The sequence below is a fragment of the Chinchilla lanigera genome, unplaced genomic scaffold, assembly GCF_000276665.1.
Source record: "Chinchilla lanigera isolate Chin_1 unplaced genomic scaffold, ChiLan1.0 scaffold00005, whole genome shotgun sequence".
Lineage (NCBI taxonomy): Eukaryota > Metazoa > Chordata > Mammalia > Rodentia > Chinchillidae > Chinchilla > Chinchilla lanigera.
The window spans coordinates 40,820,710-40,964,595 of NW_004955406.1; the positions used below are offsets into that span (position 1 = coordinate 40,820,710).

The 143,886-nt window shown below is 44.5% G+C and overlaps 4 protein-coding genes across 8 annotated transcripts in view; 1 reads left to right on the top strand and 3 right to left on the bottom strand.

Annotated features, from left to right (window-relative positions):
- Nucleotides 1-11,187: 11,187 nt before the first annotated feature.
- Cntn2 (contactin 2 (axonal)) lies at nt 11,188-41,736 on the top strand. The gene is made up of 23 exons (XM_005375340.1): nt 11,188-11,443; nt 18,538-18,698; nt 23,598-23,742; nt 23,851-24,026; nt 24,220-24,315; nt 24,636-24,845; nt 25,147-25,246; nt 26,519-26,694; nt 27,075-27,211; nt 27,657-27,786; nt 29,311-29,461; nt 29,570-29,697; nt 30,004-30,179; nt 30,574-30,694; nt 31,396-31,554; nt 32,008-32,157; nt 33,964-34,034; nt 34,355-34,589; nt 34,811-34,923; nt 35,938-36,124; nt 36,440-36,552; nt 37,195-37,363; nt 37,751-41,736. Exons 2-23 carry the CDS (start codon nt 18,623-18,625, stop codon nt 37,858-37,860), a joined length of 3,129 nt encoding a protein of 1,042 aa, XP_005375397.1. The 5' UTR covers nt 11,188-11,443; nt 18,538-18,622; the 3' UTR covers nt 37,861-41,736.
- A 3,128-nt stretch (nt 41,737-44,864) lies between these two features.
- Tmem81 (transmembrane protein 81) lies at nt 44,865-46,893 on the bottom strand. The gene has a single exon (XM_005375341.1). The coding sequence runs from the start codon at nt 46,136-46,138 to the stop codon at nt 45,206-45,208; it is 933 nt and encodes a 310-aa protein (XP_005375398.1). The 5' UTR covers nt 46,139-46,893; the 3' UTR covers nt 44,865-45,205.
- Nucleotides 46,894-47,580: 687 nt separating this feature from the next.
- On the bottom strand, nt 47,581-83,634 carry Rbbp5 (retinoblastoma binding protein 5). Of its 5 annotated transcripts, none has more exons than XM_013522894.1 (14): nt 83,471-83,634; nt 74,311-74,336; nt 73,303-73,358; nt 66,003-66,143; nt 65,052-65,214; nt 63,220-63,329; nt 61,772-61,891; nt 61,531-61,684; nt 61,361-61,432; nt 60,584-60,701; nt 56,664-56,733; nt 56,047-56,276; nt 54,849-55,040; nt 47,581-49,626 (listed from the first exon to the last, which is right to left on the bottom strand). In XM_013522894.1, exons 1-14 carry the CDS (start codon nt 83,487-83,489, stop codon nt 49,598-49,600), a joined length of 1,500 nt encoding a protein of 499 aa, XP_013378348.1. In that variant the 5' UTR covers nt 83,490-83,634; the 3' UTR covers nt 47,581-49,597. The 5 variants fall into 5 exon arrangements, with proteins under 5 accessions (XP_013378348.1, XP_013378351.1, XP_005375403.1 ...); XM_013522897.1 differs by having other exon boundaries at nt 47,581-49,623; nt 54,963-55,040; nt 73,186-73,358; XM_005375346.2 differs by having other exon boundaries at nt 54,963-55,040; nt 73,186-73,358.
- An 18,628-nt stretch (nt 83,635-102,262) lies between these two features.
- Nucleotides 102,263-143,886, bottom strand: part of Dstyk (dual serine/threonine and tyrosine protein kinase) — a 48,462-nt gene continuing 6,838 nt past the window's right edge. Inside the window, exons 2-13 of the mRNA XM_005375347.1 lie at nt 131,932-132,320; nt 121,584-122,244; nt 116,585-116,817; nt 116,122-116,205; nt 115,193-115,369; nt 114,322-114,451; nt 113,811-113,967; nt 113,271-113,403; nt 111,430-111,543; nt 109,536-109,650; nt 107,350-107,484; nt 102,263-106,729 (exon numbers count right to left, since the gene is read on the bottom strand). Coding sequence (XP_005375404.1) covers nt 106,542-106,729; nt 107,350-107,484; nt 109,536-109,650; nt 111,430-111,543; nt 113,271-113,403; nt 113,811-113,967; nt 114,322-114,451; nt 115,193-115,369; nt 116,122-116,205; nt 116,585-116,817; nt 121,584-122,244; nt 131,932-132,320 — 2,516 coding nt within the window. The 3' untranslated portion in view covers nt 102,263-106,541. The remainder of the gene's footprint in view (nt 106,730-107,349; nt 107,485-109,535; nt 109,651-111,429; nt 111,544-113,270; nt 113,404-113,810; nt 113,968-114,321; nt 114,452-115,192; nt 115,370-116,121; nt 116,206-116,584; nt 116,818-121,583; nt 122,245-131,931; nt 132,321-143,886) is intronic.

Here is a 143,886-nt window from a genome sequence, read left to right on the forward strand (position 1 = left end):
AGGGAAAGGGACTATCAAGACCATTATCAAAACAATCGGCTCTGAGGGCCAGCAGAGCTACTCTCAGCCAAACCGACCCTACCGAGTCACAGCAGCACCTCCATGAAAAGTAGGAGGAGAAAGGCCTTCCTCTGTGCCTCTGGTCAGCACGACTAAGTGACCGGAGACACTGGCTGGACAGGTCCAGTACCATCACACAGTCTATCGCAGAGCAACTGGATTAGATCAAGTCCTGGCTACTTCCTTGTTTTTTGTTTTGTTTTTGTGGTACTGAGGATTGTACCCAGGGCCTTCTCACTGAGCTTTATCTCTATCCCTTTTTTAAAAAAAATTTTTATTTGATACAAGACCTCACTAAATTGCTAAGTGGCCGAAGCTGGGCTTGAAATTTCAATCCTCCTGCCTCAGCCTCCCAGAGTGCTGGGGTTACAGGTATGTGCCACCATGTCCGGCTCACTCCCTTGTTTTATAGATACCCCACATCAATGCTAAGTCCAGAAACCTCCCCAACACACACACACAGCAAGTGTACTGCCCCTCTCTTCACAGTGCTAATGTGTCCTTGAGGAAGGCAGGCCCCCTCTTTTCTTTTTTCTTTTCTTTTCTTTTCTTTTCTTTTTTTTCTTTTCTTTTCTTTTCTTTTTTTTTTTTTTTCTTGGTCTGTCTTTCTGAGATAGAGCTTCACTGGGCAGTTTAGGCTGCCCTCAAACTCACAGCAGTCCTCCTGCCTCAGCCTCCCACATGCTGGGATTACAGGCCTGCATCACCACGCCCAGCTCAGAATCCTATTTTGGACTAGGACCTAATTGCGCTGCAAAAGAATGAGGGGCTTTCAGGGCCTCGTAGGAGAGTGACACGAATTTTGAAATACGCTCATTGCAAAGTCAAATAGAAATCACCAGGGACTTTTAGCTGCTCAAGATAACACTTAGCCCTCTAGTTTCCTTCCAAACAGACAGCTGTGAGCTGTGCTAGGTTGGGGGAATTTGGGGGAAGGAAGACACAATTTATTCTCCGGAGTTTTGCCTTATGCTAAACTGAGAAAGATGTAGGTGCCACGTTGGTTCCCAGAAGCAGGAAGAACCGGAGGCTCCCCACACTTCCTTTCTTCCCTCTCTCCCACCCCAACATCCAGCCCTGTCCATTTCCCATTCTCCAGCCCCACCTCAGACTGTCAGACAATCTCAAGGGTCCATCAGTGGCTTTTAACTGAGCCCCTGGCTTTCATCCTATTAGTGAGTCCGGGAGTAATTATGACTTCATTAGCCAAATAGGTTCTTGGTTCAGAGACTCCCTCCCACAAAACCAAACACATACCCGCTTCCCTCCATCTGAAGTCTGTCCCCCAAGGCCTCCAGCTAACAATGGAGCTGGCTCTGGGGAAACCTGGCAGGAAACAGGGAAGAAGTCAGGACGCTGGCCAATGGGAAGGAGCCCCCGGCCTCCTCCGAGGTGCATCTGTCGGCCGGCCCCGGGAGAGATGTGACAGGGAGAGGGATGGCACTCTGGCAAATGAGGAGCACGACCCCCGCATCTGTCTGCTGCTCTTTGCCCTCTGGCCCTGCTCACCCTTCCATTCATGGGGGTAGCTGATGGCCATTTCACTTCCCAGATGGGTGGGGCCACACTCACTTGAGGGCTCTCTGAGCCAATGCTCAGGGGCCCCCAAAGTGTCAAGCTGTCCCCTTCCAGCCTCCCATCCTTCAGCCACTGCAGCTCCCAGGATGAGGAAGCAGACAGAGCTATGCTGGACCACCTGGCTGGAGGACGCTAGCCATCCCTCATTCACCAGACCGCGTCCATGCAGCTGGCAGAGACTCCACAGCTCCTGGTTCACTGATCTGTCATCTCACACCTCAGCCTTAGAAAGTACTTTCTTTCTATCTAAATTAACTCCACCTTGCAATTAAAACCACCCACACTTGAGAAATGCTTATTGCCCTTCTCTTTTTCTATTCTTTTTGATTTTAGGAACATGGGGTCCAATCCTCCTGCCCCAAGCGGCACCCAGGTAACATACTATACCCCCAAACTTCTCTAGGGCCTGCACCATGCAGCACTAATCCCAGCCTCCCGCCTGTCCTGCTGGCCAGGTAAGCACCGGGAATGAGGCTGCTCCAGCTGCCCGCTCCCCACCCAGAAGGTGCAGGCTCCCTGTAGAGCCTCAGATACACTCCTCTTTGTCCAGGAAGCTTCCAAAGAGAGCTGGCTGCTGCTTCTGGGGTCTTTGCAAGTAACAGCTGGTGAATTCTCATTCCTGCTGAGGGCCCCTCTGCTTGGGTCCTTGGCCCACAAGGCGCCATCTGCCAGGCTGGACCCAGAGGCAGAAGGATAGATGACTTGACCTCCAGACAGCCTGCCACATTTGAGACACCTAGCTAGGAATAGCCTTGGCCCTCGCTGTGGCTCTAACCTGACCCTGCTCTGCTCCCAGGATGACACTCAGCCAGCTCCGCCCTCCATCCACCCAACCCCCATCCACCGCAGCCCAGAGGCCAGGCAGGAGGACCCTGCTCCTCGCCCTTCCAGGAAAGAGGGTCCCCAGAGGCAAGCCCAGCTGTGCACGCTGAGCCCCTGCTTGTGTTTCCTGAAAGCAACCGTCCTTTTGTTAATTCTGCAATTTCCCAAAGTGCCAGGAGCCTCTCATCTGACAGCCAAGGCATCTGTTCCTCACACTCTCCAGAAGGCTGATGGGAGCGGTGCCAGGCACTTCTCCAAGGCTCCCAGCTTCACGCTCCTTCCACCTGAGTCCAGGCACCCTGCTCCCCTAGTCCCCTGGGAGCATCTCTAGGCCCCTTGCTGCATCCCGGTACTCCTCCCTTGGTCATGGCTGGTGGCTTTGATAACCACCTCTCTCGCCAGAGTCAAGTTTACCTGGCCACCAGGTGGGAACCTATCCTGGTCCATGGGGGATGCAGGGCAAGAGGCTGTTCTCCTATTTGAGGTCTGCCCAGGGCCCGAGTAGGTATAGGAGCCATAGGTCACCAGGAAAGGGGAGACTCATCCCGGCCCCTCTCATCACCTCCTCCCTCAATGTACTCCATCTTCCAGCTGCTTGGTTCCAGGCCAGTGGAGTTCTGACTGCTCCCCAGTCCAGAAGACCTTTGGGAGTCTAGATGCCCCTGCCCCTGCCCCTGTACCTGCTTCTCAAATCTGTTACTTTGGGGCTGAGGAATCCTTAGATGTGGAGGATTGCCATAAGCATTGTGATTTGCTTAGCAACATCCTGACCCACACACACTAAATGCCAATGCATACCCTCCTCCCCAGCCCATACACAGTCCCATCATGATACCCACAGATTATTTAGGCTTCACCAAACATCCCCTGGTTGAGAATCACTGAGCTAAAGCAGGAAAGAAACCCAACACCTGAGTGTCAGTGAGGGACAGCTCCTTCATTTCTGATTCTAGGCTGCAGGTGACAGAGGCGTGGTCTAAACCAGGCTTGGCATCACTTTCTGCAAAGGACCAGTTAGTCAATGTTTTCCCCTGTGTGGCTGAACAGCCTCCACTGCCACTACTCAGCCCCCAGCATGGCATGAAAGCAGCCATAGGAAATATATAAATGAGCAGGCGTGGCTATGTTCCAATCAATGTTTATTTATGAACACAGAAATTTGAATTTCATATTATTTTTATGTGCCATAAAATATTCTTCTGATTTTTTTAACCAGTTAAAAATATAAAATGCATTCTTACCCCCACAGGCTATACCTCTGGCTTTAAGGGCCTCAGAGGGATGAAAACACTGACTCTTCCATGAGATTCACAAAGCAATGGTGGAGGCTGAAGTTGTGGATGGAGCCCTGCTCCCTTAGGGGTGGGAGCGGGGTCATCCCAGCCCGGCCAATTCTCTTTGAACCAGTTACTTCTGAAAGTGTTTTTAATAAGGCAACCAGATCAACAAAGTATTAGTAGCACACAGTACAAAATAGAACTCTGGGCTTCTTGTTTAAAATTTATACTTAATTCCCAGATGACAGCAGAAAAAAAACTAATGCACAGCCCCTCTGAGTGCAGGCTATGTGCACCTATGAAGCTGCCCTGGACCTTGCTTTCCCCCTGGGGAGGTCTGCACCCACCTCACAGCCTCTATCAGCCAGGGAACTTCAAGCTGCTCCTCAGACCGTAGTGGCCAGCTTACCCTAAGGGGCGTTCAGCCTGGGTGCCACATATAGTACCAGGTCGAGATGATGAGTAGGACGTTAAACCTACCCAGTGCTTCCCTCTCCAGGCTGCAAGCTGGAGTACCAGACTCCTCTTCCCTCACTGGACAGGGGAGGGGAGAGGAGCAGATCATGGCTGGAGTGTGTTCAAGGCTGCACCTGCTTGAAGGCATTTGCACTACACAAGTAGGGTACCCAGGGCAGGGACAGAAGTAGCCACATGTGCCCCAAAGCATCCCATGTAACTCCATCCTGAACCTCTAGAAAGGAACAGAGGACAAATATAAATACTGAGCACCGACACCAAGCCAAGAACAAAGGTATAAAGTGCAATAATGATGCCCATCACCACACAGATTGGAAAGCGGGCATCCTGTGACATGTAAGTGCATTGCAGAGGACATCTAAGGCCTATGGAAAGTCCAGAGCAGAGTTGGGGGTGATTACTGCTGGCCTAATTCTTGAGGGAGAGAGGGGAGGACTTAGCCAGGAGAAAAATTCTATTCCAAACAAGGAAGCCCCTTCCAGAAGGGCAAGTGGATAGATATAACTGGATGGAGTAGGGCAAGGTTAAGAAAGCAGAGTGGACTAAAGAGGGGACCAGATCACAGTTTCACCATGAGCCCTGGGTATTACAGAAGGAGCCGGGAATCTAACCTAGAGGCAAGAGAGGCTGGGGAATTGTCAGCAGGAGACTGACATGATGTGATTTGTATGCAGGGTAGCTCACTCTGACTGCAGTCGGGGTGGGAGAGGACCGAGGATGGCAGTAGAAACGTGAAGGCCATAGCGTAGACTGAGAGGGGGCAGGAGGAGACACGCTTAGGCGAGGCCTAGGGTAGGGCAAGATGGCAGGACTAAGTGGTTGGCAAGATGCAGGGTGGGGCTGTAGACAGGAAGGAGACAGAGGGTAGGAAAGGCTAAAGCATGCCATTCTCAGAGGTGGAATGCTATGGTCTTCTGAATATCTGTGTCTCTTCCCACCCCAATTCGTAAGTCAAAACCTAAACCCCCAATGTGATGGTATTCGGATGGGGGCCTTTGGGAATTAATGTGGTCATGAAGAGGGAACCCTGGAACTGGTATTAGTGCCCTTCTAAGGGGAGACATGAGGGCTTGCTCTGCTATCTGCTATGAGAAAATGGCCAAATACAAACCAGGAAGCCAGCTCTCACCACAGACTTCCAGACCTTCATCACCTTGCCTGTGACCTAAGCAGACTCCTGACTAGCCAACCTCTACCTCCGGGCCTGTGTCTCACCTGCACGCTTCACCTCCCCTGCCCCTGAGAGACTTTCAAAGCACATACCTCAGAGCCTCAGATCCCTGCAGATAAAGGGATGCTCTCAGATAAAGGCCCAGCCCCTCTTCCAACCTAGCCCTTCCTTACATGCTCAACTCAAGGCTCACACTAAACCCGTTGTGAAACTCCAGGCTGCCACCTTTGCGCCAGTAGCTGCTCCCTCCTGCAACACCCCTTCCTTCCTCCTCCTAGCCCATCCCATATCTGGGCTCCAGGGACTTCAGAGCCCTCCTGTAGGACTCATTGAAAATACTTTCTCTGTTCCTCAGCCTCAGCAGGCGAGAGTAGGGACCTCTCTATAGTACTCTCTGCAAATTTGGCTGATATCATTTACCAGATTGTATTTTATTTTTACATGTCAGTCTTACCATTAGATTGTGAGCTTCCAAGAACACATACTCATGTTTTATTCTCCTTGGTACCCCCAGCACTTGGTACAATATCTGATACAAGAGATATCAACACTTGCCTGTTAAGTGGATGAATGTTCAGACAGATGGGCAGATGGATGGACGGATACACTATTTTCTACCAATTTCTGACTATCATTTATTGAACACTCATTTTATTCTAGGTGCTGTGCTAGGGACTTTAAGTCCTAAATCTACTCAGGTTCTCAATTTCAAGCAGCAGAAACAGACTTTGACCATGATAAGCAGAAAAGGAGTCCATCAGAAGGTCATCAAGGGGCTCATAGAATCAATGTGAAGGGCAAAGAAATGACTCTGAAATGGGCAGGAACCAGAGGAGGTGAGCCAGAAGACACATGGAGGTCACATCTCAGGAACAGGCTGGTAAGGTTGCCACCAGTAGCATTACGCACCCTGGACACTCTACCTGCTGATCCAGAGGCCCGAGGTTCCCAGTGCCCCTCCACGGGTGTTCGGCAAGATTACATTATCTCATCAGACCCTTCTGATTCTGAGTCTCTTCTGCATTTCACAAATGGGGACTGAGGCTCAGAAGCCTAAAGTCACACAGCCAATGAATAGAGTTGGTGGAATAGGAACCAAGGTCCTCCTGACCCCACAGCCTACGGCTTCCCTGTTGTCTCTAGGGCACCACTGCCTTTCTTCCCGTGACAGCGGGGCTTTCTGGGTGGTGCTGCACATTTGTGGTGAGGTCATGCCCTGACATGTGTGGACCAAAGCTACTTGCTAGGCATTGTAGATCAGAGGTTCTGGATCCTGGAAAACAAGTGCTTGCCCGAGGCTCTGAGAGGCATGCAGAATCTAGTCAGGGATTCCAGGTTCTCCACCTGCCCCTTCTGGAGCCCATGTTGCATGGCTGCCTGTTACCACCCAAGGCGGGCTTGGTCAAGGACACCCAGTGTTCATCTGCTCTTGAGTCCACCCCACTCCCGAGGTCACAGCTGCCCCCAAGACTGTTCCCCTCCTACCCCCTGGATGGCATGACTCCTGCCAGGACCAAAAGATTCCCCTACTAGTATGCCTTCCTCAGACCCAGATGCCCAGGAGTAGAAGGCAGAGCTCCCCACAGGAAACCCGAGTACCAGTCCTGGTCCAAGCACCACCTCTCCTGCCCTGTGACCTTGGCTGGATCATTTCACCTTGCCAGGGTTTGCGTACCCCGCACCTCCGTCCCTCTCCACTGCCCAGTGCTCCACTCTCCCACTGCCTGCATCAGCCAAATTGTTTCATAAAAAACGAACTCAGGGTTCTTTGAGCTCTTTGGAGAGACCACATAAATGCAGGGCATTATTAGCATCATTACTATTAAATATTAATAATGACATTAGCATTGTCTATTATAAGCCTGAAAAAAAAGGCTTCAAGAGCCATGGGTTGAAATGGCAAAGAGAATAATTAGGCCCCTCTGGGCTACAGACCCCTCCAGGCCTTTAAGCAAAATGAGAAAGACCAGAGCAGACAGCGCCCTTTCGGCACCCCTGCTCCATCAACGTGGCTCCTCCAGACCCTGCACAAACCATGCTCTTCCCAGACGCCAGCATTCCTGGCTCCTGCATCCACTCCCCTCTGTGTATCCAGGCCCAAGCCAAGGCGCACCCTACCTCACCTCACTGAAACCTCACCCCTTGCTCGTCCCCTGCCTCCGCATCCTCACTGTCTTCCTCTCACCTAGTAGGTGACAAACACCTCCTGGGTCCTTCCCACTGAGCAGACTCTGTGCTAAGCAGGAGGGTGGGAGCTGGGAAATACAGACCTGGCTGTAGTGACCCTCCCTCCAGAGACTGCAGAAGCCAGGGAATGATGATCCAGATTTCAAATGGCACCTACGATTCACAAAGTTCTTTTAAAAATCATTATATTGAACCCAAATATCCTTACTACTATCCTAAGTGGGAGTAGGACCATTCCCATTTTACTGATGAAATGCATTCTCAAAGCTACAAAGTGTTGCTCAGTGACCTTCCCAATGCCATCCAGGTAGGAGTAGCAGAGCTGGGACAGAGTCTGTTCTCTTGATGACAGGTCCCAGAGCCAACCCAACCATTGCACAGACAGAGGCTAAGCAGAAGGGGCTCAGCCTCATGGGCCCACACCCTTATTTTACAAAAGAGTCTGAATCCCAGAAAGGCCAAGGGACAGGTGCCAACACCTGCTGAGCAGCTGCCACACTGAATCCTTCCTGTGTAATTCTGTGCTTACATCGGCTTGGCAAGGTGTGTCTCAAACCCCATATTCTGAACGAGGAGCGGAGTGACCCACCCCTGACCACACAGCTCTGCAGTAGCAGGACTGAGTGCTACACTCACATGTCTCAGCGTTTTGTTTCCCTCTCCTGGAGGGCAGAATGGAGAAGAGGACCCTTTCTGTTTTGTCAGCCCTTCTCTCCAAAGCTGCCAATGGACAGTCCCTTCCTGCTATCGGGCTGCTTCCAGAAAGGTTAAGCATACTTTGAAGACAGACGTCTTTCTCTGGCACTCAAATGCCTCCCCATTCTAGGCAGAGATGCTGCTCCATAAACATGTGGCCTCTCGGCAGCTCTGGAAAACAGTGTGAAGCCCACAACCAGAGGCCCAGTGCTGGTGCCCAGAGAAGCCAGGAGAGGAGGTGTGCAGATAGGTACCATGTCAGGGTCTCTCCTCTCTCCCCACTCATCCCCTGGACTGGGCCAGGGGCCCCTGTTGACCCCTTAGAGGCCCTCTGTACCACACTGCTGCTGACCTGCAGAGGTTGCAGCAGGGATAAACAGACAGGGTCAGGTGGTCCTCTAAATGCCCTCTGAGCCTCCTCATGGACAGTCCACGTTTACAGGCAAAACAGTGGTCATTTGTTCAGCCACCTGACCATCTTCTTCACCTTCTACCTTGCCCCGTTCGGGACTCAGCTTGGAGATGGGGTGTGGACAATATGGAGTTGGATTGATTCACCACACAGAGGAAAGTTGCCCTGAAGCCCAACCACAACAAGGACTCCAGGCTCTGGAATCCAGGCTCTGGAAAAAGAGGAAAGGGTTCTGTCCTCCATCCTGCTCGACCTCCACCGGAAGAGGGAACAGTGGGGTGGCTGACTTTTGCCGGACAGGGCTAAGCCGGGAGGCTGCTGCCAGAGCTTTCAGCCCTGCCACGCTACTGGCTCGCTGCTCACTGCGAGCATGTTCCTGACTGCTGCTGCATGTCAGCTGGTGGATGTGGGCGTAACAGTAATGACAACATGTGCCTCGGGGTGAGCACTTCAGGTCAAGCCAAGCGCTCGTCCTGAAGTTTGAGAGACATTCGAAACAGGTGCTACTTCTTTCATCAGCCTAATGGACCCCACAACAAAACTCAGCCTGGACCCCCAAACACTCACCCCATGCTCTCCTCAAAACAAGAGCATCTCTGAGGCTAGCACTGAGGATTGCCAACACCCACACACACAGAGAGACACACATCTGGGTCAAGCTCCCCTGAGAAGACAAAACTCTGAGAACTGTCCCACCAGATTCTGGTCTGGCTTAGTGAATATTCTTGTTTTCACTTATTGTGCCTGCTGAGGTCCACCCGGAATGGAGCAGCCTGGTGGCATTGGGATCTGAGTCTCTGAGAACAAAGTCCCTGCACTAATGGCCTTCCCCAAGGACCTGGGCCCACCGCAAGACCAGCTGCAGTCTTAAAATAGAGTCACATAGACCGTTGACTCCTGGGCCAGCTGATCTTCAGGCCTGATGCTCCCAGTAGTAGGAGCAGCATTCCCAGACAAGGGCCCTGCTCCTGCCAGGTTCCACAGGGGGAGCCCATGCAGAGCTTGTCTGCACAGCAGGGCTGACTTGGGGAGTCAGCAGAAGCCCAGGGCCAGTATGCCAGCAAATAGCATGACAGACAGACAAGACCATGAGGGCAGGGGCAGGAAAGGGAAGGACACCCTGGAAGGAGGTTAATGTGCTTGTCTTTCCAAAGCAACATTCAAAGGTATCCGAGAGTTATCCTTGGCAAAATCAGATGTCTCCACATCAGGAGCAAAGAAGATCAGCTCCCAAGTTGCCCGAGCCCATGGGAGGGGGAGGTGAAAGATGGGGAGGGAGCAGCCACTCAAGGGGTAGAGCCTCCCCTTCTCCTTTTCTAGGTCATCTGACTCGGAAAGACACAGAGCACTGCTCCATGCTTGACAGGTAAGGCATTGAACGCTCAGGGGCTAGCCGGCCCTGCCAGCTGTTGATGCATCTGGACTGCCCACCAGGCTTGCCACACACACGGGACAGCAGGGAGACCAGAGGAGGGTGAGACAACAGTGACAGCCTGACAGGACCGACTGATGCTGCAGATGGCTGGTCCCTCTGCCTCCAGGCCCTAGCTGTGCTGGGCTCAGCCCCGCATGACAGGAGCAGCCCAGGAGAGAGACATTGCCACTGACCAGCCCTGTGAGAGGCATCACAATCTCAGAGCTGGCAGGGACCTTGGCTATGTTGAACCCCTCAGGTCACCAGCGAGCCTCAGAGAGGGCAAGGCACTTAGCCAGATACACACAGCCAATCAGTAGCAGAGCCCAGAAAGCCCTTCGGGCATTCACACCCCGAATCCAGTGAGATGTTCATGACATCATGCTGCCGGTTGATAGAAACGGGCTTGGATCCATAGGCACTGATGTGCGGAGCTGTCCAAGGCCAATTACACAGTTTTAAAATATTTTGCAATCATGATGTACAAAGTGATCCCATTTTCATAAAACCACACTAACTGTAACTTGTACACAGAAAAATAACAAATCTGGAGACAGGTACTGTATTTGAATTCGGTGAGCGTGGTGGGCAAGGGACTTATGCTATCGATTTTTAAATTTCTTTCAGGGCTTAGATATTTTGACCAAAAGCTTGAGCTGCTTTTGAGCAAGGAAACAATGAAGATGAACATAGCAGGTGCACGCAGGCACCCTCTCCTTCTCCCAGGAAACTGGGGATTTCTGATTGGGAGCCCTCCCTTCCAAGAGGGGGTTTCTGGGTGAAACAAGAAGTTTGGGCTCCATGAGTCTCCAGGGTCTGAGGAGCAAGAGACACTTTCTTTGTCCCTCCTCCATCACCCCTCTCTAGCCCCTTAGCTTTGGGCTGGGCAGGAAGGGGGGCCGCGGGCCAGACAGCGCCCCGCGGCCGGCAGCCCAGCAGCTGCCCATGCATTATGGAAGACAGGCGCTGTGCTTGCTCCCTGGTCCTTAAATGACAGCAAATGAGGTAGAGCCAGGAGGGTGGGGACGGAAGGGGGCGGGAGGGGGGCCGAGGAAGCCATCTCCAGGGCCCCGAGCGTTGGCTGAGGACCGGAGCCAGCCAGTGAGCGGAGGCTGGGAGAGGGAGGAGCAGATCTTGATGCAGAGATGCTGCAGTGGCTCTGGGAGCGCACACACGCGCGCCCTCACTGCCACCGCCGCCGCCGCTGTGGCCGCCGCTGCACCAGGATAGCCAGCGACTGAGGCCGGCAGGGGCCTCCAGCAGCTGCCCGAGAGTTGGCTGCGGGGCCGTCTCTGCTCACCAACCCCAGCAGCATTCACCTGCCCATCCAGCCCCTTCCCTCACTGCAGGTAGGTGCCAAGCGCTTTTGTTTCTCCATCCCAGGGGCTTCCTAGGCACTGGGAGGTCAGGGGCTCCATGCCCAGCCCCTAAACACCCCATCTGTAACTTGGGAGGGGCCAGGGGCAGACAGGGATGCCCACCTGGCAGGGGCCAGTTTGACTTCTCACCCCAGCCCCAACCCGGCCACCGGACCCGACTGGCTCTCCCCACCCTGTCTACGTGGGCAGCATTCTCCAGGCTGAGCCTGCCCAGGAAGCTGGCCCCTGGGAGTGTGTCCAGGAATTCAGCTGGCCAGCTGGCCACAGCACCTGCCTGAGGACAGGGCAGAGGTTCCTGGGCCCACCCTGGCACCCCAGTCCGGTGACAGGCCAGTCTGGAAGGCCAGGCCCTGGGCCCTGACCCGCCCTGAGAAGCCCTGGATACAATGGAGCCTAGGTTCTCAAATTTGAGGTCAGCTGGGGGCTGCCTCTGCAGGGTGACCTCTTTGCAAAGTCTTGCCTCACTTGGACAGAGAGAGGGGCTGGGGAAGAGAGAGGAGAGAGTAGAGCACAAGTTTGGGCCAAGGCCTGTCCAGGAGCTTCAGTCCAGGGAGGAGAAACTGAGGCAAGCCACTCTCAGGTACGAGAGCCTGGAACACTGGGACTGTGATTCCTTCTCTTCCCCTCCCCCTTCCTCAACCTTGTCTTCTCCACAGATCTCTCCCCCTCAGCTTCATCGGTAGGAGGAAGGATTTTCTCAAAGTTGGGCTTTCCAGGGGGTTTTAGAAGGAGTAAGCAAGCCCAGCGCCCAGCGCTATGGGCCTAACTAATGGGCCAGAGGTGGGGAAGCAGCAAGTGACCCTGTGAGTGGCCAGAGCTGAATCCTGTCACCTTCTCCAACAGGAGCTGCCAGGTCCAGGAAGTGAGGGTTTCCAGTGAGGCAGGGCCTGCACAAGGAGAGTGTCCTGTGCTGCACTGGGCAGCGCGGCGCACCGTGCTGCTCCCTCTTGCAGGGGGCTGGGCCAGTGTACCCAGGGAAGGGCTGTCAGTCAAGGTTGTCTGGAGGTTTGGGAATCCAATGTGAACAGAAGAAATGGGCTGCACGCACCACCGCCCCAGCCCTGGACGAGGGTGGGTTTGAGCACTTTTTCTCTCTGTCCAAGAGGAAACAGGAGAAAGAAGAGCCCAAGCGTCTGGTCCCTCTCCCCAGCCTCTGGCCAAAGGGACTCTCACCCGCTTAGCCCCTCCGTCTCTCTGGTGCCTGGTCCCATGTCCCACTGGAAGGGATCCAACCAGGCAGGGGAGGTCAAGGGCAGCAAAGAATAGGCGATGTACGGGAGCCACTGGAGTGGCCGAGACTCCTGGGGGTGGGGCAGGGCGATAGCCAGGAGATCAGCACAGGTCCCCTCTCTCCTGGCCTGGGCTGCCATCCACCCTTCCCCATGGGGCCCACCCATTAACCACTTTCTAGCCAGGCCCAGGCAGAATCATTCGCGGGGCTTCTGCCCTAAGGTCAAAGACCCTTCAGATGTCCCACAGGAGTTTTCCCCAGTAACAGGGAGGCAGGAGATGAGGCAGACAGACCAGGGTCCCTGAGCTGATGGTGTCAAAGTCACCAAGGTCCACCTGCTTTCTGTGGGAGCCACTGCCATCTCCCACTAACCCCTAACCCTAAGTGTCAAGGGGGCAGAGGGCCAGGAGAGCAGAGCATGATGCCCCCAGAGATGGGCGGGGCTTCAGGGCCTGAATGCTCCCTCCATCTCCCCATCTGGCCAACCCCTTCCCTCTCGCCCCTCCTCTGCTCACATCAACTCCTCTGGCTTCAGATCTCACTCCTATCAAACCCCAACCGGCACTCTCTTTTGCCAGTGCAGAGACGCTGTGGGATGGGCTCTGAGCAAGTGCGCACCACGGGAGCGCAGACACACTGCCTGTCTGATGGGACTTGCTCCTGAGGAGTAGGGTCACAGCCCACAGTACCCTCTGCTCAGAGCCCATCAGTGCTACCTCTTGGGGGTTGTTGGGAGATGCATGGTCCGTCTGCCAGAAACTTTTTCAAGCCAAACGTTGGCAAAAAAGGACATTCAAAAACAGTCTGTAAGCCTAAGTGTGAGTGGTGTTCGTATTTTTTGGAGGGATTCCTAGGGCAGGACCAGGTTGTCAGGAAAGAGGGAAGAACTGGAGCAAAGCATACCCCAGTGAAGCAGAAGGATGTAGGTCAGACTGAGGGCCACACCTCCCCAGCAGGAAGGTGAGCAATGGGGCAATCTTCTTGGGGATGATGACTCTAAAGACGGCGTGGAGGCCTGGGGTCTGGTCCAAGGTTTGAGTCTCCCTAGAGGCAGCGGTTGGACGGTGACCTTTGAATTCCTTCTAGCCTCCAGTCATCCTCTTTCGCCCAGTTCCTGACTGTGACTCAGGAACCCATAAGATAGCTTTGCTTCCATTTCCCCCTGCATACCAGATGTTTCTCACCCTTCAGGAGGACCACTTCCCCCAAAGTAGACCGCATTCCTAGGGCTGCTGCTACCCTGGAGAATTCCTGGGACTTCTGTGTGCCCAGCGTTCCAGGTATTACCATCCCAGAGTGAAGAGGGCCCCTTCTGTGATTTAGTGAGTCCTTGCTACAGAATTAGGCCCAGTTTCTTTGTTTACTAAAAGGGATGCAAACAAAAGCAAAAGCATGTAACATTCTCACCCCAAACCCGAGTACCTTCCTGCCTAGGATAACTCAGCTCCAAGTGCACCTCAGCATCCTTCTCATCTCAGGAGCAACTGGGTCCCCTACTTAGATGTGAAAGCCAACCCTGCCCCTCCCAAGAGGCACCCAACCAGGCAAGGCCTTCTGGGTCTCCTCCAGCCAGAACCCACATCCTCTCCATATCTGCCAACCCAAAGACCTCAGGCTTCCCCCACCTGCCAGAGTGCAGCCGTCCTGCCCTGCAGTCCAAGCTTCTGCCCTGAACCCACCTGCAGGAAACTGTCTGAGGCCTGGAAAGGAGTCTCCTCTCAGCAGAGATAGAGGAACATTCAGACAGTGCTTTGCTGATATATGAGGAAATTTTCTCCTTGATTTGGTTCCTCAATAACAACTCAAAACAACTATCCTTGCTCCTGGCATGTTGAAAAAGGGCCCTTCTGGGGCTGAGGGTGTAGGTCATTGTCCCGCATCTGTCCAGCATGTGTGAGGCAAGGCGGCTGGGAGCTGGGAAGGAGAATCTCTTCCTGAGAGCCCATGATCATGTCCCAGCTGGGTCCCTCCCCAGCACATCGTATAGGGGACAATGCTCCCATGGACGTGTTCATGTGTCCCAGCCTGGGATGACTACTGGTGCTCGCCTAGGTCCTTCCACCTGTGGCATGTTAGAGGAGGAAGGTGCCTGCCCAGGATGGTGGATATGTCAGCGTCCTAAGCTCATGTGAATATGGCAGAGTGATATGACAGTGACAGTAATCCTGACTCGTGGATGAGCAAGGTTGCTTGGGACACATGGGCTGGGAGCATCCTCAGCTATAAAGTTTGCTCTTTCCTGAACACTTAAAATGGACCAGGTATGACTCTAACCTCATAACACTATAGTGCCTTAAAGCAGGTCCTACCCAGCTCTTCTTCACTGTGCAGATGGGAGACTGAAGCTGTTATGTTCTAGGGTCACAAGAACTAGTAAACACCAGACCCGCTGACTCACTAGCCTGCCCTATCTTAATATCCTGTGCTGTGTACAGGATAAAGGCCAAGGTGCAGACCCCAGGAGCTCCTGCAATTCTTTGAAGACTGGGAATAAATCATCTCTGCCCTCAACTGGGCTCCAAACCCCCCCTTTTCCAATCCACCACTCTTCCAAGTTGCCAGATCCCTTAATGTTTCAATCTCCATTACTGGAGGAGGAGAGGTAAAATTGGGGCCAGGAACTGGCATCCCAAGAGACAGCATTTGGAGGAGCGCATCTTTTCTCCTCTGAGTGGCTCCACGCAGCGGTCCTTAGCCCAGGAAATCCTGTCGTGTGCTGGAGCCTAGCTCACAGCCTGCTGTCCCCAGGCCCTTTGTTTCCTGAGCTCAGAACTCCTGCAGCACCCCTGAGTCCCCAAGTGGCCTGTTCCCCATGCACTGGAACCTCACAGGATCACTCCCCAATGGTGACAGCCTGTACCCGACCGTGCCAGTCTGTGCTTGCACCCCTGTGCCAGGGCAGCTGGCCTGGGTGAGGCTAGGCTGGCTCAGAGTTGGAGGAGGCTGCTCTGGCCCTGGCATAGCTCCACTCAGCCTTGCTCCTGACAAAAAGCCTCTGCCAGCCTGGGCATTCTAGAATGTGTCATAGGGCAGATGGTGAGGGGAGATGAATGGTCTCTGTGATTGTGAGCACATCTTATGGCCACCCTTGGTTGGTCAGGGAGCCCCCCAAAGGGTGTGTCTTTATCACCAGCTCCCTGTGCCCAGCATGGTGCCTGGTACAGGATTAGCACACACAATAATGAAATGAATACAGGGCAAGACCATATGCTCATCTGTAAGTGCACCGTGCATGTGTGCGTGCGTGCATGTGTGTGTGTGTGTGTGTGTGTGTGTGTGTGTGTGTGTGTGTGTGTTCATTCATGCAAGGCCTTGGCTCAGTGTACATCTGATCAGGCTGACTGGTCTCCAGTGCCCCCAAAGGCCATCCAAAGTCCTTCTTGACCCCACATACATCTCCTCTAAGACTGCAGATCTTGGTCCCCAGAGGGTCCCCAGGACCTTCAGGCTGAGGAGATGGCTGATAAAAGCCTGGATTAAACTGAAGTTTAAAATGAGCTGGGTTGGGTTACCTATGATCAATAGTAATTATCTATGGTGCTAGAAACAAAGGAAAATTGTGACCACTGCAGGATGGAGGTGACCACTGTGACGTCCATCTCTGCCTTGCTCTGGCACATTCCCAAAGCACCTACAGGCCAGGCCCCTCACAGGCTGGCCCCAGCTCTGCATGGAGCTCTTGGCACTGGCAGACTGACAGAGGGCCGAAGCAAATGATGATGGAGCATCTTCTGTGTGCCAGGCCCCAGTTTGTGGCACACCAGTGCCAAGGGGGTGGTTTTCAAACTCTTTGGAGAGATTCTCTCTCCACCAGGCAACCTCCTGCAAAGTCTAGTAGAGGAAGCAGAGATAAGTGGAGCTGTTCCGCAGCAGCAGGGAGGGGCCTGGGGCCCAGTCCTCTCTCCCACTCTCCCAACTATGGTCCCAGAGCAAGTCTGAGCAGCCTCAGGCCTCACAGCGGCTTGAGAACCATCCTGGGGCTCCACTGCCAAGTGTGCTTTATAATCTCCATGAGGCAGATGAGAGAAACTGAGGCTCACAGGGGACAACCTTGTCCAAGAAGCTCACAGAGCTGTACAGAGATGAGGTCATGTCACCCATCCCTGTTCATGCAGACCCCGCAATTTTCCATCTATCTCCAGGCCTCCCTTTTCTGAGGAGCACTCCTGCATCTGTATGGCACTTAGGGGCACACTTCTGAGACCGCCCTGCTGACCCTAGGGACGTGTGTGTGTGTGTGTGTGTGTGTGTGTGTGTGTGTGTGTGTGTGTGTTCATGCATACACCTACCAGCTCCTAGAAGAATAGAAGCACAGATGTTCTCAATCAGTTAAATGTGACACACAAGTAACACTTTCTGTGTGCCAGGCACTTTGCTAGAAACAGGGATACTAAGATGTACATGGCATGGTCTCTCGCCTTGGGGAGATCACAACCTTCTAGGGGAGACATCAGCTTCATGGGCAAGGCACCAAGAGTGTCACCAAGATCAGACCTGGAAGTTGGATGTGGTGGCACACCCGTACAGTCCCCACAACCGGGGGCAGAAGGGGCTGTGGCAGGAGGATTGCAAGCTGGAAGCCAGCCTGAGAAACTTAGTGAGATCTTGTCTGAAATGTAAAAAAAAAAAAAAAAATTAAAACTGATCAGAGCTGAATTCTAACTGTGTGCAGACGGGCGCATGTTGGGCACTCCCCAGCAGGGGTGGGATGTGAACAGGCCCTTTCTCGGGAGGCTCCCTGGACATCACCTGAGAAGGGGTGGTATGTGGGCGGATTCGGAGGGGCTGGGAACCCCAAGTCTTGGGATGACAGTGGCAGGAACAGCAAGGGGCGCCCTTCCAGGCATGTGGGGCTGGGGTTTGGGTGGGGAGGGAGGGCCGTCTGCTCACCACTGCCTCCCTAACTCCCGATTCTAGGCTCCACCCAGCCTCCCTTGCCACTGCCTCCCTGGCAGGCCCTGGGGCCGCTTCTCCCCCAACACCCAGTTCCTGCAGATGCCAGCAGCTGCTGAAATGGCAGAGGTCATGGGCGTCCTGTCCCTGCGGAGTTCTTTCTAAAGGGAGGGTGTGAAGGAGGCAGGGTGCACCCTGGGCTCTGTCCCTCTTAGTGCCTGCATAGACAGAATGCGGGCTTTGGGAGCTCCGGGTCTAACCAGGTCTCTGCTGTGCTGCAAAAGGGAGGCTGCTTTGGGGGCTGCATTAACCTCAGCCTAGAAGGTCCGCCGGGCCATTAGCCCACCTGGCCCAAGCATGGCTAATGGGGCCAAGCATTTAAATGCCTTACCTGGGCACTCTGGCCAGAGGCTGTGGATAAATCACGAGAGCCCTTCTCACTGCTAGAAAAGTGAAGTGGTCTCAAGATACTTAATGCAGCTCCCAGAGGCGCTGTTTAACCCCACCCAGGTGACTGTAGGGGAGAGGTAGAGGGAGGAATCAGCCCTGAACCCGAGTAGCCAGAGCATGATGTCACTGGTCCCCAGCCTAGGCACAGGCCCTGTGCCTGGACCCTACATCAAGAGCCATCATCAAGGAGCGAGCAGGTGGGGTTTTGCCTCCCAATTAGTCCCTGCTCTCACTTCCTGAGCAGCACCCGGCTGGCTGGCGGGGGCAGCCGGGAAACAGGGCAGACTCAGGTTCCCAGGGGGGCGGTAGGAGGCACTCAGCCTGGGGAAGAGCTCCTTGGTAATAGCCAAGCCCTTCCCCTGGGGCCCGGGAGGATGAGTGCCTCGGCGATTCGGGAAGCAGCCGGAGCAGCCAGTAAGAGCATCGCTGACCAGACAGGCCTGGGCCAGAGGGGTGCCTCGGCCTCACTCAGAGCTCTGTCTCCTCGCAGGTGCTTCTCAGCCTCCAGCCCGGGGCGCCTCAGCTGGCCTGAGGCTCCTCTCCTCAGATCCCCTCCTCCACCTGCACAGGCCACCATGGGGACACCCCCCAGGATGAAGCCACACCTGCCGCTGCTGCTGCTGGCCACCTCAGCCCTCGTCTCCTCCCCAGGTAAGAGGGTTCATGTGGGTTCTGAGGGGATGATTATATTGTCAAATCATTGCTATGATTTGGTGATGATTATGCAAATAATTGCCTCTGTATTGTTGCTAAAAATTCCCCATTTGTGGATCTTACCTGGCCTTTGAGGTTAGGAGAGGAAATGAATCTTTGTTATGCTGTAGATGAAGGAGGAATGACCCAGAGAGGGCAAGTGGCTTACTCGGGGTCACACAGCAAGACTATGGCACAACCAGATCTCTACACTCTCAGCCTGGAGCTGTACCATTTTTGCTTTTGTGTTTTGTGGTAGGGGGGTCAAACCCTGGGCCTCGCACATGCTAGGCAAGTGCACTACGTCTGTGCTACACCCCCACCCCTGGAGCTGGAACCTAAGGCTTCACTTCCCTCACAGGACTGCAAAGCTAAGGCTCAGTTCACGTTAACGATGGTGTCCACAGCTCACTTCAAGTGCCCAGCAGTCGCCTCGGACTGCTGTAGAATCTCTGCTACAGGAGACTGCAGTGACACCCCAGGACTGTGGGGGTTCCCTCCAGGGACAGTGTCACTGCAAAGGGACCAATGGAGGGCCGGACGTGGGCCGGGCTGAGGCCCAGCAGAGAAGCCCAACTCTCATTCTGGTGCTCAGCTTGGCTGAGGGAGGAGGGCCTGGAGAAGGGAGGGAGGTGAGACACAGGGCTGAGACAGCCCTGCTCCATCTGCGGAGGTGTCCAGGACCTGCTGCTCAGGGCCCCTGTGCTATTCCATCACCCCCTTTTCCCTGCCTGGCTGACCAAGTGTTTCTTCTTCCCCCAGAAGGGTCTGCAGTGGGGAGACTTGCACCCCAGTGCCTAAGTTACTTTTCTCTTGTTGTTGAGACAAAATACCCCACACCCAAAGTTAAAGGGGGAAAGGTTTATTTAGCTCACGGTTTATAGAAGTTTCAGTCCAAACTTGGCCACCTCCCTGCACATGGCAATCGCTGAAAAAGCAACAAAGGTCAGAGACAAGACTCTGTGTCTCTTATATTGCACACAGGCTACCTGGGCTAGGGCAGATGCATGTAGCGCTTACATCCTTACCTCCAGCCGGTGCCATGCCAAACCCATCAGTGGACTGATTTATTAATCACCCGCCCTTAGTCCCAGCACCACACACTCTAGATTCAGCCACCACTGAAAAAGCCCTCTGACTGTACAAGGCTTTGTGGGGGACATCTAGACACAAACCACAACACCCTGTACCCACGCTCCACCATCCTGGGATTCCCAGAGCTCAGACTGCACCTCCCCACATACAGCACCTGCGACATCAAGCTGGTGTTCTTTGGCTCCTCGTGCCCTCTGGCACACTTCCAGTTGTTCTCCTTACGTTCCTCAGTGCCTACCAATCCTGTACCCACTTCGCAGAGGCTGCTGGGAAACAGAGCTGATCCTAAGTGTAGGAGCCCAGGTAGCACAGAACAGGAGATCCACAGAGGCCAGAGGAGAAGTGCCTGGGCTCCTCAGTGTCCCCTCCCTCGGGTAGCTTGGTGCTGGACCTGCCCCTTCCTAAGCAACGGGTGCGGCAGCATCCAGGGGCCACAGGTCCACTGCCAGAGGCCAGGACCTACACCTTAGAGAGAAAGAGAGAGGGAGATGGAGAGGGAGGGAGAGGGAGAGGGAGAAGGAGATGTGGAAAATGTCATCACTTGTCCCCACCCCTGCCAGGAAGGTGCCTCAGTCCTTAGCTCTCTTGCTGCCCTGCTCTTGGGGAAAAGCCCTGGGTTCCAGGTGCCCTAATCAAGGAAAAGCAGGGAGAGCCGTGAGACTCCTCCCTGTTCAGCTCTCTAAGCCCTTCCCCTGCGAGGTCCCAGATGCCCAAGGAAAGAGTTACCAGGACAGGAACTAGGAGCAAATCTGTGAGCACAACGAACAAGGACAGCCAGAGCTGCTTTGCCTCTGTGTGTGTGTGTGTGTGTGTGTGTGTGTGTGTGTGTGTGTGTGTGCAAACACACATGTGTGGGAAGCTGCATGTGTGGTTGGGTGTGTATGCAGCTGTGGAGGAAAGTTGGGGGTATGTGGTGGTGTCTGTGGAGGTGGATGCTATGAGGCTGGAGGCATAAGTGGGGTGCAGCATGGAGGGGCACCATGTTTTGGAGGTGTCTGGGAGCCTAACACAGAGTTGGGCTCTCCACCGCCACCCTCTGGGATGCACGAGGCCTTCCGTACAGTGCGAGCTCTGGGCCCACGCAGCTGCCACCACCACCCAGGCAGATTCCCAGGAGTTGCTAGTGACTCTGATTCCTGGCCTCTGGGGTGGAACAGGGCCTTTGATGGTTCTGATGGAAAACGTGGGTGAAGAATCATGGACATCATGTTGTGTGGGTGCCCGTGTGTAATCCCAGCACTCTGGGAGGTTGAGGCAGGGGATCGCGAGTTCAAGCCCAGCCTGAGCAACTTAAAGACTTAGTGAAACTCAGTCTCAAAATAAAATATTAAAAAGGGAGAGAGAGAGAGAGAAAGCCCTGGGTTCAATCTCCAGTATCACAAAAAGAAGAGGGAGAAGGAGAAGGATGGGGAAAGGGGAGGGGAGAGAAGAGGGAGGAAGAGAAGGGAGGGAGGAGGAGGAGAAAAGAAAGAACAAAAAGAAAGCTACCCAAGGGCAAAATCTCCTGATCTGCTTCTTGCTGTATGGGACAAATTACTAAAGCTTTCTACATCTCAGGGTCTGCACTGGTATAAAGAGAAAATGAGGAGCCTATCCTGTCGTGTTTATAAGAAGGAAACACGGGAGCAATAAGCAGCGAGGGATTGACCAGTAACACCGAGTTGTGTTATTTCTTTAATTCATGTATTTGTTGTCAATAAATAGGCCTGTGGAATCGTGCGTATAGAAATAAGTCTACCTGGCCATGTGCAGCTGCTTGGGCATAGAACAAATGCATGTGTCTGGCCATGTGAGGCGCTGCGAGAGGCATGTGTGTATTATGCATGCATGTATGTGTGACACAAGTGTGCAGGTGAGCAATGTGGTGTGCACGTGGGTATTCAGGTGACCACAGGGTGTGCACATGGCGGAGTGCAGAAGAGAAAGGTTGTACAGGAAGAAAGACAGTCTCAGAGCATGTGTGTGCCTGGGCCCCTCCTCAGCCCCCACCACCCAGACCCCTCCTGGGAGCCGCTATTGTCCGAGGTGCTTCCCAGCATCCTGGCTGCCTCTCGCCTTCTCCTTCCCCTCCCCTCCCCGTGGTCCCAGCTGGAGCAGGGGTCCCTACCCTCCACCACCATCATTAACTGGGGATTAAGCTGGGCTTTCCAGCCGAGAAGATGCCGCGGCCCTCTGCGAGGCCTGGGGCAGCAGTGAGAGAGCGGGACGGTCGAGGTAGTGGGGAGTGGGGCGGGACACCTGCATCGGTGCTTCCTGGGAGCCCTGCCTCCTCCCTCATCCTGAGAGCTACTGAACAGCTGCCCCCAGCCCCCAGGGGCCAGGCCGGGCCTCAGCTGCAGCATTGGGTCCATCCTTGGAAGAGGCTGACAGCTGGATGCACTTGGAAAGGAGGCACTAATTGGTTAATGGGGGTCCCTCCCCTCCATCTACCAAGGAGGGCTGAAGTCAACTGCACTCAGAGGTAGGGGCCACTCAGGGAGCTGGCTCCCGCCGACACCACGGTGGCCAATCCAACTGGCCCGTCTTGTGGAAGGAGTGTGAGGCACTGTCCTCTCCATACTGGGAAGACAGGAAAGTGGTACTGAGAGAGGCGTCCGCCTCAGAGCAGGGCTGCCATGCCAACTGCACCTTCATGTGTGATACCCATCCGTTCAGCAACTTCTGGAGGCCTGAGATCTAGACCTGTCTGTGTCACAGGCTTGCTGTGTGACTACAGCAGGCAAGTCATTCCCTTTTCTGAGCCCCTTGAGTTGTGACACTGAGATTTTGTAAGACTGCCACCAATCAACCTGCCGCCATCCACCCGCGGTCAGCCCTTCCTTCTCCCCCAGCTCCTGCCCACCCACACGTGGGACCAGCAGACATTTGCTGAGCGCAGGCACCCTCCACCAGCTACCTTAGCGGGTTCTGACTGAACCCTCCTGCAGGGCCTGGGAGGCAGATTCATGCTCTTTCCTGTCCACAAGACTCCAAAGCTCAGAAGGCTACCATAACCTGCCCTGTGAGGCCCAGCCCAGCTGCAGCCAAAGCGCAGCCCCATAGATTCTAGGGACACACATCCTCACTGCCCCCTCTTTTTCTGCAGTACTGAGTATTGAATCCATGCTAGGCACAAGCTCTACCACTGAGCTCAATCCACCAGCACTTCTAACTTTTTGTTTTGAGACAAGATCTTGCTTAGTCACCCAGGCTGGCTTCAGACTTCCCAGAAAGCTGGGATTACAGGCCTGCACTGCCATGCCCATCTCAGATGGACTCTCTGAGGCTTCCCAATAAGTCTCCCAGGGCTGCAGCAACTGCTTCCCAGCACCCTGGTCCTAAACCATTATTATGTCGTACACCACCTTGCACTGTCAGTTTTCTGCCCACTTCCAGTCTTCACGCTCCCTCAAGGGGAAGGTCTGAGTCTGGTTCATTTCACAGCCCAGTGCCACGTATATAGCAGGTGCTTAATACCTGAGGGTACCACCATGGGTGAGTGACTGTGCTAATCTGACCAGATGGGGCCTGCCCAGCCCAGGCTATTCAATTTCAATTTTAAGTTAATTAAGATTAAATCATATTAAAAACTCAGTTCCTCAGCTGCAGTAGCCACATCTCCAGTTCTCAACAGCCACAGGTGGCCAGTGGCCACCATATTGGACAGTGCAGAAAATGGAACATTCTCATTGTTACGGAGACTATTGCTGGATGGCACAGCCCCAGGGGCCAGGCTCCAGCTAGCCCCAGGCCCTGAGGACTCTGGTGTGTCCCCATCTGCAGCTTGGAGTCTGGCCCAAGGATCCCCAACCACGTTTGGGCCTGTCTTTGAAGACCAGCCTCTCGGTCTGCTGTTCCCAGAGGAGTCCACAGAGGAGCAGGTGACACTGGCATGCCGGGCCCGGGCCAGCCCTCCTGCCACCTACAGGTGAGGCCCCTGCAGTGGGTGCGGGGAGGCCCTCGGAAGCCATGGCTTTCTCTCAGGTCAGCCCTGCCATCACAGGGCTGAGGTCCGCTCCTCTGTCCTCTGTGGCAGGTGGAAGATGAATGGCACCGAGATGAAGCTGGAACCGGGCTCCCGTCACCAGTTGGTAGGGGGCAACCTGGTCATCATGAACCCCACCAAAGCACAGGATGCCGGTGTCTACCAGTGCCTGGCCTCAAACCCCGTGGGCACCGTGGTCAGCAGGGAGGCCATCCTCCGCTTCGGCTGTGAGACTCAGGGTGGGGCCAAGACACTGGGGGAGGGCAAAAGAGGGCAAGAAAGGTGACTGGAAGGACAGGTGGACAGCCCCAAGCTAGGTTTTCCCACCCTCGCTAAAGAACTGCAGCTTTCCTGTGGAGGATGAGGTGGGGAGGGGACCAGGCCTGGAGGACAGTGCCTGAGCCCCACCTCTGTCCCCAGTTCTGCAGGAATTCTCCAAAGAGGAGCGAGACCCAGTGAAGGCCCACGAAGGCTGGGGTGTGATGCTGCCCTGTAATCCACCTGCCCACTACCCAGGTGAGTGGGGACTCTGCAGGCGGGGACACGGGAAAGACTTCTGGATGCTCCGTGGAGGAAGGCTGGAGTAGGCAGGCAGGTGGCTAACTTTAAGTGACCTGTTTCTGTTATGTCTGCCCCTTGCTAGCTGCTCCTGATTGTAGGTCCCAAGCACCTAGCACTCTCTGAGGGCAGATTAGAGTCACATCTCTCCGCAGCCCCAGCCCAGGGCTTGGGGACTCAGGCCAGGGCCCAAAGACCACTGCCAGCATGTTAGGGTCCCACCCAGATCCCCCCTGAACCCAGAACTCCCTGGTTTCCTCCAACTCCTCACATCCTAGGCTTGTCCTACCGCTGGCTCCTCAACGAGTTCCCCAACTTCATCCCGACGGATGGGCGTCACTTCGTGTCCCAGACCACAGGGAACCTGTATATTGCACGGACCAATGCCTCGGACCTGGGCAACTACTCCTGCCTGGCCACCAGCCACATGGACTTCTCCACCAAGAGCGTCTTCAGCAAGTTCGCACAGCTCAACCTGGCTGCAGAAGGTCAGGGTCTCTGAGTGGGCACGACAGGAGGGGGAACTGAGAGGGAAAATGGGGTTCCCCTTAGAAATAGTGAAGAGCAACTCACATGGCACAGGAGTCAGGGTCTGGACCCTGGCCCTCCTGCAGCAAGGCCTCAGACCCTGTGCCAGGCCCAAGAATGGGAACAGGAGTCTCCCCAGATCCCACCCAACTGCCCAGCTGCACAAGCTCCAGCAGGCACTGCGGTCCTCCGATCCTGAGGGCTGGAGCCACACCTCCCTGGAGTCACTGCATGTGATTTGCAAGACCCTTCTCTCCCCAGATCCCCGGCTCTTTGCACCCAGCATCAAGGCTCGGTTCCCCGCAGAGACCTACGCACTGGTGGGACAGCAGGTCACCCTGGAATGCTTTGCCTTTGGGAAGTAAGTGGTGGGAGTGAGGCTCCCTAGGGTGGGACACAGCTTCCCAGGGACATAGGGTAAGAGTGGGCAAGGTCATGCACAGTCACCTCGGCCCCTCGCAGGGCCTATGAGCGCTGGACACTCTCTATAGATGAGACACCTCTCACCAGGGGTCTCATGTATGTGTCATGTGGTCCTTCGGCACACATGTAGGCTCAGATGGCTTGAGAAATCCCCAGGCTGCAGGCTATTGTGGACCCCAACCCAGCCTGCCTGGTTTAAACCCTACCTCTTCCACTTGCTGGTTAGGAGACCTTAGGTAAAACTGTGCCTCAGTTTCCTTGTTTATAAATAGTGATAACAGTAGGATAATAATAGCATCCTTGTGTGGGTTAAATGAGTATATATATATATACCATCATTACAACAGTGCCTGACATTTAGTAAATAGTCTATGAATGTTAACAGCTTTCTATTTCAAAAATTATAACAGAAAGTGTTATCTTTCTCACGCTCCCAGGAAAAGGAGTCACTGGAATTAGACTAAGCAATAGCAGATGCTCAATAAATGTTTGTGGGATGAATGAAAACATGTGACCTCAATTCCTTCATTCCTCAAATATGGGGCTGCTTTGTGAAAAGCCATTAGGCCTCCAGAAAACTCCCATGAAAAGCACATGGGAGGGCAACACTGGCCCTTTAAGACTCTCTGATTCCCAATTGGGCACAGTGGCTTGCCCCTATAATCCCAGCACTTAAGGAGGCTGAGGCAGAAGAATCACAAGTTCCAGCCCAGCCTGGTCAACTTAGTGAGATGCTGCCTCAAAACAAATTTTTATTTTTATTTTTTTAAATAAGGGGCTGAGGATGTAGCATCCCTAGGTTAGATACCCAGGACCAAACCAAAACAAACACACTGATTTGCAGTCCATTTCAATGCACAGATTACTAGTAGCTAAAGAGCCTTTCAGAAGTAGGGTGAAAGGACTCCTACAGACACAAGTCACAGGCCACATCGCGGTGAGGGCAAGCCACCTCAGCGCTGCCCAGGTTTGCGGCTTCAGGTCTGAGGCGGAGGACAGGGCAGGCCAGGAAGCTGGCTCGCGTTCTTTTGCGCTTGGACCTGGGGGAAGAGCATGAGAATGGGGCCCTGTGCCTCTGCCCGCTCCCAGGCCTGTGGTCCCCTGTCCAGCGGTGCAGCAGCCCCAGAGGGCCTGGAGTCTGGGTAACAGCAGTCCTGTACTCCAGAGAGCGCCAGCTCAGCCCGCCCCTCTGCCTCTGTCGCCCCGCCAGCCCCGTCCCCAGGATCAAGTGGCGCAAAGTGGACGGCTCCTTGTCCCCGCAGTGGGCCACCGCCGAGCCCACCCTGCAGATCCCCAGCGTGAGCTTCGAGGACGAGGGCACCTATGAGTGCGAGGCAGAGAACTCCAAGGGCCGCGACACCGTCCAGGGCCGCATCATCGTGCAGGGTACAGGGCGGGGACCCCTCGGCCTGCCTGCCCGCTGACGAAAAGGCCCGAGCTGGGAGGCTCCCTGTTGCCCCAGGGCTGCACGGGGGTCTGGAATCGCAGAGGCTACTCCTGCTGCTGTGGCCAGCTCAGAGCCTCAGCCAGGAGTGCGAAAAGCACACTGGAGGCTTCAGGACGACTTCAGTCGCTAAAACAGCCGCTGGGACAACCATGGAGTGCAATTTTCTCTCCTTTCCCCCTTTTCCCGCTTGTCTTCTCTGTCTGAGGGTGCAGGCAGCGCCCTCTGCTGTCTTAAACCAGTGCTGCAGTCTTTCTATTTCCATTCTATGAGCCGCGGCCGCTCCCGCTCATCCCAGGTTTCTCTCCCTTGCTCCTTACAGCTCAGCCCGAGTGGCTCAAGGTGATCGCAGACACAGAGGCCGACATAGGCGCCAACCTGCGCTGGGGCTGCGCAGCAGCTGGCAAGCCCCGGCCCACAGTGCGCTGGCTGCGGAACGGGGAGCCCCTGGCCTCCCAGGTAACGCCCTGGGGCCTCCTCCGGCACGACCCCCTCCTCTGCTCATCTGGTTCCCTAGGCACCCTCACGCTGCCCGGAGCACTAGCAGCCTCTCTGGGCCAATGGGATGTCATGGGGGGGATCTGGGTGCTCTTTTCCACCGGAGTCACACTGCCACAGTTTGGTCAACGGGATAGAATCTGGGAGACCGGGATGCGGGTACAACCCAGTCCCCCAAAACAGAGTGTGGTCGTCAGTGGGTCACCTGGCCCCTCTGACCTCGGGGAGGCCTGGTAATCGCAGATCCTGAGGCTCCGGGGGTCCCTGAGGCAGGACTGGATCCGTGAGCCCCATCCCAGGGGACTGTGAGGCTAGCACGCCCGCCCCCGCCTCCCCTTGTCCCTCCTCCCCTGCCGGAGCCTGACCCCCTGCCCTACCCTGCCCCGGGCCGGGTTCTCCTGCACAGAACCGCGTGGAGGTGCTGGCCGGGGACCTGCGGTTCTCCAAGCTGAGCCTGGAAGACTCAGGCATGTACCAGTGTGTGGCGGAAAACAAGCACGGCACCATCTACGCCAGCGCTGAGCTGGCCGTGCAAGGTATAGGGCCTGGGGAGGGGACTCAGTGAGTTCTGAGTTTCGGCATCTGTAACGCCCCCCCACACACACACACATACACACGTGTGCACACACACTCAAACTCACAGACACACGCGCACTCACGGGTAGGTTGCCTCGGTTTGCCAGCTGCATCTAGGAAGAACTGAGCTCAGGAAGGAGGTGAGCTCCCCACTGGGACAGGGTCTCTGATTCACCCCACGCCTGCCGCCCCCAAAGCCAATGTTTGCCACAGCAGAAAAAAAAGATGGCAAAAGGCACCGGCAACCTCATCAGTCAGGTTTGTGTTTAATGCAGTGCCTCCAGCCCTTGACCTTTGGCCGGTTACTTAATTTCTCTGCCTAGTTACTCAGTTTATCAAACATGAGGAATAATCGCCCTGTCTGCATCCTGCTGCCACAAGGAGTGAGATGAGAGAGGGGAGGCATCAAGGGCATGTCCTTTGTAGGACAGGTACTCAGCTCATGATAGCAGATGCTATTGTTTAGTTGTATAACTCAAGGCCATTGAGCCTCAGTTTCCCCATCTGTAAAATGGGTATATTGCTACCTGTCACTTTAAGTTATAGTGGGGCATCCCTAAGACTCATTCATTCATTCAACCAATACTTATTTAACACCTCCTAGAGAATGGAAACAAAAGTCTACAACTCTACCTGCAGGCAACTGGCAATCCAGTAGAGGGAGAGGGACAAACACAAACTGAAATAATTAAATAATTTCAGGTAGCATAAGGAAAATTCAGTAGTGTGAAGGTGGTAAGGTGGGTAGTTAGGTGGGGTGCCTGGAAAAGACTTCTTACGTTTGTGAGCTGAGTGTTAAGAAAAAGTCAGCCTGTGACTCTGGGGAATTTCCTGGCAAGCTTGATAGTCAGTGCAAAAGTCGTGAGGCAGGAAGAGCCTTGGCAACTTCAAAGAACAACAACAAAATCCAGATGCTTAGAATGCATGAGGGGAAGAGTGGAGCAGGTGTGATGGGAGAGGTGGGGGACTCGTGTTCAAGGAGTCTTGTGTTCAAGTTGTGAGGACCTGGACTTCATTTTGATTTGTCCTTTTAAAAAGCTGTTCCCAGCTGCTGGATAGAATGAGATTGTAGGAGGGAAACACAAACTGGAAGACTTTTCAATAACCCGGGCAGGCCAGGCACAGTGGTGCACACTTGTAATGCCAGCACTTGGGAGGCTAAGGCAGGAGGATCACTGTGAGTTCAAGGCCAACCTGAACTACATAGTGAGAGCTTATCTAAAAAATCATCATCATCATCATCATCATCATCATCATCATCACCATCACCATCACCATCCAGGCAGGAGGTGTAGTGGCCAGGAGCAGGGTGATGGCGGTGGGGTGCCGGGAAGGGGCTGCACTGTCTAGCCGTGCTGTGGGTGTGGGGCTCTAGGAGCTCCTGGCAGGTCTCTGGAGAGCTTAGCATATGGTCACATGACATCATCTCTGAGGGTGATGGGCGCTGCTACCTCTGCGTGGGTGGCTGTCCCCTCTCTTTCCAGCGCTGGCCCCGGACTTCAGGCAGAACCCCGTCCGGCGTCTGATCCCAGCGGCCCGAGGCGGGGAGATCAGCATCGCCTGCCAGCCACGGGCGGCACCCAAGGCCACCGTGCTCTGGAGCAAAGGCACTGAGATTCTGGTCAACAGCAGCAGGTGCCGCTCGCCCCCTCCCTGAGCCGCCCCACCCATCTTCCTGGTCTCCCCGTGCCCTGGCGACCGTGTGTCCTCAGGTGGGCCAGATCTGCTTCGTCCTTGCTGCAGAGTGACGGTGACTCCAGATGGCACCTTGATTATAAGGAACATCAGCCGCTCGGACGAAGGCAAATACACCTGCTTTGCTGAGAACTTCATGGGCAAGGCCAACAGCACGGGGGTCCTGTCTGTGCGAGGTACGGGCTGGGGCTTCAGCCAACAGGTGCCACCCTCCCCGCCATCCTGCTCTGGCTCTGAGTCGCCCCGGATTCAGGATCGCTTGGACCCACGCCCTCGCCCCTCCCCAGCCTGGCTCTGGCTTGCTGCCCCGCCTGAGCTCACAGGGGTGCCAAGGGTGGGGACATCCGTCAGTCACAGTACTCCGCCCATCCCTGTGGTGCAGTTCAGAGCCTCTTGTCCCACTGTGTACCCTTCCCTGGGCTTTCTCCTCCCCTGGCCACCCAGAGGCGTGGTTTTCTATTCTTGTTTTTTATTTTTTGCAGATGCAACGAAGATCACCCTGGCCCCCTCCAGTGCCGACATCAACCTGGGCGACAATCTGACCCTCCAATGCCATGCCTCCCATGACCCCACCATGGACCTCACCTTCACCTGGACCCTGGATGACTTCCCCATCGACTTTGATAAGCCTGGGGGGCATTATCGGAGGGCCAGTGTGGTGAGGCCCCTCCCTGCTTCCAGGCAGACAGGGGACACACTGGGTCCCCAGCCACGTTGCCCAGGGCCCCTCCACACAAGCTTACCCTTGAGCTAACGAGCAGCCTTCCTGGACCCAGCCAAAGATCGTGCATTCAGGCGAGGGTTAGAGACAAACAGGATTCTGAGCCCCAGGTGGGCCCTCCTGCTATTGCTCTTGTTACCCCAACCCCTGTACAGAGGACGGTGTCCCTGGCTGTTCTGGAGCACACCTTGCTGCTTCCCCCATAACCAGACAGGAAAACTGAGAGTTAGGGACCCCAGACAGCAAAAAGCAGGAGACTCCTGAGCTCTGCTCTGTGTCTCATGGCCCACTGGGCCACTTTCTCTGACCTGCTGTCCCCCACCCCATGCAGAAGGAGACTGTGGGGGACCTGACCATCCTGAATGCCCAGCTGCGCCACGGAGGGAAGTACACGTGCATGGCCCAGACGGTGGTGGACAGCGCGTCAAAAGAGGCCACTGTCCTGGTCCGAGGTGACGTGGCTTCCCACCTGTCCCTGTCCCTGGCGCCCTTCCTGGCCAGCTGTGCAGTCCTGACTTGCTCGCCTGGCTATGCTCCTCGCCCTGAAAGCGATGGGGAAGGCTCCTGACAGACACCCTCTGGGCTGGACACCGCCACCTCATTAGTACCTCAGTGGTCTTTGCAGGCCTTCAGCAACTGGCACATTTTCTTTCAAAGTCAAATTTAAAGAAAAAACAATTCACGCAAGCTGGGCATGGTGGTGCACACTTGTAATCCCAGCACTGTGGGAGGCTGAAGTAGGAGAACTGCAAATCCAAGTGCAGCCTAGGTGACTTAGTGAGGACCCGTCTCAAAACAAAAAATTTAAAAAACACCCAGGGATGTAGCTCAGTGCAAAGGCCCTGTGTTCAATCCCCTAGTATTGAAGAAAAAAATCCACCCTTAAACATCCCAAGATAGTACTTTGCCTAGCTAGGTTTTCAAGCTTAATGCTGGAAGAGCTCTGCTGCCCATCCTTCTGTAAGGGCGGCCAATGTGAGCACTCCCAGCCGAGACATCCCTCCCACCACACCTAACTATGATCCCCCTCTCACCCGGTGTGTTTGCCTCGCCCTCTGCTGCCAGGTTTTGGTACTGCACCCGCCCCAGCCAGGCCTGAATCAAATTGAAAGCTACTCATTTCTGACCCACTGCGCTCTGCCTCTCGGTACAGGTCCCCCAGGTCCCCCGGGAGGTGTGGTGGTGAGGGACATCGGTGACACTACTGTCCAGCTCAGCTGGAGCCGTGGCTTTGACAACCACAGCCCCATTGCCAAGTACACCCTGCAAGCGCGCACCCCACCTGCGGGCAAGTGGAAGCAGGTCCGGACCAGTAAGTTGAGGCCCCACCTCTCAGAAATTTCAGCAGGCCACCTCTCAGGCTGGCTGTGGGAAAGGTCAGAGGGCCAGGCCTGAGGCAGGAGCTTTGAGAGGGACACGTATTGCCCTGGGCCAGCAGGAAGAGCCCAGGCCGGAAGGAGACTCATAGACGCAGAAGTGTGACAGCTGGGAGGAGGTGCTCGGTCTGTGCCTCAGGGAACTGAAAGGGTTATTGCTGGAGCAGGGAAAATAGTCATGGGTGTGGGGTGCGCACAGCATTAGCAAGGGCACCAAGGCAGCAGTGTTTACTAGTTTCTCAACCATTTGAGAAAGAGGTGCTGAGTATTTAGCATATGGCCCACTCCACAGCAAAGACTGGGTACCAAGAGGAGGTTCCAGCAGTGCCTGCCAGCTGCATGCAGAAGAATAAACGCATGCTGCCCTGCGACTCCCTGGTGCCTTACAGATCCTGCCAACATCGAGGGCAATGCTGAGACCGCCCAGGTGCTGGGCCTCACACCCTGGATGGACTATGAGTTCCGGGTCTTAGCCAGCAACATCCTGGGTACCGGCGAGCCCAGTGGGCCCTCCAGCAGAATCAGGACCAAGGAAGCAGGTCAGGGGTCTGGGGGTCCGTATAGAGCTTTCAGCAGGACAGAGACTCTGCCCACCCCATACAGGGAACCCCAAGGGAGCAGCCATTGTGAAGTCTCAACCCTGCTCACCTAGTTTTTGGTCTTAACAAAACAGTGGGGAAAGGGCACCCAGTTGGGACAAGTACTGCTGCATGGATGAACCACCTGGGACAAATCCCTCATTTAACAATGGAGCCAACCTGACATATGATGTGAATCTATCATTTTTTAAGTTTAATTTTTTAAAAATGGGAAAGGCAAAATTTGGAGAAGGGTCACACTGGCAGAGCCTAGACTTGAACCCAGGACCCTGGGAGGTGGGGAGATGTCCTTCTGTAAGGGCGGCCAATGTGAGCACTCCCAGCTGAGACATCCCTCCCACCACACCTAACTATGATCCCCCTCTCACCCGGTGTGTTTGCCTCGGGAGAGGCAAAGACAAGCATATGCAGTAGAAATCAGATACTTAGAAAGTGTGTGTGTGTGAGTGCGTGTATGTGTATGCGCGCAAGCACGTGCGCTGTGCGGGGGGGCTGGGGAAGCAGCCAGAGTCTCCACATTCTTGTTGAGATGGCTTCTTTGAAGTAGGAAGGAGTAATCAGGAAAGGCCTGTCTGAACCAGAGTGGGACAGGAGGTAGGGGTGAGAAGCAAGAGGAGGGGCAGGCACAGGCCATGCGAGCTGGGGGCCTCAGGCCCACAGGCAGGGATCAGGACCCTGCCGCCTCCTCCCGCCTACCCAGGCCTCAGCGCGGACATATGCGAGGGGCAGCCTTCACATCACCCTTTGCCTCGTTCCCCCGTGCTCCAGGCTGGCTTTCCAGGCTCTTCCTGGAGTCACCAGACCTTTTTAACTCATCTTTCTCCTAAGTAGGAAATTCCAGACAGGGCACCTTCCTCGACCCTGTCCAACCTGGAGATAAAGGGCTTCCTTTATTCTAGCATCCCAGGAGTTGATGAGCCCAAGGATAATGATGCTACAGAGGAACAATGCCGGGCTTTAAAGTCTAGCTGGGCTGCACATCAACTGTGTGAGCACAGGCTGGGCCACTAAGGATACCCACCTTGCAGGATCAAATGGCATCGAGTTTAAGTGCCCCTTGCAAAGTACAAAGCCTGAAGATGTCCCCCCCAGAACCGAGTGACGTTTCTGCAGGAATATTTAAAAAGTCAGCCAGGTTACTCCCTGCCAACCTGCAGGATCTGAAAAATACACCCTTGTTTTAGTGTAAAATACAGGAAAACAAATATAGGATTGTTTAATACAGAGAAATTAGAAAACGAAATCTTCCACAAAAAGAGAAATAGTAATACAACACCCTGGAGCCCAAAACAAATGCAGTTATTGTTTTGTTTCATTATTTGGTTGAATTTTTTTCCCCCATCAACTACAGTTCTGGGACATTTATTCCCCTTCATTTAAAGCAAGCTGGAATTGATTTCTGTGTTTTAGTTTAAGCCAACATGACCATCATTTATGCAGCACCTACTGTATGCTTGCTGTTCTCTCGGTCAGTTTCATTCTCATCACATCCTTTTAGAGAGACATCTTCATCTTAAGGGGGAGAGCAGAGGTACAGAGAAGTTAAGTTACTCAACCAAGGAGACACAGCTAGTAAATGGCAGAGATGGGATTTCATCCCAGGTCTGCCTGAGCCCAGGGCCCATGCAACACCAGGCACAACTGAAAGGTGCCTCATCCTGGGAGGGTCTACAGCCATAGGCTCAGGGCTTATGCTAGCCTGTTACCCATTAACAAGCCACATCTATGTCCCTCGGTCCCTGACAGTCCCTTCGGTGGCACCTTCAGGACTCAGCGGAGGAGGTGGAGCCCCTGGAGAGCTCATCGTCAACTGGACCGTAAGCTGGCAGGGACAGAGCACAAATGTGCCTTCACTCCACAGGGGACAGGCCTCGTTCCCCTCCTCCTCCCTGCTTGACTCATGCCCCATGCGATCAGTGTGCAGAAAGGCCTGCCACACAGCTCTGACTTAAAGGCTAAGAGCTCCCTCTCCCCCTTTCTTTTGCTGCCCTTTTCCCAAATCCACAGCAGGTTACACTAAAACCACAGCGGGCACAGCATTCTGGGGCTGCCCCTCTTGGTGAAGGTTGGGTGGAGCCAGAGGATGGGCAGGGAAAGCACCCGCGACCCCTCGCCCATGCCACGCTCTTGCCCTCAGCCCATGTCACGGGAGTACCAGAACGGAGACGGCTTCGGCTACCTGCTGTCCTTCCGCAGGCAGGGCAGCAGCAGCTGGCAGACCGCCCGGGTGCCTGGCGCCGACGCCCAGTACTTCGTCTACAGCAATGAGACCATCCGGCCCTACACACCCTTCGAGGTCAAGATCAGCAGCTACAACCGGCGTGGGGATGGGCCCGAGAGCCTCACAGCGATCGTGTACTCTGCCGAGGAAGGTGGGCACCCTGACCACCCTTGTGCCCAGCTGCTCGTCCACAGGGTGTGGTGCTATTCGTGCCCAGCTCTATGCAGGAGCAGCAGGTGGCCTCCTGGCTACTTTGTCTCCCCTCAGGGCTCACCTCCCAAATCCTAAGCAAATGCAATCCTGGCTGGGGCACTGCTCTGTAAGACACAGGGCTGTCCCAGGGACTTCAAACTCCTCTGTATTGGTCCCCAGAGCCCAGGGTGGCCCCTGCCAAGGTCTGGGCCAAGGGGGTCTCATCCTCAGAGATGAACGTGACTTGGGAACCTGTGCAGCAGGACGTGAATGGGATTCTTCTGGGGTACGAGGTAAGTACAAGCTGGGGCCTGGTCGGCCCTCTAGGAATCACCCAGGCACCAAGATGGCAAACTGTGCCCCAAGTCTCTGCAGCACTGTGGATACGAATGTCAGGGGGACCCCTGGCTGACACCCCTGGCAGGACAGATGTATGGGCAGCCTGCCAGGAAATGCCTGGCAGAGCCAGTGCTGGGAACTGGGGAGCCTGGGGAGGATAAGCAGGCCTGGGAAGGGGCACCGCCTGCTCCTTTCGAGCCAGGGCCCACCCAGCCTGGCATCTCCGGGTTGCACAGGGGACAGCATGATCCTGGGAACCCAGTGATCAGCCTGTCCCTAGGAATTCTGGGCCCAGCAGTACCTGGCCTGAGCCCGGGGCCTTCTCCTGACTGTAGAGTTGAAGGGATCAGGGACAGGAAAGCAGGAAAACAAGGAACATCATTGCCTGAGTGAGATCCTCTGGGTTGGCCCTCCAAGAAAAGGTGCAGATTCCCAGCAGTACAATCAGCTCAGACTTCAGACAGCTCATGCAGCCACAGGGGGAAGATAACTCCACGCTCTGCCTTGATTTGGAAGAGGTCTTAGTATTACAACTACTATTAAAATAGGTTTGAGTTTATTCGTCAGTCCTTAGCAGCTTACTAGGGGCCAGGGTACTACTGTATGAGTACAAATAATGCATTCATATCCCTAGCGGAATCCCCTCCATCACCAGCCTGAGTGCGATGGACTGGCCTACAGCAGGCCACAGCTAGGCTGAGCCTGTGCCCACCCCCGCTCACCCACCCACCTGCCCATGTCTTGAGCAATATTCTGAGACTGGGTGCCCTGCTGGGCTGCCAGTCCTGGGGACTCACACCCATGTGGCCCCGCTCTCTGGGTGCTCATGCTCTAGCATCCAGGTTCTGAGACCCAGGATGGAGTCACAGGACTCTGGTGAACAGAAGAAAAACTGAATGGGTTTGGGGGCAGGGCAGCCCTGGAACCTGGCCTTGGCACTGGCCCTAGGGCACCTCTGACCCCCTCAGATCCGCTACTGGAAAGCTGGGGACAAAGAAGCAGCTGCTGACCGAGTGAGGACAGCAGGGCTGGAGACCACAGCCTGTGTCGCGGGTCTGCACGCCAACACCAAGTACCACGTGACTGTGCGGGCCTACAACCGGGCAGGCACCGGGCCTGCCAGCCCTTCTGCCAACGCCACAACCATGAAGCCCCGTGAGTCTGTGCGAGGGGTGAGGAGGGGTGGGGGCAGGGTCCCAGGATCCCACTTCGGCCAAGGACCAGACACATGCTGCAGCCCGCCAGCTTTGGGCTAAGCAAGAGCAAGGCTATGAGTCAACTGAAAAAAAGGGGATAGTACTCACGGCCTCTCCCTCCTCCAATCCTGGATTTTTATGGACTTTGTTTCTTAGGCAGCCGCAACGGAATGTACTGGGTGAAGCTGCTGAAGGCAGCGCTCAGGAAGGGCTGGCAGGGGTGGGGGGCACAGGGAATGGTGTGGGAGTCTCTTCGACTCTCCCTCCCCTGCAGCGCCTCGACGGCCTCCCAGCAACATCTCCTGGACTTTCTCAAGCTCCAGCCTCAGCATCCAGTGGGACCCTGTGGTCGCTCTGCGAAACGAGTCTGCAGTCACTGGCTATAAGGTGGGGGACATGCGGAGCTGTGATTCATAGCAAGAGGGATCTGAGTGAGGCCAAAGCAAAGGTGGTGGCTTGAAGGAGAAACTACAAAAACGGGCAGATGGGGTCTGTCTTAGTTACTTTTCTCAATGTTGGGACAGAATTCCCGACACCCAAAGTTAAAGAGGGAAAGGTTTATTTAGCTCACAGTTTGTAGAGGTTTCAGTCTATAATCTGTGGGCTCCAAGGCAGGGTTGCATGGCAGATGGGCAACAGTTCATGGCCAAAAGCAACAAGAGGAAGGGAGAAGAGGAGACAAGCTTCTTTCTGTGCCTTATCTTATATGCAGGCTACCCGCCCTAGGGAGGGTATAGCACTTGCACCCTTAATCCCAGCACTGGACCATGAATCAATCACAAACTCTAGATCCAGCCACCTCGGAAAAGCCCACCCCTCATGACTGCATGAGGCTTTTGGGGGACATCCAGACACAAACCATAACAGGGTCCCTGCAAAAAGATAAGATGGGGCTAGCAAGCACCAATGGGCTAGGGTCAATCCTTCCAGCCTCAGGAGTCTGTAAAACCAAAGGAAGGGTGGCAGGCAGGACCCCAAAGGCCAGAACTCTGTGGGCTCCTCCCTGCTGTAAGGAACATCTTTCCACAGATGCTGTACCAGAATGACTTACACCCGACTCCCACACTGCACCTCACCAGCAAGAACTGGATAGAAATCCCCATGCTGGAAGACATTGGCCATGCCCTGGTACAGATTCGGACCACAGGCCCTGGAGGGGACGGTATCCCCACAGAAGTCCACATCGTGAGGAATGGAGGTGAGGACCCTTCCCCAGCCTTATCCCCCAGGAGTATGAGGGTCCAACCAGACCACCCAAGTCAATTCCAACCCAAATTCCAAAGGGAGAGGAAAAGGCAGGAACCAAAGTAGTGTGCTGACCAAGACTTGCCCATCCCACTGCCCTTTGCCCTCCCTTCCCGCGGGCCAGGGAAGTGAGGCCACATCTTCAACTGGGTCCAGTGGGAGGCTGAAGACAAACAAGGGCCCAGCCAATGCTGCAGGCATAGAGCTGAGGATGCCACCTCACTCCCAGGCCAGCACCTGGTCTCCAGTCTTAGGAAAGGTCTGGATCCTGTCTTGAGGGCAGGACTGGGTGGTCCCAGGCTGCACTGACCCAGCCCCACATCCCTGCTGCTGGTTTCAGGCACAAGCATGATGGTGGAGAACGCAGCGGGCTGCCCGGCCCCATATCCTGGCGCCATCCTCTTCCGTTCTGTGGTGATGCTCATCCTCATAGGCTACCTGGAGCTCTGATCTCAGAGTCCCTCCCTCCGCAGCACAGCCAGCCACTCACCCCCATGGACACAGCCAGCTGGCCCTGGCCCCTTCCTGATGCCAAGATGGCCCGACGCTGTGCTGAGAGGGGTTGGTTTGAAATGCCTGCTTTAAATAGTACCCTTTTGTTGGAAGCAGAATATTTTATATTCTGCCACAGGACAGAACCATGCAAGGATATTTTCCTTAAATTGAGGCATCGGGCAGTGACTTCCATGGTGATGCTGAGCCCAATGCCTGGGCCCCTTGGGGTCCTGGGTGGAAGGAACAGGCCTATTGGACAAAGGGGTTTTAAGATTCATCTTCAAAGCAGCAGAGATGGCACTCTGAGACTGCATGTGGCTCTGCCACCTGACAGAGACCTGGACCCAGCAAGACACCAGGCAGGAACAGGCTAAAGAAGTGGGACAAAGCAAAAACATCAACTTCCCTCAACTAAGGAGGGCAAAGCCTGGGACCATAGCTTCCTCTCCTCCCCTGAGGAGTGGCATGACGGGACCTGGCATTGTCCTCCATGACTCCGAGCTGCCCTCTCTGCCCTGGTGGCTGAGACCCAGAGCCCTGATGCCCAGGGCCAGGAGCCTAGACTCCTTCAGGGTGAAGGGATGGGACTCCAGGCTGCCGCAGGTGAGAGCTGCCAAGTGTTGAGAGGCTGGGACCCCTCGTAGAAAGGGGCGCCTGCCCGGGCCTGAGGCATGGTCACCATCCAGGTGACACTGCCTTCCCAGCCAGCACTGCCAACCCAACCCTGTCACCCCAAGCGTGACAGAGCCACTTCAGGTGGCTGGGTGACTAAAGGGCTTGTTTTGAGGAGCCCCCCACCAAGACCCATCCTGCACAGCTCCCACCTTCCTCCAGCTCTGCCTCCGACTCCCTGGCCCAGCTGCCAGCCGCAATGCAACACGCACTCTGTCCTTCCTTGTCCTGAGCGTGGGAGGCTTCTGAGCAGGCAAGGACCGACATGGCCCAGGAATTCTCTGGACTGCTGGGTGAGACCCGCTCTCCAGACTACTCGGACCACTCTTCCACATTCCCAGAAGAAAAGGGGATTAATAAAGGGACAGCCTACCTTGAACTCAGGGTGTATTGCCAGTCACAGAGCATTGGGGCTGGAAGAGGCCTGACAGCTCGACTGATCACAGCCTGTACTTCACAGATGACGAAATGGAGGGCCAGCAAGGGTTAGGGGCTCCTCCAGATCACACAGCCTGTAAGCGGCAGGGCTGGGAGAAGAACTGAGTCTCCTACCTGGCTGTTCGAGGCTGTGTGTATGCAGAAGAGGCATACACACAGGAAGCAGTGCTGGTTGGCCTCGTCCTGGCTGCGAAGGTGGCTGAGGCCACAGAGGCATGAGCATCCTCGAGGGTTCAGCTTGGTGACCGCGCACATCAGGCCTGGTGTGGCTCTCAGTGCAGTCAGCTTCCTGGAGCCATCCAGGCCCTCTGCCTTCTAAGCCTGGTTTCTACGGGAACTCAACCTGCTGCGCTGGCTTGACGCCCTTGTCCCTCACCCTTGCTGCAGAAAGAGGTCAAAGCAAGGATGCTACATGGAGGCTACAGTGGCAGTACAACCAGAATCCCTAAAGCCTGCACTGTGACAGTGGGCTATTCACACTTGGGAGCAATGGGACAGGCATCTGGAAGGGCATTTGCCCCCAAAGCACCCTGAGCCTGTTTTCTGTAGTTTACAGTTAGAGCTCTATTTTGTTATGGTTTTTAAACTTCTAAGTCCTGCTCTATTTTGGGGGGCAGGTTTATGTTGATGTTCATCCACAATTTTTTAAAACCGTAAGCTCACCTTCTCCTCTACTCCCAACTCCACCTGCCCTAGGCCCCCTCGTCTGCTCCTCGCCCCCACACATAAGGGTGCAGGGGCTCGGCTCCTGGCCATTCTCTCTTGCAGGGAACTAGATGGCCTAGCATCTGTCCCTTGCTGGCTGGGATCTGACCCATGCCCAGCTGTTGGAAAGGGGACAGTGAAAGAAAGCAAGCTGCTAAGCTTTGTCTGATTCTCTGCCCATTCCTCAGCTTCAGCAGGCAGGCAGGGAGCAGGTGTCTAGTTGCCAGACTTGGGGATGATCTGGCTTTCACAGGACCTAAGCTTGCTTAAAGAAATACAGCCAAGAACTTCCTTCTAATGAGGTACATGAGAAAGAGGAAGGCGGATCTGCTGGGAGATCCAGGGGACATATTTAACCAGGAAACTCTGACCGCTGTGCAGGCAGAATTTGTTTGGGGATGTAGAACTATACTAAAGGCAGATGATCCTGCAGCCTGACATTCCAGATAGGTTTGATAAGACAGTAGGTGACTTGAGGACATGCATGCTTGCAAAACCCTCTTGCCGAGGTGGCTTGGACATGTGTTTGCTTGGAGGAGCAGACCAGACTATATGGCTTCTTAAGAGTCTCTTCCTGCCCAAGGGTCTGCTACTTTGTCTTCTCTGCTGAGATGGGCTGGGGGAGCTGACGGGGGTTCAGTCCCTATCCCCGGAGTCACGACTCAGTCCTAGATTCTCCACACTAAGCCCCAGAGGAAGTGGCCAGGGAGACGACCACAGACAAGTACGCTGCCTGAGAGGTTAGTGGCCTGTGAATGACCAGAAGATGGGACAGCCAGCTAGCAGACACCTATTCAGAGGCCAGGGAGACAGGTGCCCATCTGCACACACTGGGTCTGGCTCCAGGTTTGGCTTTTGGGTTCTTGTGGTTTAGGGCAGGGCAGCTCTCCCCAGAAGGAGTCTCCAGGCCTTCAAGGTTGTTTCTACTTTCATTCGGGGCAGAACTAACACAGACTGTGTCAGGAAGTGGCAGGCCATGGGGGCAGGGGTGGGGCTATCTTCTTCCTTATTTGATAAAGTAACAACAGGAGAGACAGGAATTAGATATCAGGGAAACTTCTGCAATGAGACCCTGGAAAGAGTTCAGTGGCCTCTTGTCTAGGGAGCTTTAAGTTTTCAGTTTCATTGAGAGGTCTGAGCCACATGAACTTGTGACGTGAGGGGGTGGGAGATGCCTGAAGTTCTTCCAGAGCTGAGATTCTTAGAATCAAGTGCTGAACACAGGAAATCTTGCAAAGGCCATCTGCTGTGGTCCCTGCACCTTAGAGGAAGCCATAAAGGGGGAAGGCTCACCCCAGGGATTGCGGTTACCACCCAGTGCCTTCCCCAGTGGGCACTGCCCCTGGGCAGTCCCAAGAGCCATCCACCTGCACTCAGGGCAAGAGCTCAAAAGTTAAGATGGCTGAGGATGTGTGATTCCCCTCATCCCTTTCCCCTGTCAAACTGAGACTGCCAGTGGGGCTCCTGTGTGTCAGAGGGGACAGCAGTACTCTCACACCTGTGTCACCGGCACAGGTGTGGTGCCATTTCCCTTCCTCGGACTGAACCTGGGCCAAAGATGGGTAGGAAGGATCACAGGGCATTTTTCTAAGGGACTCCGAGAGTTCTGCAGAAACAGGCATCCGGTGGGGTGAGGGCACCCCATGGACTTATACATGTGGCCATTAGCTTTGGAAAGGCAGGGCATAAAGGACAATTGAAGAGGAACAAAAAGGGTCAGGTGGCTTTGCCCAGAGCCCCAGGAGCCTCAGAGGCCTAAGGCATTTTGTGCCCTTAGATGGGATACATCCTCTCATGGCCCAAGATGCCAACTGACCACCCACGTCAGGACCTGCATAGCTTAGAGCTCAGGGTGTGGCACACGCCAGGCCTTTGCTGGACCACTGATTTGAAGGATTCTGTTCAAAGGATGCCACCCACTGGCCCCTGAGTTTGCTCTTGTACTTCTTGTAATGGTAGCTATTTACTGAATCTGGTAGCGGGCAGTTCTTAAATAAAGATGGTTTCTCAACCTGCTGAGGCGGCTGCCAGCAGCTGTTTTCTCACCCGAGCTGAAGGGTACCGCCTCATGCTGCTCTGTGGCCCTCTATTGCGTCCCCCTTCACATGCTCCCCTCTCAGGAAGTTACAACACACTCCATATTGCTGCACTCATCCTGGGGGGAAAATTCACTAAGCCAGCAGACCCAGGCAGGTCATGGAGTACAGTGCACACTCTGCTAGTCTGGGCAGGCTCTACCTAACACAGTGGCAGTAAACACACATTTCTTGAGTCACAGAAGTGCCTCAAGGTTCCTGATTCTTAAGACGTATGAGGTGTTGACTCAATGGTCCCAGGGGAGGGTCTTCTCCCCGCAGAGACCAGTAACCCCCAGCTGGTGAGAATGCCTCGTCTCTGCTGCCAAAGCCCTGAAATTACTGCTCAGGTCCCAGCCTCGGTACTGTCACACGCACAACACCATCCACCTAGCTTCTAGGCCAGGTATGAGCAGGAATCCATACACTCAGGGAGCCCTGGGTTTGACGTTTTCAGTGCAAAGTGGATGGGGTGCCAGGCTGGGTCCCACAGGATTTCTGAGGAAGAGGGAAATGAAGGTGAGTGGAGCCTCTACTCAGTCCTTACTTAGCATCTTGCCCAGGGCCTGTTCAGCATGAGAAGGGGCCCAGACAGACGCCAGTGTGATGCCCACAGCAGGGTCATCCCTTCCACTTGGCACCCAAAGGGGGTGCTGGGAGTACAAGCCACTGTAGAATGCAAATTCTAGTCCAGTCCGCTTTTCAGAGGCAGATTATATGCACAGAACGCCTTGAACTGAACTGGGTTGTTTCTTTACTAACACACCTGGAAGTCTTTTGTTCTCTTGCCTGCTCAACCCCTTCACATCCTGAGTCAAAGTTCAAGAACACAGGTTATTAACTAAGTGGTGTAACAGTGCATCCCACACCTGATAGCTAGCTTGCAACAGAATGGTGGAAGTTATTTACCTCTTACTAAGTCTCAGTCTCTCCATCTGCAAAATGGGAAGCAGTATGCCTCAGTAATGTAATACTGAGTTCATTACATCTGAAGTATGATACTGTTTCATGGGCATCTTCAGCAAACTGTCCAGAGCTGAAATAAAGTGGGTCATTAACAACTTTCCTGAACTCAGGTATGTCAGTTTACACAGCATTTTTCCTCCCACGGACTCACCAGCCCTCACAATCACTTGTTTCAACAATGCGGCCTTCAGAACCAGGACTTCTGAAACCTATCCCCTCTGATGTAAACAGAGAGGAGGGCAAGAGTGTGTGTAAAGTTTAAGATCTTTTCAAGCAACAGTAGTATTAAAGACAACTCTCTCTGCATGGGCCTAAGCTTCTGGTTCTCAACTGTAGCTATGTATCAGAGCCACTTCTAAAACTTTTAAGACGAAGATGCTTTGAACTCATGTCTCTCCATATGTAGCGTATCATCAGTAGTGGGTCCACTGAGTATTATACATTTTCTGATGGGGTGTAGTATAGATCTAGGCAGGGCTGTTGTCAAAGATGCTTGTGATTCATTTCTCAGGAGGCTGTGAGGAAATGACAGATGTAGACTGTAGGACACCATTCAAGACAACCAGACTAGTCAGACGCTTCAACCAAAGTTGTCAGAAGTAAACATAATGCAAACAGTCTGCCTGTTGAAAGTAAGAGTTAAGGGGGAAAAATGAAGGCAATATATGAAGCTTTTTCTCATCTTGGATCAAAAATTAAATCAAGCTGCACAGAGTGATGTGTCCCTGTCATCCCAGCACTCAGGGAAGCTGAGGCAAGAGGATCACAAGTGCGAGCCCAGCCTAGGCAACTTACCTACTTAGCCTGTCAATCAATCAATCAATGAAAATAAAAAGGTGCTGGGAATTTAGCCGAGTGTGAAGGCTCTGTAGTACTGCCAGTAAGTAAGCTTTAAAAGTTTCAAAACTGGGGAAACTGGATATAAGCTCTATGTAAGACTGAGACTTGCTCATCTTCTAGGTGTGATAAAGGTACTGTTATACAGGAGAACATTCTTATTAAGACACACATATGTGATGGGAGGCTGAGTCAGGAGTTCAAGTTCAAGCCCAGCCTTGGAGACTTAGTGACAGCCTGGCTCAAAAACAAACAAACAAACAACAATAAAAATAAGTAAAAAGGCCTGAGGATTTTGCTTAGTACAAAAGCCCTGGGTTCAATCCCTGGCACTGCAAAAAAAAGAATAAAGCATTACAATATCTGTGACTAGCTTTCAATGGTGCAGCAAAATCAATATATATTTAGAAAGATAATTGAAAAAAATACAAAGGAATCTTACCAACGGGTCTATGGGTGGTCACCAGACCTTTCAACTTTTCTCTGAATTTGAAATTTTTTAAAGTTAAAAGTAAACAACAGAATCCCTTTGACTACAAGGCAAACTGAACTGGTGTCTTTAGGGGCTCAGGAATGTGTTTTTCAACAAGTCGTCCAGGTGATTCAGACACAGGGCTGGAGAAGAGAACTAGGCTTTGCTTGCTGCTATTCCTCCTAAGCTAGACAGAGGTCACGGAAGAGATACTGTTTCTCTCAGCAGAATTAGCTCAGCTGGCAGCCAAGAGCTTTCCCCCAGTGGCTCCATAAGCCAATTATCTCAAACACAGTCTGAATGGCCACCAAGGGTCCTCAGAGTGGATTGCCCACACAGGAATGAAGGAACCAGTCCTCCTTGGGGGCCTTGGCTGCTATAAGAAACCAATACACTTGACCTTTCCAGACAAACAAACTTCAGGGCACTGAAAGGGTGAAAAAAAAAAGGAGCAGGGAAAAGCCAACTGTTTCATGATTGGGTGAAGGATCTTGTGTTTTCCCAGGAAATTCAATTTAACAGTGAACATAAAGGGTTCACCTGGGGAGGGCAGGGAAGGCAAACAATTCATTCACATTCAGTGACTGGCTATTAAATACTTGAGTCAGGTGTCCTCATAATAGCCTCTGCCATGTATGGGCACATGCCCTGCACAAAGCAGACAATCTGCCCAATGTCTAGTCTAAGAAACCCAAGGAAAATGAAAGCCAGAATGGTTAAGAGACAATGTAAACAAATACAAGAGATTTTAAAACAAAGAGCAAGAAAGGAAAAAGGTTAGGTTTCCATATAGCTATTGTGAATTATTTTTATTGAAGAGGGAAAAATGAGCTCTCACTAGAAAAGCTATTATTACATCCTTCTACATGAATACACTGCCTAGAAGAGGGAAATGGAGGTGGAAGGCATACAAGTTATAAAGGGTAGGAGATGAATGCAAGCTTGGAAGATAATCTCTTCCCAGGAGCCAGGGCAATGCTGCAGCACCTAGCAGCAGAGAAATCAAGAAGAGATCCATCTGGGATACAAAGAAGCTAGAGATTGTTGCCAGGTTACCATGAGGCAACACCTCCCCATCCCTCATGCAGTCTTTTGACCAATCTACTATCAGGCAGCCAAAACACTCCATAAGAAGCTAGCCTGGCTTCCTGGGCAGCCAGTAGCTCAGGAACAAGGATTTTAAGCTCTTGTGGCTGTCACTGTTGTAGGTCTCCCTCAGCACCCTGCAGAGGGCTATGCTCACCAACACGCCACCTATCACTCCTCCTACAGTTCCTGCCACCAAGGCTGATGTCACCTTCTTTTGCCACCTGGGGCGGTAAGGCTTAGAATAATTGTCCAGATTAACTTCCAAGCCCTCATCTATTAACTTCTGCTCCTCAGTAAGGGACTGATGGAAATTCAGGTTCACCAACTTTGGAGGAAGTACCCTCAGCCCAAAGTAGAGCCTTTTGACGAGTCTCAAGTTTTTGAGCAGTTGCACATCACAGCGGTATGTCCCAGAGTCATATTCCCGAGCAGGTCTAAATTTCAGCAGATGAGAGTTGGCTCGGAAGGGTTTGAAGACTTCATCATTTGTCGAGATGATACCCCGAGCAAGTCTCCAGGTGAAGCGGAATGCTTCCTTCCCAATCTCCAGGATGTCTGAGCTGAGACAGTTAAGCTCAAACTCTTCCCCAATGAGCACAGTGAAATGGAGCATTCCGCAGATCCAATTGGTCAGACACTCCAAGCGCTGGGATGTACATTTCCTCCTCACCCCATCAGGGCCCACTTCACAGACAGTCTCCTCCTTATAGCCAAGGCCACAGGTGACGGTACAGGTTGTGGCATTGACAATAACTTTCCCTACAGCTTCCTGCAGCTCCTTAGGGATGGCCAGTGTTTGAGGTGAGGTTGCAACCAAAGGCAGGTAGACAGACACCACCAGGCTCCCAGTGATAAAACTCGTGGCCAAAGTCTTCATCGCTAGTAGGCACTGCACCACCTTGGCCAACACCCTCCAGGTATTCCAGGTCAGTCCTCCAGTGTGGTGGCTTACCTCCTCCAACATCAGAGATGCATGCATTGTCAGTAAAACAAATGCTACCAAGTACACTAAAGTTCTTATTCACAGGCAAGTTCCAGTTCTTATTCAAACACAAGGCCCCAAGGCAGAAAAAACAAAAAGTAGAAAGCAAAAAGAATCAATTCTCACTTTACTATCTATATCCTTTTCAGAGCCTCTTAATGAATTTAAAGAGTCCTCTTGAGAAGACAAAGGTGAAAAGACTTCCGGAGCAGAAATGAATTTCCAAATTAGCCCAAAAGCATGGTGAGGTTACACTCTTCCTCACCCAACTCCCCTGATCCAAATTGTGGGATCTAAATGAAGGGTTTCAAAATCCCAAGTTAAATCTGACCAAAAAAGAAAATAAACACTGTAGTCTGAAAAAACCAGAATGTAACTTGAATTAAGTTCAATACCTTATTTACTGGTAATTTTCCTAAGCCTTCTATAAAAACGATTAACTCTAGACTGGAAGGTAAATGACTTCCTGAATTTCTATTTCCTCCTTTGTAAGTGAAGACCCTGCATTTTTCAGGAAGATCACCTTGAGCTTCAAATGATACAGTGCACACGAAAACACTTTGTAAAGTGTCAAATACTGTGTGTAAGGAATTTTAAAAAGAAGTAAAAACTCACAAAGACAAGGGGCCAAGACACTCATTCAGATTAATGAAAGAGGCTACATCAGTGGCAGCACCTCTCCCTCCTGCAGGTAGTCTTCTTTCCCAAAGAGGCCAAAGACATCTGCTGGACGGGAGGACTCTCGGCCTACAACCTCTACCCTACAGAACACAGAAACCTGTCTGCTTAGGTCGGTGAGGTTGCTATGAAACAGCTATGATGTCAAAGATGGGTTCTCAACCACTTGACAAAAAATTAGTAAGCAGATACTCATTTTGGGCATTGGTTAAAATCAAACCAATAAACTTTATGAAACACCTTACTCTTTAGCAAACAGTATTCAATGGGCTTTAAAGCTAATTTAATATAGGAAAAAAAAGACTAAGTTTTTACTGTTTTAAACAAAGAATGACCCTACTGACAGGCATTTTTATAACCTCTAGAATGCCCAGCACTAGAGTCTCTTTAACTACACAAATTTACACTGAAGAATCTGAAGAGCCCTCATTCCTAGATGATCTTTCGATTAACAGCAACTCCTGATTCAAATCATTTACTTATAATCCTGTCTAGAGGCAGAAATTTAGACACTCTGTCCACCCACTACCCCTTCCAGCTCTGCATTCCCACAAAGAAAGCTCTAATGTCAGTCCAATAAGCTGCATTTCCATGGAGGTGAGTTCCAAAACCAATCTGTGTTTACAGTTTTTTGGTTTTTGTTTTTTTTTTGTATCAGGAATTGACCTCAGGACCTTGGACTTGCCAGGCAGGCACTGTGTCATTGAGCTACATTCCCCCAGCACCAGTCAGTGTTTACAAACACACATCTACACATGTTCTTTTAATAAACATCCGATTTTATTTACAAAGCATTAAAGCTTCAGCAAGAAATACCCAAGGCTAAGTCTCATCTTGTACAAAACTACTGAACATTTAAAAAAACAAAATGGCGGCTGGGAAAAGAGAAAGGTGAAAAAAAAGAATATACATATAATACACAAATTAAGAAATGAAGTGGACAGAAGGTTTTAGGAGCAGAAAAAAACATTCCCAGAGCATAAATAACTATTAGGAACTGCTGCCTGAGACAATCTGACAGGGCTTACGCTGATTTTCTCAGTAGCCAGTTGAGGAGCTGGACATAACATGAACACTCAAATACACAGTGGAAGAAACCAGCTACTTCCCACATGGCAGTCAGGCAGAAACCCTGTGCGTCACAGCTGCACACAACTGTGGTGTGCAGTGTTGACAAGTGGAATGGGAATAGTGTCTGCAAAACAGAAACACATCTAGGGAGCCATCTAGCGACCTCAGCCCCTGGTCGAACTCACACGAAATTCACAAAATGATTGCTTAAGGAAGCAGCAATGGCAATTAAAAATGGAGAAGTTATACAACTGATGCTGGGAGAGCACTTTCTTAGCTTCTGATCATGTGTGTGTGTGTGTGTGTGTGTGTGTGTGTGTGTGAGATGAAAGATGGACTGGGACAAACAGGCTCTTGTTGATGTGTTTCACTTTGATTTCTAGCCTACAATTTAAAAAGAAATCAACATGTTTGGCTACCTAAAGAAGCATCCACCAACCAGTAGATTTCACAATAAGCACAGCACCGAAACTCCCATTTGAAAATATTGAGAAGATGATGATCCAAGGCAAGCACTTTTGATCAGCTAAAAACTACCCAGAAAGGCTACTCTTTCCACAGCTGGTTTCTTGACTCTGGATTTTCAAAAAATTTCCAACACCTAATGTACACATCCATCCAATCTGCTACTTTTTAATTAAAGAACAGCAAAACCAAAAAAAAAGAAAAGATAAAAGCTAAGCAACCTTTCACAGAAAGGAAGTGACTGAAAATACAGTAAGATAAAAGAGCATGGACACAGGACAGAAAGCTCTAATGACTGATGGGGACAGCTTTCCACAGGCGATGATAAAAATTTTACCTTGATCTCTGATTCAAACTATGTTGTTCCTGCTTTGATTGTGGGGGTATCTTAGTCCTTGTACGGGTTCCCCCAGTCCAATGAAAAAGAAACTCGCTGAGAAACACCTTGGTTTTTTTCCAACTCTAGAAGTCAGCACAGGTAAAATAATAAAAACTGCTGATGACTTTTTGCTGGAGTTGGATAAAACTAGTTATCTTCAAAAACCATGATTAATGAGACTGAATCAATACTGGAAGAAAACATGCAATGCAAGGAAAAACTCTGAATCTCTCATAGTCCAGCTTGTTGAGCAAAATGTAGTATGACAGGAAGAGGGAGCCTTCTTATCTTCTTTTTCTGCATATCTGAAATCTTTCAAGCATTTTTTTATTGCCGCCTTTGTATGTAGCATGGAAATATAGGAGCTATCTGGGAGAGGGTAAGTTTGAAAATCAAAGAAAGAGAATATGCAACAGAAGTTTTCCTAGGACATTGGTAGCAAAATCTGAGATTAGAACAAGTCACTTGAGGACATGCATCGAAGAGAGAAGGCAAACAGGAGATAGGAAATGATGTGTCAAAATGATGCTTGGTGCAAGAGTTGGATGAGCAAAACAGGAATCTTTTCTCTAGCAACACAACCAAGTGTTAAAGTATAAATGAGTCAAATCTCCTTTGTGATGTCTTTACAAATCCTCATTCCTGAGAGCCTATTTGGACTTATGCTTGAAAGGGAAGATCAGGGACATATGCATTTCTTCCATAATTCACTTCTTCATTCAATCATAAAATTCACTCCTTCCACCTCCTGGGTGGGAGGCAGAGGCCTTTGTTTTAAATTAAAGTCAATCTCAAATGACTGACCACATTGTCCAGAGACCACCCGATGGCATGGTGGGGATGAGCGAAGAGCTTCACGGCCTTCATAACAGTTCTGAGATTGCTCCTCCTGCTAGGAGATCAGACAAAAAAAATTTCTTTTAGCATCACCTTGGACCAGTTACTTTCTAAGAACAGAAATACAGATCTGGGTGATACATCACAAACCTACACGGTCAAAAAATTCCTTCTTTTAAGGAAAAGTTCTCATCAACTCTAATTCCCAATTGCTCTTCACTGAATCAACAAATAATCCAAATCCCAAATCCCCACCGCAATACTCTTCTCAGATCTACCCCAAAGGTTTGGGGCTTGGGTTACAAAATGGTGACACATTTTCTAAACTACTAACTCTCTCTAAGGTGTTAACAAATGATGCTTAACAATCTAAAGAGAGCAACAAACAGAAGGCAGGAAATTCTAGGGTGCCAAACCTGTCATATATTACACTACTCCTAAAGGATTAACTGAGCAAGAAACCCTTCCAACTTCCTTAAGTGACATCCTTTCAACTCTAGAATCCCAAATAAGGTGAAATGTTAATGAAAGTCATTGCCCACCTTTCTACACACCAACTGATCCATAAGTAAAACCCTGAATAATAGAATCAAAGGACCACTTCCCTGGTTATTCCATGGAAGCTGTTCAACCTCTGAGGGACATCCTTAAGTGAGCTGCTGTGGAATATTAACTGGGAAGCGTAAAAAGAGAACAAGATGAAGAAAACCCTGCTGGATGTCATTTGGAATGAGGAATAACATGCTGCTTGGACATAAAATGGTGACAAAATAACTGCTCAAGTTATGAAAGAAAACTACCTACTTATAAAATTGCTTTGAACCTAAATTTTGAAGTTTCACTACAAATAAAATGGGCAATATAAATATACTCACATTTTCCTGAGAACAGTCTGAAATTAGGGTAAGTTACAAACTCTATCGAACACTACATTGGGAAAAATCAAATTTGAACTTTTTATAGTTTAGTAAGGTTAAAAAAAATCATTTGGCATCTGTTTTTCAGATTAAGCCCAACACAAAATATAACAATAAACTTCCTGAGTTGATTTAAAAAATTTTTAAAAAAACTTCAGGTAAAATACACTCCAATCTTTGGTCTCACTGACTGTTCCCAGAGGTATACTGACTGATTTAGTTTTAACAGTTAAAACATGAACACAACATTGCCATTTTGGGCCTAAATCATGACGGGAAAAAGCAGTTTGGTTATTTCTTTTATTTTGTTTTTTGAGACTGGGTCTCACCATTATATAGTCCAAGCTTCACCATTACATAATCCAGACTCACCATCCTTCTGCCTCAGTCTCCCGAATGCTGGGACTACTGGCAGGTGCCACTACAGCCAGCTCAGGAGAAAGTGGTTTGACCATAAACCAACAGTCTTAATAATTAGCACTCAAAATGACTAATGAGTACCTTATTATCTGAGCAGCTCATCCTCAGTCTTGTGAATGGACATACACGTATGTACACGTACATACAAACCACTGAGGCATTAGCCAACACACTAAAACCAGAGCAAGCACTACTATGAGTGAGGTAATACACACAGAAACAGAAACAGCAACACAGAAGACCTCAACTGCCCCAAGGAAACACGTTATTTAGTTGCAACATACAGGAAATTTCCAGCAACACAGTATTAGGAAATTCAGTTTGAGATGACAGCTATCTTTGGTACCTCCCAACAGCTGCCCAAATCAGGTTGGCTCTTAGGCCCTAAGGAAACACTGGATCATGACTTTCATGCTCTACCCTGGTCAGCTAATATAGTCACACTGAATAAGAAAGAATACTCAACTGTTTCATTTCAGCAGGAATTCATAAACTAGTCTTCAGGAAGGGAAGAAGGAAACACCTCACTCACTACCAAGAATATAATAATCATGGGTCCGGTAAGTGCCAGATAGGTGGTTCAGAGCCCTTGGGTGGTAGGCCAACACCAGGTAGTTGTGCAAGCAGCACAAGGCAGGCAAATCTGCACAGTACCTATCTGCCGCCAGACATGGCATCTCTGCTCACTTCAGCCTTCATCACCCCCAGACCCAGGTTCACACTGACCCCTTCATGGCCACCATCCCATGAGGCCTTTAGACTATGTATATGACAAGCCACACCTTTGGGGCTGAGGAGCTGTTTGATAGGAAAGGCTTTCCCATATCTGCAGATTATTTATATGGTAGTCTATTTGTCCTCTATTTTTCTCTTGGAATGTATAATCAATCTCCAGTCACAACACAAAAGAGATTATGGCAGCTTTGTAAAGGCTAAACCGAGTTTAGGGAATGGGTTTTGCTGTAACTGGTCAGTTACAGAAATTAACACACAGATATCATTCACCCAGCTTCAGTAATAACAGCCTATAGCTTTAATCCTGCTTTCAAACAATTAGGCTCTAATGCCAAAGCTGTCCAGTTTACAGGGAGGTCCACAAAACCTTGAATCTACAATACACTCCTCAGAATGAATATTTCTTGAAGATGGTCTAGCTCTAGGCATTCTGAATCAGGTTTCATTTCTTATTATCTAGTGGAAAAACTATAATAACTGCATCCTGCTTTTGATCAAAAATCTCCAAGATGTTGAAGAATACGAGATCCACATGCCAGAATGTCCCTCAGTGATCTTGGAGGACCGTGTGCTAATCAGCAGCAGGTGGTAGTCAGCCTTTTCCTCCTGGGTGCCCTCCAAGACAGCCCTCCTCACCCAAGAATTCCACACAAAAGGTATGTTTGCTTGTCCTGAAACTGAGGCCTCTGATGGAGTTGTCTGTGACAGGCAGTGTCACCAATTTCTCCCAAACTTGCAGCCTTCACAAAGTTCCAAACTGCACTGTGGCCAGTCAGAAAAGCTACATGCAGCACTTCTGAGGGTCTTGGAACCATGCCTTAAGCTGCTGTTGAGGTTTTTGTTTTAAACAATCCCACTCCTCACTGCTCTAAGGTTCAATGTGGCCATCTCTGTTGTGGAGAGTTCTATTCAGGAAAAAGTTAGGGAAGCAAGACTAGAGAAGGAAGGAGAAAATAAGGAGGACAGATAGATTACACAGGGAAGTACACAACTCGTGCAGGTGTGAGGAGCTGAGCAAATGTCTACAGTGATCTACGCCAATTGCTCTGCCTCGGTTTTACTGTCTCATCGCTCTGGTCTGTCATGGGAAAGGCTCCTCTTGTCCTCATACCCGCAAAGCTATTAAAATGGTTGCTTCCACTTAAGATTGACCTATTTTAGCCCTAACAAAAGTAATTAGATAACAGGAGTTCAGTCTGAAGCACCCTGCCTTTCCAAGACACTAGCCCTGGCTTTTAGTGAAGTCAATACATCATTTAACCCTGTCAACAAAGTGAGTGTGGATAATCTTCTAACAGGCCACTGATAGTAGTATCTACTTTTACTAGAAGGGGCTTTAAAAATTCTGAATTATACAAATACTAAAATATGTATCCCACATACAGTTTATACTTTTATTGCAAAAACCTTCCCCAATCGCTAAGATGATAATACCAACATACATACTTAGTAGTAGAAAATTTTAAGAATACAAAGGTCCATTCCTTTGGGGCTGAGTAAACTTTCAAACATTTTCATTTTGACTCTCATTTAGACACTGAGTTACTGTTAGTGACATCTCAATTGTAATTCAAAAATGAAGTCATTGTATTATTGAGGAAAACATGAGTTTAAAGTTTAAAAAAAAATTTTACCACATACTTTTTATTGAAAAGCAAAAGATAATTATAGATAGGTTGTAAAGAAGCTGAGAGATTGCATGTCCTAAAAGATTTTAATTAATTTAATATATTAGGCACCATTTTAAATCACCCTAAAAGCATCTGAGCTCTTTGGGCCAGGGCAATCTATTTAAATTTTAAATTGTGTTTCTTCTGTATGTCATCAGCTTGCACACGAAGCAGGCCACAGCAGGATCATCTCTATTTTAAGTCTAGTCAATTATCGAACTATAGTCTTTGTTGGCAAAGCCCATGTAACTGTTCTGGGCTATTTTACAGTACAGATAGACACAGTCTTAGAGGACTGAACGTACAGGTGGTATTGATTATCAGTAAAGTACCATAAATACTGGGGAGAAAATATGGAGTTCAGTGTATGGTGTTGGGCTATGAAAAACTAGTCCAAATGTTGCAAACTTAGAGTAGAATATTCAAAATAACAACAAACTGAGTCTGTTTTGAGCTTCTCTGTAGAAGAAAATTCATATTCATAGATAATGATTAACTGACATAAGGTATAAATTAAACAAGGGACTGTTTTACGCTAATGTATTTGAATTAACATATTTAGATTAAAATTTTAAAGCAGGAGAGAAAAAACTTGAATATAATCACTGAATCCTGATCGTAGTCCGCTCAATTAGAAGCAAAACATTGAGAATATTGTATGAGTTAAAGCAGCATTTATATATGGAACAAAAAACTTCCAAATTCCAATAATATTCCAATAGAAATGGAAATACTTTCTAAACAAAAGACCATTTAGCCCAGGTTCATAAGTATTGGAGAGGAAACTGAATTGGTTCTCCATCTCCCACTAAAAATCCCCCCATGATATAAAAGTGAGAAAACCCAAATTTTAAGTTTTTAAAAACTGAGTTGTTAGGAAGCTACATAGTATAGTTTGTCTTTTTGGTAAATGCTTCCAGATACTGGGAGGAAAACCCCCAAAGCCTCACTTTCTTCCTTAACATGCTGGTACTACTAACAATTTCATTGTTTCTTATAGGCTACTGGGAGAGAGAAAACTACCTCTTACAGGAGTTGAACAATATGGAAAAGAGAAAAGACGCTACAGTTCAATGGTCAGAGGCTACATAAAACTAGCTGATGTTTCTGCCTATGGCACTTGAACTTGAAGCAAAAACTATCACCACCACCACAAGACGCCCACTAACAAAAAACCTAGAACAAATACAGAGGAAGAAATGAATTAAACCAGGGGTTCTGATATTTTAAGGTCAAGGATTTTCCAATAGGGATCTGATGAAAGCTATGGGCATCTTCCTCAGAAAAATATTCACATATTTTGCAAATGATATTGGGGGAATGTAGGCCCTTTGAAATCTATTTATGGACCCAAGGTTAACAGCCACAGAATTAAGCCAATTCTGGTTTAGCCTGCCCTTAGCAGCTTAAAATACAGGTTATCTGCTGCTGGGGAAAAGGAGGGAAGGAAAAAAATGCTGCAGTTAAAGGAGGTCAGGGGCTGTACAAAGCAAGGCCACAAAGCAAGCCAGACAGTGCTCCCAATGTGTCCTTACCTGTCAAGGGCTGGCTGAGTTCCGCCTGCACTTTACCCTTCGTTGATCCTTCCAGAGGTAAACCTCTGTCCCCTTTGTAGAGTTTCGGTTTAAATGGAGAATCTTTCTCTTTACCTTTTGATCCTTTAGGCCGGCCTGCTTGCTTCTTCTTGGATTTGCCATCCCCCTTCACACCCAGTAGTGGATGGACTTCTACAGAAAGACAGAGAGACATCAGGAGGTCACAAACCACCAGTGCCAGCACGCCAGCAGATCTGAGCAAACAACACTGCTTCTGTGCCCCAGGTCCACTAATACAAGCAGAGAAGTCTGCCTGTGTATTATTTTAAAAACTGTAAGAGTGGACATTAAATGACAGTTGACTGACAAAAAGACACAAACAGCCTATAAGGCTCATACCTAGCCACAATTCTAAAGTGAAAAAGCAGCAAAAGATACTATATCAAACCAAGATAGGAAAGGTGTGTGTGTATGTGCCTGGGCATACACCCATACAAACACACACGTGTGTGCATGCACACAGAGGCACAGGAGCACAGAAATGGAATACGCTTTGGAATTCCTGACTCCACCACTTTCTGTGAGATCTTGGGCAAGTCATATAAGCTCTTAACACATGACTTTGACCTAAATTTTCTCCTTTGTAAAGCAGAAATAATAAAACAACTTGCAGGGTTTATGCAGAAGTCAGCAATGGTATATAATCCACTCAACAGTGCTTGGGACAGGGCAGACATACAATCAGTAGCATCAGAGAAATGTGCAGTTACATCATTAATAGGTCTGCAGTGAGCTAAAAGAAAAAGGAAGATGCCTGGTAATAAACACATCCCTACCTATCACAACACCTAAAAGGCTCCTAGAGTCAGACTGTAAAAGCAGACACAAAGAAGGAAATGACTGCCCAGGTCTGACTAGTACTTTATCACCTAATAAAACCCTTTATGGGAAAAAAATTCTGATCTATGTGTCAAAAGACAAAGTGTGTTATCTCAGGTAAGGTACTAAAGAGCAGAATTTCTTCAATTTAAAAGAAAAGTGAACACAGATGGAATCACCACAAAGCTGTCAAGCACTATTAAAATGATTCATGGGGGAAATTCCTTTAGGGTAAAAATCACTCAAACAGGAAATTAAGAAATGCTGGAAAATAAGAAGTTGTGTGGGCCAGTCATCAAGGAGAAGATGTAGCTCTCACCATCATTTGGTACTCCCTGAAGCTCTATGTTGGTTGTTTTGGGTTTCTTCTTAGGTGGCTGGGAACCATCTGCCGAAGACTGCCTCTTCTTCTCTGAACTAGCCCCTTCGTCCATCAAGGAGGTTTGGACAGCATCTGGCGGGGGGCCATAAGGGTTTTCTTCTGGGTCTTCTACCTCAGGGGCAATGGGTAAATACAACAGAGCCTTTGAATCTTCCAGCTCTTCATCACTATTTGGAAAAGGATCAGAAAGGGGATTGGAAAAAAGAGGAGATACTTGCTTAAACCATTAGCCCTTCCTCTAGCACCTCTATTAAGCATACATACCAGGCATAGACCCGGAACTTTAAGAAAGCCAAGATGAATACAAGGAAATCAGAAATCAGTAATTGTAAACAAAAGAAATTAATTATTTCTATTTCTTAAATTCTGTATCAAGGAGAAGGGAAGGGAACGTAGGACTAGAGAAGAAAGACTAAATTGTTCCTTTTGTACATGAAAGTGATCGCTTTTTCAGCTAATAAGCACAGGGGGCGGAAGGGACTGTCAGGGAACTGAGCAGTACCCACCAGAGACAGGAGACACATCCCAGCCCCCCAGCCCTCCAGGCCACACACCTGCTACAGAAGGCAGCAATGGGGTCCACACTGGTGACATCGACTTCCTCGTCTTCAGCAGCATCAGCCCCTGCAGGATAGAAACACAGGACAGGTTTGAGACAAAGTGAAAACGGCTTTTTCATGTAACTTAATAGCTTTCACAAACTGAAATTCAGGAAATACAAAGGAAGAAAACCAAACAGTTTATGTAACAAATAAGAGCTGAATTTCAACCATATGCTAGGGGAATAATAATGACCACGGAAGCTGAGAAGGGCTTTTCAATCAGGAAAAGCTCTGTGTAAACAGACATAAATGGACAATTTCAATTTAACATAGTAAATGCTACAATAAAGGTATGCAATGAATATGAAGGACAGGAAAGAGGCATAATTTAAGTCAAAGTCTGGGAAGGCTCACAGAACATGATCCTAGCCAAAACAATCAAGAACATTTTGCATCCCCAGAGATGTTCCTGAAACACGCAAGGCATGCAAGTTATGTAATACTCAAAAGTAAGGGCCAGCACTTTCAAACTGGACAAAATTAATCTTAAGTCTTTTTTTTATCTTTTATTTTTATTTTAAAGAGTTAAAAAAAGGATAACATAGTAATAGGGGGGCTTACCAAGTTACAGACAAAGTGGTAGGAAATTATCAATGGTTATTATTTTATATATTGTTATCTACAAGATAGTTTCTCAGGAAAACAGACAAATAATAGTGAGCTACAGAAAAAAGTGGTAGGAGATTATCAATGGTTGTTGTACTGTACTATGGTATCTTCAAAGTGGTTTCTAAAGAAAATAAATAGAGCTATACATGAGTGACCAATTGAATAATCATTGACTATTCTCAACGGTTGTGGTAGGAAACACAAAGTAATAAAGATACACCCATTTATGAAATAGCATAGGAACAACACAAACATTACAGAGTTATGGACAGATTAGTAGGAAAATATCAATGGCTGCTGTAATACATGGTGGTATCTTCAAAGTGGTTTCTCATGAAGACAGAGATATGCAAGAAAGATCTAACAAATAGTTACAGCCTGAGGGTTGTGAAAAATAGCGGATTACCTCCTCACCAGTGACTCCTTTCACTAAGGTGTGACAGCTGGAAGGAAGGCCAGGATTGAAAAGAAGGACCGAGAGACTCGCACCTGTGTCTAGCAACAGGCTGTTTTCTTTTACCTCTATAGTCATGATTACTTGGGGCTCCTCCATGGAGATGACAGCCTGACCAGACAGAGAAGGCAGAGTATGCCCCGGGCCCCCTCATTCCTGTTGGACTAACTGGTCAGATGGGTCTGAGCTCTGGGGCCTCCACTTCAGAGGGCAAACTGATCTCCAGTGGTCACCTTTGCATTCAGGGCATGGCCCAAGGGGGTTCTTAGGGCAGTTCCTCTTGAGATGGCCTGGCTTTCAACAGTGGTAGCAGATGAACGTAGTCGTCGAGTTTTTCTTGGGGCTCTGAGAATCAGACTTAGGGTCTGTTTCTCTTAGTGCTGCAGCAAAAGCAGCTGCTTTTTCTCAGTCTCTTTGTTTTCTCTCCTTGGCCTCCTCCTCATCAGGGCTATAGAATACTGAGGAGGCAATTCTTACTAACATCTCAAACGAGCCATCTGGGGCGAAAGCCATTTTTTGTAGCTTTTTCTCTCCAGCCTCCCAGTGCATTGGGACCCTGCAACCACTTAGTGTCCTCTCCCCAACTGTCAGCACAGGCAGCAGGAATCTCCATGAAGACCTCTCCGGAGCTCCAACACTCCTCCACCACAGCCTGTACCATAAGGGGAAGAATGGCTCCCAAGGGGTCTCCCCCTAGGTATTGCGCAAGGTCCTCCTGGTTTCCAGCTTCCAAACGGCTCTCATGATCCCAGTCAACTAGACCTCTGAGTAGTCTGTATTCTCATGTTTTCCGAGTCCTAGTTCAGCATCTGCTCCTCCGCTGACTCTGGACCTTTCTGGTTCTCAACAGCAGGGGCAAGAGTGACCCGTTGTGTGGCATGCATTCCCAGGGGTTTCTTCATGTCGGGATGATTCCTGCATGCCCCTGGGCGGGCCTCAGCAACCGGTGCGTGGTGGGCCAATTGTGTCATTGCTTTTCTGTGCCATGACAGTTCTCGACCCCATGGTGGCAGCTGGCCTGAGGGCCAGTGTGCACCTGCGCATGCTGTCGCGCAGCTTCCCGGGCGCCGGCTGCCTGCCTCCCAGGCACCTGCGCAGCTAGGGTCTAGCCCAAAGGCCGGTCCTCCCTGCTGCACAGCTTCCCAGGCTCAGGCTACCTGCCTCCCAGGCACCTGCACAGCTAGGGTCCAGCCCAAAGGTTGGCGCTCCCCGCCGCACAGCTTCCCGGGCACTTGCGTGGCTTGGATCCAGCCCAAAGGCCCGCACTCCCAGCCATGCAGCTTCCCAAATATAGGCTGCCCGCCTCCTGGGCACCTGCGCGGCTAGGGTTCGGCCCAAAGGCCAGTGCTCCCCACCATGCGGCTTCCCAGGCGCCGGCTTCCCAGGCACCGGCTGCCCGCCTCCCGGGTGCCTGGGTGGCGAGGGTCCAGCCCAAAGGCAGAATCTGTTTTAAAATATACGGCAAAATGTCTTGACTACTGACCAGAATCAGGCACAGAAAAATTCTTGGGAGTGCAGCCTGAAACATTATGCCCCTGCTTCCCAGTGTTCTACCCACTTTTGTAACTGGCCTGCTATTCCTCCACTAGGGAGCCTGAGAGTTTTCAGAATTCCTCTCCTGAAATGTGACGTCCCCACTGTAGTATTTGGAGGAGTCAGGACTGGATCCTTCACTGTCAGTGAGCACTTCCATGCACCCACTGAACATGGCTTTCAGCATGTGTCCTGTTTGGTCAGCGTCTGCATGGTGGTATAGTACAGCGCTCCCCCAACATTCAGCTTCACATACTTGGAGCTGGGACTTGCACCCTTGAAGGAAGTAAGTGTGGGTAGCACCCACTGGTACCACTGAGCTCACCACACTTTCTCCTGACATCACTTCCATGAAAAGTCGGAGGACATCGGAGTCTCCACATCCAGACTGAGAGCGGCAGGAAACACCCAGCTTATATGAGCCAGGGGCAGAGGCAAGCTAATCTTAGTCTTAATTCCCTGATTACTGTACCATTTCATGGTAGAATTAATTACATTGCCATTAATTACACTGGCATTAATTACAGTGCCAACTGGGCATTCTAAAGCATCCACACAAATCCCTACTGCATGTAAAGCTCCATGTCAGACAACATGAAAATAAAAACTCTTTATTTTCACAGAGGTCCTATCTGTAAGTTCAAAAGATGAGATAAAAATAACAACTATCACTGAGGATACAGCTCAGCACCATAGCACCTGCCTGGTAAGCATGAGGTTGTGAGTTCAATTCCCAGTACCCAAAAACCCTCCAAAAACAATGATCATAGACATAATCATAACAGAAAATAACATTTGGGTGCTTACTATGGTCCTGAATTACACTAAGTGCTTTACATGATTTATTTTTATTCCCAACAACCCTAAAAGACAGGTACTATTATTACCTCTATCCAATACAGATTTACACAATAAAGTTAAGTATTTTGCCCAAAACTGACTCCAGAACCCATGCTCTTAGCTTTTCCCTTACTGAAAGTGGGTGACAGAACACATGACACAACTGCATTCGGTACATCTGAGTACAGCAGCAAACTGTTGCTAGGTGCTACCCATAAATCCCCACTTAGTTATCTACAATTAATCAGCAAATACATGTGAAATGTCAAGAGAGCTTCTCAAGCCCAGAATTAAGATTCCCCAAGCACTGCAAAAAATATGTACACTTAAAGAAACACAGTGCTGAAACTCTGAAATAAATTCACAACACAAATTTAAAATATTAAAGCTATCATTTTTCCTTTCAGAAATCCCACCTGCAATTGGGAAACATTACCTGTCTGCTCAGGCTCACTCTTATCTTCATCTTCAATATCAAACTCTGATTCCCTTTCCTCATATTCGACATTTTCATCCAACTCTTTGAAATCTGGTGCAAATGCACTCCAATTTTCCTGTACCACAAAGGGAACACACTATTTAACTCCATGAGAAAGCAATAATCTAACCCTGGACACTAACAATATAAGTGAAAGAGTTAAAGGTAAAAATTAGTTATTGATAGGTTTTATCATCTTAATAGGTTCCTATTTAAATACTTCAAGTATTAACTGTAGCACTCTAGTAAATAACTGCTTGCTTTAATCTTTTAAGATGCAATTTTGAGGCAAAATGTTAATTTTTTTTTATTGTCAATCAACTTCATATCCAAACAGTAATTCCTATATAAACAGTCAATCTATGTTAAATTGTGTGACTATGTTAGTCTGAGTATAAATATAGTTTAAAAGAGTTGAAAGTAAAATTAAATGTGAAACAAAAACTGAGCTGAAAATAAAAAGAAGTATAGCTCAAGTAACAGAAAAATGAAATAGAAAGTATACTAGACTTTCTCCATGTAAACAAAGCTACTAAAACAACTTAGGACCAACATCATCCTGTCAAAATAAAGTAACACTAGATACGCTGAACCTATTTATTTAGGCTACAAGATTCTCATGCAAAAGAAAGTTATCAAGGTAGTTTTAGCTTACAATATGTAAGGTTCTTTTTAAGATTCTTTGACAAAAAGGGGTATTCAGTTTCAAGGCAAGGCAACCAGAAAAATACTTACTACTTGATTTTGTGCCCAGATGGATACTACTCCACTAGAAATGGATGCTATGATGGGTCGAACAGGATGCCACTAAATTTGAATGAAGGAAAGAAAATTTGGGTAAGTCCAAACAGATTCAAGATGGCCTAGATTGTGTGAGTAAGGGCAGCAATGCCTGCTCAACTCACTGCTACATCCAGGAGGAGTTCTCCTCTTGTTCCATGGAGAATCTTCACCAGGTTGCCAATACTCTTCTCCCAGATGTACAGAGCATGCTGCCGGGCAGAGCCTGCCACAATATATTCCCCATCCCCCGAAAAGCAACATTTCTTCCACGGGGTCCTAAAGGACAAAAAAGTCCCCAAGGAGAATGGGAACTTGAACCCCAGTGAAAAACCATCCCATCCCCTTCTGGGCTGTGATACATACCTATTCACCAGGTCCTGAAGTTTCTGCATGGGTTCAGGCTCTCCATCTCTTCCACAGGTTAAGATTTCTCTGCCATCATAAACTCGGATTATTCGATCTGCTGTATTAATTAAAAAGCAACTATAGAAAGAAGAAAAATAGCAAAAGAGGTCAAGAATCTGTTCCTGTCAACATTTTCTGTTACTAGAATTCCCAAGAACAGTAATACAAACAACTAATTAACTGGGGAGAACCTGAGAAAAGAACTAAGACTAGAATGCTTCCACATCTTGGCACCTTCCAAAACCAAGTCAAGTGAGAATATAGCCTTCCTGTGTATCCTTAAACTCAAATTGTTCAAACTGTCAGTATTTAACTGAGATCTGAAACCTCTAATGGGAAGCCAGCTTGCTACATTTACAAGGTTATGTTACATGTACATAAATACTTCATTTCGCTGGCCAGTTTCATAAACAATATATTCTTCAGGAGTTAATAATCTAAATATGTCATTTTAAAATGTCTGACTTTTTACTGCAATGGCAGCAGAACCCTTAAACCCTACTGACCTTTTCTTAATTTAAGAGCATTTTGAGGAGCTGAGACTGTATCTCAGGGCAAAGTACTTGCCTAGCATGCATAAAGCACTTGGTTCCATCCCTAGCTTCCCCCCTACACACATACACCCCTACACATGAACACACACACACACACACACACACACACACACACACACACACACGAGAGCATTTTGAACATGAATATCCCCTAGGTACATATGGGTGTTCCTAAACAGAACATGACTCGGGGGCCAGGGATATAGCTCAGTGACATAAGCACCTTCCTGGCAAGTGCAAGGTCCAGAGTTTGATTCCCAGTACCGGAAAAAATAAAAAATAAAAAATAAACAGAACATGACTGTTACTTCTGACCACCTTTTTCTTCTTGTTTTTGTTGATATATCTACTTCTAACTAGATAACCAAACTTATCAAAATAACATCTGAAATTAAAAGGGTAAACAGATTTTATGTAAATGCAGATTTAATTACTGTATCAATTTTATGACACAGTTCTGCTTATAAAAATATTTAGGCCCTGGGGTGTAATTCAGGGGTAGAGTACTTGTCAGGTGTGCACAACACCCTGGGTACAATCCTCAGCACCACTATGAAAAGAAGAATAAAATATTTAATCTTTACCCAATGATTACAATGTGCCAAGCCCTTTGGTTCTAAGCACTGACCACTTGAATACCTTTTCAGTAAAGAGGACAGCCTTAAAATCAGGAAAATGTGACTACTGGTTCAATGAGGGAAATTTTGTAAACCCAAGAGGAAGATATGAAAAGTTTCTAGTAACTTCAATGAATTTTAAGAAGTGTAAGATACACAAACACTGTACATTTCAAAGTAGTTTTGCATTCTTCTCCTTTTAAAACTATGCCTAAAAAGACAAGGTCTCACTCACCTCCCCTTCCGGGCAAACTCGATTGACTTAATGGCTGTGGTATTGCTTGTGCCAGTTGTTACTCTGAAGGAAGCAACAAGATCCTGAGAATCTGTTTTTAGGACCAAAATCTAAAGTTTATGAAAAAAGAAAAAAGTAAATATTCTGATAACTAACTGTAGTTAGATCTAGCTTCTCTATCTGAAACTGAGCAGAAACTGGGTAGAAATACAAAACCCATTTCTATGTACTCAACCTAATTAATGATACTACTTTTTATTTTTTCAAATAAACTACAGTCTTAGTTGGACAACTGCTCACACCTGTAATCCCAGCACTCTGAGATGCAGATCCAGGAGGATCACAAGTTCAAGCCCAGCCTGGGAAACTTCGCAAGATTGTCTTAAAATAAAAAATAAACAAAAGAGGGCTGGAAATGTAGCTCACTGTGAAACCCCAGTGCTGTAACGGCAGCAGAACCCTGGGTTTCAAACCCCAGCACTAGGGGGCAGAGGGAGTGGTCTTCACAATCTATTCTTAAAATATGATATTTAACATTATTCACAATAGCCAAGTGGTGGTAGCAACCCCAGTATTCAGATGAATAGTTAAACAAAATTTGATATACACCTACAACATTGTTCAACTCTGAAAAGGAGAGAAATTCTGTTACACTACATGAATGAACCTTGAGGTCATTACATTAAGCAAAAAAGCCAGGTGCAAATGGAAAAATAAGGTATGAGTCCACTTACAAGAGGTACATGGAGTCATCAAAGTCATAGAGACAAAGTGAATTAGTGGTTGCCAGGGACTGGGAAATTTATTGTTCATTTTAGCTTTGCAAGATGAAGAGTTCTAAAGAGGATGGTAGTGAGGGTTGAATGTACTTAATACCACTGAACTTCACATTTAAAAATGCGTAGAATGGTAAATTTCATTTTACTCAGTTTTTTTATTTTGTCTATTTTTTTTTCTTTGCTTGTTTTTTGAGACAGAGTCTTGCTATGTAGTTCAGGCTGGCCTTGAACTCACAGCAATTCTCCTGCCTGAGCCTCCAAGTGCTGGGACTACAGTATGTGCCACCATACCTGATAACTGCCACTTTCTAAAACAGCCAAGAAGGCTGGAATGTGGCTCAGAAGCAGAAAGGGCCTACATGATACGTGTGAGGCCGAGTTCAATCTCCAGTATTGCAAAGAAAATAAATAAATGAAGTAGCCATGAAATTATACTAGCCCATATGTGCCAATCAAAAACAAAACAACAAAATCAAGGTGGCTAATGGAATTATAAACACTAAGCATGAAAAGAGCCTTAAAACTCACCTAGGCACCCCTCATATTCCACAGAAAAAACACTAACGCATCCCAGGGAGAAGAGTCTATACTTTCCAAACATTCCAAAAGGCAAGGTGAGAAGTTTAACAGGAAAGAAAAAAGAAAAATGACAAATTCTTGGTACTACAGGTTAAGCCAGCCTATATATCAAGACACAATGTTGTATGCAACTATATATCAAGACACCTTCCTCAGAAGTGTTCCAGTTGGTAACATGACTTCTAATGTCAGCTAGTTAATGTAGTAATGGCCCTTCATTACTAACTAGCATTTATTAGAGGGCTTTCCATCCTTTTCTATGTCAAATCTCTGCCCACTCTAAATTCAAAGAAGAGAAATTATAATTCAGGCATGAAAGAAAAGCAAGCTCAATTTGCTACAGGTAGAAGCCATATTTCAACCAAGAATAAAAGAAACTTCTGAGAAATACAACAAGTGCATACACACACGGAATGAGTCAACACATGACGTATCTGGTCCTTACTTTATCAACTTCCAGGCTTCTTGGCTTACCTTGCCTTTTGCATTTCCTGTATAGATATATTCCCCTCGCCTATCAAAAGATGCCACCACGTTCAAATCGGAGTCATCGTCTACCGGCAGAACAACATGTTTGGAATCTGAAAGGGTCAACATGACAGGAGCAGATTTCATGGGACACACGAGAACCTTGTTCCTGTTTAAAAATATGAACAGCACATTGGCTATTGCTTTGGTATCAGCAGGCTGATCCCTGATCTCTGTCCACTACCATCAGCCCTCCCACCGCAAGCAAATCTGCAATCATAAAATAGCCTAAAATCTTCATGTCTAGTAACAGGGAAAAGACTGAGTAAAATTATGGGGATCCTATCTTGACAAAATAAAATGTGATCATCGAAAATAAGTATGAAGATATAATTAAATTAGCAAAATATGAAATAAATACCAAAATAACTGATTAACTGAAATATATCTAATATGGACTGAGCTATGAGGCACTATATAAGAAGTTTTATACTTACAGAGAAGTTGACTACGAGAGATCCCAGAGAAATGAAACAGCTATGTCTGGGTAATGGAATGGTGAATAACTATTTTTCTTAAATGTAGCTTTAATACTGAGCTGTTTACTCATATGAAAGAAATCCAAAAAAATTAAAGAAGGAAAAGCCCCAAGTCAAGGCCCAATCATTATATTTACTTCTATTTTTGTTCATTTTCAAAGTCTTAATTTGGCCAGTTTTTAACTATTACACATAGTTCAGTAAAGAGTTACAATATACAAACTGTATGTATATTAAATACAATAACAATCTCCTTGAAAATTTATTCAGTATAGCCAACCTAAAAAGATTATTTTATATAGGTCTTAGAGATGTGTAATGTCTGCCTCTTAAAACCTTAAACTGAAGCTGTCATGAGCCCAGAGCTAATCCACTTAGAATTAGACCCCACCCCAGCAAAGGCATAGCGTAAACATACTGGTCTCGCGGATGATACTGGACTTTTAAGATGGGTGAAGGGAATCGAAACCTCTGGTCACAGTCGCCTGACAGAACATCCCATTGTGACACTATGTTATCAGTGGACGCACTCACGAGCTTATGACCATCTCGACTCCAGCTAGCAAAAATAAAAGCATAATTCAGTGTGTATTTACAGTGAAAGTACAGTATATCATGTAATTATTACGGATAAAATGCAAGAATTACACATTCTTATTGCACAGAGCAAGAATTTTTTTTTAAGTACTATATGTTTAAATCTACAATAGCTAGGCAAAGTGACACATACCTGTTAAATCCAGCATTTGGGAGGTTGAGGCAGGAGGATCACAAGTTTGAGTCCCACTTGGGAAATTTAGTGAGACCCTATCTCGAAATAAAAAATAAAAGGATAAAGGTGTATCTCAGTGGTAGTTTTTAAGGGGAAAAGGGGTAAGACATGCTATGTAGGTCAGGGTGGCCTTGAACTCATTATGTAGGCCAGGCTGGCCTCAAATTTGTGGCAATCCTCCTGTATCAGCCTTCTGAATGCTAAGATCACAGGTATATACAACCACACTTGGTCTTCTGGTACCATTAAAAAAAAAAAATCCATAATAAACTTTCTCCAGTAACCAAAAAATAAGACTGTTTTCATGATATCTTTATATGCAGTAGCTAATATTTCAAGTGGCTCGGTGAAATAACCAAGACTCAAACATTTTAGAAAGGTGGGAGGGCTTGAGGGTAAAGAGTATCTGAATATTCTAAAGATGTCCCAAAAGTAGCACCATGACAGCATGAATAAAACAAAAAGATAAGAATCTCTTATTTAAAAATAAGAAAAGAAGGAAATATCCCTCCTGCCAACTACAGCCAAACATCCTGGACATTCTATAAAAACAAACACAAAAGGACTCTGTTTTTTTGGGTTTTTTGTTTTTTTGGTTTTTTGGTCTTTTTTCCAGTACTGGGAATCGAACTCACGACCTTGCGCTTGCCAGGCAGGCGCTGTGCCGCTGAGCTAAATCCCCAGCCTCACAAAAGGACTCTGAAAAGTAAAGCAAAGACAGGCCAGCCAGACTGCAGAACCTGAGAGACAACACAAGGGCAAGTTCTCCAGGGGTTCTTTTTGCCTCACACGGCCTGGACTGGGCAAAGGAAGCCAACCAGCTAGCAAAGCCAACAGGCACACACAGAAACCACCAAGAAGATATTGCTTCCTCTCGCTGAAGGACAGCCAGTGAGGCAGAAAACATTTAGAGAAAATCACTCTCTGCTAGCCAAAAATCACAGAAAAATCCTGCTCGAGTCAGTAAGACCTGAACAGAACCCAGACTTCCGCCCTCACCCAGCTAAATGGGACACCCTCATCCACTTGCTGGGATGCTGTCGGGAAAGGCTGAGTGGAGGTCAAGATCTCCCTACCACCAGCAGGGATGAGGTTCCTCCAGTACTGTATCTGTGGGGCCACAGGGGAGATGGAACAAGGCATCCATGTCCTTCCAGATGGTGCTATCTGTGGAAACCCAGGGGACAACCTACACTTCCAATCCCACTCAGCAGTCTCTGCAAAGATACACAGAAAACCAAATGGTCATTCTACAGCTGAAAAATATAATAACTGCTACCGATGAATCAGAAGCCAATGGAAGAAAACAAGAGTAAAGAGTTGGTCAGCCGGAAGATAGAATAATAAAAGTGATTCAGTCTGAACAATAGAAAACGAACTAAAAACAGAAGACTAGAATCAAAGAAGAGCCTCAGGGACATGTGGGACTACAACCAAAGATTTAATATTCACGTCATCGGTCACAGAAAGAATAAAGAGTGGGATTTAAGAATACTTACTGAAACTCAGAACAAAGGGGTAGATTAAGATATCTGTTGCCAGCAGTTCATGTCATCGGTCATGGAAAGAATAAAGAGTGGGATTTAAGAATACTTACTGAAACTCAGAACAAAGGGGTAGATTAAGGTATCTGTTGCCAGCAGACCTAACCTAAAAGACTAAAGAGATTTCACTAAATGGAAAAAAAGAAATCTTAGAAAGTCAGGAAGGAAGAAAGCACAATGAAGAGTATCAAAATATGAGCAAGTAAAATACTTTTTTCTCTTAAGTTTTGATGTGTGAAGCGAAAGTTATAATAGTGGTTACTGGGAGTGGTAGCACATATTTACAGTTTCCCAACTATAAATAAATAAATTTTATGTACACACACACACACATATTTATCCTATGTGGATTACAATGTATTTATTCAGAAGAAATATTTGAGACCATTATACACAAGGGAAGGAAAGGGGACAAACGGGAGGTAGTTTCTGTGCTTCATATGAATTGGTAAAATGTCGATAACGGTATAGTGTGATAAAATTGTGCATATGTAACATTATAACTGCTATACAAAGAAATACTCTTAAAAATATTATAGATAAATCAAAATGGAATTCTAAAACGTTGTTCAAGTAACCCATAGGAAAGCAAGAATCAGAGAAACAAAAAACAGAAGAAATAAACAGAAAAAGAAACTGCAAGTTAACATTAACACAGATTGTGGAATGCAGAGTAGCTGCTATTGAGGAATTCGAGCAAGCACTACAGCTCTGATTAAGAACAAAGTTTAAAAATCAAACTTCTGCTCAGTCCTAGACATCACCACCCTCTAGCTGTGTGATCTTAGTCGAGTAATATAATACCTCTAAGCTCCAATTTCTTCATCAGTAACACAGAAACAAAAATAGTATCTACCTACTGAGAATTAATATACATAGTTAATATATAATTAAAATTCATATATATATAATTAAGAGAGAATTAAAGTTAATATATAAATTCTTAGTCTAATTCCTGACACATAAGTGCTCAAAAATATCAATAATTATTATCAGAGATAAGATAACTCTACTGTATCCCCTGACTCAGCACTCCAGGGACAGAGGATAGCAGGGGTAAGCTGAGGAAGTGAGTATGAGTGATTAAGCTCAAGTCTGCACAGAAGAGGACTGGGAGCCTTGTCCACCAGCCCTCAAACATCTGCAGTTCTAGCTAACTCGAAAGAAAGGCAGTGTGAATCAGAAGAGGTCAAACCAGGATAAAACAGGAAGAATCACAACAGAAAAAGCTGGCAGTCCCTCCAACTCCCATGGATGACTGAAGGGAAAAGGGTGAGCTAACACACAGATCCATTCTAATAGGAAGCCTATGAATGGTGAATCAAAAATCAAGAAAGAGGAATATACATGTCATTTAGAAATATGGAGATACTAGAGATGCAGCTCCAAAACAAATGGAAATATACTGAGAACAGCAAAGGGCTGGGAGTGAGAAACAAAGGACAGTCTTCATTGTCATTCTTGTGAGCCTCTCAAGCACAGTGTGACTGCAGAACAGTGAACAATTCCATTTGCCCTTTAAGCCCGTATTCACTGCAGCTTTTTTTCCTTTCACAGTAAGCTTGTATTTCTGTAATAATGCAGGGAGCTCTAATTCTTAAAATTAAGTTACTAACAGTCAAAAACTGAGAGATTCCCATTTTAAGAAATAATAATTGGCTGAGGGTGTAGTTCAGTGGTAGAGCACATGATTATCAAAGGTTCAATCCTGAGCACCAAAATAAAATAAAAGAAAATCTTTAATTTCAAATTCTGTACACTCAAGAATTAGAGGTTATCATACTTTCTCACCTTTCAAAGTTTTGTCTTTTTCTGAGACAGATGGGTCATTACTGCTAAGAGCTTTAAAAATCATTTAGGTTTTGTTTTTGTTTTTTGTGGTGCTGAAGATTCAACTCAAGGTCTCAAGCTTGCTACATAAGTGCCCTACCATTGCGCTATACCCAAGCTCAAAATCATTTAATTTTAAAAATCACTTAGTCCCATGTATGGCCCCACTCAGTGCCTGAATTTCTCCTGTGGTATTCTCATGAAGGAGCAGAATAGGGGTTGGGGCTGGGAATTTAGCTCAGCGGCACAACGCCTGCCTGGCAAGCGCAAGGTCGTGAGTTCGATTCCCAGTACTGGAAAAAAAAAAAAAAAAGAAGGAGCAGAATGTGTCCCTGACAGCTCTCCCCTGGGCAGTCTATCCCACATATGACACCTCTTCGTAGAGTCATGAACAGTTGCTTCCCTGTAGCTTCTGTTCACTACCTACCAGTTCCACTTCTGCTCTCTGAGCCATTTTTTCTGTCTTTATAATTGAAGACAGGTATCACACCTGCCCTAAACTTCCCTTGGTTCAATTTCCTAGGTTCCTAGTATGTTCGAATATTTATACAACAATTAAAGTCTTATAAAGGTACATTCTAAATAAGGCTGAATCAAAGAAAAGAATGTATGTAGCTACTGATTATAACTATGATATCTAGGCATACTCACATACACCAAAAATTAGGAAAGTTAAACAGTAACAATGCAAGTATACTATGCCATACTATACAGGCACAATTATTTAAAATGAGACAGAAAAACAAGCCGTATATATTAAGCAGAAAAGCAAGCTACAGAGCAAAATATATAGTATGTCTACAATTTGGTTTTTTTGGGTTTTTTTTGGTTTTTCTCCGCTACCGGGAACCGAACTCACGACCTTGCGCTTGCCAGGCAGGCGCTTTTGCCGCTGAGCTAAATCCCCAGCCCCGTATGTCTACAATTTGTTTAAAAGCATATATGTGGTTATATATATTTAAGCTCTGTCTTATAAAGATCTATTCCGTACTGTTTAATAATGGTTACCTGAAGAAACAAAGGATTTGTGTTTCTTATTTTGCATATCCATATGTACTGTTTGATTTAAAATTTTTTAACCATCATATATAGATTTTGTGTTTTTTTTTCTTGGAGCATTTTAGATATACATTATGATCACATTCATCATAGGGAATTTGTGGACATGATACATCTTGCTTCTTTTATTCACATTCCCCTCCCCTCCCTTCAATCCCCCTTGTATCATATATCCCATATCGCCATGCAGCTCTCCTAAAGTACCTGTAGTCCCCCATCTTACCATACTTGTTTCATCTGAAGTGCCTTTGTAGCACCTTTGCTTGGAATATACCTGGCAAAAGCCTAGTCACACTACAAGTAGGTGCTTAGAAACTATCTCATCTATGAAGCCTTTTCTGACCACTGCTCCCCTCAGACACAGCTGTAATCCTAGCTACTCAGGAGGTCTAGGCAGGAAGGTAGCAAGTCCAACACCATGCTGGGCAATTTCTCAAGGTCTGTTTCAAATGAAAACTTACACAAAAGGCCTGGGTATGCAGCTCAGTGGTAGAGCGCTTGCCTAGCTAGTAAGACACCCTGGATTCAATCCCCAGGAACCACAAACAAATGAGGCGAACAAAAAGATCTATAAAACTTTGTAACATGTACCTAATTCCACAACCACCTCCTCTAATAATCAAGAATTTCTTCTCTGGGTTCAATTCCCAGCAACACACACAAATGCACCCAAACACTCAAATTCTTCTCATCTGTTTTTGTGTTCTCCATGCTGAACATAATATGTGGTACATAATTCATGTTCAATGTTTGCTGAACAAATGATTATACTGCGGAAAACTTCATGCAGACACCCACTAAACACTATCCAATAAGCGGGGAAAACCCCAGAAAATGGTTAAGTAAGATAGTTTAATGTTGAGATCCTGGCTGTGATCCCCAGGACTGTGATCCCCAGGAATTAAAAAAAAAAAGATTTTAGTTTATTTATCACCTTGGTCATAAAAAAGTTTTTAAGCAAGAAAATGTCTAGACAGTGTTAGGGAGAAAAAAAAGCAAAATATAAGACAAAATACAACACAATTACAAACTATGGTTTTAAAAAATTACATACAGAAATGTATTAAAATATTTATAGAAGTAACAGCTGGGTGGTAGGACTATGGGAAATGGTATTCTACTTCATTTTTTTTCTATAATTTTCTAAAGTTAGGTGTATATATAACACCTTATAATAAAAATGTATACATATTTCCATAGGTACAAGTTCTAAAATCAGACTGTGATGATTGCATAACTCAGAACATACAAAAAACAGTGAACTGTACACTCAAATGGGTGCACTTGATCTTCTGTGAATTATACCTATCTGAATAATGTTGTTAAAAATAAACATGTCTATTTAAATCTTTACTGCAAGAACAATAAAAAAGAAATGCTACCAGGCATGGTGGCACACACCTATAATCCCAGCATTTAGGAGGCTGAGGCAGGAGGATCGCTGTGAGTTCAAGGCCAGCCTGGACTACACAGCCAGAGCCTGTCTCAAAAAGAAAAAAAGAAAAAGAAATGCTTTGGCCTGGAGAGGACCTAAGAGATCACCCAAACTAGTGCTCCCATTTTGTGTATCAAAGACAAGTTTGGGCCCAAGCTGCTAGTTCATTAGTGGCCAAAAGTAGACTGACGTCCAACCCTCCTCTCTATCCAATCCTTTATACTAGAACTGCTAGCTTCATTCAGACAACAGAAAACTTATGATTTAATTAACTTTGATCTTATAAATACTATTTTATACCATCAAGTTCATTTCAAAAACAAATGCTGCCTCTACATAAAATTCTATGAAGCAAATAGACAGTGAGTGAAGTCAACAGGAATTTATGCAACAGCAGATTTCAGCTCTATGTATTTGAGTGAAAGTCTTATTAACTATATTTCAATGAAGAAATAAGCATGCTCGTGATTGCTGAAGTTGTTGGAACTCAAGAACTTAGATAAGGTGAAACTAGATGACTTCCAAGCTTCCCTCCTAACCAAGACTTTACTCTAAATGAAAGGTCAATAGCACAATCATGCTACAACTGCAATCCATCAACATTCAGTACTGAAATGGTCCCAGACAGCGCCTGATATAAACTCAATACAGCAATGAATTTCTCTCTTCAAAGGTACTTCAAGGATAGTATAGGTCCCAGAGCTACATAAACTATGATAAATTCTATTACTAACAATTTAGTATTTAAGACTTCAAATATTCAAATATCTACACTGAGATTGGCAAACACAGTACATATTAATTCTCCTACCTTAACTCATTTAATATATTAATTTAAAAATTCCTGAGGTTGAGAGAATGGTGCAATAATACAGGGCTTTGCCTAGGATGCACAAGGCCCTGGGTTCTAATTCCTAGCATGGCAAAAACATGAAATAGAATAAAAATAAAACTTCCTTACCATAAAGAACAAACTGGATGGATATGTGCACTAATTATTTTAGCAATGCCTCTTGTCAAAAAATCCCAGATGACAATTCTGCCATCATTACAGCCAACTGCAAGCAGTGTGCCCCACCTGTTAAAGGTGCAAGTCAGGGCCATACTGATGCAATCCAAAGTGCCATCAGCTTCCTAAAACATAAGAGAAACAAAGAAATACAGACAATAAAGGCCAGGTATCTAAATTATTTCTTAAAAGCTTCTATCACTTATGACATTTCTCTTCAATCTAAATTACAATGCACACCAAAATAACATCTACACGTCTTCTTATACATTTTATATTAGCTAAAATGAAGACATATTTATAAAACCTAAAGAATTTCAGAAACAGATGTGGTCAATCCCTTAAATTATCATTTTCACTCTGTACAAATCTTCTGGAGGTCAAATGGACAACATATAACAAAAGTCACTTAAAAAGTCATACATATTAGCCTAGTTATTACAGTTCTGGGAATTTATCTCCCCAAAAGAATATAGTACAAAAACAAAGAATAGCTTATACAGAGAAATCCAATTTTTATATCAGTATTAAGCCATTTAAAATAACCACAATGACTGCAATGAAACATATTTAAGTGTTATAAAGCATACTTACATAAATTATTATATGTTAAAAAAATATTGATCAAAACTGATTTTGTTTTGTTTCTTCTTTTTTTTGAGACAGGGTCTCACTGTGTAGTTCAGGCTGGCCTTGAACTCACTATGTAGCCCAGGTTGGCCTCGAACTTATGGTGATGCTCCTGCCTCAGCCTGGCAAGTGCTGGGATTACAGGCATGCACCACCACGCCCAGTTGATGAAAACTTGAAAAGCACACACACACAAAAATCTATGTGTAGGTGATTTTACCATTTGTGAAAGACCCTTCAATGTTTTTAATATAAAAGACATGAACTGTAAGATTTATAGCTTTGTTGTAAGCTTTCCAGCCAATACCTCTTTCCCCCTGCTCAAAGTTAAACATCTGATTCCACTGCAAAAGATACACTATATCACACCTAATGTTTCTTTGTTACCAAACATAATTACTAGATAATTACCACATTCTCCAAATCATGAGAAAACTATACTCTTACCTCTGGATAGTTCTGCCCAAATGACTCTGCAACAAAGCAAAGAAAGAGTTGATGGAAAATGCACCACATATCAGGCATCACACAGCTCATAAATGTGAGATAAGATACACAGATGAATATATATATATATATGAATACATATGAATGATTATTGTCTACCATTTACCAGGTCCTAGGTTTTATTCCCCACATTACAAACAGAACAAAATATATCAGCAATTGGGCAAGTGAAGGGGTGCCAGCGAGGAGGGGAGGGGACTAGTGCTCTTTCAGCGTTTCCATGAAGTCATAACCATTTTCATTTCATTGTCATACACAGATGGCTTTTGTCTTTTTTGTTTGCATTATCTGAGTTTTCCTGAGGCTATATAACCTGTGGTTATTGCAACAAAGGGAATGCAGAAGAAGATATGAGAAGCCAGCCAATTTCTACTTAGGCAAACATTAAAGAGATTTGTAAAACATATAAAACAATGCCATTCTTCTAAATAGCTTTGGTTTTTTACAACGAAACACTCACATAAATATATAATAAATGTATTATTAGTATTTTAAAATAAGCTTTAAAAACTATGCTTTAACTTTTAAATTAGTAAATATCCATGAGATAAATACAAACAAAAGCATCTTTGAAGATCTTCAACTTCTTAAAAAGTATAAAGGCTCCTAAGATAAAAGCTTAGGAAATGTTGACAAATCCAGGTCTAGGATTTGTGGACAAATCCAGGGAACATGTTTTCCTCCAACATGTTCTCTGGGCATGTCACAGTTTATTTCCACACTTACTCAAATGAAAAGAAAGGAAAGGCAAAAATCAAATCAACTCAGTCAAATTATCTTAAGTCCCAACTAGTCTCTGAAACCTCTATTAACACAACAGTCAATCAGCAGAGATCACTTCCTGAGGTCCTCATCCACACCTCCCTCCTTTTCTGTGGCTTCAGTTAACTCATGGTCCAGAAACATTAAATGCAAAATTTCAGTTAAACAATTTATAAGTTTAAAACTGTATGCTGTTCTGAGGAACATGATGAAATTTCCTATCATCTCACTCCATCCTGACAGGCGATCATCCCTTTGCCTCATGCACCTACAAGGTTTCTGCTACCCACTTTTACTTAGTAGCCAACTTCATTATCAGATCAGCTGTCTAAGCATCACAGTGTTAGCATTCAAGTAAAAATTTATACTAATAATACTCCCAAAGCATCACTATGTATGTGCAGGAAAAAAACACAGTGCATATAGGGTCTGAAAAAAGAAGTGGTTTCAGATTCCCACTGGAGGTCTTGGAACCTATTTCCCACCCATACGGATACTGTGGAACAGAACTGGGTTGTACCATAATCTGGTAATTGATTAAAGACATAATTCTCTACATTCCTCTCCTATCCAAACACCACTTTAGTACAGATGTCTCTCAATGTGTTTCCTTTGCTAAATTAGGCATCTGCATGTTAGTAATAAATATTTTGAGATTATATGGTATGACGCTATCCACTTGTCTCAAGTTTAATTTTGGCAGCAGCCATATCTGTACTTATTTGTATAATTACCTAAAAATTTTATGACAGTGGCTTTTTAAACTATAGCTTGAGAATTACAACATCCAGGTAATTGTTTTACGGTAGGGTGTCTGATAATCTGATTGTCAACTTGACTGGACTGAGTGTTGCCTAGATGAATAAAGCACTCATCTGGGTGTGTGTGGGAATATCTATGAGGACAGTTCCAGAGATGACTGGCATGTGGGCCATCCCACCGAGCGGGGAAGATCTGTCCTGGGCTGTGAGCAGCACTATCCTATAGGGTGGGGCCAGGGTGGAACAAAGTGGAAGGAGGAAGAAGCCAGCCGTTGCCTGCAAGCTGGACTCCACCTGAGTGGATGCACTTTTTACTGCTGTCATTGCTTATGGGCATCAGACTCCAGCTTCTTATTGTGTGACACAAGCAACTCTCCAGGCAGCTTCTAGGACTTTAGCCTTGGACTAGTGCTACAACATTGGATCTTTTGGCTCAGGAACTTCCAGCTCCTCAAACTGAGCAGCTACTGAATTCTCTGGCCCACTAGCATGCGCACAGCTAATGTGTGACTAGCTTCTGATCCTATAAAGCAATCTAAAACATGCCCTTTTATAATACATATTCTACTAGTTCTGTCCTCTAGAGAACCCTGAACAATACAGTGTCCAAATAAGATTTCATTTAAAAATAAGAAGTCTACTGCTTGAAAGTTTGAAAGCCAGTTTTATTGCATTTTATCCTTTATAAAAATTAACAGAAAACTAAAGCATGAAAGCATTAAAAGTAATCAAAAGAAAAACAGGCCCTACAATTGAGAAACATGAAAGATCAAAATAAAGGTAAATAATTGCAAGAAAAGGTAAATAATTTTATTTATCTTCTATGTACCAGATTTAAAATGGATGACTACATTCAATTATGAAAGGAATGAAAGGAAATGCAGAAATCATTATCAAGCTAGGAATTTTTGAAAAAAGTTTTTAAAGTTATTAAAGTAAAACATGTAACAGAAAAATGTAGTATAATTTTAAAATGATTTTAAAAAATGTGCCCAGCTGGGCACAGTGGTACATACCTATAATTCCAACACTCTGGGAGGCTGAAGCAACTAAGATAGCACAGAAGAATCACTACTCACATTATAAAGCAATGTTCACAATGATAAGGAAAAGGAAAGACTATCAAAAAGAGACAACAGGGGCTGGGGATTTAGCTCAGCGGCAAAAGCGCCTGCCTGGCAAGCGCAAGGTCGTGAGTTCGGTTCCTGGTACCGGAGAAAAAAAAAAAAAAAAAAAAAAGAGACAACAGAAAAATAAGTCATAGGGGCTGGGGATTTAGCTCAGCGGCAAAAGCGCCTGCCTGGCAAGCGCAAGGTCGTGAGTTCGGTTCCTGGTACCAGAGAAAAACCAAAAAAAAAAAAAAAAGAAAAATAAGTCATAACAAGGAAAAAAAAGTCAGATGGCCTCTAAACAAAGAAAAACATGACCAAATTCAATTATAACAAAGAAATGAGGCCTGGGGATTTAGCTCAGCGGCAAAGCGCCTGCCTGGCAAGCGCAAGGTCGTGAGTTTGGTTCCCGGTACCGGAGAAAAACCAAAAAAACAAAAAAAGACAAAAAAAACAAAAAAAACAAACAAAAAAAAAAAAACAAAGAAATGTAATCAAATTAAAGTGAAATGTCACTTTCATGCATCAGACAGGAAAATTTAAGAAAGACAGCACTACTGCTTAGTGGAAGAGTGAATCTAGCTGTTATACTAATTCTCTCAAGTTATCAAAAATTACCATGTGTTTTAAGACACAAGATGTATAAAATAGGATCTCATTTCTGTAAACATCTGTACAGAAATAAACAAGTATATGAGTTTGGTGAAAAATATGGAAGGAGATATATGTGATTAACAACAAAGAAGGGAAGAGATAGGAAAAAAATTGCACTTTTTAAAAAATATAGTTAACATTATGAATGCATTAAGAATGGTTAGATCTATTAGCCGGGTGTGGTGACACACACCTGTAATCCTAGCACTCGGGAAGCTGAGGCAGGATTGTCATGAATTTGAGGCCAGCCTGGACCACACTGTGAGTTCAAGACCAGCCAGAATTACACAGCATGACCCTGCCTCAAAAAAATTACAAAAAAAAGTAATTGTTAGATCTATTACCTCCTACTTGAAAAAACAAATTGCAAATAATGTGTTACAAATAGTGCTAGCCAGGCACAGCAGTGTGTATCTGTAACACTAGCAACTCATGCGCCTGAGGCAGGAGATAGTAATCACTTGAGACCAAGGCTTTACGGCCAGCCTGGACAACAGAACAAGCAAAAACCAAGTCTTTATAAATTTACGTGTAGGGGCCGGGGATATAGCTCAGCAGTACAAGCACCTGTCTGGCAAGCACAAGGTCCTGAGTTCGATTCCCAATACAAAAAATAAATCAATCAATAAATAAATAAATTTTGTGTAAACATGTTTAAGTAAGCAAGGAAAAACATTAAAAAATTTGGAGTGGAGGAGAAAAATACTTTTGCCTGCAAGTGTACTTGTACTGTTTCCACTATTTTAACAAATGTCCTATATTTGTTAGCCTGGAAAACATCAACAGGTCAAACACCCATGGACCTTTCCAGATATAAACTCTATCTGGATGATCATTTCTTTGAAGTGCTCTAACTTCCATTTGTTAAACAGCTACCACTTGTTGAATGTTTTATGTCCAATCCTATATTAGAGCTTCTACATTTTATCTTAATGGCTCTTGTCAACTCACTATTAAATGGGGACTAGTACACTTTTTCCCTGATGCATGAAACTAGGTGTAAAGGTAAAATCATTTCTCAAATTCACACGGTCAAAAGCTAATAAAATTATGATCGATCCAAAATCCATACCTCTAACTCCATTGTAACTACACTAGAAATCGTAGAACACTGCCCAAATTCGATGTCAAGATTACTACTGCATGACTTACAAACATTTGCCCACACCCTTCCCATATGTCTTCTTTTCTCCACAGAGATCAACAGTGTGGTTTTATGCATCATCTCCCTCAGGGCCAAGGAACGTGATTCAAACAAGCAATAGGAGCTAAGCAACCCACCTAAAACTTTAACCTACTGAGGGCTTTTCTTCACAACAGCCAGTTTATTCTATTTGCCCCAAAAATAATCCTTTTTGTCTTAGAAGCAAAAGAAAAATAAGATCTCAGCATTCCATTTATCCTTGACCTAAGAAGCTCATGCCAGGCACACAAAGACACCTGGTGTTACACCCAGTCCAAGACATCCTTGTTCTTCACTCTCCAATCCTTTCTTGCTGCCTCATTTTTATAGTCCTGGCCTTCAATCATTCTAGCTTTCAACCACTACTCTTAAAAGCCAGCATCACCCTGTATGTCCACCTTTGCTATATGCCCTTTTGTGTGTGCCTTTCTGGAATCTGCGTTCAGACAGCTTTCAGTGAAATCACACTAGCATCTTCACGGATTTCTTCAGAGCTTCCTTTTCACATCAAGATTCTTTTCCCAAACTGCCTTGTGATGCTTCAGGGCTCTTAAGCTTTTTTCCTCCAGTCTTGTCCCAGGAAATAATGTCTATTCTCTGAATTATTTAACATGCAATTCCTTAAAGACTTAATTACTATCAGCTCTAAAACTTCATGAGCTTTTCTCCCAAGAGTCTTATTTTTTCTATTTACCACCCATTTCCTCCTATTTTAACAGTTTAGGACAAGAGTTGCAGTTTCCATTCTGCCTCCTCTATCTAACAGGTGATGACTCTGTCAGTATTTCTTTTAGAGAAACTCAACTTGCAGGTGTAGATAACTGATCTCACTCCATCCTCAACCCAAACTACCACAGTTCCTACTTCTCCATGGCTCCCGTCTTGCCTCCTGCCATCTTTCACAAAGCACCAGAGGCAACTTTGTGAACCCTGGAATGTATCCCACCATTTACCTGCTAAAAAACCTTCCTTGCTACAAAACGCACAGAACTCCTAAATCTAACTGAGAAAGTAATTTCAATCTGGCCCCAAGCATTTTCCAGTTGAATTTTGGCTAATTCCCCATCAGTACTGAGAACAAAAGCTGGATTAGTCCATCTTATATGCCCGCTGTGAACTACTGACATAGCACACACATTCACATCTTAGGTTTGTTTGTCACTGCACTTCTCTCCTCTCAATTACCTTCTCCAACCCATCCCTCACATTGGTGCTGTCTGAACCCAGGGTCTTGTACACGCAGGACAAACACTCTACCAGCCAGCTATCACCCCAGCCCTCTCCCTCATGTTTACTGTCTAAGTAGCACCTCTCTGTAAAATCTCCCCAAATTCCACAGCCATTTTCACCAACAATGCAAAATTAACTGCTCTTTCAGCTGGATTTTCATAAAACACTAATTTATTATGATGATGCCACATTACAGTTATTTACTCATGTTTCTCCTCCTCCTGATATCTATCCAGGGCAAACGTGGTATCTCATTTCAATATTTCTCAAATGGCAGGATTCAACCCATCATTAATAGATAAAGGAATTTAGTGAGTTGTAACAAGTTTTAATAGATTAAAACAGGAAATATTAAAGGGGACTAAGCATAACAAGTATTAAATCTAATTCTGAAAAATTTAGTTTTATGGACATGTACATACATTAAGTGGTGACAGAAAATATATTCCTTACTATGAGTTGTGGCAAAAATGTTTGAAACCCTATCTTATTAACTTAATGTCTCCAGTGCATACTGGCTGATACACAGCAATGGTTCAAAGTGGTTGCAGAAGAAAAGTTAGCAGTAACTTACCTAGGGACCACCTAAGCATCCACGTCAAAAACATATTATCATTCACTTCCTTTATCATGGTTTTTAGTATGCTCTGACAATCATGTCCCTTGTGTTTTTTTCCTTTTTATATGCAAACATTAACTTTCTGGATTTAAAATTCAGAGTCATTTCTACAGAGACTTTTATCTTTTGGACCCAGACTTCTTTTAAATTGTCTAACCTTCCAATGCTACATATTCCTCCCTAAGTTTTACCCTCATGAATATTCTGTATCATTCAAGAAAAGTCTTTCCCAGCTTGGGAGAGTAGCTCAGTAGCAAGATGTGTGCTTAGCATGTAGGAGGCCCTGTGTTCAACTCCTAGCATCAAAAACAAACAAACAAAACTTACCCATGACACTGCCATCTCCTTCAAAGGACTAGCCTATCACCTTTTCTTCACACGTTTTAAAAATAAACCCTTCCTGTTTATTTTGTCTCCCACACTTTCCTAAAATCACTGTACCGTAATTGGCCTTCAGCTCAGGATACTGAGGGGCCCAAGCTGCTTAAGCACTAAATGTAGCACCCCTTTATCAACCCTCAGTCTCAACTGCTCTACAACTGGCTGCTTTTTTTTTTTTTTTTTTTGTAGCGGGAATTGAACTCATGACCTCGTGCTTGCCAGACAGGCACTGTGGCACTGAGCTACATCCCTGGCCCTACAACTGGCTTCCATGGAAAGGCACTCTACTAACTTGTTTTCTCTTCTACCTCCATGTGGAAAAACACTTAAAACTGTGCCTAGGTAAGTACTATACAAGTGGTAGCTAATTAACTATATTCATTCTTCTTCTTATCCTCCAAATAGAAGTAATTACCCAAGATTTTGTGTTTCAAAATCTTTTCTGCCCCTCCACTTTCTCCCTTAGTCATCTACTCACAGTTTCAATTAGCCCACCTACAAGACTATTATAAATCTGTCATACATCCAAACCTATCTGCTGAACTCTAGGCCCATTAAAGAGATCCAAAGCTGATTCTCCTTTGCAAATGTCATTAAATCTTATAAGTAACACCATTACTTAGTTCCATTATTTCTCCCTTCACTTTCTTCCTTCACCATCACTACATGCAATCAATTCTCAAATTCTGTCAACTCTTCCTCCTCAATCCCTTTTCTTTCCATTTCCCAGCTCAGGCCTTTCTCATCACTCATCTTCTAGAGTCCTCCAAACTAGTTTTGTACCCCTCCAAGACCCAACTGCTCATTACTGTCAAATAAACCTTACAAAATTGAGCTCCCGTTGAGTTATTCAGGTCAAAACTCTTCAATGTATCTACCCAACCTTCCTTTAAAAACACAAACTTTGAGCTGGGCATGGTGGCACAGCCCTGTAATCCCAGAACTTGGGAGGCTGTGGCAGGAGGATCCATCCCCACGAGTTCAAGGTCAGCCTGGGCTACATGTGAGTTTAAGGTCAGCTTGAACTACTTAGCAAGACTCTCTCAAAAAAACAAAAATCAAACCAAAACAAAAACCACACACACACATACACACACATACTTTTCAGGCTGGCATTCAACAATGTCCACAAAACAGGGCTGGGATTTAAAAAAAAAAAAAAAAAGAATGTCCACAAAATACGGCATCAACACCATCTCTTGGCATTCCCTTTATTACAGCACCCATATCCTGGCCAAACAGGAAAATTCGTTAGGTCTTCTCTCACATCTTAACTCAAACATATTACTAATGAGCATTCCTCCTTGTATCTTCATATTTTGTCAAAATTTTACCAACCTTAAATATCCACTTAGAACCCAACTCCTCCACAGATTGGCGGGGAGTGTTTTCCCTGATTGCCTTAGTTTCCTTGTCCCAAAGACATTAACTCCATCTTCTAAATGTTCTTAGCATATAGTAAAGACTCTTATAGGCCTATGTTCTTCAATATATAGTGGCTATTTATATAATCACTTTAATTCCCTGCTTAAGAACAGACTCCTTAGAGGCAAAGACCATTTCTTAAATTATCTTTGTACCCCTTTGGTCAACATATCTTTTCAATATTTCTCTTTTTATGAGCACCCTAACTATTAATGACAGAAAGTTGTGTAAAAGTTCACCAAAACCTCAGACATCCCAAGACTGCTGTGCTAACTAACAGTCCTAATAAAAGCCCAGAAGAAAGGTCCAACTTGGGGGAGGGGTAGAAAGCAAATGACAGGTTGGCAAAAAGCAACTGTCTCCTACAGTTCACATTTTCATGCATTACACACTGTTCCTGGCAGTTAAGGACCTCATATTAGAGGTCGAGATAACTGGACTCCAGAACCAACTATGTCACTCGTTTGCTTAGTGCCGAGTCACGTCCCTCTGAGTCTTTAAAAAAAAAAAAAAAAAAACTATGTTTACTGCGGCACTTCTACTAGAAAATCTCCAAGTCCCCTCCTCAGGCAACTAGGGTTTCTACAAACAGAGTTAAACAAACGGTCCAGACACCCAGCCCCCTGACAGGTCTTCACAGCTTCGCCCCAGGGCTCACTTCCTCATATTCCAACCCGAACAACTCTGATCTTGTCTGCTCTGGACTACTTTAGCACCTTCGATCCATGTAATAACAGCTAAGTCACGAAGTGTCTATCCCTATCACTGCACAACTGATCTGTAAAAGGCTTCCGAAAAGGAGTACATGCTATTAGGGAGAAGCTTCCTCTTGATGCTGCAGCTCCATCCCAATAAGCGCCCAATGATCCATCACAGAACCGTGTCCCTAAGGTTACAGCCTGAAGCCCCTCCCTCCTGGATTCCCTCCTTTCCAGTACCAAAGGATTGTCTAAGACGCAACCATAGCCCTCCTCACCCAGCAACTCGAGGTTCATCCCTGCGGACTTCAGCCGCCTAGACTTAGCTCCGGCTACAACTCCTTAGTCCCCGCCGGCTTCTAAGACCCGCGTCTAAGAGTGGGGCGCCGCAAATACCCAGGCGCAAGCTCCGGAGACTTTCAGATTTAGAAGGCCCCGCGGCTTCCGCTTTCCTCCCCCGCCTTCCAGGGTCTTCTCAAGAGGCCTTCCATATATATGCCTAACCGAAAGAAAGAATGAACTGTCTTGGAGTCAATTAATTATTATCTTTTGAAGGTTTAATAATGTTATCATCACTTATGACTTTAAAAAATGCAGGAGTTTAAGGTTTTTCTCCCCGGAAACATATACACAGGTGATAAAGAAATTTCAGGCATAAGTTAGCCTACTAACCTTGCTATGTTGTGTGTTCCGTGATATTGTCCGGGCGGACCACCTCAGAGTTCGCAAGAAAGGTTCCGGGAAGTTCCTACTGACAGAGAAGAGCGGGAAAGGTCGGCCTCTAGCGCCAGTGTTGGAGCACAGCTGATGTCAAGGAGCGTTCTTGGCACCGTATATGTGGAAGTTTTGTAAAAATTATTTCACATTTGTAAAGCTATGCCATTGATCGCACAGAAAGGTATGATAGCATTTGTTAGCCCTTTACCTAAGGTTTTACCGTGTATCCAACATTAGTTAGGATACTGTAAAAAAGAATAGGAGTGAGAGGTGAATTGAGTTCCCTGGGGAAGCCGTATCAGGCAAAACAGTGATGAGATACACAAAGCAATTAGAGAAGACCAATGGATGGCGGAGGGGGGCAAGTTTTATGTAAACAAAGTCATGACTGTGGCTAAGGCTCGCTACAGAAAGTGGGACTCAGGTTAGAACCCACCATGTAGATACAATGCCAGTAATCCCAGCTCTACCCTAACTCACTCCATCCCTTGAGCAGCATTGAATCCTCTGTGCCTCCGTTTTCTTATATGTAAAATGGGGATGATAATAATAGTACTTACAGGATTATAAGCACTTTAAGTGGCAAGTGCCCAGCAAATAGTAACTGCTACTTAACAAATCATTTTCCTTTACAGATAACTGTACGTCATTTCCTTCAGCCCATTAGGATAGCTATTAGCCACATTTGACAAAGTACAGTAATAGAGTTTCAGAGATACTAGGTAGTTTGTGCTCCTCTGTATATCCAAAATATTGGTAATGTGTGGTAATGCTGTGCTTCTAGCAATAGGAGTATTTCTGCACCTTCTTGCCATCATTTATTAATGAAATAATTAAGAACCACCATGGACAGTGGTGGGACAGCAGGCTAGGATGACAAAAATACTCCCAAGTGCAAACTATTACCACTATGTAACATGGCATGTTTCAACAGACACTTTATGAGGCCCGGATAAAACCAGAAGAGCAGAATGTTTGTATGAGTTGTTACCAAGGAAAACACTAAGTAAGCCCTCTAGCTTTGCTTGCTCTTAGTCAACTTAAAATTATTAATTTTTCAGGTGATACGGGTGGACAAGAAATTATTAATTTCCCCACTAGCTTTGTTGTAAGTAAAGCCTCTGGTGTGAGAATTATGGTAACAGTTGCCTACGTTGCTTCTCAGGGACCTGAAAGCCACTTTCCTTGAGAACACCGGCTGATTCTTCACTCAGGGTCTGATGGGTGACGAAAATGGGATAAAAGGCTTGGCATCTCTGTCTCCATATCTTTTTATCTCCATATCTTTTTATGCTGGGCATTGTTTCAGTCCCCCTTACTTTTGTAACAGGTGAGTCAGATTCTACTCAATTCTGCATGTAGACATGTTGGTCATTTAGGAAATGTTTTGTCAAAGACTGGGACACAGGGTTCATTTGGTCTATTGACGGGGCTGGGGATTTAGCTCAGCAGCAAAAGCGCCTGCCTGGCAAGCGCAAGGTCGTGAGTTCGGTTCCTGGTACCGGAGGAAAAAAAAACAAAAAAACAAACAAACAAAAAAAAAATTTTGTCTATTGACCATTGGAGTTGGTATGTGTTTTTCTGCCCTACCCTTGTCCTCTTTCAGCACTGAAAGTCCTTCAGCCCTTTCATAAGTCCAGACACTTATGTAAGATGATGATGCCAGCTACAGGAGTAGCTCAGCAATTCCTGAACAAAGTTGGCCACCTGTCAGCCTGCTTAGTACAAAGCCAGGATGTTCTGTTCAGAATGATCACACCAGATATAGGAAAATTTAATAGCTTGTAGGATGAGTTGACCATAACTACTCAGTGATCCAGATCCATCACAATAAAAAACATCTTCAAACCATGCCCCTTTCAAGCTGGGCATGGTGGCGCACACCTGTAATCCTAGCACTCGGGAGGCTGAGGCAGGAGGATCGTTGCAAGTTCGAGACCAGCATGGGCTACAAAGTGAGCTCAAGGCCAGCCTGAACTGCATAGTGAGACCCTGTCTCAAAAAGACAAAAAAAAAAAAAAAAAAACCATGCCCCTGACCAATGAAAATTACTAGACTTTAGCCCATCCCTATAAAATCAATAAAAACCTGACGCTGTCTTTGTTCTGTGAGAAGCATCTTGGTTACTCTGTCAACCAGGTGCATTTTTCCTTCAACCGAAACCCCAGTTTGGCTGAAGTCCCTCTCCAATAAAGCTTTGCCTGTGCAAAAATATGTGTGCTTGCAATATTGGTCTAGTCTTGTTTCTGCTCTCTAGATCAAAACATCCATTGCCCAGTATCATAATAACACTCTTAAACTCTGCCTATTGGATAAATGAAAATGGCATGATTACATTTATTCGCTAATGAGGATGAAGAGCTTTGCACTTAGGTGATCTGTTGGTATCCTTTGCCTATTTTTTGGGATGAGAATATTTATCGTGTAGATTTTTTTGAGATAAGATCTTGCTATGTAGCTCAGGCTGGCCTAAAAAATCACCATACTGCCTCAGAATCTCAAGTGCTGGGATTACAGGCATGTGCCACCATGCCAGGCTCTCATCTTGTGTGATTTTTTTTTGTTTGTTTTAGTGTACAGTTCTGGAAGCCAGGGCCTTGTCCACCATATCCGCAGCCTTTTAAAAAATTTTTTTATTTTGAGACAGGGTCTCATTAAGTCTCTAAATAGCCCAGGTGAGACTTGAACTTGTGATCTGCCTACTTCCCAGAGAGCTGGAATTATAGGCACGCACCTGCACACCAGACTCTTGTATGTTTTTTAAGCAAAGAATCAGATTGTTCTTTAAGAAGTAAAACTTTTTAGCCCAGCACAGTGGTGCATGTCTGTAACCCGAGCATCTGGGAGGCTGAGGCAGGAGAACTGCAAGTTTGAGCTTTGCCTGGGTAGGTTAGCAAGACCATGTCTCAAAATTTTAAAAATAATAAATAAATCAAGGGCTGAAGATACAGCTCAGTGTGAAGGCCCAGGGTTCCATCCCTACTATGCAAAATAAGTAATATACAAACTTTTTATGCTGGGCATTGAACCCAGATCCTTGTGTACTGAGCTACACCTTTAGTCTAAGAAATGGACCTTTTAAAGACAGTTCCAAATACAAATTGATTTTAAAGGTAGAAAGTCTTCAGGAGTTTACTGCAGTAGGCCTGTGGATAAAGGAGAAAGACCTGAATAAACTCCACATTAGAGGAGATGAAAAGCAATGCATTTACGAGTGATGTAAGAGACAGAACTGATGCATGGAAAAGACCTTTTGCATGTGGAAATTAATGGAGACTCATGAGTTTGACATACTCCTGTGTTTCTAGTTTAAGTGGCTCCATTTGCCAGGGCGTAGAATATAGGAAAAGGAAATGTCCAGGTTCAGACATGCTAGGCTGAAGGAGTGCATGAGATATCCAAGTGACCACACAGGCTTGGAATTCAAAGAAGAGGTATAAGATATAGATTACCATATTTCATCAATTCTTTTTGGGTTTTTTTTTTGAGGAATAAAAAAGACTTTGATATACCCTTTGAGTTACAAGAGGGACAATTAGAACTACTGTCTATCCAGACAGGGAAGAGTTAGAATAGGATGAAGAACTAGGAGGGGCTTGATGGCTGGAAGTCTAGTTCACTTTGTTTTTACACTTGAAGGCTCATCATGTCTCACTGAGAAGGCATGTGCAGCTAAGGGCTTCTGTCACAACAAAGGGGTCACAGTCAGAAGAAGGGTGAGGTCTTCAAGTAGCCCTTCTTCTGTTGACTGATAGCCTGGGAAATGTGGACACTGGCACTGTGGTTGGCTACAGCTGCACAAAAGCTGCACAAAAGTTGCTACAGCTCTAACATGATGTTGGAGGTTTTGTAGCATCCAGTTAGGTGCTAGACATAGTCCAGGACCTCCTTGAGATCATAGGCATGAATGTGGTGCTGCTTGCTTAGCTCATCAATTCTAATATGTACATGTTCATATTTTAAAATCTCTGAAATATGTATCTTACCTGTGATTATATCTCATAATCAGCAGTAGGATTTTTTTCTTAGTACAGCATATTTGTGTGTCTTATAACTCATTATATCTTTGTTTGATGAAAAACTAATTGATGAGATTTACTTTGCAAGTGTTAGTGGGAGCTTATTAATACTACCAACTGTGAAAGGAAGGTAACCAGATTTGTGTTGAAGATGACAAGAAATGTAATAGTCTTCCATCTTGGCCTGGAGTAACTTACACCTGTCATTCTGCCTTTATGTGAAAAAGAAGAACTTGGTTCATATCAAGGCTGAAGTTTCATCTCATTAAGACATTACGTGTCCAACCAGGCATGGTGGTACATACCTGTAATCTCAGCACTGGGGAGGCTGAGACAGATGGATTGCCAGCCTGAACAACATAGTGAAATCCTGTCTCAAAACAACAATAACAACAAAAGACACTATATGTCCTCCTTGAATTAGGCTAACTAATTTATATCACCTTCAGATGAAAAATCAGCAATCTGGGTTGGAGATGTAGCTCAGTGTTAGACGGCTTGCTTAGCATATTCAACATCTAGGATTGATCCCCAGCGTTGTAAAAGAAAATCAGGACTTCTCTGGGTGGAGCATTTCCCACTCAGCCAGGACATGCTTCAGGCAGCTTGCTGGACTAACATGGGAATGTTTAAAAGCTCCCAGGTGACTAATGTGCAGACAAGGTTGAGAACTACTATAGTACAAGCTGGTAGTGCCACCAAAGTGATTGGTTGAGATAGGGATTCTGGTAACAAACTGAGTTGGACAAGAACAGAATCAAATTCAAAAGTTACATTTAGTGTTGACCTTATGGGGAAATTTGATTCGGTTCTTGTGCAGTTCGCTTTATGACCAGAATCATAGAAAGAATCAAGTTCATGAACAAAGGCATGGTTCTATATGCCTCTACATGTATATATGTATATATCTCCTATGTATATATCTCTCTGGAGAGATGTATACATCTCCTATGTATGTATGTATGTATGTATCTCCTATATAATGTGTATCTTCTATATATATCACCTATATATATTTTCTTATATATATCTTCTATGTAATAGCGCCTATATACATCTCATATATTTATCTCCTAAATAATATATATCTCCTATATATGTATATATATCTCCCTCCCTATGTATATATCTCCTATATGTATATCTCTCCTATATATACTGTCTCATATACATATCCTATATATATATATTCCCTATATATGTCCTATATATACCTTCCATATGTATATCTTCTTTATATATTATCTCCTCTATGTACCTTATTTATATCTCATATATATACACTATATACATATCTCCTCCCTATGTATCGTCTGTATATATATCTCTCCTACATATACATTTCCTATATATATAGAACTCCTATATATGTATCTCCTATGTATATATCTCCTATATATCTATATCTCCTATATATACCTCATGTATATCTCCTATATCTATGCCCCCTATATAACTCTCCTGTATTTATACATGTCTCCTGTGTGTGTGTGTGTGTATATATGTGTGTGTATCCTATATAGGTATCCCGTATACAGATCATCTATATATATGTTGCCTATATATGTCTCCTATATACATATTTCTTCTCTACATATATGTATCACCTATATATATCTTATGTACATATATATTATATATACTTCCAACAATGGGAAAAGCAGACATACACAGTCATTTATTAAAGCATTGTTTATAATTACAAAGTATTGGAAGCAATTTTGAAATTTTTATCTTTATTCATTCTGTAGAAAACAAACAATTGAAATGGTTTTCTCAGACCCTAAAAACTTTCCTAATTTTTACATTTACTTGTAGATAAATGCTAAATTCTTTGTAGAAAATCCACAACAGTTCATTGCAATCTCAGAATATCACCAACAGTAATACAGCTCAAAAGCCACCATTACCTCTCATACTAATTAAGCTTTACTTACAAGGTGTTTTATGATTCTTAACAAATAAAAGGCATATGTTATAGATGGATAATAAAATAATTTCCAGTAAGAAACCTTTATCCCTTAGATTATAACGTAGAAAACCATAAAAGAGAACCATACCCCTTAAGAAAGATAGCAGAGAAATGAGAATAAGTGTAAAAGACTGCACTTTAGGGCTGAGGATGTAGCTCAGTGGCACATCATTTGCCTAACTCCATAAGGACCTAGGGTTCCATCCCCAGATCCCCGGCATCTCAGAAACAAAAACGAAAGACCACTTTGTGTAATTCTGTGACAAGAAACTTCAAAAAGTTAGAGGAAATTTTTGGTTTTCTGGAAATATTTATATTCTTTGAAAGCTAACCCCCAAAAAGAAGAAGGAACAAGACTAATAGCTATAGGGGATACTGAAGTTAAAAAAAGAACTGGTGTAGATCCCCGGGCCATGTATGCACCCAAGATTTTAAAAAAATTTCTGACAGGTGAAAAGTGATTGAGATAGTGTCTCAAACATTTAGAACCTTTATGTAATCACATATATTTATCAGGGGCCACCAGCTTAATGCCTGGGGAAGAGGTGGTGAAGGAGGTCCAGAAGTAAGCACACTGGCGGAGACTAGAATGACCCAGAGAGCAAACGCCCCAGCAAAGGGAGGGCAAGAAGAGTTCCTGGGCAGAGACAGCTGGCTGTTCTCAAGCCAGAATGGACTACTATGGCCGGATGCTCCCATTTTTCAAGAGAAGCTGGACACTGATTTTTATGTAGAAATCTCTCCATTTTTAAAGTCCAGTGACTTGTTATGAATGTTATAAAAATATGTGTGGATCAAACAACAAACTTTGAGGTCTTTTCTGATATGTGGGCCATCAGATGGGTCTTTGTGACTTTTCATAATTTTAGCAAAGTCCTTTCTTACTCCAAGATTGTCTCTTCCCATGTTTTCAAAAGAATTACCTTAGTAGATAATATCATTTAATCATGTTGTAAGGAGTGAAATGTTTTTATTACAAGGAATAAGATGGAGATCCAGTGTAATTTTGTTCAAGTGAGCAGCCTGTTATCTCAACATCAGTTAGCAAGCACTCTCATTTTCCCCTAGTGCTTGAAATGCCATCTGTATGATACACTGAATTCCCATCAATCTCTCGGGCTACACATATGTCAGTGAATCTTAATTTCCATTATCTTAATTTTAAATTGTTTGGCATCTGTTAGAATTAGATCCTTTTTGTCATTTGTCATTTTCTTGTTTGTTTTCTGTTTTTGCAGGACTGGGTTTAAGCTAGCAGCACTCTGCCACTGAGCTGTACCCTACTACTTTTTATTTTTTGAGACAGGGTATCACTAAATTGTCCAAGCAAGCCTCCAACTGTAATCCTTCTGACTCAGCCTACTGAGTAGTTCAGATTACAGACATATGCAACCATGCTTGGCTAGTCTTCTTGTTTTTTGTTGTTTTGATTTTGATGCCAAAACCTGTATAATCATGTTGTTTTTTTTAAATACATTTTTGTCTTTTCTCATATATTTATTTCACCCTCTGAACTTCAGAATAAGTTGTTTTTGTTTTCCTCTCCTAATACTAGTTAGCATTGTCACCAGCTACATTGGTCCTTCCTCTTGCAATGATGAAAATGGAAACTAAAGCAATAGTGTGAATATACAGGCAAAAGCTTTAACTGGAAATCAAGGGAACATAAGGACTCTACCACGAGCCGTAGCTGGAGGAGACACACTCTGAGAAAAAGGATCAGACTGCTCCCCACACACAAAAGCAGGAAGTCAGCTTTCAAGGATTAGCTGAAGTGGACCAGGATCTGGTCAGTTATTATCTCAGTCCTGGTTTGTTTCTGTTTTTCATTTTTTTATTAGTAAAAGTTTGTAGTACATAATGTTCACATTCTTTGTGGGGAGTTGGTACATGTACATAACACATCTTGATCTTTTTTCACCCCTTCTCCTCTCTTCTCTCCCCCTTCCTCCATCTCCTAATCCTCTTCCCCTTTGAGAAAGATCTTATCTCCCTACTTCCTATTATCTATCTTTTAGTTTCCTCTTTATATTTTGGGTTTCTTGTATAAGAGAAACCGTGTGATATTTAAGCTCATGTGCCTGATTTATTTCACTTACGATCTTGAGACCATAATGCACCTTGAGGTGCATCCATCTTCCTACAATGCCATTATCCCTCATTATGTCCGAATAGTACTTCATTGTATGTAAATGCTACATTTTCTTTATCCACTCATCTATCTATGTATATAAAAGCTGCTTCCAAGATTTAACTATTATGAATTGTGGTGCTATAAACATGGGTATGCCCATATCACTACAATATGATATCTTCAAATCTTTTGGGAAAATATCTAGAAGGGGACTAGCTGTATCTAATGAAATTTCTATTTTTAGTGTTTTGAGAACTGTTCATAATAATTTCCATAATGGTTGTAGTAGTTTACATTCCCTCCAATATAGAAAGGTGCCTCCCCCACAACACAACCTCACCATCATTTGTTATTATTTGATTTTGTGATGATAGCCATTCTCTCTGGGGTGAGATGGAATTTCAGTGTTGTTTTCATTTTCATTCCTCTAATGGCTGGCAATGCTGAACATTTCTTTATATATTTACTGGCCACTTATACTTCTTCATTTGTGAAGTGTCTATTCATTTTACTTGCCCATTTTTTGAGTGGGTCTTTTATTTGGGAGGGCCTAATTCTTTAATTCTTTATATAGTCTAGATATTATCTGAAGAATACCTGACAAAAAAATTTTCCTGTTCTATAGGTAGTTTTTTCACTCTGGTTTTTGTTGTTGTTTGGGTTTTTTTTCTGTTGAGAAGCTTTTTAATTTGTTATGATCCCATTTGTTGTTCCTTGGTACTATTTCCTGTGTAACCAGGGTTCTGTTTAAAAAGTCCTTGCGTATGGCTATGACTTCAAGAGTTTTACATATTTTATCTTCCAGTGCACTAAGGGCTTCTATTTTAATATTTAGATCTTTGATCCATTTTGGCAGAGGATATAGCTCAGCGGCACAGTGCCTGCCTGGCAACTGCAAGGTCCTGAGTTCAATTCCCAGCACCAAAACCAAAACCAAATCCAAAGACTTTGATCCATTTTGATTTTAGTTTAGTACCTGGTGAGAGATATAGATCTACATTCAATCATCTGCATGTGGATAGTCAGTTTTCCCAGCATCATTTATTAAAGAGGCTAGCTTTCTTCCAGTGTGTTTTTGGTGCCCTTGTCAAAGATCAAACAGTTGAATATCCTTAAGGTTGTTTCTGCATCCTCTGTTCTGTTCCACTGATCCTCAAGTCTGTTTTGTGCCAGTACCGTGCTGCTTTTAATCACTATGGCTTTGTAATATAGTTTCAGATCCAGGATCGTGATGTCTCTCGCTTTACTCTTGTTGCCCAGGATTGCTTTCTCTATTCTGGGTCTCTTCTGGTTCCATGTGAATTTTAGAATTGTTTTCTGCAGTTCTGTGATGAATACTATTAATATTTTAATTGGAATTGCATTAAATCTGTATAAAAATTTTGGAAGTATGGCCATTTTTACTATATTGGTTCTGTCTACCTAGGACAGGGTCTCGCTATATAGTTCAGGCTGGCCTTAAACTCCCTATGTAGCACAGGCTGGCCTAGAACTTGCCGCAATCTTCCTGCCTTAGCCTTCCGAGTACTGGGATTATAGGTGTGCACCATGACACCCAGCAGTGAGTTGGTTTTGTAACCTGCTACACAGTCAAATTTGGTTATTAATTCTAGGAGTCTTTGGGGGGTTTTTTGGTATTTCTTATGTAGAGGATAATGTCATCTGCAAATAACAATTTGACTTCTTTCTCTCATATATATATATATATATATTTTATTTCTTTATCTTGCCTAGCTGTTTTGTTAATGTTTCAAGTACTATGTTGAACAGGAGTGGTGATAGCAGATGTCCTTGTCTTATTCCTGATTTTAGAAGGAAAGCTTTCAGTTTTTCCCCCATCTCATATGATGGTGGCAGTAGGTTTGTCATAAATGGCTTTTATCAGCTTGAGATAAGGACCTTCTAGACCTATTTTCTTCAGTGTTTTAATCATGAAAGAATGTTGGCTTTTGTTGGTCTTTTTCTGTATCTGTTGAAACATGTGAATTTTGCCCTTCCATCTGTTTGTATGATACATTTTATTTATTTGGGTGTACTAAACCAACCTTGCATCTGTGGGACAAAGCCTCTTTGGTCATAGTGTATGATGTTTGTGATGATTCACTGCATTCTGTTAGCATCTTGTCGAGGATTTTTATATCTTCATAAAGAGATTGGCCTATAGTTCTCTTTCTGTTGGATCCTTGTCCTGTTTTGGAAGTAGGGTAATTCCAGGAATGACTTTAGGAGTACTCCTTCCCTTTCTATTTCATTAAATAGCTTGAGAACTATTGATATTAGATCTTCCCTGAAGTATTTGTAGAACGCAGCAGTGAATCCATCTGGACCTGGGCTTTTCTTGGTAGTTTTTTGTTACTGCTGCTTCAATTTCATTGCCTATTATTGGATTATTTGGGGTTTTAAATCTTCTTGGCTCACTTTTGATAATTCATATGTATCTGGAAATCTGTCCACTTCTTTGAAGTTCTCCAATTTATTGGCATATATTTGTGAAGTAGTTATTAATAATCTTGATTTCAGCAATGTTAGTTGTGATTCCACCTTTTTAATTTCTAATTGTATTGATTTGGGGCTTCTTTTTTTGGTAGGATTGACCAAGTTTTTCTATTTTCTGTTTTGTTTAATCTTTCAAAGAGCCAACTTTTCAGTTCACTGATTCCTTGGTTTTTGTTTTTGCCTCAGTTTCATTGATTTCTGCTCTGGTCTTTGTAATTTCCTTTCTTGTACTAGTTTTGGATGTGGATTGTTCTTGTTTTTCTGGGACCTTGAGGTACATCATTAGGTTATTTATTTAGGCTCACTCTGTTTTTGTGATGTGGGCATTCACAGCTATGAACTTCCCTCTTAGAACTGCTTTCGTTGTATCCCATAAGTTCTGGTATGTTATACTGGCATTATTGTTTAGTTCTAGAAACCATCATATTTCTTCCTTGATTTCTTCTGTAACCCATTGATTATTTAAGAGTATTCTGTTTAGTTTCTGTATGTTTGCATAATTTCTGTGTTTTCTTCTGCCATTGATTTCTAGTTTCATTGTGTTATGATTTGACAATATGCATGGTATAGTTCAATTATTTTTCATTTACTTAAACTTGCTTTCTTATCTAGTATGTGATCAATTTTTGGAGAAAGTTCCTTGTGCTGCTGAGAAAAATGTGTATTCTGTTGTTGGATAGAATGCTCTGTAGATATTTATTAAAACCATTTGTTCAGAGTCTCTTCTGGCTCAGGTGAAGCCTTGTGACTTGATAGGCCAATTCAATTCCCATGGGAGAAACATTCATGACTGGGGGGTGGGGATTTGGTTCCCCTGGGAGGAATTCTCATAGCTCAAAAGGTGATCTCAGTCACATGAGGCTCAACTGGAATCCAGATGACCATAGGTTTAGGTCAGTGGATAACTATGGGCATAGATGTTCTTAATCTTGAAGGATGATCAGATAGACTAGGTAAATTTGGACTTAATAAACCTTGTTTTACCAATCTTTATACAGAGTAACATGACTAAGATGCCTATCTGCAAAGCTGAGAAGGCTTCCGCCCAGAGTTTTACAAAATGGTCAAGTTTTGTTCTATCTTTAGTTACCTACTGGGCATTTGTAGGCTGAGTGAAGAGTCATGTTTTTAGCAAAAACTATTTTTAAATCTCTACTTTAGAAGAAGGCAAAAATCATGCTTTTAATGAGTAACACTTAAAGGCCAGTAGTATATTTGTCTTCTGTCCCTGTGGTGGTCTTACTATGTCATATTTATGTCAGTATTTCTTCCAGGATCCCATTACATCAGACATTAATGTTTTAATTAATCATTTGAGAATTAGCATCTTAAGTATGGCTTTCTATTAATTAAAAATTTGTTTTATCTGTCCTACAATCTGAAAGATTTTGAGTACTATCCCTTTTATGTCCATACCACTCTTCATCTTATTTTTTAATATCAAAGAAATATTTTTTAATTTCAAGGACCAATGAATGAGCAACAAAGGATTCAATATTCCTTTCATTTCCTATCAAATACAGTGCTAAGCAATATCCAGGAATTTACAGGCATGTTGAGTGTGGGATTAGGTGTCAGGGAGGGTCAGGGAAACAGGTCTTAAATTGAAAAAAAGTAGAGAGGTCATTTTAAACTGACAAATGTGGTTACATAACCAATAAAACTTAGGTATAGCAAAATACCCCTTTAGCTAGAAAGACAAACAGTAGTTTTGAGACAGCTAGACTAGCCCTCAGTCTTACGGGTGAACAAACATACCAGGGAGTTGAGGGTTGTTAAAAAGTAGGCCAGTATTCAAGGCTATAAAATGAAGATAACACACCAAGATATGGGAGGATGGGAAGTCAGCTCAACTTTCAAAGACTATGTGGTCATCAGAGATTCCAAAAGCCAGAGCTAAGAAAAACAAGATCATTAAAATCAAATCCACTCAAACAGGAGGGTGTTCTGCTCTGCTTCACTCAATTAGGGAATTTCCCAATGATAAGAGGCAAATCTCAGTGGTAAGGGACAAATGCACGTGTAGATGAGTCTCTAAAGTAACGCATAGTTATTTTTACTTTGTTAGCATCGTAAAAATCACACCCCAAGGTAGAGATTTAAGATAGTAATGAGATGTGCAGCACAGGAAGAGGCAGGATGAGAAAGAGCACGGGTGGAACTGAAGCTCCATTTTGTGTGATGACATCAAGAGACCAGGTATCTGCCTCCCGCAAACATGCCATAAAAGTTGTATACTTTTGTCCTTTGTTTGGATCAGCCTGGGCTTCCAGCCCCCATGGTTTTTCCTTTTGAGCTGGAGCATAATAATAAAAGCCTTGTTCCTGTGCCATCTGAGAAGATACTTCCAACCACAGAAGACGATGTATCCATATGAATAATGTACAAAAAGCTCTTGATTTCTGGTGAATAGACTTTATCATATTAAAGTCTAGGTCTTGCCTCAGACCTAAGACATTATACAGGATAAAGGCCCAAGGTCTAGATCAGCCAGATCCATCCTTTATTATCTATGTCATCTTGGGAAAAGTTCTCTATGTCTCTGTTTGCTCATGTACAAATGGCATAATTAAAGTGTTACAACATAAGATTTTCTGAAAGTTAAATCCATTAATATGGGGCTAGAGGTAAGGGCATTTTCTGCTATAGTACCTTGAGCTAGCCTCCAAAACTATGAGAAATGTTTATATTATTTATAAATCACTCAGGTTATGGTACTTTGTTATAGCAACATGTATGGGCAAAGACAGGTGATAGCCAGTTTTATTAAGTAGTCTATTTTTTTCCACTGATTTGAAATGCTATCTTCTAAATATCTAAGGAACAAGCTATTCCTAGAAGAGCTCTAAGTAGCCTGTTATGGCTTGTATCTAGGTGTCCCCCCAAAGCCTCATATGCTTATAGGTGGAGCTTTTTGGAAGTGTCTGGATCTAGGGTGTGTGAGTGTGTATTAAGGGTATATGAATATGGATCGAAGATGTGCATATGGATTAAAGGTGTGATAATTGGATTAGTCCACTGATTCGTTTAGCATTGTGCTGGGTGTGGGTAATGGGAAGCCCTACCCTGAGTGTAGTGGCACCAACCAGTAGGCTTGTAGCCTGGATGGAATATAAAAGGAAAGATGGAAAGCAGGCTGCTGTTTCCTACCTACTCTGCCATGGACTGTTTCTCCTCTGCCATGCTCCTCTGCCTTGGAGCCTGCCGACTATGAACTGAAACCTCTAAAAACTGAACCAAAATAAAACAAAACAAAATACCTTTCCTCCTTTAACTTTGGGTATCTGGTATTTTGTCTCAGCAATGAGAAAGTAACCAAGACAAGGCCTCAGGCAGTATATGGCCCCCAGGATAACTGCTCTGTTTTGAAAGGTAGCTATTTGAATGGCATTTTGTGGCGTTCTCAGAATCCTGCTACCAATAGAAAATTTGAAGTTGAATTTAATAATGTTCAGAAACTTGGTGGCCTATGCCCTCTGAGCCTTTCCCAAACATAGGATTGGGAAGGCCGCCCAAGTTGCCCTACCGAAGGGACATGCCTGCTCAGGGATGTGGGATTTCTTTTTGTTGTTGTTTTTTATTTTTTGTGAAAGTATTTTGCTAATACTTTATTGTAGTCTACTCTGTCCTATAATTTATAGTTTTTTAGTTTTAGGAAATCTTAACTTTTTATTTTATGAAAAACACAAATGTTCATAATCAAATAGTGAGAGAATAACAATAGTTAATATACTCTATATCATTATCTCAAAGTAGTTACTCAGAGTAAAGACATCCCTCAAAAGATTCTTTCAAAAAAGAAACAGATACTATGAACTATCTTCAGTGAACTACGATAAACTATTAATATAAATGAAAAAAATTAGAATATACATTGCAATATTTTTAAAACAATGAAACATGTAATTTGGGGAAGTATTTGAACTTCTCCCTACTTTCTATTTATCTCTCTTCTATTTTGCTCTTCATTTATAAATATAGTGTTTCTCATATGAGAATATATATATATATATCCTTTCACTTTGGGTATCTGGTATTTTGGTATATCTTATATATATATATATAACTTCTCATATAAGAAAAACCATATGATATTTGAGCTTGTGTGCCTGACTTATTTCACTTAATATTATGTTCTCAAGTTATATCCATTTACCTGCAAATGCCTCAAGCTGTTGCAGGATATGTGTGCTATTTCTAAGATCTAGCTATTGTAAGTTGTATTGCTGTAAACATGGGTGTGCATACATCCCTGTCATATGATGATTTTAAGAAAGGGATAGCTGGGTCAAATGGAATTTCTACTTCTAGTTTTTTGAGGCATCTCTACACTAATTTCCATAGTGATACTAGTTTACATTCCCACCAACATTGTAGAAGAATTCCCAACATCCTGTCAGCCTTCGTTATTATTAATTTTTTTGATGATAGCCATTTTTGTAGGATAAGATGTTATCTCAGTGTAGTTTTTTTTTGTTTTACTGTCAGTGTAGTTTCAATTTGCATTTCTCTAATAGCCAGTGATGATGAGCATTTTTTTCATGTACAGTGTTTATTGGCTATATGTACTTCTGAAAAGTGCCTATTCATTTTGGTTGCCCATTTTTTAGTTGGGTCTTCTATTTTGGGAGGGATCTAATTTTCTTGTTCTTTATATATTCTTGATATTAGTCCTCTGTCTGTAGAACAGCTAGCAGAAAATTTTTCCCCATTTTGTAGATTGTCTCTTCACTGTTTCTTTTTCTGTGCAGAAGCTTTTTCATTTGATATGATCCCATTTGTTGATTGTCTGTGTTATTTCTTGTGCCATTGGGATTCTGTTCAGAAAATCCTTATTGACACCTATGTCTTCAAGAGTTGTACATATTTTATCTTTGGCAGGTTGTTTCTGTTTAACATTTAGATCTTTGCTCCATTTTGATTTTAGTTTAGTACATGGTGAGATATATAGGTCCAGATTCAATGTTCTGCATGTGGATATCCAACTTTCCTAGCACCATTTACTAAAGAGGGTATCTTTCTCCAGTGTATGTTTTTTGATTCCTTTGTGAAAGATCAAATAGCTGTAAGTACCTGGGCTTGTTTCTGTTCTGTTCCATCAACCCACATGCCTGCTTTTATACTAGTACCATGCTGTTTTAATCACTGTAGCTTTATAGTATAATTTCGGGTCTGGGATTGTGATGCCACCTGTTTTGCTTTTGTTATCCAGATTGCTTTTGCTCTTCTGAGTCTCTTCTGATTCCATATAGATTTTAGGATTTTCTCTAGCTCTGTGAGAAATGACATTGGTATTTTGATAGCAGTTGCATTAAATCTGCATATCAGTTTTGGAAGTATAGCCATTTTGACTATGTTTGCTCTGCCTATCCAGGAACAGGAAATAGTTTGCCATTTTCTGATGTTCTCTTTGATTTCCTTTGTCTGATGTTATTTTCATTGTAGAGGTCTTTCACTTCTTTAGATAGGTTAATACAGTAAGTCCTTTACTTATGAATACTTGAGTTGCCAACTTTCACAGGTGTATTGTATAGGACTCACCTTGTTGGACTATGAACAAATCCAACTTATAAACATTCTCCTGGAGCTTGTGTGTAAGCCGAGGACTTAATATACCTAAGTACTTGATTTTTTTGATACTGTTGTGAATGGTATTGTTTTCCTAATTGGTTTTTCAGTGAATTCTTTATTAGTATATTAATGTTATTGATTGTTGTGCTTATTTTGTATCCTGCTACACTGCTGAATTTGGCTATCAATTCTAGGGGTCTCCTGGTGGAGTTTTGGGGTCTTGTAAGTAAAGGATCATGTCATCTGAAGATAATAATTTGACTTTGTCCTTTCATATATATTCCTTTTCTTTCTCTTGCCTGATTGCTCTGGCTAATGTTTCGAGGACTGTGCTGCACAGGTGTGGTGATAATGAACATCTTTGTCTTGTTCCTGATTTTAGAGGGAAGGCTTTCAGCTTTGAGGGATGTGTTCTTGAAAAAGCATGTTCAAAATGTGTATACCACAGATACTGTTTTCCATAACAGTGGAAAGGGAAAAGGTTAGGAGAACTCAGTAACACTGAACTTTATGCTAGGAGAATAGAGAATATATGCATACAAGATAGCAAGTTTAACCGTGAAAAATGGCTTGTGTCAGGGGAGAGTCACAAGCTTATAAGGTGTCTTAGTTACTTTTTCTCATTCCTGAGACAAAATACCCAACACCCAAGTTAAAGGAGGAAAGGTTTATTTCAGCTCACAGTGTAGAAGTTTCAGGCCATAACTGGCTGGCAGGGTGGTATGGCAGAGGGGCATCACAGAGGAGAAACTGTTTACGGCAGGCAGGAAGCAGCAAAAGAAGTGGACAACAAGTGACAATAGCAGCACTCTTTCTGTCCCTTATACTCTATCCAAGCTACACATTCTGAGGGCAGGCAGTACTCACACCCAGGGTGGGCTGTTCCATTATCCACATTCAGAATTACGCCAAACTGGGCTGGGGGTTTAGCTCAGCGGCACAACGCCTGCTTGGCAAGTGCAACGTCATGAGTTCGGTTCCCGGTACCAGAAAAAAACCAAAAACCAAAAAAACAAAAGAATTATGCCAAACTAATCAGTGAACTAATTTAGTAATCACACATCCTTAATATCAGCATTACACACTTAGATCCAGCCACCTCTGAAAAGCTCCACCTATGACTGCATGAGGCTTTGAGGGGACATCTAGACACAAGCCATCACACAAGGCTGCCCTGCATCACAGGACTACTGTGGAGGTGGAAGCTGAGAACCACTGGGACCCAACTTCAGCTTTTCCCTCAAGAAACAAACACACCATCTGTGTAAAATGTGCCTCCATCTCCTGGCCAGCCTTGTGTTCCAATCACATCACAAATAGAGCAAAAGTGACACAGCAACACAAGCCCAACATGATATGAGATAAATTAAAACAAACCAAAATAAACACAGCCCATAGGAGAACCCTACTGCACACTGGCCTCCCTAGGGACCAGACATGACTGCCCTGCTGCTGGGGCCTGTCAGACACTGCTACGCCAGCAAATCTGATCAGCTGGGTGAGCCCAAAGACTCAAAATATTCTAAATGCAGATAGGCTGGTGTATAGGTTGCAGCCCCAAACTCCCTCCATGTAACAGGTAGGCTCACATATAAACTTGGAATGCTGCAAGTTCATGCTTAAAACAAGTTGGAGAAAGGGTATCACCTCAGGATAGGCTGTGAAATAAATGCTGTCATCCCACTTTGTCTCTTTTTCCCCACAATCCCATCTCTCATTTCCCTGCCATCCTCCAGTGATGGTATATAAGGTGTACCCAGTTAGAGACTCAATGGAGCCAGGAATGATGGTGCATGCCTAGAATCCCAACACTTGAGGAGGCTGAGGCACGAGGATCACAAGTTTAAGCCCAGCCTGGCAAACTTACCCTCTGTCCCCTTTAACACTTTTACCCACTTAGTGAAACACTGCCTCAAAAACAAATAAGGGCTGGAGATGTAGCTCAGTACAGGCCCTGAATGTGATTCCCAGTACTGTGTAAAAAAAAAAAAGTGAACCATTACGAGGTCTGGAGGAGACCTTGCTCAGGGAGCAACAGTTTCACCAGTATCCCCTAAGGCAAATTGAAAGTCACCTGATTGCAGGTCACAGTGAAAATGCAATGGATTAGAGGGCATCCTGGTAACACAGGTAGTAAAGGAAAGCCAAAGCCAAACAGATGTAAAACTAAAACGTTAATGTGATCTTTATTATACAGCACATCCTGTATTTGTGCATCCTAACAATTATATAGAATACTCTATAAAACCAAACCCCACCATTCAAAATTATGCTAAGCAAAGACTTAACCCATAGTTGCATCTCTTAAAAATACACAGTTAACATGGTCCTCCTGTAACAATATGGACAAAGCCAGGTAGCACAAGGAAGGAGGGGGCATACAGAGTTTGTGCCAAGGTATTTTTCTTGTTATTGCACTTTTATTCTACACACTTAGTATGTTACACTTTTAACACTGTAACAAATATTAGTCCTTTAACACAAACAAAAAAACCATTACATAAAGACAAAAGACAACAAGCTATTGGTGACCACTTTTCTCAGCAAGCTGGCCTCCCGGTGACAGATGTTCTCACACTGTCTCTGCCATCACCTCAGCTGGAGTAGATGTTTAAAAAGCAGAAGTTAAACATGAAACAATAGCTAAGAACAAGAGTGCTATCTGGAACCTCCAGGGGAGTTTGTGATAGAAACACCTCAAGGCCACTCCTTTCTTACCCTTCTTATCAATCTAGCTCTACCCCACCCCGATATTTGGAAAAATACACCCTTCATCTTCTTTTTAAGAAAAATGAGTTATTTGAGCCAGCAAACCCAAAAAGCAAGCTTTAAAAGTTCAAAGAAAGTAACTCCTCTTTGGTGATGGGCATTTCCAGGGCTGTTCATCCTGCTCTGATGCAGTGCCAACTTCAGAGGCTTCCAGATTGGCCCAGTGGAGCACCAAGTGTGGCATCTCTGTAAATCAAGGCCAGAGGTTGCCTCAGTATCTCACGGTGCTGCTGTAATCACACCCCCCACTCCGGGCTTCTCAGTGCTAAATAGTAAACCAAAAAATGAAGTGTCATTCAGTGTAGCTGTCACCTCTCAGCCCTGACACTCTAGTCGTTCTATCAGGAGAAGCATTTCCCAACTCCTTTGTTCTGGGTTTTTGGTACTGGGGATGGAAGCCAAGGTCAAGCACAGGCAAGGCTGCACCCTGCCACTGTGCTGCCCCTCAGCCCTCCAAGCCCTCTTTTGGCAGCTCAAGCAAAGTTACAAAAATCCGTTCGGAAGCTGACAGATACTGGTCAAGAGTTCTACCATTCTCCTGTTTCTATCTGTGGTAGTAACATACCTTTTCCCCTACTACTTCTTTGAGCTTTAGTGTTTAAAAAATAAAATACGAGCAGCTGCTGCCTAGACTCTGTCCCCTTAAAGGTGATGGAGTCAGATATGACTCTTTGGTCCGGCAACAGCAGCGAAGCCCTCCTGCCCAGAGCCGTGGAAGGCTTGCTCAGTCAAGGATCCACTCTACAGAGGAGCGGGGGAGCAGGGGAGCAGGGAAGCAGGACATCAGGAGGGCAGGGTCTGCCTATGGGCACCTCCTCTGGACCAGCATCGCTCACTTGTACTGTAAGCTCTAGGCACAGGGTCACTAGTCCAGGGGCCCAAGCTTCACTGCAGTTTCTTCTGACTGCACTGCAGGAAGGCCTCTTGCTTGGTTCTGAAGCCAAATGAGCAACCAGACTTCAAGCTCACGAAAAAAGGCCAGGTGATATTTTTGGGGTGGGGTAAACTGCCCTCATTAAGTTTTTTAGAAGGACTGAACACAGTAAGGGTAATTTTTCAGGCCAGGCTTCTTCCTCCCTCAGCCATGATCTTACCTCACCACTTGGGAACACAAACAACCAAAACTTGGAAGTAAGAGCCTCAGGATATTGGCTGTGATGTGCCCTGTCCTGCCCAAGTACTGCCACACTTCTCAGAATATCTAGTGTCTTCTCAAGTAGTATACAATACAGTACTTTTCATGGCATTCCATAATTTTAATTATAATAGGTGCCAAGGGAAAAAAATCCAAAATTAGCTAACAACGTTATACAACAAAAGTACACATACATTATACACATGTGGGTACATATTCCTGCACTCAGCCTGCTGAGTATTTAAATAACAGCCCCAAATATCCATATGTAGACTTTGGTTGGCCTGGACACTTCCAGGCATATCTTGCACCTTTTCTCAGAATACTTTTTTATAATGAAAGTAACTACTCACCTCCTTACCTAGTACCAGTCCCCTTGCCCTTTCCACTAGGCAAAAATGTCGGCAATTTGACAGAAAACTGGTATCTGAGAGTGGACTAACCACAGGAGATGAGCTGAAAAGGGTCTCTGGCTGGGAAAAAATTTAACTTCCCGTGTGTAATGGGAGTTTCAGCTAAGACTTCCAAAGAACATTCGGAATGTGGTCTTCACAATGGAAGTACAGACTCCTGATTATACTAGAATTAAGAGTGTGGACTGGAAAGGGGAACTAACTATGTAAGATTTTTCTTGGAATTTCATAGAGAACAGATGTACAACGATTCTTTGGCAGAGACTACTTATTCCTTAACTTGACATGCAGCTTCCTGGAGCCCCATCATCATCCCCAGAAGGGCAGTAAGTTAATGTCAAGGGGAATAGAGTAACTGAAGTGTAGTTAAATAGGTGTTAAAATTCTACGAGATATGCTGAACACTGTACCAAAATGAAGTTGGAGCCAATGCCCCAAAGACACTGGTCAGTCACTTACTTTATCATTTAAATGTAAAAAGATGTATAGCATTACATGAAGTTCCTGAAGGGGCTGCAAGTGCTGAGACTGCTACTGTGCTCAAACATATCATAATCAGAGCCTAGGATGGCTAAAGTTTTAAAACTAAACTTTAAGTTATATGAAAGTTATTATATACTCTGCTTATACTTTGTTAATATGTAAGGGCTGGTCATTCAGTTACAACCCTAGAAAACCCCAGCGCTAATGTAACACTCATCTTAAACACCTACTCCGGGACCTACTTCACACTTTGAAGCTGGACAGAGCACCCATCCATAGCCCTTGAGATTGGACAGATGCATGGAGGCTGCCCACCTCCATGTCTACTCCTTCACTGACCTGTGTTTCTACAGCTCACAGACAGTTTTGTGGAGCAAGGCTTGAAATCAAGAGCTGAGATACACCAATATTTCAACTGCTCCCCATCTCAGCCAGGAGTCAGTTTTTCCTCCTCAGACACAAAGACAGGGTGCTTTCCAGATAATACACAAAACTGGTCTTCTATTGTTTTTTTTGTTTTGTTTTGTTTTTTGGTGGGGAAAGGTCTGGTTCCTTTTTCTTCTAACAGATTATATTTAAAATAAGGTAAAAGGAAGGTATAGAAGAAGCCTTGGCTTTTTAACCACTGGTTAAGCTCTAAAAGTATTAGTGCCTTAGTTTCAAACACAAAAAGAAGAGTTTCTATGAAAATCAGCTGGTACCCTTCTAGGAGTTCTCTATGCAGGCCATGGGTATGACCCTTCCCAGCTCTCAGGCCTCACCCACGTTTCACACTAGGTTGGTTCTGCTCAGACACTCACACCCCAGTATCATGTGCTCTGCAGTCTGGAACTGTGCCACCTCAGACCAGCAGAGGGCTGTGAGAGGGAAGACCCATAGGCCAAAGAACAGATTCTGTTCTGGAGTTAGCAGTAACTCAAATCCAACAGGTTATATACATATATACATACATATGCACATGCCTTTTTTTTTTTTTTTTTTTTTTGCCTCTTGGTGATGTAACAGTTAATCCCTCCCCTAGAAATTAGGGATGTGTGGCCCTATAAATGTAAACACACTGGCACAGTGAGGAACAGCAGTCTTGTTTCTAGCTTCTTAGCTGTACTATTACAACCTGAGATCCCTGGTTATAGATAGCAAGAACCAGGCAACCACGATGTTTTCTTTTCTGTCCTTATGTTCACAGAATCCTGAACTAAGGTCAAATTTTCTAAGTGGTCCTAACCATTGGGTAGACTCAAACTATTCCTAGCCAGAGCTGACATCATGAAAATGATGTTTTTAATACTACTGCCACTACAGTGCCCTACTTTTTGTCTCAGAAACATAATACAGTGAACAGACAATGGTAACATTTGCCTCCTTTTCTGTTTTGAGGCCAGAACATCCCATGTTCCACTTCTGCACATCTTAGACAATTTTTTGCTGAAGGGGTAGTATGGGGGATCAGTGAACTGCTCCAGTCGCTCTGCAGCCATCCAGCTCCTCACTGCCTAGGAGCCATCTCTGGCAAGGTCTCAAGCTGCTCAGCAAGCACCAAGTCCCCCATGAGCTCCCTATAGTGAATAAATGTCAAATTCTCCCCATTGCCAAAAGGTGAGGGGAAAGAAAGAAACAGTGGGGGAAAAAGGTTTTTGCTTTCAAATAGAATCATCTAGTCCTCTGTTCGGCTGCTCGAAACTTGACTTGCAGAGACGGTCCATAATGCCCTGGAGCATAGGCTGGACAATGCCCAAGAGAGGCCTCTTAGAGGGGTCACCATCCCAACAGGCTTCCATCAACTGCCAGCACTCTTCATCAAATACAGGCAAACGTTCTGGACGGGCCCCTAAAGAAAGGAGCACAGAGATAAGACCAGTGAGTGAGGAGGGCACAGCAGCACATGCCTGTAATCCCTTGGATGTTGAGGCAGGAGCATTATAAGTTTGAGGTCAGCCTGGGCAACTTAGTGACTCTGCAAGACCTTCTCTCAAAAAATAAAAAAGGGTTGGGGATATAGCTCAGTATGAACACTCTGGGTTCAATCCTCAGTCCCACCACCACCACCAAATAAAAGACTAGTCAGTGAGGTGGGCCCAATACAAAGAGCTGATCATGCAAATTGGGGCACAGGATACTAAGGAATGCAAGCTTTAGCTCCCACTGCACACATCTAGGTTAGAACCTGATAAGAACAGTGATGGGAAATTGGAATGCACTGGCATAGAAACTGAAGAATTGTAAAGTTTAAAAAAAAAAAAAAAAAGCACTTTTTAGTTAGTTCAATACAGTATTGTCTGGAAACAAAGGTTTGACTTAAAAGTGTCTTTTTGGGATCCCACGACGGTGTAAGTGTATATGTGGTCCAGCTGTGGAGTGGCCAGAGGGTGATGGGGCCCCTGCTGCAGTGCCTGGGCTCAGTCTGCTCCACCAGGGGTGTCAAGGTAGAGTGGGGCTTGTGGCTCTTACCTTTCCGCACGTTGTTCCAGAGATGGTCTTTGCTAGCGCACCTCTCAAATGCTTCAGGAAGTTTGACAGAGCCTGAGCAGATATACCAGAAAAGAATCCCAAAAGCATAGACATCCACGGAATTGTCATACTTCCCTACAGCAGGAAGGGGTGAGAAACAGTGAGCCAAGGAGAGAAGGGCAGCAGCATCACACCACGCTGCGCCTGCAAGTCATTACACATTTTCTTCTAAGGCTTTTAACCCCCACCACCTTTCATAACAACCTTGCCATGCAGCAGGGCACACTTATAATCCCACTTCACAACAGAACAATATGGTAGCAAGAAGTCAAAGCTAGGCATGAAGAGAGTCAAGACCAGAACTTGACAAAGGAGGAGAGTCATGCCTTTTAGCTTCATGGACATCTACATAATTAATATTGGGTCACACTGGGAAAATATAGGTGGGTGATGGTAGAGTACATGGGAACCAGTATATAACAAGTTTTGAAGGCACAGAGAAGAGTCTGGATCTAATGGGCAGCAAGAAGTCACATGTTTTACACAAAGCGGTAACCTGTTTTAGCCTATTTTATTTTCTTATTTTTTTTAAATTCCCAGGGAATGGACCATTCAGGTACATCCCCAACCCTTTTTAATTTTTGAGACAAGTATTGCTGAGTTGCCCAGACTGGCTTTAAATTTACAATCCTTGTGCCTCAGATTCCCGAGTAGTTGAGATTACAGCTACTGGGATTAAATATGAATAACAGCCAAAAACAGAATAACAGTAGTGGGAACAGAAATTTAAAAACAAAAACAAGAGAAAGCTAGGGGCAGAAAACTGATGACTATCCACTTGGTTCAGATGTGGGCAGAATAACAGTTGTCTACCTACTTCCTAATGCTTACGTAAGGGTATCACTTAATGAAGAGTTGGGGAAGACATGTACGAAATGAAATCAATTCAAATACACTACTGATTTTAGCTGGTATTAATACTCATGATTAGGTCAACAATCACTTTTCTGTCTTCCTTGGCAAAGTACAATCATTCCCTATTCACTCAGGCTCAGAAGTTTATAGTCATCTTTTAATTATTCTTTTCTGTTCATCACTCAGCAAGTTAATAACAAAATCTTGCTTATTCTTACTCTGAATTGATCTCAAATAAGCCACTTTTTTGTATCAGCATTAACACCACCCTGATCCTGGAGATAACCTAAGTGGCCTCCTCCCACTGGTACTTGTCACTCAAATCCCCATTGCGCTAACATTCCATAAACATTTTCCTTTCATCTCTTCCCTGGGCAAAAGCTCAACAGCTCCTGACTTTTTGAACAATAAACCTAACTCCTGTACAAGCTCAGTGTATTTATCTCCAACCTTGTTTGACACTGTTCTCAAATAGGATTCTTTTTTCCCCTGTCATGTTTATTTGTATTCTACAGTTTTCATCAGTATTTCCCTTCTCCAACCCCTAGAAGTTTTCTTCCTTCATTACATGTGCTTGGACTCTGAACACAGAAAGATCTAGATTCAGATTCCAGGACCATGGCCTTCTAGCTCAGTGTTTTTGGGATGAGTTACTTCATGAATCTGGTCTCAACTCTATCCGTGAAATGGACATAAAAGTACCTCAAAATCAATACAGAATTATTGAAAGGATTAAACAAAACAAAACATAGACACTGCCTCCCTCAGAGTCTACACTGTAAGTTCCCTTCCCACCCACCAATTTTTCCAGATCAGATTCGTTCTACCACAAAACCACCACACATTTCAACCTTTACTAAACACCAACAGAATATTATATAGCCATTACTTTAGCATTTAATCACATACAGCCTCAAGCTGCTTCCAAATTGCTTTACTCCCAAAATATCTCTATGTCAATTGTAAATTCTTTAATGATAGAGGACAATTTTATTATATAAGAATTACCTAATTCTTTATGATCAAATAATGGGCTGATTTAGGCAAGTGTGGCAATAATAACTTAGACATGCAAAAGACTCTCTTTTCTTTCTCAACTCTTTATCCCTGCACTTTCCCCCTTATCTGCCTTAGGCTTCCCTGTTCTCATTTCATCCTCGCCTGTATCAGACCTGCCAAGAGTACCTGTGCCTACTACTCGGCCTAGGGAAATTACTCAGCGTTAGAGTACCGAGCCCAGCCCAAACACACTCCCTGCCCCCCTGCTGTACCTGTGAAAAGTTCAGGGGCCATGTGGATTGGTGTCCCCACAATGCTGCCTGACATCATGGCCTCTGGCTTGCAGAATCCTAAGTCTGTGATCTTGGCACGGTTCTGTTTGTCCAGCTGCCAACAAAACAGGATGACAGTCACCTTGTCTCTGATCCTGCACACAGCTCTTAGTTATACACCTAAGCTAAAATAAACTCTTTCTCCAATCTCCTTATCCCCAGATTCATTCCCATTACTGTCCTCTTCCCCATAAGCAATATGAAGGCTGGGACTGCTTCTTTCATCCTTGTATCCCTGGCACCTGGCATAGTGCTTGGCATATATATCAGGATTTTTCTAAATCTTAGAAGAATAAATAAATGAAAGTCCACAGAAATACTGTATACTGAGGAAAATTTTTTAGCTTTTGGTTGTTCTCCTGACCCCAGGACAGAAAACTGAGGTCTTCTGGTCAGTTGAGATTCCTGAAATTCCTGCTGTTTGCTTTCGTAAGGATCCAAGAAAGAGCTGGGGGTACAGCTCAGTGAAGAATACCTGCCTAGCTCTACCCTTGTGCAACGTCCTGGGCTTGATCCCCAGCACCACAAAAAATGAAAAACAAACAACCCCCCAAAATCCATGAGAATAAATCTGTCTCATTTAGCTATTAAGTTTCAGCCTACAATTTTAGGGGCATCTTTCCTGTACCCCAAACTGCTGTCATCTTTATATGTCACTGAAATGATGTCAGAAACACCTTCATGATACTCTAAAATTTTTTCAAGAAGAATATGTCAAAAGATTCTTTATAATTTAGGTAACAGAACTGATGAGCTCATGACTATCTTTACTTACCTTTACTCAGCTCTCATCCAGCATCTGCAATCAAACCCTAAGTAATAACAAAGACCTAGACTCCCCCAATATCAGTGTAACAAAAGCCAAAACAGAAGGACTACTGTAGATTAAACGAGACTGAAGAAGTACGACAACAAAATTGACTGCATGGTCCTTGGCCTAGATCCTGGATCAAATTAACGGACCAGTTTTGGAGCAACTGAATATATGAGGGGAGGAGAGATCAGAACAAGTTAATGTAGACTGTGTGCATGTGCGCATGTGCGCATGTGCGCGTGTGTGCATACATGTGTGCGTGTGTGTGCACGTGTGTGTGTGTGTGTGCATGTGTGTGTATGTGTGTGTGTGTGACACTGAGGATTAAACTTAGGGCCTTCATTCTGAGCTACATCCCAGCCCTTTTTTTATCTTGAGACAGGGACTCATTAAGCTGGTAAATTGCCCAGGGTGGGCTTGAACTTCCAATCTTCCTGCCTTAGCCTCCCATAATGCTGGGACTCCAGGCATAAGCCACCATGCCAGACTAGATTACATATTAAATAACAGTATGATATTAATGTTAAACTTCTTGAATGTGACAATGACACTTTACATAGAAGACTGACTTTCTTCTTAGGAGATAATGGTGAAGTATTTAAGAATGACGTTTTACCTGCAATTTACTTTCAAATGAGCACAATAAAGAAAGTGCCTGTGTGTGCATGTAAATGTATAGAGAGAAAGAAAGTAAGAAAGTAAGTGAACATACTAAGAGAAATAGTGCATACTGATCTTGGTGAAAGGTATATGGGTTCCCACTGTACAACTCTTATAACTTTTCTGTAACATTAAAAAATATTCAACAGGAGAGGGGGGAAACCTTTACAATATAAGGCAGGTCTATGTTGAAACAGCTCTGTAAGCTTCAAGTCCAAACACCATCTATCCAGTATGCTATGAACTCTACTACTTTCCACCTAGACTTTTACTAGGACCAGAGTACATTTCTATGCACCCTCTAAAACGTCACTTAGCCCAAAGAAGTAGGCTATCTTCTTTGAAACAGCTCTGACTTACCAGCACATTTTTCAGTTTGATATCACGATGAACAAGTCCCTGGCTGTGCAGGAAGCGGATCCCCTCCACCACGTCTACTGCTATCTGCAAACGCGTCTCCAGGGTCAGCCCAGCCTTGGGGAGACAGAAGAGCTTACTTACCACAAGCAAAGCAACATCTCAGTCCAACTCACTTGAACCAACAGAGACTTCCTTCTGTGAGGGACTAAAAGACTTCACCAGGGCACAGGAAGACAAAAAATTTCATGGTAAAAAAAGGGAAAGAGGAAAGCAGGTAAAAAAGGAGAGAGAAAGAATACAAAGCCAGATAAAATCCTTTTCAAGCTGCAGTTGAGCCAGCTGGGCAATCCCCACAGGTGACGAAGAGAGGTACAACTGCATGACTGAGGCATGAGGTCATTTCTAACACGCAAACACCTCTGGAACTGCCAAAGCTCAAAGTGAGTGTTTAGGTCCCTCAGGCAGATTTACTTCCTTTCTTTTTTTTTTTTTTTTTTTTTTTTTGTTTTTCTCCGGCACCGGGAACCGAACTCACGACCTTGCGCTTGCCAGGCAGGCGCTCTTGCCGCTGAGCTAAATCCCCAGCCCCTTACTTCCTTTCTTGACAGGCCTTGTTAGCCCAGGCTTGGTTTTATGGATTCAAATACCAAAATTATTCATATGACTTTAACTTAGGGTCTCTTAAATTCCTAGAAAATGTCATGTCACTTATCCAAAAAACTGAATGGGGTTCTCTAGCATACCTGTGAAAAGCATCAGACACTACTAAGCTTAACTCCTCTGAGATAAAAACAGAAAACCACTTGGACAGTAATCTCCTTCGTCACACCTCCTGGGAGTATTTCTGCTTTCTCTGTCTTACTTCTGGAAGCTCTTTATAAACCTGTACAAGGGGTATCTTGGAGACAGGACCTACCTAGATATACTGAAGTCAGCTTTTCTCTTCTACTGAGCCCCAGTGTAGGGAACAAACAAAAGTAACTTCTCTATTTTCCTTTTGGTGGTTGTTTTAGGTGAGGGAAACGCAACGTCCAACTAAGGGTTTCATCTCCACCCAGTTTTTCAGTTGCATATTTCAAAAAAATCAAGACCATATCAGTGATTTCTGTCTGCTCTACTCCTTACTAGGGCTTGTGTTAGAATGTAAAGATTGTTTAGCTTTTCATTTTCTACAATAAACTTGAATTCTGTGGAAATTCTCAACATGTTGGGTCTTGTATAATTTACTCCTAATCTCTGCACATTATCTCCCCCGATTCTCCAGAGGAAGCAGATGCTCCCACATGCTTAGTGTCTTTCTTGGCCTTTGAATACTCTGACATTATGCTGCTCCTTCCCTGAATGGCCTCTTTTTCCATCTGTCTAGATCCTGTCCATCGAGATATACGTGTCAAACTCAAACTCCACATCATCATGAAGTAGTCCCTAACTATAATTCTCTTAAAAGATCCTAAAAATTATACTTTTTGCTATCACCTATTGGTGCTTAATACATAGTAGTCACTAACAAAATATTTTCTGACTAAACAAAATTGGCTTTCTCCAGGGAAAACAAAAAAAGAGAAAGAAGAATAGTTATAGAAAGCTTTTTTTGTTCTTCTAAGGAGTCTAGATTTTGACCACCACCATCAGAGGCCAATGTTGTGAATAGCAGTACTCTGGATATGTACTGGGACAATAAATAGTTAAGCTTTTTTGGAAATAAGTGTAATAAAGCCTGATACTCCAACAACTGCTTATGAAAGCAACAGGCTCTGAATCAGTGGGAAAGGATAAAAGGCTGGAAAGAAAGTGATGGGTCTGGGTGGGTCTCATGCCCCCGCCCCCTTGCCTCACCTCACCTTCAGCCCTGTGTAGAGGTCCCGGTGCAGCCGCTCCATGATAAGCAGCACAGCAATGCTGGAGCCACCACCATAGCTGTAGTCAATGACTGACCCATGGAGGTCCACCAACCGCTCATGCTTCGGCAGAGACCTGTGGGAATGCAGAGGTTGGGCTACATGACCAGCCAGGATGAGGAAGGAATAAGCCCAAGGCCACAATTATTCCAGGTCCAGAGGGAATGGTCCTCAGCGTAAACTCTGCACAAAGAGAATGGCCTCTTCACCCAGAACAAAGCAGCATGGAAATAGCAGAGAAGCAGGAGCCTTAATAACTAAGGAAGAAAGATAACAGAACAAGGAGTCTGAAGATGGTGGGGAAAGAAGAAGCAAAGACAGTGATGGCCTTAAAGAGAGCTAGTCCCACAAACACTAGCCTACACATTTTGAAACCAAGGTATGGCGAAACGGCATGCTGTAGGTCTTGGTACAAAACTTATTTCAGACTTCAGGCTTCTTTTCTGGATTTTCCCCAAAAAGATGAATGAAACCAGAACCCACCTCATATAGTGAAACTCCAAAGCCAGATCATTCCAGTGCTTCTCATCAGGAGGGACAACTGACTTGAGGGCACAAGGGAAGTGTCCTCCCCAGTTGTCACACAGGTACACCACACCATACTGTCCCCGGCCCAGTTCCTGTCCCAGTTTAGGTTTACCTATAAGATGCAAAGACAGAGCTAAGGCAGGAGGGACAGGAGCTTACTGGGCAACCTCTGCTTAGAGGTTGTCATAATCAGGAAGTCATAATCATGCCAAGGGAAGAAATTCTAATGTAGTCCACTGTAAACCAGTGGAAAGTAGCCTAGCTGGTTACTTTAAACTTTGGTCATGTTATTTAAGCTGTATAAATATCGACCAGACAGACTTCTGGAATTCAAAAACATATCAGTAAGTACTTAGGGAGATCTGCAAGGAAGCTGCATGGGACAATGAGATCCTTGGAGGATAGACATAAGGTCCAGGGGCCCCAAACTTTCCTGCAATTTACTTGGAAAAACATAAGGACTCACCATGCAGCAAGACATCCTGTAAAGACCGGCTCTCCAGAGAAAGGCGGGCCAGGCGCGGGGCATGATCTTTCCGAACCTTTAGCCACAGATCTTCCGTCTTCTCCAGCCGGCCTGAGTGGCCAGCTTCCAGCTGAGAGGGAAATAGAAAAAGTCAGACTACTTATCCCTAGCCTCAGCTTCCTCACTTGTAATATAGGAGTAATAATACTGACCTCATAGGGTAATTACAAGAATTAAATTACACATGTATGTGACATGTTCAGCACAGGGACTAGCACATATACTATCAATAAATAAGAATTTTGCCTCTTGGATTTATAATCACATCTATTCATTCCTGCAAAAGCCAAACAAATAACAAATCATATACCCGTGAACTAGAAAGAAATTAGAAAATCATCCCTTTCTGCCATTCATGCCTAAAATATTATATAAATTAAGTTCCTCCTCCATTTTTTCTCACTTAGTGAAAGTGGGGGTGGGGGAGTTAACTGAGCTCCCACACACTCTAGAATGAGAAAAATATCTATGTGAAAGCCTATTGATGAAATTTCCTGTAACATAACATTATGCTTTAAGAGTAAAAAGTACACTGATTTTTTTTGGGGGGGGGGTCGTAATAGGGATTAAACCTAGGGCCTTTGCACTGAGCTACATCTCCAGCCCTTTAAACTTTTTTTTTTTTTTAAATTTCAAGACATGGTCTCGCTGTTGCCTAGGCCAGGCTCAAACTTGTGATCCTCCTGTCTCAGCCTCCCAGAATGCTGGGATTATAAGCATTTTAAAAAATCATATAGGAAGTGTAACATCTGCCTAAGGCTAAGGCTCTTTTCTGCATATTCCAGCTGCACCTCCTTTTCTACATACCAACCTGTCGCAAGGAGGCTGCAAAAGCCTCATGAGAACTATTGAGCCGAGTCCGGAATTGGCTGCAAATGCTCTTGGCCAGCTTGGAGGCACTGAGGCTCTCGATGGCGTCCTGGGCCACCTTCCTCTTCCACTCCAGAGTGATGGCAGGTGGGCTCACCCACGCGATACGCTGGATGATCTGTCAAGATGCAGACAGTGGGATCGCTGAGGAATGGAGAAAGGAACTACTAGAAGGCCCAACAATCACCTCCTTTTGCAGGCTATATACTCATTAGGAGTAGGCTCCTGAGACAGGTGCCGAATGAAGTTCAAGTTGCTCTCCAGTTCAGGGCTCAGCCCAGAGGTAAAACACTAGACCTCCTATACCTGCTTGCAAACCTTCAGTAAGTTAAATTCAGTGTCTAGAAGTGCCTGAATCTGAAATTAGTAAATAACTACGTAAGACCCAGGTCCAATTCTAGACCAGACCCACACTCTTGGCCTCTGGCAACGACAACACCTAATTCTGAGACATTTAGCCTGGAAAAAAGAAACATGAAGGAGCAAGTGAAGTGGCAGCCTATGGCTACATGAATTTTTTTTTTTTTTTTTTTTTTTTTTTTTTGGCGGGGTTGGGGAGGGTGGGGGGTGGTTTCTGGTACCAGGAATTGAACTCACGACCTTGCACTTGCCAGGCAGGCGCTGTGCCGCTGAGCTAAATCCCCAGCCCACGAAATATTTAAACCCACCACTCTTTAAGAGTTAAAGGAGCGCTGTTAATAATTATTTGAGAATAGACATAAACCATAATTCTTCCAAACAAGCAGACCAGAACTCATGGATACTCTACCTCAACAACAGCTCCTAGGTCTCTGTTTTCTAGTCCTAGAGTGACTAGGATACACAGGAGTCAACTAAGAATGGAAATTTTTTTCTCTTGCTAATTCCCACCTGCTTGATTTGTTCCCAGAGCATCCTTGTAACTGAGGACCCTGAGTGAAACGTGACTTCAACATGATAGGCAGCATTTAAGATCTGAAAGAGAACACATAAAAGGAATCTGCCCTGAGTAGAGTGGCTATTTAAAAAAGCAACAAATATTTACTTCAAGTATATAGAGCAGTCTCAAGGTTTCCAAATTTATCCTTGAATGTATTACAGAGTCAACAAAAGTTGATCATCTATTTTATGACTAATTAGGCCTTTTTCACTTCTTTGTTCCTCAACTGTCACATTTTATAGCTCACCAACACCTTCCACAGGCAGTGGTCATTTGATAGGAATAAATAAAATTCAGACTGGACAGGCAAAAAGTTAAAAGGGAAGTATGTTGGCTAATTTGAAGTGGGGATTGTGCATGAACTGTTCCACTGCTATCTGTGACAAGGTATCTTAGCAACTATTCTTTGCATACCTGTTTGAGATAATTACTGGTGATGTGAACTGAGACATCCTGAGACTTCTCCAGGCTCTGCAGACACCGCTCCAAGGTTCCAACAAAGCTCTCACGTAAGTAATCCACTGAGCTGATCAGCTTGTTAGCCACTGCCTGATTAAGCCGGGAGATAATGAGTTCCTGGATCTGTCGGATGCAGCATTTGATCTCTCTGGTGCCTACTGGTTCTCCATTCTGGGGGATAATGACATCTGTGGAGGCAGAGAAATGAGCTGGCTGGTTGTGAAGGAAAAGGGCAGGCATCTCCTGAGACACAGCCAATGAACTGCCATGAGGATGGTTACAAAAAGACATGGGTGGTTGATGAACTCTGACCCTCAGCAGGACCACAGACCAGGTAATGTTCAACTACTTGTGGCAAGCTGGGAGTAGTGTTGCACCCTTGTAATCCCAGCACTTGGGAGGCTGAGACAGGAGGATTACAAGTTCAAGGGCAGTCTCGGCTACATAGTGGGTTCAAAGCCAGCCTGGACTACAAAGTGAAAACCTGTCTCCACAAACACAACTACTTGTGGCAGGTAAGATCCTAAGAGAAACAATTATAGTCTAAAATGAGATGTTGATTTTGTTAGCTTTACATCATATTTATGGAAGGGAGGAAAACATTAATTGAATGTAAACTATTTGAAAGGCGCATGTAATAAACATTTCACATATGTAACTAATTTTATCTTCACAGTAACTTTGCCAGGTATGTTACTGGTTATACTTTATAGATCAGGAAACAGTCTCAGAAACAAAATAAAGTGAGTACTGGGAAGGAAATATGTAGTCAGGAAGTAATACAGCTAGCATTTGAACCCAAAGCTCACTGATTCTAAAGTTTGTCAACTATCACACTGTCTACCATATTAATGAGAAGAATCCAAGAGTTAGGAATTTATCAATTACTAGATAAATAAAAAACAAAACTCATTTGTTGGCCCTACCATGCCACTACCTCTCAGAATTTAAAAAATTTAAAAAAAAAAAAAGGTCTACTTATAAACCTGACAGAAGCTATAATGGTTGATACATTGTGTCAACTTGAGAAGTCTAGAAGCTTAACTAAGTAACTCAGCAGTTCTACATCCTAGGGTATAGAGGACATGCCCTTACTGCTCTAGGATGTTGTTCACTGTGTCAATTTGAGAAGTTTAGAAGTTTGACTGACTCAGCAGGGAGCCAGGGTCCTCACTTTGTAAACATCCTAAGAGTGTGCAAGAGGAGGGCATGGAGATGGTGTGAATGTTACACCCATCAGAGGGCAGACAGTCTGCATATAATATAAAGGAAGAAAAGAGGTTTATTCCTCCTTTTTTGCTCTTGTTGCTTTTGCTGTCTTCTGCTGCCTTGAAGTGTTGCCTCTGTGCCATGCCACCCTGCCTTGGAGCCAGCTGATTATGGACTAAAACCTCCACAAATTGTGAGCCAAGTAAACCTTCCCTCCCTTAATTGTGGGCATTGGGTATTTTGTCTCAGCAACAAGAGAAAAGTAACAAAGACAGAAGCATTTAAGTCAAAAATGATCACCCCTACCAAGGCACTCTCAAGTTCACTGGTGGAAACTTAAATTGATACCATCTCTTCAGAGGAAAACTGGCAGTTATCTATCAAAATTTTCGACCAACAATGAAAAATTTACACACCCTTTGAACTATCTGCTTCTAGAAACTCTCTTTCTAGAAATATATCCTTACAAATCTCAAACATGCATCTACAATGATGATCAATATATACACTTTGTAATCACAAAAAGAAAAAAAACACCTAAATGTCCATGAATAAGAGAATAGTTAAATATATTAATTAAGGTATGACCATTGGAAGAAAACAGACTTGTATGCACCTTTTTGGAAAACACTCTTAAGATATATATTCAAAAAGTGAAAAAACAGGATGTAAAATAACATAAAAACTAGACGGCAGGGGAGGGGGTCTTTGTACCTTTGAATTAAGTACTATGTATGCATGTTTTATTATTTTTTTAAAAAATCAATATCTTACAAAGCATGTTTATCATTTACCCAGGGTATATGCATTCATCTTTATTTAAAGATAAATAACAGTAATAAAAATCTGACTTCAAAGGAAATGTGGTAGCTCTCTTCAACTTATCATTGCCTTAAGAGTGCTCAGAATAGATTCTGAACAAGGTAGACCCAGGCATGCAAGCTGTATCTTAGACACCTAGGTAAGTAGATCCACAAATCCACAATATAGGTGGCAATCACACACTTGGTCTACTTGTTCCCAAGTACCCTCATGTCTCTTTAGCTAATTGCCTTATCCCAGGCACCAAATGGTATGCCTGATATGATACAGACGAATATTTCCTTGTCTGCCCTGCCTAGCTGCCCTGACTTCCCTTCATCATGTGTGATGCCAGCATTACTGCTCCAATGTCCTTACCCAAATATTAGAGGATTTCCTTGAATTTCACTGCAAGTGTTTCTTAGCCACTCTTCCCTACAATGGGAATTTACCAAAGGCATATCTTGTTCATTTTTAGAAAGATTTTCAAGCATCTTATCTTTGCTAAAGTCAACTACATTTCCTTCGTATTTATAAATATGACATAACTAGATAGCTGGTATTCCCAGCTTATTCATTCCCCAAGATATACTGCATTCAAGAGTCGGTCAGCATGGCCCAGGAGCTGTCATTGTTGAAGCTCAGTGTTATAGCACTTGCCTAGCATACATGAAGCACTGCGTTTGATCCCCAGCCGTGCACAACACACACACACACACACACACACACACACACACACACAGAGTCTGTGTTTGCCTGATATAGATAATGCTGTAGTTTACATAAGTGTAACTGTTAATAGCTAAAAAAGATGACTGCAAAAGATGGCTTTTGGAGAGGCCTTGAAGGATAGGTAGACAGGATTTGGAGATTCAAAAATAAAAGACTTTCAAGCTTAAGGCAGGGAATGAGCAAAGAAAAGGTAAAGCGAGGGCCAGGGATACAGCTCAGTGACACAGCACTCGATTCCCAGTACCAAAAAAAAGAAAGAAAGAAAGAAAGAAAAGGTAAAGGGAGTGTATGGAAGACAGCAAGAATTTAAAACTAACCCAAATAAAAATTATAGGAAGGTGCATAATAAGAAATAAGGCTGGGGGCTGGGGATTTAGCTCAGCGGCAAAAGCGCCTGCCTGGCAAGCGCAAGGTCGTAAGTTCGGTTCCCGGTACCAGAGAAAAAACCAAAAAAAAAAAAAAAAAACTAAAAAAACAAAGAAATAAGGCTGGCCAAGTTGGTAAGGGGTAGGCTTTGGAAGATTTTGGATCTTAGGCTGAGGAGTTTAATCTTATCTGTAGCAACAGGAAGCCAATACAGTCCAAAAAGAAGAGAAGTCAGGGGGATTGATTAGGTAACAGAAGTTCAATTAAAGAAGATGGGATGGAAAAGCACAAGTGAATATAAATTACTATATGCAAGAAGACTCAACAGTTCTTGGCAACTGATTAGGCATGGGGACGCAGGAAAGAAGACAGTTAAAGATATGTGAAGGTTTTGAAACTGGGTACCAGAAGAAGTAGCATCAGTAACTGGGAACAGGTTAAGAAGTAGTAAAAGCTCGGCTTGGTGCACATCTGTAATCCCACACTGTGGGAGGCTGAGGCAAGACAGCCAAGTTTGAGCCCTGTCTGAGCAGTTTAGCAATTCAGCAAGACCCTGTCTCAAAATTATTTAAAAATTTTTTTTCTTTAAAAAGGGTGGCCGGGTGTGATTGTGCACACCTGTAATCCAGCACTCGGGAGGCTGAGGCAGGAAGATCGTTGCAAGTTCGAGGCCAGCCTGGGCTACAAAGTGAGCTCAAGGCCAGCCTGAACTGCATAGCAAGACCCTGTTTAGAAAAAGACCAAAAATAAATAAATAAATAAATAAATAAATAAATAAATAACTTAAATAAATAAAAAGGGCTGGGATGAAGCTCAGTGAGAAGTTCCTGGGTGCAATTACTAGTATGGAGGCTGAGGGGGACAGTAAAACATGGAAATTAAAAGTACGAGTTAAGGAATCAGCATGTCTAGATTAATCCTGCCTGTACCACTTACTAGCTGTGGGGCCTTGGGCAAATTACTTAACCCTTTTAAGCCTTAGTTTCATCATCTAAAAAATGAAAATAAGTGAAACCCACCTACGGAGGATTCTGAAAAACACTGATGTTAGTTAGGTCCTGTGTCAGAAAGCCTGATTAAGTCTTTAGTGGTCTTGAGCACTAGTATTTTCAGGAGGCCTCCCAGGTGATTTGGATGTATGCCCATGACTGCAAATCTAAAGAGCAACTTGCAAACTGTGCCATTTTAATTAACAGGTAGTATAGTTATGTCCATGCATGGAGGTTTAGATAGCATACAAAGTCAGCAACACCTAAGCCTCAGACACCAAAAGACCTGACTGATCGTTTTTTGCCCAAATGCGTTGAATAGCCATTTGTGAAGCACAGAACTGCCAGAACTAAGACACTACACTTTGGGGAATGCTCCTGAGTTGAATTTCAGGAGCATTCTGAGAAGAAAATGAGACCCTGAAAATAAAAAGATGGAGATGAGGGTAGCTCAGTAGTACACTGCTTGCCCAGCATGTGTGAGGCGCTGGGTTTGCCTAGTACTGCTCAATACATAAATGATAAGGGCACCTGGGCCATGCTGACAGAGCAAAGGTTAAAGCATGACATAGTAAAACTCTTCAAGCAGCTCTTCCCCAGCTCCACTGGTGTCCAGGAATACAGAAAGAAAATGGAGATTAGCGTTATTAGGATGAATTTACCAAAAGTTACTCTCAATAAGGAATGACAGTGGAATCTTCCAGGAAAGCCACTGAGAGCAAGACAGGCTGCCTTGGCTAAATGACTTAAGGTTGGCTCCTACTGTACCCTTAAGAATCAATGTAACCAATTTCCAGTTAGAATAGAGTTGGAGGCTCCAAAAATCACAGTGCCCCATTAAACTCTCCAGGACCTACCTTTAAACTCCATGTTGGTAGCATCTTCCAGGAGTTCTTCCTTCATGGTATTAAGAGTCTCAACAATCATATCCTTCATTTCCTCCTGCTTTCGGTTAGCAATGTTCATCAGTGATTCATACAGCTCATTCTCTTTTTTCCGTGTATATTCCAGCCGTTTGGGAGTAATCTGCAGGTCCCGCTGCATATCAAAGGCCTGGTTAATGAATATGTCAAGGCAGTGGCAGTGCACCAGGTTCAGGGCCGTGGCCGCATCCACCAGACGAGCCTGCAATAGCTGGTGAGAAAAAGTGCTCAAGTGTTTCAGCCTCTCACTCTGTTCCACCAACATGCTCTGAGCTTTGATGTCCTGGCCAGGAGTTCCACAGTTCCAGTGAGAGCCACTCAGATAGCCCAGGTCAATTAGCTGGTGATACAAAGGTGATCTTTCATTCTCTGTTCTGGTAGTGGAGTCTATTATCTCCATCTTCGGCACTTTGAAAAAGAATATGGGGAAGGAGAAATACTTTCGGATTTCCTGAAGCTCCTGCTCATCCCTCTCAGACAGTTCATCTTTGTGGAGTGCATAGGTTATCACAGGCAAGAAATCATTCACCAAGTCACCCAGAACATCTACTGCAGGCCGGATACCTTGGCATGGTGCCACCACAATGTCCACTTCCTGGAGGGAGAATGGGATCATATCAGCACCTCATGGTCAGAACCAATCTTTGCCATCCCAAAATCCTACACTGAGACCAAAATCCAGATCTATGCTGGATCAATGGACTTCAGTGTGCTTAATCATCCATCCACCTCCTGCCTTGGTTACTAACACTCCTTGTGCAGCCTATGGAGGCAGGCACTCATCGAAAGAGAGTAAAAAACAAGTAGAAAGGATGTAGTCCCTTTAGCCATTTCAGATGAAAAGAACAGTTAGTCCCTGACTGTCATTGTTGCTTGGAAATTCTCACTTATTTCTTCTGATGAAGAAGTAAGAAAAATAATGAAGAAAAGGGAAATAATATGAAATCAGTCTGCCTGGAATATGCCTTCCCCTTACGCCCTCCTCCTCCTATGCCCCCATCCCCAACTTTCTGACCTGATTCCCAAGCATCCTTTAAACCTCAATGTGTAGGTCTTATTACTCAGAGTCTCCTGTCACATAATCCCAAGCACTCTTTATTTCCCTTTATTATTACTCAACATATTTAAAATTTACTTATTTAAAACCCATTTTGTGGAGCCAGGGATATAGCTCAGCAGCACAGTGCCTGCCTGGCAAGTGTAAGGTTGTGAGTTTGATTCCTGGTACTGAAAAAAAAAATTAAAATCCATTTTGTTTCCAATTAGCCTATAAATCCTGTGAGTGGAGGGACCATGCTTGACTTACTGTTATAATCCCAGTGCCTAGCACATACATCCTCAATAGTGTTGAACCAACCAATTATCAGCAAACTAAAAACCAAGTTTACCAAACATAACTACTGTCCTACTCTGGAATTTTGCAGGTATCCCAAAGTGTAGACATCTAAGTCTTGGTAACACCCTTAGGAATATGATCACTTGGTATGGCAGAAGCTAAGGTTTGCCTACCCAATATTTAGCCTCCATATTTTTGGAAAAGCAATGCTCTGTACAGACTGGGTGGGTCTTCTAGAAGAGCTTTCTGGAATGGGGTGGGGGCAGGGGTTCTAGCAGGAAGTATGCCCTTTGACCCAGCCCCGTCTTCCCGCCTGGATCACGGATGTCACAGCTACAAGAGCACTGTCTTACAAAGCTGATGGTGGGGCCACCACTAAAGGAGAAGGAGCGAAGGTCCATGCCAACTACTGAGCTGCCACACCAGTTCTCAACTCCCTAGCTGTAGACTCCTTTCAAATGAGGGAAGAAAAATTTACCTCTGCCAAATAAAGCTTCTTTCTGCAATGATCCATATTACATGTGACAGAACCCAATCTTGTCTATTATTCTCAAGTTCCTAAAGTTTCCAGAATGACCTTTGGTTTAGGAACAAACTTTCCACAGGTCCATTTCCTCACCTATAGTTTCTGCTTTTGTTTTCTATGTCTTTCCAGAGGAGTTGCAAAGCACTTAAAAGCACATATTTCTATTCCCTACAGAGGCTGCTCCTCATATTTCTGAAACTGTCCATGTAAAGGGGACCGGGGACTTGGGCCTGTATCACTTAGTGTGGGCACACAAAACTCTTAACGTCTCCAGAGGTCCGCAAACCCAAACCCTCCACAGCACTCGAGTGTGCCTCAGAGTTATGGAAGAACTCAGTACAGTTTATTTAAAATCTAGAAGATACATAATTTTCTTTATTTTCTTTCAGACTAATATCTACTTTCAATCCTTACATTATTTATGCACCAGGTATTTTTGATGAAAGGTTTAAAAAAATAAAATCCTGAAACCTTTTCCTTTTTGATATTCTTCTTTTCATAGAAAAAGACTGGGAAATGCCTGCCTATTACATCTAGCACGTGTTTTCCATTGATACACTTGTAGGTGTATTGTTTTTTGTATTCTTCTTTATCTTTTCCCTTCCCAGCAAAGCACAAAGGTCTCACCTTTCCCTCAAAGAACTAAGCTTTATTTGCAGGTAAATCACATGATGTTCCTTTGGCTGGCCACTTTGAACTCCCAAAAGCTAAACCACTTTTATTATCCCCTTATTTGTAATTTGAGCAAAACCTGCATAAATCTACCTTCTCCTCACCAAAGCCCAGGCCAAGAGGAATTTGCTGTTTCATCTGTGCCTCAAATTCCATAAAATGTGTACTGGTTAAAAAAAAACTACATTCATCTTGCTGTTCACAATAACCTCTTTCAAAGCCCTGGGTCACACATGCTAAGGTGTGAACAACTTCAGAGAGGCTTTTTAAAAAGTTGGTAAGAAATTTTAAGGGTTAGAATGAAACATAAAATTGCATAAATAATCACATCTAATACTCTAATTAGATAAAGACTAAAAGGGATCCCCAAAAATGAAAATAGTAGAGAATTACAGGTAGAAATTTTTTGTTGTTTTGTTTTTTGAGACAGGGTTTCACTATGTAGCCTAGGCCATCCTTGAACTAGCTATGTAGCCCAAACTGGCCTTAAATTTGCAAGCCTTCTGCCTCAGTCTCCCCTAGTAAGGGATTATAGGTATGCACCACCTCATGTAGCCAGAAAAAAAATTTTTTTTTTTTTCCGGTACTAGGAATCAAACTCACGACCTTGTGTTTGCCAGGCAGGTGCTGCGCCGCTGAGCTAAATCCCCAGCCCCCCAGAAAAATTTTCATATTCCAAAACTCCCCTACATTTATACATCTCAAAAAGATATAAATCAATCAGTCAATCAAACTATTGTGGGATTAAGGCCTAAATATTCAAAATCAAAGTATTATTTTAAATTTTTCAGAAGAATTTTGTTTCCTTATTTATTGATGTAGTGTTTTTTAACTCTATAATAAATTTTGAGGTTTTCTTCAAAGGACCATTTGTGTGTGCCAAGCCACTAAGTCCACTTATAGAACAAATACCTCTTTTAAGAAATGGTTGACTTTATTTGCTCATAGGTGCAAGTTCATTTTTCACAAAAAGTAGATTCAGGGCTTTCTACTCATAGAGTATGGCCTAATATATTGGCTACTAGAAGAAGCTGTCTACTCCTAAATATATCTTGTACTGAACAAAAATGGATAGAAAATAGGCATTGTGTTCTCTTTTCTCCCTCTTGGTTAACTCACTTATGCAGTTGGTCTCACTGCTGTATCATGACTGTCAGAAGACAGGCAAAGAGCTGCAGGCTAAGACCCCCCAGCAGTACAAATGAGACCGGAATGTGACTTGCAACTCTGCAATACTCACGAGACTCGGGTGATGGTTATAAACAAAAAGGGAAGCCAGCACTGTCTCCTAGAGACAAGGAGTAAAAAAATGAGTACAAAGAGAATGAACCATGGCCAGGAATCCACAATGACTACCTGAGACCAAAATCTAACCTGACTCTGTTACACGGAAATCTATACTTCTTCCCAGAACCCAATGCAGTAAGCATAAATAGAGTGAATTAATGAGGAGGTGATACCTTCCCTACTTGCTCATAACCACATTTAATCATACGTAAAAATTTCTCTTTCAACCCACATTCCACACATGGTATCCCACACATTTATCTGAAATTGCTGTTTGCCTCTACTCCAAGAATGAGCAGTACACATTTTGGTCCTAACTCAATCAAGGAAAAAAAAAACCTCAGAGTATAAGAATATCTCTCAATTTCCACTGTGAACCACACAAATTCCTACAGAGATTTCTCTTATAGAATGGATTCTGCACAAGATTCTTAAAAAATGTATTCTGTACAAATCCATGGAATTTACAGAAGTTGATCTGTTAGGATTTTCCTGGTAGGATTAAGTGAATGCAACAGAAGGGTGCTGGCTACTCTCCAAACACCAGAATAACACAAATTTAGTTTTGTGTTTTATATAAATGACACTATTTTAAATCGCAAAAGGCAATCAGCACTGAAGAAGGCTGATGGTTTCCTAAGAATATCAGCTCCTATAGGTAAGGACTCCTTACTCTATAGCTCACAGCATATTATTAAAGCTCAGTTATGGTGAAGGGTGATTATATTAACTGATGATTCAGACAAAAAACAGTTATGCACTCAGGCTAAACTTGAAAGGTAACAGATATCTTTGTTTTCTCCACCAGTCTACAGCCTCAGATTGACGTCACACAGAAAAGAAGTGCATACCTAACTAATTGCTCAGCAACTTTCATGCCCTTGAGCTCAGTCATAGTCCTCATATCCCAATCATCTTTACTTCCAATTCTCTTTCATTCCACTTTCACAGGGCACTTGACAAGTTTTTCCTGTTTGTTTTTCAACAGGATTGGCTCTGTTGTGTTTTTATACATAATTTCCTGAACTCCCCCTTAAATATGTTACATGTTACTGAAAACACCTCTCTACCCTTGTTATGTTGTAGAAAATACAATACCTTGACTCTCCTGAACACAAACATTTTCCAAGGGGGACTGCAACTGAATGAGTTTCTAGGCTATAAAATGCATTATAAGAAAGTGGGATGAACTCCACAAGACCCTGGATTTGATCCCAAGTGCTGCAAATAACATAAAATAAAATAAAGTGAAAAACTTGGGATTAATGTGAAGCCAATCCAGAACTTTACTCTAGCAGTCAACACACAGTGGGTACAAGCTCATCTCTTTACCTAGTAAAAACATCATGTGGTAACTCAGAGGCCAGACATAAGACCTGGAAAAAAATAATTACAAACAGTCCTAAACTTACCACAGAAAATACGAGACCATCATGGTAAAAGTAGAAATATATTTACAACCACAAAAACCCAAAGCCTTTAAGGATCTAAACTATGATCTCCATATCTCAGACTGTAATTGGTTTTCTCTTTCTTTTTTTTTTTTTTCTTTGTGGTACCAGGGATTGAACTCTCGACCTTGCGCTTGCCAGGCAGGCGCTTATGCCACTGAGCTATATCCCCAGCCCCTCAGACTGCAATTAGTAAAGTAACAGACAAGATGACCAAAATGTGCTGAAAAAGCCTCTCCTTAGGGAGAGTCATCTTACTTTAAGGAGAGTCAAACACCAAGGTTTTCACAAGTGCAAATAAAAGTTTGAATCTGAAGCTTTATTCCCTTACCACTTACTAGATTCATGGAGACAGAGATAAAAAAAAAAAAAAAAAGAGAAGAGAAGTAGAATAGAAAAGAGAAAGAAGGAAAGATTTTACCTTTTAGCTTTTATATACTTCTGTATTTTTAAAAAATTTTTATTAGTACATGTTTGCAATACATAATGGTTACATTCATTGTGGGGAACTGGTACATGTACATAAGACATCTGTATTACTTCTTATAATACCTTCCTTCTTTCATCTTATTACAAAAGTGTCATAAGGAATTATAAACAATATTGACTCTGATAAGACAAAATAATAACTATAAGTTAGCTGGATGGAACAGGAAGGATTTAAGTTGGATAAAAGGACTTCCGGGGTGGAATTGGATGGGTGACAGAGTAAGAAACCTCCCTCCTTCCCCCCCTTACCTACCCTTTACCCTCCTTCCTTCCTCCTTTTCTTCCTTACACAGGATCTTGCTAAGTTGCCCGGGCTGGCCTCAAATTTGTGATCCTCCAGCCTCAGCCTCTCAAGTAGTTGATATTATAGGTGTATACCATCACACCAAGTTCTGCTATTAATTGAGGGTTATAAAGAGAAAGCTTCATTACTATGGAGTTTTAAAATACATTTGTTTGCAAGTCATTGACCTTGTCTGGAAATATTAACCTCCCTCAGTTTCCTGAAATATACCCCACCAGATAGCACCATAAACCAATAACCCATGTCAGTTCTGTGGCACTTTGGCTGCCAGAGGACATGCGTATCTGTCCAAATGGCCAGAAAACACCTGCTGGGATAAATGATCTATGGATAAGAGCAAAACAACTGAAGCTGCACAACTGTCACAGTAAATGAAACAGCACTATGAGGCTCCAGGAGCCCCATCTCAAGCTTAGCAAGTGTAATCACCGCTGCTGCTTTTTATTCCTTCTCTTATGGATGCTCACAGGAATCTCTCTCTCTCTGTCTGTCTCTTTCTCTCTCTCTCTCTCTCTCTCTCTGTCTCTGTCTCTGTCTTTCTCTCTCTCTCTCTCTCTCTCTCTCTCTCTCTCTCTCTCTGTCTGTCTCTCTCTGTCTGCAGACTGAGCAACTGTCGGGTGGACAATAATTCCATGAGATCTGTAAGAAGAAATACAGAAGAGGTGGCAGATGTATGTCTAAGAAGAGGAGTGAAGGTGAAGTACATTTCCCTACACCAAGACAGAGCTAGTGAATATGGGGAATGGTGAACCATGCTGCCAATTGGAAAAATACTGTGTTTTAACACTAAATGAATTTCAGGTACAAATAGCTTGACAGTGTTCCTTTTTTACTCAATTAATAATTGAGAATCTCAAGGGATCCACAACTAAAAAGCTGGCCTATGCATTGGCCTGTTCTGGAACAAACTGAAAACAGCTAATTTATGAGGACTTTAAAGTAACGCTTTAGAAGAATAACCATTGTATAAGAGGGCAGGGGAAAATTCTGCTTTGATAATTTGACAGTTCAAAATGAACATCCTATTTCCCCTAATTCAATCTTTGTTTCCTTTAGCCAAAGGTTTCCTTTCTTTGCCACCCACTCTATAGACCAAACAGAAGGGCTATTTAGCATGAACTCACTGGTCCTAAATATAACTGAAGTTAAATAAAAAGATTTTTCTCCCTGGCATAAACAGTCTTCCAGGTAGCTGTGCACTGCTCCCTGGAGTGAGCTGAGCATCTCTGATCTGCTTCACAGACAAGAGACCAAATGTAGCAAAAGGACCTGAATCCCATGAAGGTGGCAAGGCCCTCTGTGGCTTAGCATCAAGGGGTTCTAAACTTAGACCAGTAGGGTCTGTTACCATTTCTACATCAAAACTGCTAAAGTATAAAGCAGATCCGGAGAAGCACTGGCAAAGGAAGCCTCACCAACCACATGAAACAACATGAGAGGCTAGAGAATTCCTCAAGAAGAGCAAGAATCCTTATTAGAACTGTACCAAGAAAAAGCTGATTCAATATCACAAGTGACTGGTCTCCTAAATTGTGACAGCAAATCTGCATTCTTAGCACACACACACATATTCAGAGCAGGCCCAGGAGCTCTTAGTAGTAAGATGTGTACAGATATGCACTTGGGGAACAGCTTGGCCTTTCCTTGCTGTCACTTTCTTGTATCACTCCCACTTACAGAACAAAAATAAATGAGCATTAGAAATTTAAAGGAGTAAAGGCATGGTGGCATACACATGTAACACCAGCATTCTGGGAGGCTGATTGCAAGTTTGAGACCAGCTGTGCAAATTAGTGACTTAATATGACCTTGTCTCAAAATAAAAAATAAAAAAGGGTCAGGGATATTGCTCAGTGCAAAGCACCTGCATTCAAATCCCAGTACCACAAAAACAAAACAAAAAGTTTGCATGTGAGAGAAAGCAAGCAAACATGCAATTTAAGCCATATAGGGTTTGGGTGTAGTTCAGTGGCAGGGTACATGAAGTCCTGGATTAGATCCCCAGCACCACCAAAGAAAGGGAGGGAGGCAGTAGGCAAGTAAAAATGAAGGCAAGGAGAAGAGGGAGAGAGAGAGGGAGGGAGGGAAGGAAGGAGGGAGGTAAACAAGGCAAGGGAGGGGATAGAGAGAGAAGGAAAAAAGAGAAAGGAAGGAGGAAAGGAGGGAAAGGAATTTAAACCAATAAATAAAGGGACACTGAGAAATCAATCAGGTAATTTGCTACAGATGGCTTTGTTCTTTCCATGATTGTAATAGGAAAAATCACCATCTAGCTCGTAGCAGACATTTCAGCTACTTGATAGTTTTTTTTAAGCAGCAGGTCACAGTGATCAGGTCACAGTGATCAGGTCACAGCACCAATTTAGTGGGTTGCTGCCATCAGTTTTTAAAAAATTAAGTCAAAAAGAAAATTTCAGTGTGCACTGCATCAAGTAAAAGTTGCTTCATGAAACTTATTATAGATGTATATGCATATCTATGTGGTAGGTATGTATATATCTTTCTTTTATACTTTTTTAGGAAATTTTATTGCGAATAGTTGAAGTTTACAGTATGTGATGGGATACATACAGATAATAAAATGGTTACTATAGAGAAGCTAATCAGCACATCTATCATCTCAGTTTTTCTGTGATAAGAAAAGCTAAAATCTAGTCATTTAACAAAACTGCCTAACACAATTTTATTCACAATTTGATTTACTATAGACCACACCTTGAACTTTAGATTTCTAGGTTTGTTGCGATCTAAATACTTTGTATCCTTTAACCTCCATCTCCCCATTTCTTCCTCCCAACCTCCACCTTCTTCCCTGTTTTCGTTCTTTCTTTTTTTAAGATCTCACATATTAGTGAGACCATACAGTATTTTTTGTACTTTTCTTTCTCTGTCTGGATAATTTCACTTAACATAATATCCCCCAGGTCAATCCATGCTGTGGCAAGTGGCAGTGAAATAAAATCTAAAAACTTCTGAAAACTAAGCAACTGGAACCATGAACTAAAGTGCAGCAGTAGTACAGAGAGATGGTATGTGAGTCAAATACTGACACATTGTGAAAGAGTTCATGGGTCAACTAACCAGGCCTCGGTCAACAAACAAGAATTACTGCTAGAGTTTCCCAAGAATTCTCACACTGTCTTGGAGCTCAAAGTCTAAGTTCTCAGTCTCAACACAGAGAAAACCTAGCCCTAAAACTCAGATGAGAGAAAAAGGGGGCTTATTGCATAGCCCCTCTAGCATGTCAAGATGAAAGAAATAAGGGCTGTGGAAAGAAATGAAAAGGCAGTTTCTACTTCTAGAGTCTCACGGACCGTGCCACAACCAAAGGACCCATTCACTGCCTGAGGGGCCACACTCTTAGGAGAGGGGCAGAAAAAGAGGTGACAGGGAAGAAGTAAATCTCAAGCACTTCCAAACTAGCCCCTCCTTCCTGGCATGGCTGCCCATGGTGATGAACTTTCCATTCTGAGCAGGACCACTCTTTCATTCCTTCCTGCTCCTGACCCGACACAGTTGCATCCTTTGTGGATTCCCATTTGGTCTGGTCAGGTGGCCTAAACCTATCCAGTAGCCAAGGAAGCCCCAAAGTCAGAGGACTCCATCCTACGTGGAGGCAGCATATGAGACAGACAATATGCCCTCCGAGCAGACGCTGCAGCTCCTGCGCTCTCTTTGGGAGTTTACTTCAAGAGAGAAACCAAGATGGCCGGGCCACACATGGCTCTTCACAGTGAGACAGTGTGCTGCCCAGCTCAGTAAATGCATGCCTAGTGCTAGGAAAAAGCCACACAAATTTTCACTTGATCTCACTTCTAATAAGAACATTAATTATCCACTGTCTTCTTGTTCTTTCACAAAGGGATGGCTAGAGACAATTCCAGCAACATCTTCCTACTAAGCAATGAAAAGGGGTTTTTATGTTGATGACAACTAGTCTGTAAAAGCTTGTCAAGATGTAATTGTTACATATTCTTTTTCTTTCAGAACAGGAGACTAAGAGGCGAGGAGACAAGCAAATCACTTAGGGCCTTGAAGCATGTAAGCAGAGGAAGGGATATTATCTCTTTTCAACTTTTGAGGTTATGTTCCTCTGACTCCAGAAGCTGCTGCTAGAGTTCAGAGTAAACATCACCAAACTACTTTTTCATAAAGTCAAAATAAAAGCAAAGTTGGCACATACATATACAATTGGTATATGAGTACAAGATTGGTACCTTTAAGAGGGCATGTTGCACTGTCACCTCCAGCTCGGCTAAAACATGAGCAGCATCCTTACTGTCCCCTTGGACCTCCAAGTCCTCCTCAGGGATGGTCTCCCAGTTGCCCTGGTGAGCAGCCAGTGTATGTACTAGTTCATACTGTCCAGGGAGCGCCAAGCTGACCCGAGTCTGAGTCCCATAGGTGAAGCGGAGTCGCCGCAGTTTACAGCTGTCTTCAGTACCCAGCCTGGTGGTAGGAAGCACCTGCACCCCCAGCAGCAGGTTCAACAGCTGGCACTTGACATTACAATCCTGGCCGAGGATCAGTATGCAGGGAAGGCAGTCCACAATCTGCTGGAGGTACGTCTCTTCCTTAGGTGGGAAGGAAATGCAGCTCAGCTGGCCTGGTTGGAGAAGGGAGAGTGGGGGGAAAAGGAGTAGAGAGAAAAAAGTGAGGAAGAGTTAGAAGGACTCACACAGAGAATCCATGAGGATGTCAGGGTCCTAAAGCACAGGGGGCAAACTTATGGCACATGTACCACAGCGGGCTGTTTGTTACTGAAAGCTCTAAAAGTCTTCTCTTCCCTGTCCTAGAGGAAACATTTCCAGGAAACTCTCAGTTAAAGAAGACATTAGGAAAACATCCCAGTCAGAAAAAGTTCCTCAAATATCAAACAGAGCTGTTCTCCCCAAGGAACAAGAAGTTATTTCTACCCTGAAAGGTGGCAGTGACCTGATCTTGCCTGCCCACACCCTCCTTCATCCAGTGCAGGATGGCCTACGGAGTTACAAGGACTCTGTCACAAACACAAGTACATTAAAATGACAGTAATCAGGACATGAGTCCAAAGAAAAACCACACCTGAATGTGTCAAAATTAAAACCTCCTCCTGACAGAAGACCTAAAATGTGAACATATATGACCCTTTTAAATGTCTCTACTATACGCAGTTTTAGTTTATGCTCCTCACTTATGACATATTTTGTAACTAAATGCCTCAGCTGATCTGTACATGCATACATACACTGAAATGAAAGTGTGCAAGATTTCCTGAGCCCTAGAGTATTTTCAGTTCATCTCTCTGCTTTCTTAAAGCATCAGGTGCTCAATCAGGATTGATACTTCCTAATCAAGTCACATTCCTTCCACTTATGGATGACAGGTCCCAGAATAAGATAAAGGTCTTTAACTCCTGCTGGGATAAAATCCAGGGAAATCTAGAAAGAGATGTGATCTATCTCAAAAAATACTGTCCTTTCAAGACAACCACCACAAATCTAACTGGTTAGCTTCCCCAAACAGATTCAAACAGTACTGAAGAAAGAACAAAAAGTGTCCTAAAACGTGATAACCTCCTGTGAGGAAAAGAATTGGAAACTGGTGTCCTGAAACTTCAGCTTCAATTCAATCCTTTCCCATTTCTTCAGCACCAGAGTCACCTCCATTTAAGATTTAGAAAGGCCAATCTCTAAACCAAACACTATATCATGATTGAAGTTTTGGGGGTACTACTAACTAAAACAGTATTTGCTTTAGTCACTATGCCATAAACCACAAGAAACCACTTTTATATTGACTATTTTACGCATATAATTGAAACAAGAGGCCTGATTCACTAAAAGCTGGCTCTACTTCAGAACGTACCTGCTACTATCTCAAATCCTCAGGCTTCCTTCTCTTTCACAAACAGCACCAGCAAAAGAGTTTAAAGAGGTCCATATTTCTTCTCTGCATTTCAGTAAGCCCCTTGCTTTCATGTCTGCCTTTAAGTGCACCACCCTGGCCTGCACACATTCATTAGCAAATCAAAGGGCTGGGGATTTAGCTCAGAGGCACAGCCCCTGCCTGGCAAGTGCAAGGTTGTGAGTTCAACTCCCAGTACCACAAAAAAAAAAAAAAAAAAGCAAATCAGACACTGAACTAAGGGAATCTTCCAGGAAATAATTTCCTCAAAAAAGTGAATATAGAGTATTCAGTGAGTGCCTAACTCTCTCTTTACTAACTACAAAAGTATATATCACCAAGCCACATGTGGTGGTGCGTGCCTATAATCAATCCTAGCACTGCGGGAGGCTAAACAGGAGGATCACAAGTTTGAGGCCAGCATGGGCAACTTAGCAATACCCCCATCCCTAAAGAAAAAATAAAGTGCTAGGGATGTAGCTCAGTGTGAAGGCCCTGGGTTCAATCCCCAATACCCCCCAAAAAGTAAAACACCAAGCTATGGGCTAATCTCTAGCCTACCATCTAAAATCACAGGTGCATAGTAGTAGTCCATGTGACCACTTAACAAGTACCCATCCTTTGTACCTTGTTCACAATTATAGACTTATCACAGTTCATTCTCATTATCTATTTAGAATCATTAAAACCCCAAAGAACCACCCTACTGCTCTCTGTTCCTTAACACCCACTACAATGGCTGACACATAGTACATGTTTAAAGTTATACATCTGTTTGTTCTGTGTAAGAACCCACTTATGGTGGAGAATTGTCTACAGAAAGCTATAAGTGAGTCCATAAAGTATTTCAAAAAGCATAGTATGATGATGAATAGTTTAAGGGGAACTAGCACAACATGGAGAGAAGATATGGACAAAAAGCGGGGTCTCCTCCACTCATCCTGCAGAATGCTACCACCTGCTCTCAGCTGGGGCAGTAAGAAGTCCAGCCAGACTTTCAGCTACTCCTCCTAGCTTTCCTCTTCTCTTAGTCCCCCCAGATTCTCCATTCACATTGACAACCTTCACTTGCCTTTCCTAAAAGTTCTTTCATAATTTTAAAAAAAGGGGGACAAAGCTAAATGAGCTTTGTTACTGCTACTACAAGAGTACATGTAACAGAGAAGAAAAGCAACTGCACCACTTTTCAGGACCAGAAGGAGAGGTCACACCCCTCCGAGACTGTTTCAGAGAAGGAAAGCCAGTAAAACATGCTGTAACAGCCTGAACCACAGCAGACACACCCCATTATTCATCTGACCCAAATTATTACCTCCCCTGCTCTATTTCTCCTACAAAAACAGTCACCACAAATAAACCTGCTACTGTCCAAACAATAAAGACCAGTGAGGTAGGAAAGGAGGCTGATGTTGAGCCCAGTTCTGTTTCCAAGCACTCTCCAAAGGCTCCTTGTGGAGCCTACTGCCCTGAAGAAAGCTCCTCAAGATAGTTGTTGTGGTTTGGGGTTTTTGCAGTGGGAAATAATATAATACAGGACACATATTTTATAAGATTATTTTATAAGTCACCCAAAGAACCATATACAAAGACTGCAGGAAATCTGTCCACACAGTAAAGACCAAAGAACCCAGCTGAGGACCTGGATCCCACGATAATGTCCTGCATGAGTTCAGCTAAAGACTTAAAGCCCATAACAATGCCTCACATAAGTCCAACTGGAGGCCTAGAGCCCATGACAATGTCTCACACAGGCCTGTTTCAAGGATCTGCACTGGAAAGGACCAAAGGTCAGTGGTAGAATCTAGAAAGTCTGTGCCAGGGGGATGAAGGATCTGTGCTGGCAGGCTGAGGGATCTGAACTGGAGCCAGGAAGCAATGCTCAAAATAAGAACCAGAGCTCCCCCAAAAAGTACCCCAGCCATCCCCAGCAACAGTGAGGTCCCAAGCTCCTCCAATCATGAGAAAATCCGAGTTCCACTGGGAAAGCCAATGCAATAAGCTTCTCCAGGAGACTGAGCAGTGCACCATCTTCCCCTCCAGAGCCAGGAAGCGATGCTCAAAGTAAGAACCAGAGCTCCCCTAAAAAGTACCACAGCCATCTTCAGCAACAGTGAGGTCCCAACCTCCTCTGATGAAGAGAATAGCCAAGTTCATCAGGAAAGTCAGCATGACAAGCTCCTCCAAAAGAACCAACAGCTCCCTAACAGTTTCCCAACAGCTTCTACCAGCTCCCAAAAGCCTCAAAATTTCTTCCTCTCTAGTTCTGCCTCTTATGCTGCTGGCAACAGTCCTCAAGTGGGCCTCCCACACCCAGCACCATGCTGATTCAGTTCAACTCAGTGTTGTAAGTTGACCACTAGTTGTCAATCCACCACAATTGTCACTGCTATCTATCTCTGGTTTGTTTTGTTTTGTGGTGCTGGGGGTTGAAGCCAGGGCCTTACGGATGCTAGGCAAGTGTTCTGGCGCTGGGCTACATCCCCAACCTTTTTTTGTGTGTGTGGCACTGAAGATTAAACCCAGGGCCTTCACACTGAGATACATTCCTAGCCTTTTACTGATTTATTATTTATTTTGAGGTGGGCAGAGTCTTGCTAAGTTGCCCAGGCTGGCCTTGAACTTGTGATCTTCCTATGTGAGCCTCCCAAGTAGCTGGGATTCCAGATATGTGCTACCATGCCTGGCTATCTGTTTTTCCAAACACCACTATCTAAGCCTTCTGTTTCTCCCACAAATCATTTGCTTTTTCATTAATCTCCAACATGCCTATAAGATTTAAACCAAGGCACAGATAGAAATGCTACTGAAAGAAGCTGGTCTTCCAGCGTGCTCCTCTGGGCACACAGCTAATGTGACGAGGCATACAACATGGGAGTGGGAACAGCACTAGAGCGAGGACAGATGTTCTGAACCCAGGCTTCGCCACTGACTAGCTTTGTGACCCTCGCAGTCTGCTTGCTCTCTCTGGGCCTTGAACTGTTCATCTGTAAACTGAGAGAGTTGGACAGTACATATCTGACATCCTTTTCAGCTCTTAAATTCTATGTTACTATATTTTTTAAACTGTTGAAAGAGTAAAGACATAAAGGAGATGGCAGGTTGATCTGGTTATTTTTATTTTACTTTAAAGTATATGTGAAATTAAATATGCAGGCTCCCTCAAGGATTACTGCAGATCAAAAAGTTGACTGAACTAGCCAGGGGATCTGAGTGCAGTCTTTTCAGTCTCCAAAGAAGAGATTAAAAGCTGTAGACTGGCAGTAGGAGGGAGGAAGGAAACCTGTTACAGAGCTGCAGCAGCTGCCTTCCTGACAGTTAAAGGACTTCTGAGTTAATAGGGCTTTCTTTGGTAATTAATATAACAGCATCTGCATATGAGCTGCCAGAAGGTAACAGCATGGCTCCTCAGCTGGCGCACATTCACCCTGCCAACTCTGGCTGCAGGAAGATTCATATCCAATTGTCTTAAGTGCAAACCAAGGCTTTTCTTTTTCTTCTTTTTTTTTTTTTCTTGGTAGTTGTTCTTAAATACACATTATCTTGACTGGAGCTACTTCTAAATAAAAGTTTCAAGTTAGAAGGAGAAAAAGAACAGCACACTGTCTTGTTTATTTGTTCTAGATAACACCTACTGAGCCCTTTGCATGTACTCATCTCTTTATCTGCTTCATCTTATTTAACTGCTCACAATTCAACAGACAAGGTCTATTATTATCTTCATTTATAAATAAGGAAACAGAAGCTTAAATTATCAATCAAAATTTGGTTTCACCTAAGTAGGTGAAAGGTAGAAAACAGGTATGTGCAAGAGTTGTACCTACAATTTCTTTGGGGGGGGGTGTTTCTGGTACCAGGAACCAAACTCACAACCTTGCGCTTGCCAGGCAGGCGCTGTGCCGCTGAGCTAAATCCCCAGCCCCTGTAATTTAGTGCCAGGTAATTAGGCAGTGTCCCTACCACAAGTTTCTTAATCTTGGGCCAAACACACAAAATTCAGTAATTATAGGACCGCCATTTAAAGCAGATAAACCTTCTGAAAGTTGCCCCAAGCTGTGAAGACAGCTGGTGCATACCTTTAAAACTGTTACCATTATTCCAGCTAAGATCTCTAGAGTCCCTATTCTAAGAAACTTTAAGTACTTTTCAGAGAAATTCTTAATGCTCTTCTTATCAGTCAGTGTATGTCACACTGGATTTAAAGTTAAGATTATTCTTTTTTTTTTTTTTTTTTTTTTTTTTTTTTTTTTTCTTTTTTTGAGGCAGGATCTTGCTATGTAGTTCAGCCAAGCCTTGAACTTACTTTGTAGCCCAGGCTGGCCTCAAGCTCATGGCAATATTCCTGCCTCAGCCTCCCGAGTGCTGGGATTACAGGTATGTACCACCTGTAATGTTTAGTCTATAAAAGAAGGTCAAGAGAAGGAATGCTAATAAACTATTTATGTCACTAGTGACCTGTCAGGATAGATACTTTAAACTGCTTTTGCAGTAACAGCAATGGACTTGAATCAATAAACCTCGCTTCTTGTCTGTTTTCCATCCCAATACTCATGAGATGATCAAAGGCAACGATATTACTATCAGATCACACCCTTTGTCTAATCACATTTCTATATGGCTGACTGTTCTCTGAACCTAAGCATTAAAGTAAGTTTTCCCTGGACCTTTGGGTCTTCATTTCTGAAGGCCTGTGCATAAAAATTATGATTGAGTAAATTTGTTATTGGCCGGGGATGTGGCTCCGTGCTACAGCATTCATTTGCTTAGCATGTGTGAGGCCCTGCGTTCAATCCTCAGCACCACAAACTATAAATAAATCTCTTATGGCTTGCTCTTGTTAGCCATCTTTTAAGACTGTGAGTTGTGCCATTTTGTTGGGTAAGGAAATACATCACACCTTTCCCTCTACAAATCCAGAGGGTTGGCAAAGACTTCAGTATTAATTCAGGTCTCAACACAGAAACTACTGCCATTCTAGTTCCTAGTACCTAATGATTTCCCTCCTTTAGTAACTGTCTTTGGTTTTTTGGTTTTTTATCTTACTGTTAATATTGATCTTCTCTACATATGAGCTTTTATGTAAGACACTTTAAGTCCTCTTATAAGCATGAATATAAAGGATTTTATAATTAATTGAAGCAACCAGTGACACAAAGATACATTCCTGCAAACAAGTAGTGATGTTTTATTTTGTATTCAATGTTTACATTTGTTTATTTGCTTTTCATGTTGTGCTGAGGATGGAACCCAGAGCCTTGTGCATGCTAGGTAAGTGCTCTACCACTAAGCTACACCATCCTCTAGCCTCTTATATTAACAGTGTACCAAAAATAGAGAAAAGGACAAATTCTAAGACAAGAAAGGAATACTATATAGCCTTTCTACTAAAATCAATTCTACTACAAGCTTCAAAGTATGGAGCTACAAAAATCCCAGGAGCTGAGAGGAAAAAAAATCCCAGACAAAAAACATTTATTTATCATTTCCAAACAAATTATGTAACTTCAGCTAAATTTATAAAATTCTGGGGTGTTTTGTTTTGTTTTGCTTGCAGTGCTAGGGACTGACCCCAGGGCCTTTCACAAACTAGGCAAGTGCTCTAACACTAAGCTACATCCCCAGCCTATAAAATTCTGACTGACACAGAAAAAACTCAATTTAAGGAAACCATGTGCTTACATAGTCTGGGCTTCAGAAAACTTTAGAACCAAGTAGTACAAGGTACTTTCATGAATGCCATTTGAAAATCAGAAACTTGAAATGTACTCAAGTAGCCAAAGCTCTTGTTGGAAGCTGAAAGTCAAGCTGACAGAAGTATCCCTAAAGGTATTCCATCTGGTGGCCATGGTAAGATTGCTACCAGTTTTTAAGAAGCAGAGAGTCCTCATACCAGGAAAGAGGGAAACAGCCTCTCCAAAGGCAGATATACACACTCATACACACACTGTCTCTCTCGCTCTCTCTCTCATGCATGCACACACCGAGAGCCATGTAAAATTAGATGGCATGAGGCAGCTTGCTGACAAGTTCCTTTCTGGATGAAACAGCTCCTGAGGCTGGTCATGCTACCGAGGGAACAGAAACAGAGCTTGGCAGCTAAAGCTGTAACTTACAGAATGTGGAGATGGCAGCAGTTCCTCCAAGGATGCCAAGCTCATACTTCACAAAAGGCTTATTCTGTTGTGTGGAAAGTAGCATAAAGTAGCATATAACCATTAAGAATGCTTCAAAGGTAGGGATGTGTCCAAAGGACACCAGAACCAGCCTGAACAAGGGCTCACAGACTAAACTGAGGATTATACATGCATTAAAATCATAAGATTATAAAAGTTACAATCCACTGAAAAAATTCCTAAGTCCACACTGATATCATAAAGGAAAAAGAAAGCTGTCCTTTATGGCAGAACATAAACTAATAAATGTAGAAAGGATGATGGGTAGAAAAACCACCACAGAGGCAGTGGGAGTTGTTAATGGATGCTAGGTCTAGTGAAAGATTGCACAGGTACCAGTGAAATCTCAGAACACGTTCCCACAAAAGATTAGTCAAATATGAAAAAGAAAATGGTGAATTTAAAATGGCAAAACCTAGAAGACACACATGGTTAGCAATCAAGCTTAACATCTCAGGAAACTGTGAGAGTGGCATGCCCCCTGCGGGCAGTGGGCATCTCAGCACTTCTCTGTCTGCTCCTGGGTGTAGTCAGGAGGAAACAGCCTATAGACCAGAGCTAAGGATCAGCACAACACAAGGGCTGGTCTTTAAACATGTCCAAGACATAAATGCCAGGGAAAGGCTAAGAAATTGTTCCAGATAGAGGAATCTGAAGATACATAACAACTAAACACTACTTGTATTCCTGAAGGATCCTAGACAAAGAAAAGTGGATGGCAGGACAGTTAGCAAAACTTAAATGGGGTCTGAATACTGAGTCCATGTTAATTTTCTGATGTGGAGAGTGTACACTGAGATGGAGGAGCATGTCCCTGTGTGAAAGAAGGGCACACTGGAAGGTTTAGAGATGAAACAACTTATCTGCATCCTGGTGTCAAAGGTTTTGAAAAAGAGCTGGGAATATAGCTCAGTGCGAGTGCTTTCCTAGCATGTGCCACGCTTGGGTTTCATCCCTAGTACTGTTTTTTTTAAGAAAAAGTTCTGAAAAGGACAAAACAATATATATGAAGAAAAGAGCCGGCTGCTTATGAATCAAATGCATTGAAGTGTTAACTGGGAAGTCTGAGTGAAGCAGGTATAAGAGCTCTTGAGGCTATTCTAGCAACATTTCTATATGTGTGAAATTATTTCAAAAAAACTTAATGATCCAAAGTGATACCTAGGAAAGTATATACAACTCTGGACTCCGAAGTATGAGATAAATAGACAGAATTTTACCAGACAAGGAAAAAAATACATCAAATATACAGTGATAATAGAATCTGAAAAATAACATTTTCTTCATTGCCACCACTTTTGCCCTACGCATTACCTTTTCAACTATACTGTCACATGGGGCTGGGGATTTAGCTCAGCAGCACAGTGCCTGCCTGGCAAGCGCAACGTCGTGAGTTCGATTCCCAGTACTGGAAAAAGACAAAAAAATAAAAAAATAAAACCTGTCTCAACTATACTGTCACTGCTCAGAGTCTGGGGAATTCAAGCCACTCATTTAGGTAAGTAGTTATGATCAAATGTACAGAGTTGGTTTGGGTTTTCTTTTTTATTGTGGTACTGAGGATTACACCCTTGGATATCCTACACAGTGCCTACCACTGAGCGGTACTCCCAGCAGAGGATCAGATTTAGAATCCAAAGTCACAGGCTGAGCACCATAGACCCATGCCTCAGCACAGAACACTGATGAAAATCACCTATTACCACCCAGTGCCTTAATGGAGAAGCCACTGGAGGAAGCTTGACCTCACAGTGCCTATAGTGGCCCCCTTGTTTATGCAGGAGTAGAGAACACCTAGCCATCACTGGAAGAAAGCAGGCTACCTCCTTACCATCCTGACTCTTACTTGACATTAACAAACCAGTTTTCCAAGTTACAGCAGCAGAACTTCTCCAATTCTCTCCACACATCAGGCTAGTTGTTCAATGAGGAAAAACTAAAATAGGTTTCTCTAGTGAAGTTTTTATATGCCAAAAAATAAGAATGACTTTTCTCCTATTAGTTATTTTTCCCCCATTCCTCTTTGTATTCATAAATCTCCATAATATTAAAAACTAAGGCCACAGTATATTTTATGGATATTCTTAAAACATAAACTCAACATTGATTCAGTCACTGTTCCTCTAGTCTAGATGAACAGAGCATTTGCTGAAACTAGTCTTGTAACCTAGTTGCATTTGTGATACGGCCTTAGTCCTTGTACTAGAAAAAAAAAAATTTCCCCAGTACTGGGGATTAAACCCAGGGACATCTCACTGAGCTACAACCTCAGTCCTTTCTGAATTTTCTGTTTTTGAGACAGGTTCTCACTAAGTCATTAAGTGTCCAGGCTGCCCTAAAATTTGCAATCCTCCTGTCTCAACCTCCCAGAATGCTAGGATTATAACTGCATGCCACCAAACAGGCTGGGTTTTTTTGTTTTGTTTTGTTTTTTAACCTTGGGAAATTCTCTCCCCATTACATAGACTGGCAAAGGGAAAAAAACACTAACCTGAAATCTTATCTGGCCTAAAGTTCTTAATCTGATAAAACTAAAGTTAGAAACTTTTTATACACGAGTAAAAGGGATAAAAGCACTTTATTTTTTCAAGTCAATTTTCAAAATCAGAAGTTTTCATGAATACCCAACCAAGACATCATTCTTTGGGGCAATTGTGATGCATCCTTTCATTAGACAAGTGGAAAGCAAAACAATACTCAATCTGGACCTCCCATCTTCCTGCCCAGAGAACAGCACACCAGGGAATGGAAGCAGATTTGTAAGAAAGCCACCTCCAAGAGAGTGGTGGGCAAAACGTTCCCACAGCCACAATGCACACAGCTCCAGGGAATGGATCCAAACCATTCACACTGGCTATGAAAAGGACAGGAAAACATACTGCACTTCAACCTGCTTCATAGCTCAAAGCAAAAAGGCACTTATCTCACCCACCACTACATGTATTTTCTGTTCACAGGTCAACTTTAGGATGCATGGCAAAGAACTGAATCACTCTTTAAGCCTCTGAGTGGCCTATACTGAGACTGGGCATCCTGAGAGGAACTCTAGTCAGACCTCTAAGAAGTAAGAAAGAAAACCTGCATCTTCCACATGCATCCTCTCTACTGTTATCAGTGACACTACCCATTCCCCAGGCTGTGCAGAAGGCAAAACCCATCATTCCTTGAGGCCATTTTTTTCCTATAAGAAGGGACAGATTCATCTTAAGTCTTACAACTATATATTAGGGGCAAACACCACCCAGCCACAAGTCTCACACTCTTGCTACTGGCTTTTCTAAGGAGAGGAGGGAGATGAAAGAAGCTCTAATAATAAGCCTTACACATGCATTCTGCATTTGAGCCACACAAACAATACAATTAACATTACTTCAACAAAGAGAGAGGTCAAAGCTGGCACAATGGATTCTCCTGTAACTTGTAACTCAGGAGTTTGAGGTCGGAGGATCACAAATTTAAGGCCAGTCTGGGCAATACTGCAAGATCCTGTCTCCAAAAAGAGAGGTGGGGTGGGATAGAGGAATCGAGCTAATTTTCTTGTACTCGTTCAGAAAGTGAGCAGATTATCTCAATTCCTACTTTTTTCCCAGGGTCTCATAAACCCTAGGCAAGTACTCTAACTAGCACTCAATTCTTATTCTTGATGTTTTGTTTTGTTTTGTTTTGTTTTGTTTTATTTTTGTGATAGGGTCTCACTATGTAGCCCAGTCTGGCCTCAGACTCATGGCAATCCTCCTGCCTCACCCTCCCAAGGGCTGGGATTATCGGTGTGCACCATCACACCCAATCCTCAACTCTTATTCTTACAAATACTATTTAATCATACAATTTGCCAGATACCCACTCCTACCCCCTCAAAGACAGCTGAGGGGATGTAGCTCAGTGGTAGAGTGCTTGCCTAGCATGCACAGGCCCTGAGTTCAGTACTATACTGCCCAAAAAAAGACAGCTCCCCCAACAAAGACAGCTAATAGTTAAGTAAGTAATCAATTTATAGACAATGAAGAACATGAAACCAGGTGTGTTGGCACACACCTATAATCCCAGCACTCAGGAGGCTGAAGCAGGAGAATCTCTGTGAGTTCAAAGACAGCTTGTGCTACATAATGAGTTCAA

Bases quoted from the DNA above. Each gene is read 5' to 3' on its own strand.
- Cntn2 (XM_005375340.1), top strand. From the start codon at position 18,623: ATGGGGACACCCCCCAGGATGAAGCCACACCTGCCGCTGCTGCTGCTG. The intron at 36,553-37,194 runs GTGGGGGACATG...ATCTTTCCACAG, and splicing joins CTGCAGTCACTGGCTATAAG to ATGCTGTACCAGAATGACTT. The intron at 37,364-37,750 runs GTGAGGACCCTT...TGCTGGTTTCAG, and splicing joins CCACATCGTGAGGAATGGAG to GCACAAGCATGATGGTGGAG.
- Tmem81 (XM_005375341.1), bottom strand. From the start codon at position 46,138: ATGCATGCATCTCTGATGTTGGAGGAGGTAAGCCACCACACTGGAGGA.
- Rbbp5 (XM_005375343.2), bottom strand. The intron at 66,144-73,185 runs GTAAGGAAGTTT...TATTTTTGCTAG, and splicing joins CATCCAGTTTGTTCTTTATG to CTGGAGTCGAGATGGTCATA. The intron at 61,892-63,219 runs GTGAGTGAGACC...TTCTTTCTATAG, and splicing joins GAGTTTGCCCGGAAGGGGAG to TTGCTTTTTAATTAATACAG.